At 48.7% G+C, this 142,106-nt stretch overlaps 2 protein-coding genes, 1 long non-coding RNA gene and 1 pseudogene across 3 annotated transcripts; 1 reads left to right on the forward strand and 3 right to left on the reverse strand.

The window, feature by feature from the left end:
- Nucleotides 1–8,415: 8,415 nt before the first annotated feature.
- CMTR1 (cap methyltransferase 1) lies at nucleotides 8,416–58,746 on the forward strand. Its single transcript, XM_030315412.1, is given in 25 exon segments — nucleotides 8,416–8,633; nucleotides 10,608–10,745; nucleotides 19,835–19,986; nucleotides 21,542–21,700; nucleotides 24,620–24,709; nucleotides 26,116–26,187; nucleotides 27,291–27,385; nucleotides 27,499–27,542; nucleotides 27,545–27,570; nucleotides 32,435–32,633; nucleotides 33,421–33,539; nucleotides 36,086–36,182; nucleotides 36,504–36,636; nucleotides 37,348–37,527; nucleotides 48,601–48,657; nucleotides 49,418–49,475; nucleotides 49,977–50,045; nucleotides 50,678–50,809; nucleotides 51,784–51,906; nucleotides 52,562–52,653; nucleotides 53,483–53,551; nucleotides 54,739–54,786; nucleotides 55,619–55,731; nucleotides 56,352–56,460; nucleotides 57,252–58,746. Coding segments are annotated over 24 exon segments (2,502 nt in total). The 5' UTR covers nucleotides 8,416–8,633; nucleotides 10,608–10,612; the 3' UTR covers nucleotides 57,385–58,746.
- On the reverse strand, nucleotides 16,625–17,075 carry LOC115514605 (annotated as a pseudogene).
- Nucleotides 51,592–55,688, reverse strand: LOC115513892. Its single transcript, XR_003968828.1, has 2 exons — nucleotides 55,605–55,688; nucleotides 51,592–52,667 (listed from the first exon to the last, which is right to left on the reverse strand). It is a non-coding gene; the product is annotated as an uncharacterized LOC115513892 (long non-coding RNA).
- Nucleotides 58,747–60,069: 1,323 nt separating the features above from the next.
- Nucleotides 60,070–76,343, reverse strand: CCDC167 (coiled-coil domain containing 167). Its single transcript, XM_030315413.2, has 4 exons — nucleotides 76,266–76,343; nucleotides 62,318–62,412; nucleotides 62,088–62,140; nucleotides 60,070–60,439 (listed from the first exon to the last, which is right to left on the reverse strand). The coding sequence occupies exons 1-4, from the start codon at nucleotides 76,305–76,307 to the stop codon at nucleotides 60,336–60,338; spliced, it is 294 nt and encodes a 97-aa protein (XP_030171273.1). The 5' UTR covers nucleotides 76,308–76,343; the 3' UTR covers nucleotides 60,070–60,335.
- Between the last annotated feature and the right edge of the window lie 65,763 nt (nucleotides 76,344–142,106).

Genomic DNA, 142,106 nt, shown 5'->3' on the forward strand with positions numbered 1-142,106 from the left:
GCCCGACGCGGGGCTGGAACTCACGGACCGCGAGATCGTGACCTGGCTGAAGTCGGATGCTTAACCGACTGCGCCACCCAGGCGCCCCTCATGTGAATTTTAAAGAACATAAAAGTAGAAAAAGAGTTTATGATATTTACTTAAATACTTACCATTTTTATCATTCTTCCTTCATTCCTGACATTTCCGATGTGAAATCCATAGTTGCTCTAATTGTTGTTTTTCTATATATGATATTCAGTTTTTCTCTGTTTTCTTTTTTTTTTTTAAGTTTATCATTCATTTTGAGAGAGAGAGAACATGCTCAGGAGGGGCAGAAAGAGAGGGAGAGAGAGAATTCCAAGTAGGCTCTGCATTGTCAGTGCAAGGAGCAGATGCGGGGCTTAAACACATGAACCTGTGAGAGCATGACCTGAGCTAAAATCAAGAGTCGGACACTTAATTGACTGAGCCACCCAGGTGCCCCTCTTGCTGCTTTCAAGATAGTTTCTTTGTCATTAGTTTTCAGCAGTTTGGTTATGATGCTTTTGGGAATAGATTTCTTTGAGTTTTTCGTGTTTGGAGAGTTGTGAGCTTCTGGAATCTATAAATTTATGGGTCCCCCCCCACCACCACCTTTTGGAAGTTTTCAGCCATTATTTCTTCAAATATTTTTTTCTGCACCCAATATTTTGTCTTTCTGTCTTCCTTCTGGGACTGGTGTCAGACCTTTTGATGTTTTCCCATAGGTCCCTGACATTCTGTTCATTTTTTTTCTTTGTTGTTCAGATTGGAGAGTTTCCATTGATTTATCTTCAAGTTCAATGACTCTTCCTCTGCCATTGCCATTCGGATATTGAATTCATCCAGTGAAATTTTTGTTTCTCTTACTGTATTTTTCAATTCTAAAATCCCTACTTCATTCTCTTTTATATTTTTTCTTTCTCTGTGGAAACTTACTATTTTTCTATTCATTTTAATAGTCTGCATTCCTTCTTAGGTTGTGGTTATAATAGACATTTTTTTCAATTGTGGGGAAAACACATAAAAATTTACCATTTGTAAATTGTAACCATTTATTTTCATCTTAACCATTTTAATTTTTTTTTATGATTTTTTTAAAGTAATCTCTACACCCAACATGGGGCCTGAACTAACAACCCCAAGATCAAGAGTCTCATGCTCTACCAACTGAGCCAGCCAGGCGCCCCTCATCTTAACCATCTTAAAATGTACAGTTCAGTAGTGTTAACTATATTCATATTGTTGTGCAACAGATCTTTAGACACTTAGGTTGCTTCTATTTCTTGACTACTGTGAATAATGCTTCAATGACCAGCGGTGTGCAAATCTCTCTTTCAGATCCTGCTTTTGATTCTTTTGGATATATACCTGGAAGTGGGAATGCTGAATCATATGGTAGCTCTATTTTTAATTTTTTGAGGAACCTCCATACTGTTTTCCATAGTGGCTGCACTTGACATTCCCACCAACAGAGCACTAGGGTTTCAATTTCTGCATACCCTCATCAATACTTGTTATTTTCTGTTATAGTATATATTTTAAAATTTTTTAACGTTTTTATTTATCTTTGAGAGAGAAGGGGAGAGAGAGAGAGAGAGAGCGCGCGCGCACATGAGTGGGGGAGGTAGAGAGAGAAAGAGAGGGAGATACAGAATCTAAAGCAGGCTCCAGGCTCTGAGCTGTCAGCACAGAGCCTGACATGGGGCTTGAACCCACAAACCATGAGATCATGACCCGAGCTGAAGTCAGACACTTAACAGACTGAGCCACCCAGGCACCCCTGTTTCATTTTTTGATAGTGACCATCCTAATGGGTATGAGGTGATGTCTCATTGCAGTTTGGATTTTCATTTTTCTAATGATTTCTGATATTAAGCATATTTTCATATTCTTGTTGGCCATTTGTATTTCCTCTTTGCAGAAATGTCTATTCAAGTCTTTTGCTCATTTTTAAATTGGGCTATTTGTTTTGGTCATTGTTATTTTATAACAGTTATTATAAAAGCTTTTGTCTTTTGAGGTGCCTGTGTGTCTCAGTTGGTTAAGCAAATGACTTCAGCTCAGGTCATGATCTTGCGGTTTGTTGGTTCGAGCCCCACATCAGGCTGTATGCTGACAGCTCAGAGCTGGGAGCCTGCTTTGAATTCCGCGTCTCCCTCTTTCTCTGCCCCTTCCTTGCTCAGGCTCTGTCTCTCTCTCTCTCTCTCTCTCTCTCTCTCAAAAATAAATATATATTAAAAAAACCTTTTGTCTCTTGCAGGATATAGGATTAATATACAGAAGTTAATCAGTTTCTTATATACCAGAATGAACAAACGGAACTTGAAATTAAAAACAAAATATTATTTACTTCAACACCCTCAAAAATGAAATACTTAGGTATAAATCTAACAAAATATGTACAAGATCTATAGGAGAAAAAGTATAAAATTCCAATTAATGAAATAAAAGATCTAAATAAATGGAGAGATATTCCATGTTTATGGATAGGAATACTTAATATTGTCAAGATATCAATTTCACCCAACTTTATCTATAGATTCAATGCAATCCCAATCAGAATCCCAGAAGGTTATTTTGTGGATAATGGCAAACTGATTATTATTTTTTTAATGTTTATTGACCTGTTTAGAGAGAGAGAAAGAAAGCATGATTGAGGGAGGGGCAGAGAGAAAGGGAGCAAGAGAATCTCAAGCAGGGCCCATGCCCCAATGCTGGGCCTGATCCCACAAAGCAGGAGACATGACCCAAGCCAAAATCAAGAGCTGGAGATGCTTAAACAACTGAGCCACCCAGGTGCCCCTTGACAAACTGATCCTAAAGTTTATATTGAAAGACAAAAGGTCCAGAATAGGCAACACATTATTGAAGGTGATGAAAAAAGTTGGAGGGCTGACATTACCCAACTTTAAGACTTACTGTAAAGCTATAGTAATCAAGATAATGTGGTATGGACCAAAGAATAGACAAATAGATCAGTGGAACAGAATAGAGAGCCCAGAAATAGACCCACACAAATATAGCCAACTGATGTTTGACAAATGAATAAGGTAATACAATGGGGAAAAAAATCTTTTCAACAAATGGTGCCTGAATAACTGGACATCCACATTCAAAACAATCTAGACAGAGACCTTACACATTTCACCAAAATGGACTCAAAATGGATAACAGACCTAAATGTAAAACACAAAGCTGTAAAGTTTCTAGAAGAGAACATATGAGAAATCCCAGATGAATTTGGGTATGAGGATGACTTTTAAGATACAACACCAAAGGCATGATTTATGAAAAAAAATAATTGATATGCTAGACTTCATTAAAATAAAAAACCTGTTCTATGAAAGACAATGTCAAGAGAATGAGAAGACAGACTGGGAGAAAATATTTGCAAAAGACACATCTGGTAAAGTACATTACCTAAGATTTATGGAGAACTCTTAGAACTTCATAAGACAGCAGACAACTTAATTATAAAATAGGCCAAAGACCTGACCAGACACCTCACCAAAGAAGATATACAAATGGCAAATAAGCATATGAAAAGATGCCCCACATCATATGCCATCAGAGAAATGCAAATTAAAATAAGATACCATCACACACACACACACTGGAATGGCCAAAATCCAGAATACTGATGCCACCAAGCATTGGTGTGGGTGTGGAACAAGAGGAACTCTCATGCATTGCTGGTGAGAATGTAAGATAGTACAGCCACATTGGAAGACAGTTTGATAGTTTCTTATAAAACTAAATATACTCCTAAGATACTATCCAGAAATTGTGCTCCTTGGTATTTACCCAAAGGAGTTGAAAACTTATGTCCACACCAAAACATCCACATGGATGTTTATAGCAGCTTTATTCATAACTTAGAAGTAACAGAATAACCAAGATCTCCTTCAGTAGGTGAATGGATAAATAACTGTGGTACATCCAGGCAATGGAATATTATTGAGCACTAAAAAGAAACGAGCTATTTAGCCATGAAAAGACCTGGAGGAAACTTAGTGCGTATTACTAACTAATGACACTCTGGAAAAGACAAAAACTATGGTGGCAGTAAAAAGATCAGTGGTTGTCAGGGTTTGGGGTGGGGAGGGAAAAATAGGTAGAATGCAGAGGACTTTTACAGTAGTGAAAATATTATGTATGAAACCGTATGATGAATACATGTCATTATACATTTGTCCAAACCCTCGGAATGTGCAACATCAAGAGTGAACCCTAATGTAAACTCCGGACGTTGGGTGATTATGACTTGTCAGTGTAAGTCCATCAATTGTAACAAATGTGCTATTCTTGTGGGAGATGTTGATAAAGGGGGAAGCTACCACACATGTGTGGGGGCAGGGGTATATGGAAAATCTCTGTACTTTCCCTTCAATTTTGCTGTGAACCTTAAACTCTAGAAAAGATAAAGTCTTTTTTTAAGTTTACTTGTTTATTTTGAGAGAGAGTGGGTGGAGGAGGGGCAGAGAAAGACAGAGGGAGGGAGGGAGAGAGAACCCCAAGCAGGCTCTGCACTGTCAGCGCAGAGCCTGGAGCGGGGTTCAATCTCACCAACCTTGAGATCATGACCTGAGCTGAAATCAAGAGTCGGTTGCTCAACTGACTGAGCCACCCAGGCACCTGAGTAGTTTTGGATTTTATCTTGGACGCTTTGAATATTACATATATGATGCTGGGTCTTGCTCAAATCCTATGGAGAATGTTGATTTTTTTTTTCTTTTTTGGTTTATTTGTTTTTGTTTGGTTGTTTTTTGTTCTGTTTTTGTTTTAACTGGGAACTGGGGGCACCTGGGTGGCTCAGTTGGTGAAGTGTCCAACTCTTGATCTCAGCTCAGGTCTTGATCTCAGGGTCATGAGTTCAAGCTCCACATTGGACCCCGTGCTGGGCGTGGAGCCTACTATAAACAAACAAACAAACAAACAAACAAACAAGCAAAATAATGGGGAACTGGCCCAAGTAGGTCCAAACCACAATTGCCTATCTACCTTCTGTGGGCTGTGATTCTAATGGGCTGTAGGCTTTGTCCGCATTGTCGCCTGGTGACTGCCGGGAGACTGGGATGGAAGTGAATTAAGGAAGCTGACAAAACAACCCCCCACTTTCTGTAATCTGTAGGAACCTCTTTCTTGCTTCTGGGATGAGAAATACATGGTTTCTCTTGGAGTTCTTTTCACCTGCACCTGTTGGATAGCTCCAGGTTTCAAGCTGCCTTTCATTCCTGGCCAGGAGATACCAATGAGGTTAGAATTGGGAAACTTATCTCCAATTTGGTGGTTCCTTGACTTCTGGTTTCCTTCTCCACTAATCCTGCTACCATTTCCTTTTCAGAATCCTTAGAGAGATGTTCCATGCATTCTTCCTAGGTTTTAGTTGCATTCAGCTGGAGAAATGGGATGGAATGTATTTTCTCCATTTTGACAAGAATTGTAACTTTCTTTCTTTTTATTACTGAATATTATGTGTTTTTTGGATGTAAGTCATTTGCCAGATATATGTGTTGTGAATGTTTTTCTCTCAGTCTGCGGCTTGCTTATTCAATTTCTTTTTCTTAAAGATTTTATTTTTAAGTAATCTCTACACCCAACTCGGGGATGGAACTCACAACCCTGAGATCAAGAATTGCATGCTCTACTGACTGAGCCAGCTAGGTGCCCTTTGCCTGTTGAATTTCTTAATGGTGTCTTTTTTATTTTTTAAATGTTTATTTATGTTTTTCAGAGAGAAAGAGAGAGAGAGAACAAGCTAGGGGCAGAGAGAGAGAGGGAGACAGAGAATCCCAAGCAGGCTCCATGCCATCAGTGCAGAGCCCGATGCAGGGCTCAAACCCACAAACCATGAGATCATGACCTGAGCTGAAATTAAGAGTCAGAGGCTTAACCTACTGAGCCACCCAGGTGCCCCTCTTAATGGTGTCTTTTGATGAGCAACAGCCTCTTATTTTTTCCCCAAAATTTTATTTAAATTCTAGTTATTTAACATACAGTGCAATATTGGTTTCAGGAGCAAAAAGCCTTTTATTTGATGAGGTCTATTTTATCAAGTTTTTCTTCTGATTAATGCTGTTCTGGTCTTTTGTGAAAAAAACCTTTGTCTACTCCATGTCTGCAAGGATATTCTCCTGTTTTCTTTTTTTAACTTCCTTGTCCCCCTGTTTATGGAGTTATAATAACATATAGTATCAGTTTAAGGTGTGTAACATAATGACAATATGTATATGTTGTGAAATGATTACCACAAATAAGTTACTATCCATCACCTCACACAGTGGTAATTGTTTTTCTTGTGATGAGAACTTTTAAGATCTACTCTGTTAGTAACTTTCAAATATACATTACTGTTCTCTATAGTTGCTAATGTTTTCTTTTACAAGCTTTACCATTTTTGCTCTTATGTTTAGGTCTGACCCATTTTGATTTAATTCTGCACATGGTGTAAGGTAGAAATCAAGATTCATCATTCCCCTAAATACTTATTTGGTTGTTCCAGCTCTATTCATTGGTTTTTTACTCATATATATTAAAAACTAATTTTATCTTTAATTTTCCTATTTTTAAAATCATTACTTAATACTTTACATTAAAATTACAAAAAAAATCACAAAGTTCATTAAATAATTGTATTTCAATATAATTGATTTCCTTTGTTATCCTAAACTTGTATTTTATGCCATTCAAATTATTATTTTTGAGAATGGGTCTGTCCATAAGCTTTCCAAGATTACCAAAGGTATCTAAGGCACACATATGTTAAGAATCTGTCATGAGTTGGTTTAAATGCTCATCTGCTGCTTCCTGGTTCTGTGACCTTGGGCACATCACTTAACCTTCATTCATCTTCCATACTTCAACAGATTCAATAAATGTCTATTGAGCACCTACTACCAGCCACTGTATTAAATCTTATGGATCTTAAGGATTTAATACAGACAGATGGAGATAACCTTTCTTAAAATTTCTTTTAATGTTTATTTATTTTTGAGACAGAGAGAGACAGAGCATGAGCTGGGGAGGGGAAGAGAGAGACGGAGACACAATCTGAAGCAGTGCCCAGGCTCTGAGCTGTCAGCACAGAGCCTGATGCGGAGCTCGAACTCATGAACTGTGAAATCATGACCTGAGCCGAAGTCACACGCTTAACAGACTGAGCCACCCAGGCACCCCGGAAAGAACCTTTCTTGTACAAAATTTACAACTGAGTGGGGGAGGCAAACCTGTCAAGGGGTCATTACACAACACTGTGATAAATGCTTTGATAGCAGAAGGACAAAGCTATGGGAACACAGGGTGGGACTCCCAACCCAGACTTGGGGAGTCGGGAAAGATTTCCAGATAAGGATGCTAAACACATCTCAGGGATACGTGGACATTAGCCAAGCAAAGGGGGAGAAGAGCTATCCAGACAGGAGGATGAACCCTTAGGAGACATGGCAATGGGAATTAAGGATCAGTAACACAAGGCATGACTGCAGAAGGGGTGAGACTGGAGAGTTTTGTAACCATCTCAGGGACATTAGCTTCAACCTAAGTGAAATAGGAAGTCCTTGCTGGGTTTTAACCATTGATAGGTAGTGACAGGATCAGAATAAATTTTTAAAAATCTACACCAGAGGCATCACCAACGGAGACAGGGATAATGGTTTGGAGATTATTGGACTAATCTTGGTTAGAGAAAGTGAGTGCATGGGTTGTGGCAATGGGGATGGAGAAGAATGGATATATATGAGACATAATTAGGAGGTAAAGTCAATGAAGTGTATATTGGGAGGACTTGGGGAATGAGGAAAATGGGCCATCTCAGATTTCTGGTTGGATCAACAGGATGAATGGTGGTGCCATTCACTGGGAAAAGGGCAGGTTTACAGAACATAAAGTCAGATTAGAATTTATGGGTGTGAAGTGACTGAGTGAGGATGTTCAACCCACTTCTGGCCATATTGGCTAGAAAACTGGAAGAGGGTTTGGGATGGGAAACCATCTGCGTCCATATGGTAAGATGCCATAGGCAGCATTCCTTCTTTCCTCCCGACCTTCGTTCAACATCTGGTTACGATATACTATATGCTGGATGTTGGGGATACAGCCAGCAGTGAACAAGAAGACTGGGTTTCTGCCCTCAACCAGTTCACCATTTACCTTTCTCAACTTGTTCTTAATCTGTAAACTGAAGACAATGAGAGTAAGTGAAATGAGGTGATGTGACGACACCTGCTCTTCCAATTTTTATATTTGTTTCTCGTCCCCAGAGCGGGAAGAGAAGGTACCTCGGTTACTTTTACTTTCGTATCCTTCCCCGCTAGGCTCTTCCGCGCAGGCGCCTTGGAAGGCCCTGGGTGGGGGTGGGGCGGGCCCTAACCTGGGTCTTCTTCCCCGGGGCCAGGACCCGGCCGCGAGAAGGAGCGGGCTGCCCGTGACGTCATCAAACTGCGCAGCCCGCAGGGCGGGACCCGAGCGCGACAGCGCGGCCGGAGGACCTGGCTGGCTTGTGGGGGAAACGAAACTGAGGGAGGAGGCGGCGGCTCTGGCAGCGGCAGGGCCAGGCCTGGTGGAGGAGGCGGCGGCAACGGCGGCCTGACCCCCCCTCTCCGCTCCCAGGCAGCTCACCCTCTCCCCTCAGCGTGAGTGCCGACGCGCGGCCCGGGGGGAGCGAGCGGGCGGGCGCGCGGGCTCAGCATCCCTCTCCCCTCCACCGCCGCCTCGGCCACGCACCGGCGGTGGTGACCCTCGCCGCCCCTTCTCTCTCCCCTCCTCCTTTCCACCCTCCCCCGCTCCCCACCCGCTCTTCCAGCTCCCGCAGCCCGAGCTGCCGCTGACAAACGTTTCTGCGCACACATTCACACACGTTGTTTTCAAATGAAAAGACTGGCTCGGAGAGATGGGAGCTCATCTCCTCCCTCAGTGGATAGGGGTGGCAGTGCGAAACCGACACCCCGGGAGAGAAGACTGGAGAGGGGATTTGAACCCGTCCCTTGGGGGAGCAGCAGGTAGAACCAGGCCTCCTGCCTTCCACGCAGAAGTTCCCTGCCTGGGCACATTCTTCTGGCCTGTGTCGGTCACTGGAGCAGGGCACTGGTTAAGGTGTGCGGCCTTCCCCTCTCAGGCCTCAGTTTTTTCCCGTGGAAAATGAGAGCGCTGGAGTAGATGATTTGGAAGGCCCAGATCTAAGATGGTTTGGGGAGGAGCATCAGTGTCTCCTGCCTTTCACACAACTATGTATTCTTTTTTTGCACCCACCGCGACGCAGTCCACGTTGAATTCCCGTTGCTTACCATCTCTCAGAGTCGCTAATAATCAGATGGCCCTTTTACTTTTGTTACGGGCCTTTGGGGGCATTTAAGACGCTGGTTTGAAGTGAAACGTGGTCTTGCTTTCTCTTTGTTCAGTGTCTCCCGTTTTTCTTCCCTGGGATAACCCCTGCCTGTGCCTAGTAAAAGGCTGCTTCCTTAAAGAGGATAAGATTATGCATTGGGTTGATGGGCTCATCCTTGAGCTGGAGAGAAGTGAAACATGTGATTCGGGGTTTTATGAGATTGAAGGGATCAGTGATATCTGTGCATTTCATTGCTTTCTTCCTGCTGTGATTCATGTTAAAAGACCATTTTTGTGCCTCTGCACCTCCCCTTCCTCAAGGAATTGCAGCCCAGCTGGTCACCCACCTGTTGGCTCCTATGTTTGGAGTTCTTTCTCTTTTCTGAGTCTTAACAGACAGTCAGTTGTGTGTAAACCACACTGTATTCACTACTACTCTTGCTTGCTCTTTGACTTGATCATTCCTTAAAGTTTCTAGATGTAATAATCACTTCATTCCATCGCATTTTTTCCCCCTCATGCTTTACCTCCTGTGCCTACACATGGGCATGGGTGAGGGTGATGTGGTGCCTGATTGTTTCCATCCTCTTTTCACGGAGGTGTGTTCGTGTTCTTAAAATTATTTTTGTACTTGAGTCCTATGACGTGGCTACTTCTGGTTTCAGTAATTTTCCTACTCTTCTGTTTCCTCAGTCCTGAGTCAACTACTGTTTCCATTCCTTACTCATTAAAAACTTTCCCAATTCTTCCATGCTTTCAAATATCCCGAAATAAACCAAAGCCAGTATTTTTATCATATTATGTAATCCGTTGATTGTCTTGCTAAAATAATAATGGTGATGGAGCAGTCATTCTGGGGTGGTCCCTTCACATTCTGGAGTGGTCGATACTCATCAGGTCCAGTTTACACTGTTGTCATGCATGGCTAGTGTTGTATGAAAAGTATAGAATGATAAGTTCCCAAGGCTTTTTTTTTTTTTTTTCTTGCTTGTGGCCTGTGGAGTTGATCCATGACTTTTTGGTATCTGACACCCTTTCCCTGAGGCCTCTGGGTCTGTAAGCACCACACATTATCCAGTAAAATTAACTGCTATTATTGAAGACGAGCTTGGCTAGCATCCTTCCTGGACTTCAATTTGAGGAAGAGGCTATTCAAGTGCTGGCACTGGAAGCTATTTGGAATTGCCGAATCCCATTCCATTGATGACTTTTACCTTGGAATCCCTGCTCTGATCCTAGTGGCTCTGACAAGGGCAGCTGACTATCTGGATTTATGGTTGCAGTAACAATGAGGAGGAGAAATGATCCAGAATGCACTGCCCCTATCAAGAAACAGAAGAAAAGAGTTGCAGAGCTTGCCCTGAACCTCAGCTCTACGTCTGATGACGAACCTCCCTCTTCTGTCAATCACGCAGCAAAAGGTATGCTTGCCCATGTGATGTGAGGCCACTGGCCATCTGGTTATTTGAATCCCTGGTGCCTGAATTGGGCAGAACACAGTCCACTGCCCCTTGAGGGAAATTAGGCAAGTTCTACAGAGAGTTGTTGGCTATAGCTTCTCTTGCTCCTGTCATTCTTCTACTAGGAATGGGCAACTTGTTTTAAATAAAAAAATTGGAATTTTGACAGTAGTGCCTTAGTTCTGCTGCTGGCCTTTCAGCAGGTGGCACTCTTTTGCTGCCTTAAACCTGTTGGAAGTAGTGGTGAGCATTGAGTGCCCTGTGCTCTTAATTGCTGTTAATGATCCTGGGGCTCTTTCACAGGGGATGGGCTCTTTGCTGCAGTGATCTGGCCTAATTCCCCTCAGGTTTTTGTATTCTGTTTTCTCAATTCCCTCAGCATGTGTGACCAGAAACACCTAAACGAATTGGAGCATCCTGTGCTCACTATTGACGTTAAACTCAAAAGATTTCACTGATCTGGTTGAAACTGACGTTTGCTTTGCCTGTTTTTTAGGGTTATGGACATTCACAGTTTCCATAGGTAACTTTCTGTGAGAAATTGTAAGGTGCCTACGAGCTTGCCTCAGATACCAAGCAATTAGAAGTAGTTCCACTTACATTTACCTTGACTTGCCAGCTGTATTTCCTAGGGCTACTGTAACAAATTACCACAAACTGGGTGGCTTAAAACAACCAATTTATTCTCCATAGTTCTGGAGGCTCCATGTCTGAAATCAAGGTGTCGGCAGGGCTGTGCTCCCTCCTAAGTCTCTTGGGAAGAATCCTTCCTTGCCTCTTCTAGCTTCTGGTAGTTGCTGGCAGTCCTTGGTGTTCTTGGCTTATAGCAGCATAACTCCAGTCTGCCTCTGACTTCCCTCTGTGTGTGTCTGTGTGCAAATTTTCCTTTATAACGACATCAGTCATTGGATCAGGGCCCACCCTAATCTAGTATGACCTCATTTTAATTTGATTACATCTTCAAAGACCATATTTCCAAATCTCACATTCCCAGGTGCTGAGTGGATATAGCTTTTTGGAGGGACGCTAGTCAGTCCAGTATACCAGTCATCTTGGATTTTGGATCCTTTGCTGGATCACTGGTAAATTAGAATGAAATTTGGTGACAGATTGGGGACTGAAAGGGTGTGAAGCATCCTTTGAGAGTGGTAGGAAATACAGTTTACAAGTGGTAGACTAATTGAAGGACAGTTACTCATCAGTTGTACTGAGAAGCTGGTTCCAAGAGGAGAAGCTTGACTGGCAGTAGAGCTGAAGCATTTGGTGCAGCTGTGGTCCCGGTTGACTAAGAGACTCATAACCTTGTGTGTGGAGATACGTTTGCCTTTAAAGTTGTCATAGTAGCTTCCATTCCAGGTAGCTGAGAAAGGCTGTATGTAATTGAGGTTACTAAGTGGGAAGGCAAAAACGTACTGGGTGCATTGGTTCTAGGGATTGTTGAAGAAAGGGAGTTTTGCTTTTCACCTGGGATTTGAGCAGCTTGGTGAAAGTAGAGTCTCCTTAGGTAGAACTCTGGGTTATTGGGAGAGATGGCCTACAAGAGAAGAAGGGAAAGCACATCTGTGCTTTCACAATTTCTCAAATGCTTTTCACATTTCTCAGATATGCTCAGGTGCTGGCAGTATTTAGGTCTAAGCGGTTCTCGGGGGACATCTCTTTGAGGTAAGGAGAGGGCAACGCCCAGGTAGAGGAAGGTACATGGTTAAGGATCTTATAAGGGAACCAGTCTGACTTAAATTTCAAGCTTTTAAAATGGACTGAATTGAGATTACCCAACTCCCCCCTGCATCCCCCTTAATTGCACCAAATAGCTTTAACCTTTTCTAGAAGTAGCGCCATATGATTCAGTTAGGATTGACTATTGCTGTTGTGTGTACAGAATGGAAGTCTAGATGTGGCCAGTACCTTGTATGTGTCTGGCGGTAGGCCATTTGGTCCTTTTCATTTTTCAGGAAATGAAGCGGGAGGCAGAGGCAAAGAAACATTGTGAGATTTCCCTGGTTTAGCTTATTTTAAGAAGGGGCAGCTCCACGTCACAAAAACTGAGGGCTGGAGTCTGGTGTCTTCATCAGCAAGATTGCTTTCTGTGCTGCCCCCACCCCACCTCCCGCATGGAATAAATGCTTAATAAATATTCACCGAATAGAATTGATACAAGTACCAGTAGCATCTTTTCCAGGAAGCTTAAAATGCTTCACCTCTTTCATTTTGCCTATCCTCCTCCATTCTGTAGAAGATCATTTCATTAAGTACTTAGCATTTATATCATTTCTGTTCTGTATTGGCTTTTCTTAGGTGTCCCCTGGACGGTGTGCCCTGGTAGTTTACTGTCTTTCCAGAAACTACATTTGCTGAGGTTTATATACAGCTTTCCTAGTGAGGTCATTGCATTAAAGCAAATGTGTTTCCTTTTGCTTCAACCACTTCTACCTGAACATACTGTTGAACAGATGACTGAAAAATGCTCTTTAGGGAGTACAAATAGAAAAACAAAATATAGTAGTTACTGTTTTTGTCTTTCTGTGCTTTCTTGTGCTTTCTGTCTTTATTTGTGCTTTGTCTGCTACTTCAGTGCAGTGACTCATTAATAGATCTATTTAGTTTAATCAGTGTGTTTATTTTACTTTATTGACAAGGTAACTGCATTGCCTGGTCAGAGATTGACATTTGACCAGAGTAAAGGAAAAAAGGGATGTTATTGTAATGGCCACTGTGGCATCATGTGTTCTTTTGAGTTTTGTTAAGTTTATTCATTTTTGAAAGAGGAAGAGAGACAGAGTGTGAGCAGGGGAGGAGCAGAGAGAGACTGAGACACAGAATCCAAAGCCGGCTCCAGGCTCTGAGCTGTCAGCACAGAGCCTGACATGGGGCTCGAACTCCCTAACCGCGAGATCATGACCTGAGCTGAAGATGGACGCTCAGCCAGCTGAGCCACCCAGGTGCCCCTCTTTTGAGTATTTTAAGAGGACTTTGAAGGATTTTTAAGCCTAAATAAACTTGGAAATTTGCTATTAAGTAACAACCTTTTGAAGTAAGAAGAGGCAGGTGGAGAGTTGTTTCTCTCAGGGAAAATGTGGTCTAGGCTCCAAGACAGTTTCCTTTTCTCTTTAGCTTTGTGTGTATCCAGTGCGGGCTCCTGGCCCTCCCACAGCGTGTTGCTTTGGATGTTGCCAGGCCCTTTTGCTGGCACCACACTAGTAGCGTCTTCCCCTCCACCAGGTTTAATTCTTCCCTAAATAGGCTATTTTCCCTGAAACACCATCGCTTTCCTGTCAGCCCAGATTCATGACCTTAATCAAAAACTTCCTTTATCGGTATCTGCTTAAATTGCTCTAACGAGTTACCATTTGTCTGGCATGAAGGAGAAATTGAGTCTTTAAACAGGAGTGAGTGTATTCCAAAGCAGTTGTTAGGCAGGATGCGATATTTATTAAAATCCATAATTTATTCTTCTGTATCTGTGTGCTGCTCACCTTGGCCGTTAGTGGTTGGAACTGCCTCTCTATATGTGTTGTCACTCTCACTTTTAATCTTGGCTTGTTTGCCCTACTGTTCTATTGCCATGTAAAAAATTCTGCCCTACTGTTGTATTGCTATGTGAAAAATTTTGAACTTTTCTTCTTTAAAATGACTTAAGAGTAATGATTTCTATCAGGTAGAGAAGAATTCTTAAATGAAAACACTAAATAATGTTTTGGGCTCTCTGCTAGGTTTTAGAAGGGGAGCTCCTGGGGAGGTAAATGGGAGTGCCACCCAGCTTTGGCAAGTTCTTAATGAAACTAATCATTTTAATAGACTGACCTTATTACTCCTGTTAATTTATATCTTCATTACAAAATTGTCTGCCCAGTGTTTGCTAAATTCTTATCAGTCTTGGGAGGCTAAATCTCCTCTTTAGTTACTGCTGCAGCAATGACAGTTGTCTCCTTTTCATCTGAAGAGAGTGGCCCCAAAGGCCCAGGGGTAAAATGGGTAGTGACTGTGGCAGTCTGTGGACATCAGGATTAATCCAGGCAACTTTGTCTTAAATCATGGCAGGCTAAGAATTGGCTTCAAATACCGCATGAAATAAAAGAAATAAGGCTTATCCAAGACACTTCTTGATCTCACAAATGCCTAGTAAGGTGATATTTTAGCTCCCGTTAACCTCACTCTCAGAACCACGTAGACAGCTGCATGCTAGGTAACGCCTAAGGAAGAGGAACGGAGTGGAAAGGTAATTTGTGCCAGAATCTGGTGCTGGTAGTTTGCACCAGAGTCACCACTGATTTGCCTGATAAGCCTTCCACTCAAATTTGGTTCTCCCTGTCATTTTGGTCCAAGAATGTTATGAAGACAAAAAAGACAAAAGATTTCTCTTTGAGATTTGAGGGTGGTGTGTGCCCTGCATGCCCAGGAATGATATTCAAACCATTGATGAGTGACCACAGATGGCTCCTCAAGCAAACCTGAGAGCCTGCAACTCTAACTGGAGCTAGACCAAGGGCACACTCTCCTTTGGTGAGGATACCAGGTTTTCCTAACTTGTCGTAGGTAGGCCTATGAATCCCCAGAGAGCTGGTGAACGGAGTAGTAACTGATTTAACATTGTAGCTTCTGGTTAGTCAGGACCCTGAATCCCTGGGCTACACAGAAAGAAACTTAAGGGCTGTGCTTAGGGACCTGGCCACATACCACCTCTTTCTGTATCATTTGGTACAGGTTGAAGGCATGGAAACAGTTGAGTAAAGAGAATTTCACCTTTGGAAGCACAATTCTTTAGTATGTGGGCACTGTGCTATAGAGTGTATCTGTTTCCTCTATGTGAGAGAATAGGTGAGAAACCCAGGGTTAGTCTTGAGCCACTCGAGAGGTCTTCCTCTTTAGATCTTGCTGCCCTCTGAAGATTGGTCTAAAAAGGAACTGGCTTTTTCTCAAGGTGTGGAATGGTACTTTATTTCTTTATAGCTTTATTTATTTATTTTTTTTAACTCAAATGTATTCTTTTTTTTTCTTTTTTTTTTTTTTTTGAGAAAGTGTGTGTGTGCCAGTGAGGGAGGGGCAGAGGCGGGGCTTGGTGGGGAGAGAGAGAGAAAATATCCCACGAGAGGAGGAGAGAGAGAGAGGCAGGACTTTTTTTTTTTTTTTTTTTTTACCCAAAGCGGGGCTTGTGTTCACCTCAAGCAGGGCTCATGCTCACCCGATGTGGGACTCGAACTCACGAACTGTGAGATCATGACCTGAGCCAAAGTCAGATGCTTAACAACTGAGCCACTCAGGCGCCCTCTAATGAATATATTCTTATTTCTCACACAGAAAATGTAGACAAGTGCAAACAGAAAATAAATATAACCTCACCTCACAGTTTCCATGGTTACTCATTGTTCTGGGTCTTTCCTTCTGAGTGGCATTCTCTGGCACTCTGTGACATGTGCTGCATTGGTCTGTGTAAGCAAATCAGTTCATTTTTGAGAGAATTGGAGAAACCTTAAGAGGAAAGGGTAGATTTGATAACCTCTCACATAGGACGTTCTCAACCAAAATTTCTCCTTGCTAACTGCTTAGGAACCAGAATGTTGGTTTTAAGTTTATTCTATTTTTTTCAAACATGTTCATAGGACTTTTCTTTATTTTGCAAAATGCTATATCCTTGAAAGAAAAGAAATGCATATTTAGTTACCTGATTTTTATTTATTATTATTAAATTTTTTTTTTCATAGACCAGTGTAAGTTATTTATTTAAGCCATCTCCTGCTATAAGCAAAGGGACTCAAGATCAGTGTACCAGTCATCATCTGATACAAGTAAGGAAGGTGGGCTTAAGGTCCTATATACTTTTCTGGTCCTTGTGCTGAGTCATGGTCTAAACCAGTGCTGTGGTCCCCACGGGGCAGTGGTCCACCTTCTCTTTATTCATCCTCATAGCTAGTGGGAAGTGAATTCATGTGAGAGTTATGGAATAGAGTATGATTACCATCTCCCCATGGAAAGGGCTTGGACCTGATGTGGAAATGGGGGTAGGTGATGAACTCCCCATCTCTCGTGCTCTCCATGATATGACTTCAGGAAGATGTTCAGCATGCTCACTTCCACATTGGGGAGCCCTACAGAGTGGGTGAGGGCCCTACACGTTCAGGCTGAGCCCTCCTTGCCATGTGTGCCATCTGACATGGACCACCCCAGTTGTGCCCTGGACCAACCCAGTGGCCTAGAAACCCGTACCCAGCTGCTGCCACCATTTTCAACCAGGACCTTAGCTATCTGATTTTTAAACTCTGAGGGTAGAGTTATTACTTTAGGGGAGTGCCCCATCATATATAGCATGGACCTTTTATAGAACAGGTTCTGAACCAGAGTGGTTGTCTGATCAATTAAACAATACCTTTGTTTTCTGACAGATCTGACACATGTCCTATTTCAGCCTACTGGTGGGAGTGGTGGGGGAATGGGCTTTGTTAAGTAATAGTCCAAAGAAGGCCCAATTCTCTGTTAAGGTATAGGCATTTCACACTCATGCTTAAACTTTTTGTTCTTACTTAACCTTTTTAAAAAAAAAGTTTAAAGACTTAATTTAAACAATTTTTATGGCATTAGGTCATAAAGCAGCTTTTTCAAAAACCATCTTTGTCAGAGTTTTAACAGTAAAACAAAGTTAAATGTACCTAAGTGAGACATGAAGCCATTCTTGGCAATACTGTACATTTTGTCCCGTGGGTATTACTATTTTCAAGTTTTCTCCTCTATATGAAACTATTGAAGGGAAAATTTATGTTGCAATTTCTAGATTACTTTGTACATGTCTCATTCTATAGACAAATGTATTCGTAGTTAATACATTAAGACCATAAATCAAGGCTTAAAATTTTTTTTAAATTCACTGCAGTGAGTACTTAATTTTTGTTAAATGGAAAGATTCAGTCCAGGTGTTGGAGATGGGATGTGGAGTGTGACACAGTTCTTGCTCTCTGGGAGTGACCCTGTCCTAGTATTTGTGTTGAGTGCTGGGCTGATAGTGCTGCTGCTGCTGCTGGGGCGCGGTGGGAGGGAGAATCAGGCCTGGGGTGCTGGAGGAAGGCTTGGCTCTTCTCAAATGTTCACCCTTAGTGAGTTTGTGTTCTCATGGGGAAGTGGGCGGATCAGTGCAGATAGGCTTTAGAATTATGACGTCATTGCAAGTTACGAATACCTGAATAGTGACCATCTTGGGTTTTTGAAGAATTGTTTTACCCGAGTGCCTTTCCTTAACAAGCAGCCAGGCTTTGACTCCGCATCTCTTCTCCGGGACTTCCTTTCTTCCTTAAGAGAATTGTGTCAGTCACTTTCTTTTTCACATTTATTTTAAATTTTAATAGGTAATATATTCACATGGTTCATAAATCAAAAATATAAAAAGATAGTAAGTATAAACTCCAGTGATATAAAATGTAAATCAAATGTCATGTCTTTCACTTGTTCCAAGTAATCATTTTGGCATTCTGTCTCCATGCCTCAACTCCGCATATGTGGATAATCACTTTTATTGGTCTTTTTGTACATCTTTCCTTCCAAAAGCTCTTTGTGCAATTACAAGAAATATAAATATATATTCTTATTTTCTCTTTAGTATAGACTTAGGATGCCATGTGTCATGCATATGGTCTAGCTCTTCTGTTACTCATTTGACAGTATGTCCTGGTGATCTGTTCATTTCAGTACATAGAGCAGAGACTCCCAAGTTTTTGTTTTTGTTTTTTTTTTTTGATTCTTGGCACCCTCAGTGTTCCCTTAACTTTTTTCACCATGCTCCTAGACCAAAAGAAATACCTAAAAGTTCGTATTATTAATATTTAGGTCTAAGTAACAAGCATTTCTAGTCTAACAACTAGTATATGTTTGAAAGCATAATACATGTAAACTGGAAAAAAATTTTTTTATTTTATTCTTAAATAAGTACAGTTACTTATTAATGAAATGTGTATACTGTTGAGCACTGTACAACATCTCACGCCTTGGGATGAGATTAGACACCACCACCCTCATTTTCTGTCTTGCATTCTTCCTGGCTTGCAATTTATACCATTTTCAATGGGAATATGCAGAAATTGATAAGTTTTTGAGATACGGTCCATTTCCAAATTTGGTTGGGTTTGTCTGAGAAACTACCTGAATAAAATTACATCAGGTTGAAATCGCTTTCAATTTAAGAAATTCATGTATCTATAAAAGAGAGGGTAAGAGCCAGACAGACATAGTGAATAGAGTGTGAGTCATCCCACTTTGAGCCAGGACACAGGTAACCAACCACTTCTGGCAGCTGCTAAGGTGGGTCTTATTTGGAGTCCTTTGGTAACGAGGTGGTTGACCATGAAGATAATGGTTTAGCTTATTTAGGCCACCAGCTTCCTCCTGAAGCATTTAGGTGTAGCTCCTCTGCTGTTTGCCTTAGTTGATGCTGCTGCATAAGCACCTTCCTCTTCCCTGTCCTTCCTTTCTGTTCCCCCTTCCTGCTCTTTTTCCTTCTTCCCACCCTTCTCTTTTCCCTTGCTCTTCTTCTACCTCTTCTCTGGGGCAGTGCTGTAGATCTGCTCTCTTACCTATATGTTTGAAGGACTGTGAAAACAAAGGAAACCAGGAGATTAAGCAATCAGAAACTGTTAGTCCCATGATAAAATTGTTGAAAATGGAGCTAGGTATCAGTGTTTGGAAGTTGATGTTCAAATAAAAAACAAATTTCAATAAATACATTTTATATTTGACAGTGTACTTCCAAACACTGGTTTCATTTAACTTTCATACAACCCCATGAGGTAGGTATTATCATCTCAGTTTTGTGGGGGAGAAATTGAAAGGATGGGAAAGGACACCTGTTATTTCTGAGCTCCCGTCGTGTGTCAAGTACTATTAGGAACTTTAAGTGACTTGCTCACGTTAACATAGTAAGAGGTAGAGAATACGTTTGACCCTGGGTCATTTAATGAACTTTATGTGTGCAATGCATAAACTGAACGCTAGTTGAATAAATGAAACCTGGACTTCTAGAGGATACTTTGTGCCATAAGCTCACCTAAACAGTTTCTTTTCTTCTTTTCCAGCATCTACCACGAGCCTAAGTGGGTCTGACAGTGAGACTGAGGGGAAGCAACACAGCTCTGACTCTTTTGACGATGCATTCAAAGCAGACTCCCTTGTGGAGGGAACTTCTTCTCGCTATTCCATGTATAATAGTGTCTCCCAGAAGCTTATGGTATGTCAGTGCTCGGGTTGGGTTTCTAAAGCTCCACCAGCAGAGTAAGAGAAGGGAAATTGTATTGGTATGAAAAGAAGAAAAGCTAGGCATGAGTTTTTCCTCTGCTTTTCAGCCACTGAAATTTAGTAGAGAGAGTGTGGCCCCCTTCTTAATAGAACTATCTGTCACATTTGAATCATCCATTGTAAGTGGCTGCACAAGCCTGCTTCTTCTGTCCAGAGCTGGATCACTCTTTGGTCTCCCTAGTAATGAAGCTTATTGTAAGTACATGTGAACATACTTCCCTACACATAGATGTGTGTGGATGGGTAAAGAGGCTTCATGCTGTGAATTTTTGCTCTAGTGAGTAATCTCAAGAGAAATGACTAAAATCCTGCTCACTCTCGGATGCCTAAAATAAATGGGAGCAGAACAGTCTTTTATATTATTTCGAAAAGAAGGTCCGGTTCTCCTTCCCAATTTCTATACTCCATGATATATCAGAAGAAGGAAAGCGACCAGGAAGACCTGCTTGCTTTCCTTATCAAACGTTAGTGCACAAAGGTTAGGGAAATTCAAGTTTGCTTTCTGACTAGAAATATTAATATTATAGTTAACCCCTCCATTTTCTTTGGATTCATTTAAGAGTAAGAACTGCAACTTCTGAAGTCATAGTCCGGATTCTAGTCTGGGGGGCCACAAACTTTGGGGAAGTGGGACAGTGGGGAGGTTTGTAGCTCAGTCAGCCTTTTGACCTGGGGAGAGATTTGTGGCTACTGTAGGAATTCTGTCCAGTTCTTGAGTTGGTAATGCTCCTCCCAAAGGGAATATAAACCCTCAAGGAGGAACTATGTTTTCTTTAGGACTGGAGTTCTTTTATTAGATAAGGGTGCTTGGGTTGGGATTGGGTTTCTGATTTTGGGGCATATAACTGGGCCCAGTGACTCAGGGGTTTAGTGTGAGCTTATGGACAATGGTGACATTTAAAAAACATTCCTGTCCAGTATCTTATGGTACCTTCCATACCTCAGTTTTACATGAAGTGATTTTTCAGTTAATATCTTGATTAAGTGGGCTCCTGCAAGCCCTCATTGTCTTTACCTGGTAAGGCTGTTTGAGTGGCTGAGAGTAAGGTAGAGTTGCTGCTTGAAGCATTTCCATTTTAAATTACATTCTCTTTATCAACTCTACTCTAGAGCTACGTTTCAGTTAATCAGACAAATTAGCTGGAAGGGTAGTTGTGCAAATGTCCAATGAGATTTGTTAAGCGCTCTTGGTGCTTTTAATTACAGCTATGAGGTTCCTTCTCATTTATCCAACTTCTGGTTGCCCTAGACTTTCACCTCCAGAATAGACAGCCACTGGACCCACAGTTAAACTGTAGTACTTTTTATGCTTATTTCTTCATTAGGCCTTTCCTAAAGGAAAACTTCAGGCCTTACTCATTGATGTTTTTTTCAGAGCTTAGCACAATGTCTGACACGTGATAGGGGCTAAGTAAATGTCTGTTTATATAAGTGCTCCCTTATTATCTGTTTATTTATATAAATGCTCTATCTTATTTCTTTTTTAGGCCAAGATGGGCTTCAGGGAAGGTGAAGGATTGGGTAAATACAGCCAGGGTCGGAAGGACATCGTTGAGGCCTCTAATCAAAAAGGTCGAAGGGGCCTGGGTCTGACCCTGCAAGGTTTTGATCAAGAGCTGAATGTGGACTGGCGAGATGAGCCAGAGGTAACTGGTGAGGGGAGGAGGAGACAGGAAAGCCAATTTGTATACGTGGCTTGAAGTAGCCATATTAACAAATTAGAAGTCTCCAGAGGCAGTGGGGATTGGAACTGTTTTTTTTTTTACGTGGACTTGTACTGGGGGATGTCCATAATGGAAACGGAAGAGATATACTGAGGGAGATATGATAGGATGTGGGTTTGTTTCTACCGGTGGGTAGAAGAAGCTGGAAGACAGAGTTTGACTTCACAAAGAGCTTAAAAAATTTTTTTTAACGTTTATTTTTTGAGAGAGAGAGAGAGAGAGAGGGAGGGAGGGAGGGAGGGAGACACGGGACGGAGACAGAGGACAATGAGTGGGGGGAGGGGCAGAGAGAGAGGGAGACACAGAATCCAAAGCACGTTCCAGGCTTTGAGCTGTCAGCACAGAGCCCTACTCGGGGCTTGAACTCACAAGCTGTGAGATCATGACCTGAGCCGAAGTCAGATGCTTAACGACTTGAGCCACCCACGCGCTCCCACAAAGAACTTTAATAAATAGGTATACCTTTCCACTAGTGGTTAAGGTACCTCATGAGATAGTGAGTTCCCTCTCTCTGCTGAAAAGGATCAGAGGCACTGAATGAGGACCCGTTTACCCATTGTGTGAGTGACTGGATTAGATGCCCTCTAAGGTCTTGCACCTCTATGGGTTTATGACACCCCATCTCTACCTAGTAGGTGTTTGTTTATACTCCATAAGTTACTGTTTGGTCTGCTTATCTGGTGGGTACCAGTTGTTCTAACCCCAACTACCAAAAGAGACTCCTGTCCTTTTTCATGGCACAGATGATGTGAGAATTTATTTTTATTCATTTATTTATGTCCTATCTTATTTTCACAGAGGATTTGAAGTAGATGTGATAATAAGCAACTAAAATAATGATGAATATTACCATTACGGAGTTGAAACTAGAGAAATAGAACACAATGTCTAGTCTTCTACATAGTTGCTGTAGTTGAGCTTCACATGTGGCTCTGAACAGCTGGAGAATTGATATTTTGTCTCCCTGATATTCCAGTTCAGGAAAGAACTCTCATGAATTGCACATGATAAAAGCCTAATAAGGCTTCAGAATAAGATGCTGACAAGTCAGGAGCTAATGGTTTCTGGAGGTGGTCCTGCTGTGTTGCCTTGTAGTTGTGAGGAGACGAGACCAGCAGAATACCAGATGAGACAGTGCAGAATAGGGTAAATATTTGTAATTGGGTGCTAGATAGAGGTTTTTACCTCAGAAATACTTGGTGCCTTCCATGTCTTCATTTGTATGAAAACCAGTAAAGAGTCTTGATTTGATTCTCTTAGTGGGGCAGAATTAGAACTAACTAACTCAGGATCTCAAATTTGCCTGTAAGATCTCTGTTTTTAATGGACACAGGCTATTGAAATTCCTTTCTGAGGCAAGGCTGTCCTAATTATCACTTACTGTGATCAGTTTTCTCTTAAAAGAGATGCCCTATTGTTTAAGAGTTGGGCCTATTGGTGTCCACTTCTTTAAGGTAGATGAATCTGGGTTACCTTGGGGGTGACTGTCCAATCCTGGAGTCGCTGCAGAGAAAGTGCTTGGTGCCTGCTGCAGCCCAGAATGTGGAATGCAAGGTTTGACCCTTCGGACAAAGTCCTCTTTGTGGTCCATTTTTGCCCTTCATGTTCCACTTCTGTGGGAGATTGAGTCTGCTTATTTTCTCAAAAGGACATGCCAAGTGTAAGTGAGTTTCTTCCCCCTAGAGTTTATAATGTATAACCATTTACAATGGATTTGACCGGGGTGGGGGGAGGGGGGGGGAAGCCATGATTCACTGCCGATTCATTGACAAAGGCTTCAGTAACTTTTCTTTGAACTTTCTCTCTCTAGTTGATGGTTGGCTTGCTCTCATGACCTTGCATTGCGTTACCATTTTATGCTTTTCAGAGCATGGAATATTGCCTTTAATCACATTGCTTTCAGTTTGCAGTGGTGAGTCTCTTCTCACACTTGCTTGGGAGGCAATGTGTAGTGTTTGCCACGCAGGTAGCCACCTGTTTAGGTTTTATAATCCAGTGAATGTAGTCCTGGTTTGGACATTAGAATCATTTGGGGACAGCTAAAAAATGTACTTAGAACCAGATTCTGTCTCAGACTGATAGAATTATATACTCTGAGGGTGGGGCCTAGCTATCAGTAGTTTTTAAAAGGACCGCAGAGGGGTGCCTGGCTGGCTCAGTCAGCAGAGCACAGGACTCTTGATCTTGGGTTGTGAGTTCAAGCCCGATGTGGGGGTGTAGAGATTACTTAAAATAAATAAAATCTTAAAAAAAAAAAAAAACACAGGATCCCTGAAGATATTTCTAATGTATAATGTAATGAAAAATTACAGAGAATACACCATTGAGGTGCCAGTTTCGGCTTTGGAATGAATAGGTGAAGAATCTTTTTTGTTCATAACACTTTGGAAGGCATCAGGAGGTGAGACACATTGCCATTGGGTCTTCCTGGTATAATTACCTTTTCATAGACTTATATCCTATTGTGTACTTCCCTGTGTCCCTACTGCTCTGATTGTAGGCCCCTTGGGTCAAGGACCAGGTCTTTTAACTGCATTCTGAGTACTTAGCCCATAGTATGTATTTTTGAAAATAACATTGGAACAAATAAAGAAACTTTGAAGTTTCGGGAAGTTTCTAGAGATTCAAACTAGAATTTGTGCTGGCCGTTCAGAAGTTAAACTTTAGCATCATGGCTCTCAGTTCTCATGTCTGACCACTGCATTTGGTCTCAGCTTTCTGGGAGGACCCTTCCTGGACTGTCTGAGTCCCTTTTGATTGTTTTGGGGAAACCCTAATGAGTTGGGGCAAAGCCCTAAGGGGTTGTTTTACTTGACTTACTTGCCTCTTTTTTGTTTGTAGCCCAGTGCCTGTGAGCAGGTGTCATGGTTTCCAGAATGTACCACTGAAATTCCTGACACTCAGGAAATGAGTGATTGGATGGTGGGAAAGGTAGGATTTCAGGAAAATACACCCTGAATTATTGGCACTTATCTCCTGACTTTTCTCCTTGAGTCTAGTATGTATACTCATAGTTTAAGAAAAATGTAAATCTGCCATGCTGGCAAGAGTAAAGCTGTGTCAAGATGGTGTGTCAAGGGCTTTACAGATATTCCCCTAGGAGATGTGACAAGGTTTTTTTCCCCTAGTCATTTAACTTGCAAGGCAGCACAAAATGCATAACTTCTGTCTTCCTCATGGATGCTTTTTCGAGTAGCTGATTATACATTTGTGTATATTCTGGTCACTGCTGGGCACTGTTCCAGGTAGATGAAAAGACACCGTCCCTGTCCTCAGAAAATAATGAGGGAGTTGTTACAGAGGGAATTTGTTTAATCTCCTTCTGGAAAATTGTAAGAATAAAGTAGATAGCCACCAAATCAGTATGGTCTGGAGAACAGTTCTCAAAGTGTAGGGCCCCCTGGGGATCTCCAAGACCCTTTCAGGGGCTCTGCAGGGTCACGGTTATTTTCATAATGGTACTGGAAGGTTACTTGTCTTTTCACTCATTCTCTCATAAGTGTCCAGGGGAGTCTTCCAGAGGCTGCACCACAACCAACTGAATGTAAATGTAGAGAGGAGAATCTAGCCAGATATTAAGAGATTTGTAAAAATGGAAAATAGTGCCACTCATTAAAAGTTTTTTGGGGAAATATAGTTACTTTTCATAAATATGTTATGTTAACACAATGTATTGCTTTTTTACACTGAATGATATTTTAACATTTTCTCGGTTTTAATTTCTAATAATGTTGATACGTATATATCCCCCACATAAACAAAAGCTCTTTGGGGTCCTCAGTGATTTTGAAGGTGTAAAACCTGAGAACACCCAAGTCTGAGCATCGTTGGTTTAGAGGTATAGCCTCACTCAGACCTGAGGTTGGATTTGACACCCACGTGAAGGTCTCTTGAACCCTTGTCTTCTCTGATGCTACCAGCTCCTACCTGGTGCCTGCGTCCTACCTTGTACCCATCGTCGATCAGGAGGCTTCCTGTTGAAGGAAGAACAGCTTCTGTCATTTAGGGCGGTCCCCATCCGTCTGCCTCCATGCTCTGGGGCAGACAGCTTGAACGTTTCTTCTGTTTGCGTTTTCTCAGCCTCAGCGTTCATGAGTCTTATATCCATATGTGTGCTCTAGTCAGAGCACCCAGGGGGCTGCTTCATCTCACAGCCATCTGGAGTGTAGCCAGAGGGATTTAAGGTTTTCTCTTTCCCTCCCCCCCAGGGAATTGATGTTCCTTGGCAGGCACTCAAGCCCCTTCTTGCTCTACTCACTTGGAACCCTCGTTTCTCCATTCATTCCCCTAAATGCAGTCACACGTGGTCGTTATTGATTGTTTTCTTCTTTCTGTAGAGAAAGATGATTATTGAAGATGAGACAGAGTTTTGTGGGGAAGAGCTGCTTCACAGTGTGTTGCAGTGTAAGGTAAGGCCTGTGGCTAGAGCTGGGGTTGAAAACCTTTTGTGAGGGGATGTTCTGGGCTCTTCCAGTTCTTTTGAATTTGGTTGTGGGGCTGAAGTTTAGCTGAGGTTTTTCCTGGAGATCAGATGTGTGTCTTGCTACATTTCTCTGAGATAGTATCCTTTTTCCTGGTTCCCTGCAGTAGTGGGCTGTCCCTGTGGTCAGTAGCCAGGAAAGGATTCACTTAACAACTCAGTGGGTCCGTTCTTTACCATCAGACCTGAATTCAGATCCTTGCTTTTCAGGGTTTTTTTTGTTGTGTGACCTTGGGCCCGTTGCTTTAGCTGCTCTGAGTTTGAGTTTCCTCATCTATAAATTGGGGAGAGAATACTTTCCAGGATTGTTATGAGAATTAAATGAAATAATCCACGTGAAGCTCATGACACGCCTGGCGTGAATGTTAGTCTCTCCTTGATACTTTGGGAGTGATTTTGTGTCAGGAAGTACATTGCCTGGGGCAGAATGAGCCAGGGAACCTCTGAGGAAGAAATGGGTTGGAGAAGAAGTGATACCTCAGACCAGCCTCACTGAACTTATGTGTTTTGCCGGCAGAGGGTTGGGAATATCCTTAAGGTGACTGGAACTCAGGTGCAATGAGGCTTTTTGTTCCCCAGGGAAAAAAATTGGGAGAAGGAAGAAGGGGTCTCCGTTGTGCATTAGGTGCCATCAGAAAACCACTGGTCTTGGTTTGTTTGCCCTCTCTGAGTGAGCTCAACATCAGAATTCTGGTCCCTGGAAAGTTGCTGTTGGAGTGGAGAAACAGATTTGCTCTAAGGATTTGTGATGCCAACAGGTGGCTTTCTGCATAGCCACAGGTGCCATTTATTAACCACTTACCGTGCAGGGACACGCTTACATTTTCTCTTTTCCACTTAATAGGTGAGATAGTTGAGGGTCAGAGTGATTGAGCAACTTGTCTGGGGTCACACAACCGGCCGTTTTAGAGCTGAGATGCAGCAGTATTCTACCTCCTCAGAGGGGCTGAGTTGGGCTCCTCTAGCACTTGAGTCCCCAGTCCCATCCTGGAGGGTGATGCTCACCTCGAGGTTCTGATTGTCTCCGGGCAGAGTGTGTTTGATGTCCTGGATGGGAGGGAGATGCGGCGAGCTCGGACCCGGGCTAATCCCTACGAAATGATCCGTGGAGTCTTCTTCCTAAACAGGTTTGCGGACGTTCCCCTCCCCTTCCCTGATATGTACTGTTGCACATTTCACCTGAGCCTCAGCTTTCCATACATCTGCTGTACTGAGTTGCACTTTTCTGTCTTTGTTGCAGGGCGGCAATGAAGATGGCTAACATGGACTTTGTGTTTTATCGCATGTTACAAATCCGCGGGACTCTTGTGGGGTGAGAACAAGATTCTGTGTGTGAATTTATAGCTTAAGCTTCAGCGGCCCAGAAATTGCCATTCGTGCAATGCTAGGAGAGTATTCCTGCTATGTGGTAGAGATAGATTTTGCTTGGAGCTCCTCAAATTAGGTCCCTCAGTGCTTCCTCTGGTCCCAGGGATGCTCCACAAGGCAGTTGTGTCTAGGGCTTGAGGCCCAGAGTTCCAGCCCCCAACTCTGCAGATCCTCCTGCCCACCCCAAGTGGAGGAGGGCAGGGCTTGTAGCAGTGGCAAAGGACATTCTGGGCCAAGTCTGCAGTTGTGCTACCTACAGGCCTAGGGAGCAGGGATGTGAGGCTATGAGATAGGGCGTGGGCCCCTCCTCCTGCATCCGGTAAACACGTATTTATCCTACTATGTGCCAGGTACCAGGAATATAATTTTAAATGAGATAGGTGTGATCCCTTTCCCCACGGCGCTTAGGTTCCGGATGTTCTGGTGGATTTGAGAACTGGTAAGGGTGCAGGGTTGAGATGCTTGTAAAGCCTTTCTGGCTCATTGGTGTGTGGAGGGCAGCTGCTGGCCAGGGAGCTTTAGACTGCTGCCTTCCTACCATGGATGAGGTGGAGTGGTAAGGGTGAGTATGTAGTCCTTACAGTGAGCTTATTTTCCAAATTCAAATTTGTGATATCGTCTGACTTGAGTGCTGTTGCTGGTATGAGAAGGAGTGCTCTGGCAAATGTGATGTGAGTGTTGAATGAAATGTGGGCATCTGGGTCCTTTCACTGGTCTATTAAAATCAGTATCACGTCTGAAAATCTAGGCTGTGTTTCTCAGTGAGGGGTCGCGGGGGGCAGGAAGTACAGAACGTCCATCGCAAGTAGTGTCACTTAAGTTCATCCCTTCTTTGGGGCTCGGCTGCCTCATCTCTGGAACTAGTCCTACTAACCTGCCAGAGGGTTGGACCAAAGGCCCTTAAGATTGTTCCAGATCTAAGATCTGTGATTTCAGATGTGGCCACTTTCCCTTTCTGCCTTTCTGAACCAGCTTTGCGTGGGATCATATAATTATTAGATTTTGGCCCTTCTCAAGGAGTGGTAGAGCAGAATGATTTTCTACTCTGCTACATCTCATTTATCTGAACCCAGACACACAATAATTATAGAGAAAGAAAAAAGGAAATTTCATTCTGGCATTCCCTTTAGGGTTTCAAAGCATTTTTGCCCGGTCCTAGAAAGTTAGTTCTCTTTGACAGTGAAGGGTCAGCAGCCAGCTGTTCCCAGACCTGTTTCTGCTTCACACTCTGCCCTTCCAATAGGCCCCATGATTATCCACCTGCTAAAGGAACTTATCTTCCAAGTTTTTTAGTGTTTCAGCTCCACCTCCCTTACTGCTTCCCTCAGTGCTGGCAAAACTGGCATGTAGACCCCTCCAGCCTGTAGTCATTTCTCTCTCCCAGGTCTCCCTCCCTGTTTGCCAGGACCAGCAGGCAGCACAAAAGGGCTCTTGGAATTAGCATCTTGAGAAAATTAGGTTGATATAATGTTGGTTTAATTTTCTGAGTTCCAAATGATTCCTTTAAACCCCTGCCTGGCAGAGGAGCTCTGTCAAGCTGATGGGAAGTCACAGCATCATTTTGGGCTTTGAATGTAAACGCCTCCAGCAGCTGGTATCTGGTTATTGTCTTTTGCTGTCAGGAAATGAAGTAGGCGCCAGGGTTGTACCATTCAGGTCAAGGGTGGAGATGTTAGTTACATAGGAAAAGGCAACTGTGTTTGTAACGCTTCAGGCAGCTTCTTGACCTGAATTGATTGTTAGTGGCCACGGAGAATTGCCCTTTCTGAGATGTTTCTCTCCACTCTGCTATAAAAAGGGATTTCTCTCCAGCCCTTAGTGTTTTCTTCTCTCTTTTCATCTCTGTTTTCCCTGAGGACCAGAGTGATAGCCAAGCCAGTAGTCTTGGTGTGTTTTTCAGGCGAGCAGAGACACTCCAGAGCAATCCCCAGCAGAGATGGGAGTGGCTGAAGGTCCAGACACACACTGGGTTTGCTAGAATCTCAGTGGCTCTGGATCACACAAACTTTAGAATAAGAGCATGGAGAACTTGAAGCTTAGATGTGGTGTGAGGAGGTTGAAGGTGGGAAGCAGAGGGGACTGTGACTTTTTTTACTGGGTTTCTGGTTCTGTGGGTTGTGGTAAAAGGAGGAAAAGAGACTAGGTAGGGAAACAAATTGTAAATATGAATTGGAAGAGATAAGGGAAAGAAGAGAGTTTAAGATTCTTTGGGTATATGCTAGCACATTATGTGCAGGCTCTGTGTGCCTGGGGGTATTGCTGAGGTAGTAAACGTTGTTGTAGCCTCAGGAGACAAAAATTGAATGTAGATCTTTAAGTTTCAGTGCTATCTTAGAGGAAATTAGATAGCACTTATAAAGTGCCTACTGAGTGTGGAGTACTGCACCTAGGCATTAGAAAAGGAAAAAGATGGGAAAAGACAAGAGTTTTGACTCCAAGGAAGTTGATCAGTTGAATGTTGTGTCATCTTACATTTAGTATTTACAGTTTATAAGATCTTTGACATATGATACTTTAATCCTACAACAGCCTTGAGAAATTAGTTACATTAATCCAGTTTACAGTTGAGGGAATGTGAGCTTAGAGGCATAAATCTTATGCTTGCCCTTAACTGCGCAGCCAGTAAGTGGCAGAGGTGAGAACTCCAGCTGTCCTTTCTATGAAAAGACCTTCTGGCCATGACCTGTGAGGTCTTGAAATCACAGATGGAGATCATACTTAAGTGCTCTTTTTGGAGGTGAGATTCTTTGACTGATTCATTTTCCTTCCTCTGCCTGGTCTTCCTTTGGGCCAGTGGCTCACCTGGAGAGCCTAGAGCCTGGGGTTAGGGCATAGCCAGTGATGAGAAACATTGTTTTTCCTCTTCCCAGTGTGTGCAGGCCTTAAACTTGTGACCCCTGCCTCATTACCACTGGGCTGCCTAGAAAATGCTACATAATGTTCTCAGCAAATGCCATTAGGCCTTTTTTGTATGTGTGCAAGTGAATATAATCCAAAAATATGAATAATTGATGGCTCAGAAAGGAAGAATACTGAGGCAGATTGGTGGGAAAGAAGAGAAGAACTGATACATCTCAGCATGCCTGGGTGGGCTTGTCTTAGGATGATGAAGTTTATTTTTAGCTAAAGTCCAGAGACTTCTTCAACTGTTTTGGTTAAGCAGGATAGCTATCATCAGAGGCTAGGCCCTTTTCACCCAGAAAGTGACTAGATTGTGAACATTAGTATTTTCCATTTCTTTCTTACAGCTCTTTCCCTGAAAGCTTTCTGATCTTTATCTAGCAGTTACGGAACTCTGGATAAGTACTCAGCCAAGACAAACCTATGGAGAGGGAAGGCTGAGCTGCCTAAGCTCCTTCTAGCTGGATGTTCCTCAGGGTCCTCTAGTTACCTGCTCTAGAGCTCAACCTCTTGTTGTCACCAGTGTGCAGGTGGTATATCCCTCTGCCTTGGAGCCAGGTCGGAACAAGTAGAATTCACCCTCTAGGGCCAGGTGTGTAAAAGATAAACACAATATGGGCCAGTGCTGGTTCAGCATAAATTTCAGATTAAGGGTTAAAAGCTACTGGAGGGTTAAAAAACTATAATCCAGTAAAAATTCAAATACTTGTTGTAATTTAGTTATTCCTAAGGTGTGGGCGGGTACCCTGGGGGCTGCCTGGAAGCTCCACGCCAGTGTCTCCTTCCCCCTCTGCCTTGTCAGCCTCCAGCTCTGCACTGCCCCGTACTTCTGGCTAGCAGAGGGGCAAAGGCAGGAGAAGGGAGTGCGTAAAAGGAGGAGACTCAGAGCACTGTGATATATTGGACTGGATCTTGGAACAAAACAAGGACTCTAGTGAAATATGAATCAAGTTGAATTTAGTTAATAGCAGTGTACCAGTGTTGGTTTCTTAATTTTGACAGATTTTGTAAGATGCTAACAAAATTGGAATCTGGATGAAGAGTATATGAGAACTCTGTCTTTGCAACTTTTTTGTAAATCTAAAATTATTCCAAGATAAAAAGTTAATTGGAAAAAAATAGGGAGAACCAAGAAGGAAGGGGAGAAGGGAAGCAAAGGCTATGGTTTGGAAAGGTAGGCCCTGTGACCAGGAGGGAGACATGTTAGAGCCTCTCAGACTTTGTTTTTGTTTGTTCTCTTAATGTTTTTTATTTATTGTTGAGAGAGAGAGAGAGAGAGGCAAAGAGAGAGGGAGACACAATCTGAAGCAGGCTTCAGGCTCTGAGCTGTCAGCACAGAACCCGACATGGGGCTCGAACTCACAAACTGTGAGATCATGACCTGAGCTGAAGTCGGACACTCAACTGACTAAGCCACCCAGGAACCCTGAGCCTCTCAGACTTTGGATAGGAAGACCGGAGTCCAGCAGTCAGGCCAACTGGATTCTGATTGAGCTTTGTTGCACACAGGCTATGAACAGGTTGCTTTGTGTCTTGGTGTCTTTTTTCCCTGTCTGTAAGTGGGGGATACAGCATCTATTCTGCTCAATGGGACTCTTAGAGTCAGGATATGGTAAGGAAAGGACTCAGAAATAAAAACGAATACTCAGATTCCCATTAAGATGTTTTTATTAGGAGTCTGAGCCAGGCCATGTAGTTGAAAGGCATTAGGGGTATTTTGAAGCACGGATGGGCAACTCCAGGGGGTGATGATCACAGAGGATACATATCCTGGGTGTCGTGGCCCTGGCGGGAGTTCTGCACTCCGCTTGCTGAAAGGCTCGTTTTACCTCCCTGCATTCTCCTTCCTGTTGCCCGTTGAGCCAGACTTTTTCCCTTCCTCCCCTGTCCTCCACTTACCTTTGCAGAAACCACTGGTAAAGGACCGGGAAGCTGAGCTTCTGTACTTTGCTGACGTCTGCGCAGGCCCAGGCGGTTTCTCTGAGTATGTGCTGTGGAGGAAGAAGTGGCATGCGAAGGGCTTTGGAATGACTCTGAAGGGCCCAAATGACTTCAAGCTGGAGGACTTCTACTCGGCCTCCAGTGAGCTCTTCGAACCCTACTATGGTAGGAACATGGAGGAGGGTGACGGGCTTTGAGAGAGTCCTCTGTGGGGACTTTAGGTCAGATGCAGTTATTATCTACTTGGCATGCTTTCTTTCCTAGGTCTCTCAGCCTGGGGTTTCCAGTCCTTGTCCTGAAGATCTCCGTTCCCTCTAGACCTTCCCTTTTTACCCCAGGCCTGTAGGATATAGGTTAAACACTCCACTAGGCAAACTCTCATCAAAACCATATTAATTCTCCTTTTGTTCTCTTGTGGTGACAGGAGATAATGAAACTGCCTGATCTCCAACTGAGAAATGACAGGGTTATTAACAAATACAAACTCCATGCCCATCTCCAGCCTGTGCACGGGGTGTGGAATTCACTGGATAACGGACAGCTCAGCAGCCCCACAGCAGTCCCCTCCACTCTTTCTTGATTGTTGTGATTTGGCAGAAAGTCCCAAGTTCTTTCTTAACAGTTCTTATTTAAAAGTGGATGTTGGTTCCTAAATATAGGTGCTTTAAACACAACTTGAGTCTTGAAGAGGAAGGCCCTCTACTTCAATTGATGACTCTTGGCTGGACAACTCTTTTTGAATTCTGCTTTATCACAACAGGCCCTGTTTTTGCCTCTTGGTCCATCACTGTAAGGCAGCCTTGCAGGATGGATTCTGCATTGAGTTGCTCCTCACAGGGCCTTTTCTCCGGGTCTTTGAGGAGAACCTGTGTTCACGTCCCAGAGAGCTTGTATCCCGGCTCCTGGGATCCACAGGGCAGATGAGCTAAATGTGAATCTTGTGTCCTGCCAGGTGAGGGTGGCATCGATGGAGATGGGGATATTACCCGCCCAGAGAACATCACTGCTTTTCGGAATTTTGTCCTGGATAACACAGATCGCAAGGGTGTCCACTTTCTGATGGCTGATGGGGTAGGTGATCTGTTCTCCATAGAGCGATGCTTTAGGGATTTATCATGTTAGAAGCTTGAGAGTTGCTTTTGTTTTGTTTTATTTTATTTGGTCCTTTTGGCTGCCCTAGAAAATGGTAGTTCACTATTCAGATAGTAGGGATATATGATGCATTTTTTTATTCTTTCTGCACATATTTTCAATGATAACTTTGTCAATGCTGTGATTTTGTGGACACCTTTGCTTAGAGCAAGTGGACCTTCTGAGCTCACTTCTTCGAAGGGCCTCGGTTGGCTGTGAGAAATGGTAGGGGAGAACCATGACTAAGATGGATTACGCAAAACTGACTGGAAAGAACATTTCCATCGTTGGTCACCTGGGTGTGGCTCCTGGTAGAGGCTGTCCTTACATGACCATACCTAAGCCTCTGGATGGGCTGAAGATGACCACATAACCAAAGGCAGTGGCTGAGGGGAATCCACCGGAAGCCCTGTCAGTGATTGGGCTGAAGTGAATATTCAAGGAACCTTGTTCTTCGGGCAGCTGCTTGAGGCACAGAGGGGAGCCCACTGTAGCTTTCTCACCTGGAAATCTGATGCTGCAGGTAGTCTTTTTTGGAGGAAGCCACCACTCACTAAGAGGAAAGACAGAATGTGGCAGTTGCTCCAGGGTCACATGGCTAGAATTGAGAAGAGCCTCTAGAGCTCCTTGGGTGGCCTCTCAAGCAGTAACGATGTGGAAAGGTGAAGGAGTGTGTAGGATGTCAGCATAGGCTCTCAATATGCCTTGGCTTTCCACAGCACCGTGCATGGCAGGGAACAGCAGATAGGCTTGGGGGAGAAGAGGGAGGGGCTGCTCCAGCTGAGCAGATGTGGGGGCCTGATAGTGCTTGGGGGGCTGTTGTTGCATTGTGGCAGCTAGAGCACAAACTCAAGGATTGTCTTTCTGTTTAGGCATTGGAGCCTGATGACTTGGGATATTTATTTATTTATTTAATTGACCCTGTGAACAAGCATGCATTTTGAGAAACATCTACAAATCTGGAGGACATTGTTAAACAATTTCTGATTCTGAGTCATTTAGCTATTACCTTTGTAGGACTGAGGCAGGGAGACCTGGCCTGGCTGGTGCCAGCTTAACAGTCATCAGCGTCCTTTACATTTTAAGAAAGTTATTGTTAAAACAACAACAACACCACACATACAATTTACCATCTCAGCCATTAAAAAATTTTTTTAAGTTGTTTTTAATTTTAATTTTTTTTTTTTTTCAACGTTTATTTATTTTTGGGACAGAGAGAGACAGAGCATGAACGGGGGAGGGGCAGAGAGAGAGGGAGACACAGAATCGGAAGCAGGCTCCAGGCTCTGAGTCATCAGCCCAGAGCCCGACGCGGGGCTCGAACTCACGGACCGCGAGATCGTGACCTGGCTGAAGTCGGACGCTTAACCGACTGCGCCACCCAGGCGCCCCTAATTTTAATTTTTTTATTTGAGAGAGAGTGCAAACAGGGCAGAGGGCCGGGGGGGGGGGGGGGAGAGAGAGAGAGAGAGAGAGAGAGAGAGAGAGAGAGAGAGAATGAGAATGAATGAATATGAATATATCCCAAGCAGGCTCCATGTTCAGCGTGGAACACAATGCAGGGCCTGATCCCACGACCCTGGGATCATGATCTGAGCCAAAATCAAGAGTTGGACTCTCAACTGACTGAGCCACCCAGGCAACCCCCCCCCCCCCCATTGCAACCATTTTTAAATTCAGTAGTGTTGAGTATGTTCAAATTTTTGTGAAACAGATTTCCATGCTTTTTTCCTTTTTGTGAAATTGAAACTCTGTAGTCATTAAACAACTCTCCTCTCCCCCCTCCTCCAACTCCTAGCCTCCTTTACTTCTGTGTGAGCTTGGCTCTCTGCTCCCTGCTGGTATCTCACAGAGAGGGAGACCACTCCAGGGGTGGCAAGGCACATTCTTTGAACAAACACCCTGGCCAGAGACCCTGCCAGCTAGAGGGAGAGGCTCCAAGGTCTTGAGACAGGAAGAGGGTTTTGGTTAGCAGAGAACGAGATTACTGTGACTGTCAGTTGTGTTAACTTTTCACCTATCACCATCCTGGGGCCTGAACAGTGGCTAAGCCCAGGCAGAGTATTCACACCACTCTCAGGGTCTTGGACTGACCAGGGCATTCTGTTTCCTATCTTGTAGTTGGCCTGTGACCAGCCAGTATTTTGCCTCTGCCCTGCCTTACTCTTCCCCTGGGTTCCCAAATGGGTTTTAAAATTTTCTGGACCATCTCCTTGGAAAAGTAGTCTTGGTTGTATCTCCTGGGAGTGATGGAGCAGAAGAGTGGCCCTGTGCTAGGAGTCAGGCCTGGGTCCTGGTACTGGCTCCGTCTGCGAGGAGCCATATGACTGTGCAAAATAATTTAAACGCTGAGCTGTATTTTTTATCAGTCTGATGGTGGAAATCAATGGAAACGCTTCAGGAAATCTTAATGAAGATGTAGTAGGGATGAGCGAGGTCCTCATCACTACTCTTTCCTACTCCCGATTCTTATACTCTCATTTCAGGGTTTCTCAGTGGAGGGACAGGAGAACCTGCAAGAGATCCTCAGCAAGCAGCTGCTGCTCTGTCAGTTCCTCATGGCGCTGTCTGTTGTCCGAACAGGTAACGCTTCCTCAGGTGTCTCCCCGGCCTGGGGTCCGCTAGAGGCCCTGTTTGGACACGAGCATGTATGGGGTTTCGGAGTAAGAAAAAAAAAAAAAAACCTGCTTAAATCAGGTGTCAGTTGGCTAAATGAGGAATTTAGGGAAGTTAGTGCAATAGAATCCCCCAGAGTCCCCTCTAAAACTGAGACTACCCCTTAAATTGCCTCTTTTAATGGACCCGAGCGCTGGGTCCCTGGCTTTGTCACATTTACTCCTTCAGACTACCTTACCACTGGGTAAGAGCCCACTGACGGCTGTTGGTGTCTTCACTCTAATCTAGGAGGCCACTTCATCTGTAAAACCTTTGACCTGTTCACACCGTTCAGCGTGGGGCTCATCTACCTGCTGTACTGCTGCTTTGAACGAGTGTGTCTCTTTAAGCCGATTACCAGCCGTCCTGCCAACTCCGAGAGGTAAAGCCTTCCTCTCCATTCTAATCAGACTAGTTGACTAAATGTTAGAACAGAAAAGTGCAGCTCTCTGGCGTAACTACTCAAGCTTGTACTCAAGCTACATTAAAACCCTGATTTTAAGGAAGTGATTAGAGCCAAGAGGAGTCAAGATTTGGATCTTACTGGTTCTGTGGTGTGTCAGTGCAACTTCTGCCTCCTTCTCCACAAGCCTTATTCCTCACACTTAGGTTGGGGATCCTTGGCTTGGTCCGGGAAAGAGAAAGTGAAAAGGGCACCTATGGGCTGGGCCAGGGCAGGAGGGCCACCAACCAGAGGCACTATTGGCATCCTAGTTGGGACACAGTGCTCATGCATGACGTGAGAGAAGATGTGGCCAGTCTGAATTGCTAGGTGGCTTGTTAAAAACACAGATTTCTGGGCCCTGTTCCTGGGGAGTCTGATTGACAAGGTCTGTAATTTAACAGACTCCCTAGTGACAGTGATACAGCCAGCCTGACACCAGGCAGTTGGGAACCACTGCCACAGAGAGTAGAAATATAGCCCAACATAAAAAGGAAGGAATCAAATTGAACTTTTGCAGCACAGAATTGGTACTGTTCTTTGTGCACAGACTTAAGATTCTTTAGCTTTATGACTCAGCAAGGAGTTTGGGGAGGAGGAATGTGGGGGAGAAGCCCTTGCTCAGTGGAGTGACAGGGTATCTTCTGCCAGGTATGTGGTGTGCAAGGGCCTGAAGGTGGGCATAGATGACGTGCGCGATTACCTCTTCTCAGTCAATATTAAACTCAACCAGCTGCGGAACACTGATTCTGATGTCAACCTTGTGGTCCCCTTGGAGGTAATCAAGGGAGACCATGAATTTACTGACTACATGATACGGTCCAATGAGAGGTAAGCAAACCCAGTGTTTTTTGCTGATACCACTGTAGTTATCAAGGAAGACCAGAGATTGAAGGACTGAATGGCTCTTAGTATCACTTGTCGATTCCCAAACATTGGTAACTAGGATTGGTGTGCTTGTTCCAGGGCTCTCTGGGACGCGGGGGACCTTGGGGACCCTTGTCCTACTCCCATGCCCTGTCCCTAGGGTGGCCAGTGGGAACCTGGTTGGTGTTGCCCTGCCCATGGGAGCCTGAATATGATAGTGGAACCTGATAGGGCGCAACCGTGCCCGGTCCCTGGAGGCAGGAGTAACTCTATTTGCTTCTGTTTGTGAAAAGCCATCATGGTTGTTGCCTTGTGAAACTCCCTGTTTGGAAACAGGAGATGGCTAGAAAGCAAATATGCAACATGCTTTGGAAATTTCTGGTAATAAAACTTTTTTGCCAGTTCATGAATTCTTTAGATGCATGATCTGAATGCTGGTTTTTTTTGTTGTTGTTGTTGTTTGTTTGTTTTAAGCCTTTTTTTGATTTCTGCCCCCTTCTTGTTATTGGTAATAATTTAAAGTTGACAGTTGACTCAGTTTTCTAAGGGAAAACTTGGAGAAAAATTTTTTGAGGTAAGTTGGAGAGTTGTATAGTAACAGTGAATCAGTAGAAGTGCTTTCTCACAGGGCCAAACAGGTGTTGGTGTCATTTCTAAGGGTATAATCCTGTCTCCCATGGAAGTTTGAAGGTATAGGTGGCCCTGGAGAATCACAGAAGGATAGAAAGTCTTTACCCATTTGCCCACCATCCTGCAGTGTTTTAACTTTGCACAGTACTGCCACATCAGCGCTTTCATCTTGATGGTAATGCTAGGCACCACGGTGGAGAAGATACTAAGCTTCGGCATGTTATACATGAGGAAACAGGTCCGGGAACTGGTCTAGAGTCAGCAACGCCAGGGCTTTGTAACATTTCTATTTGCTGAACCGTGCTCCCATCTGCTATGAATGTGTGTGGACGCATGGCGGAACTGGACTCTGCAGTGCTCCCAATAGTGCAGTGTTTAAGCAGTCCTACAATGAATCAGTTTGCTTTTTTTTTTTTTTAAAGATTGATGGATAATTCCATAATTGAAATGCAGATCTTATGTGTATTTTTGACAAATGCATATCTTCATATAGCCTACATTCCTATTAAGATTAAAAAAAAAAAATTAACCTCAGGAAATTTCTTTGTGCCCCTACCTAGTCAACCTGGAAGTAACCATTCTTCTGATTTTTATCTTAGGCTGATTTTGCCCGTTCTAGAACTTAGTGTAAGTGGAATCATATATACATACACACTTATGTGTCTGTTTTTTGTTTTATTTGTCTTTTTTCCTTACCATAACATTTTTGAGATTCTCTCATGTGGTGTTAGTTTGTTCCTCTTTATTGCTGAATAGTATTCCATTGTATGGGCATACCAAATTCATTCTTCTGTTAATGGACACTTTATTTCCAGTTTGGGGCTATTCTGAATAAAGCTGCTAAAACATTCTTGTACAGCGATTTTGGTGGACAAATGTTTTCACCTTTCTTAGATAAATACCCAAGAGTGGAAATTGTAGGTCATAGGTTAGATGAGTACTTTTTAATAATGCCATACAGTTTTCTCAAGTGCTTATATGAGTTTATACTCCCCGTAGCAGAGTGTGAGAATTCTGATTGTTCTACATCTTTGCCAACATTTGGTATTGTTAGTCTTTTTCATTTTAGCTATTCTGGTGGGGGGTTCTATTTTTGTTTATGTGTGTGTGTGTGTGTGTGTGTGTGTATAGTTAATTAAGTACCTGTGTTAGTTTCAGGTGTACAACATAGTGATTCAGCATTTATATACATATATGAAATGGTAACTACAATAAGTCTAGTTACCATCTGTTACCATATAAAGTTGTTACGATATTGTTAACTGTATTCCCTGTGCTATATGTTACATTCCCGTCTCTCATTTATTTAACTGGAGGATTGTACCACTTGCACCACTTAATCTCCTTCACCTATTTTGTCCATTCCCCCTCCACTCTTTCCCTCCTGGCAACCATCAGTTGGTTCTCTGTAAGTCTGTTTCTGTTTTGTTTTATTTGTTAATTTGTTTTGTGTTTTAGATTCTACATATAAGTGTTTTTGTCTTTTTCTTTCTTATTTTGACTTATTTCACATAGCATAATATCCTCTAGATCCATCCGTATTGTTGGAAATAATAAGATTTCATTCTTTTTTGTGGCCAAGTAATAATCCATTGTATATATACATTTTATTTGTCCATTCATCTGTTGAACATTCAGATTGCTTCCACATTTTGGCTATTATAAATAATGGTGTGATGAATCTAGGGGGACATATGTCTTTGCAAATTAGTGTTTTTGTTTTCTTTTGATAAATACCTGGAAGAATTGCTGGACCGTGGTAGTTTGATATCTTTAATTTTCTGAGAAAATGCTATACTGTGTTCCATAGTGGCTGTACCAATTAACATTCCTACCATCACTGCACAAGGGTTCTCTACTCCACATCCTCTCTAGCACTTGTTATTTCTTGTCTTTTTTGGGGGAGGGGGGTTGGTTTTCAGTTTCTTTTTTTTTTTTTTTAACGTTTTATTTTTTATTCTTGATAATAATTCTGTGAAGTGATATCTCATTGTGGTTTGGATTTGTATTTCTGTGGTGACTAATGACGTTGAACCTCTTTTCATGTGTTTATTCGCTGTTGAACATGTGACTCATGATCTCATGGTTTGTGGGATCAAGACACACTCTCAGTGTGGAGCCTGCTTGGGATTCTCTCTCCCCCTCTTTCTTATCCCTTTCCTCACTTTCTCAAAGTAAATAAATAAACTTTTTTAAAAAAGTTGGGTTTTTTTTTTTTTTTTTTTTTTTTTTGTGAGAGCACAAGCTGGGGAAAGAGAGAGAATCCCAAGCAGGCTCCATGCTCAGCATGGAGGCTGACATGGGACTCAATCCCATAACCCTAGGATCATGACCTGAGCAAAATCAAGAGTCAGACGCTCAACTGACTGAGTCACCCAGGTGCCCCTCTTTTTATTAAATTGTAATATATTTTCTATTTTCTATATTTTGAATACAAGTCTGATTTCAAATATGTGTGTTGTGAATATTTTGTCCTAATGTGTGACATGCCTATTCATTTTCTTAATGGTATATTTTGATAAACAGAAGTTAAAAAAAGGTTTTTTTAAGTTTATGTATTTTGAGAGAGAATATAAGTAGGGGAGTGCCAGAGAGAGAGAGAGAGGGAGAGAGAATCCCAAGCAGGCTCTGTACAGAGCCTGCTGACAGCACAAAGCCCGTTGCAGGGCTCAAACTCACCCAGGTGCCCCCTACTTTGACCCTTTTTATTTGTTTATTTTTGAGAGAGAGTGCAAACAGGGGAGGGCAGAGAGAGAGAGAGAGAGAGACACACACACACACCCACACCCCCCCCCCCCCCCCCCGAAGCAGGCTCTAGGCCCCGAGCTGTCAGCACAGAGCCGACCGTGGGGTGGGGCTTGAACCCACAAACCATGAGATTGTGACGTGAGCTGAAGTTGGAGGTTTAACTAACTGAGCCACCCAGGTGCCTCTATTTTTAAAATGTGTAATTCTGGGGCACCTGGGTGGCTCAGTCGGTTAAGTGTCTGACTTCAGCTCAGGTCATGATCTCACAGTTTGTGGGTTTGAGCCCCACGTCGGGCTCTGTGCTGACAGCTCGGAGCCTGGAGCCTGTTTCAGATTTTGTCTCCCTCTCTCTGCCCCTCCCATGCTCACTCCCTGTCTCTGTGTCTCTCAAAAATGAATAAATGTTAAAAAAAAAAAATGTATAATTCACTGGCATTAAATACATTCACATTGTTGTGCAACCATCATCACTGTATATTTCCAGAATGTTTTAATCATCCAAAACAGAAATTCTGTACCCATTAAACAATAACTCCCCATTTCTCCCACCTTGAAGCTCGATGAATTTGCCTGTTCTAGGTACCTCATATAAGTGAAATCATAACGATATTTGTTCTTTTGTGTCTGGCTTATTTCACTTTGCATAATGTTTTTAAGGTTTATATCATGTTGTAGCATGTGTCAGAATTCCATTCCTTGTAGGGCTAAATAATATTCCATATATATATATATATACATACATATATACATATATATATATACACATATATATACACACACACACACACCACATTTTGTTTACCCATTCATCTGTTGTTGGATATTTGGATTGTCCCCACATTTTAGCTCCTGTGAATAATACTGCTTTGAATATTGGTGTGCAAGTAACTGAGCCCCTGCTTTCAGTTCTTTCGTGTATACACTTAGAAGTGGAGTTGTTGGATCCTATGGTAATTGTGCTTAAAATGGTGCAGCTACAACTGCCATACTATTTTTTACAACACTTGACCTACTTCACGTTACCAACAGTCATGCTCAAGGGTTCCAGTTTCTCCACATTCTCACCAACACCCATTGTTGTCTCTCTGTTTTTGTTTTTGTGTTTTTTGGATAATAGCCCTCCTAATGGGTGTGAGGTGGTGTCTCATTGTAGTTTTGACTTTTGATATTGAGTATATTTTCGTATCGGGCTGTTTGTGTATCTTTGGAGAAATGCCTATTCTAGTCCTTTGCCTATTTTTAAATTGGTGTTTTTCATTGTCAAATGGTAGGATTCTTTATTAATATTCTGGATATTAATCCCTCATCAGATATATGATTTGAAAATATTTTCTCTCATTATGTGTTTTTTTTCCTGCATTGATTGTGTCCTTCAATGCACAGATTTTAATTTGATGTGGTTCAATTTCTTTTTTTTCTTTGATTGTTTATGCTTTTGGTGTAATATTCAGGAAATCATTGCTGAATCCAGCATCATGAAACTTTTCACTGTGCTTTTTTTGAAGTGTTTTATACTTTTAGCTCTTATCTTTAGGTCTTTGATCCATTTTGAGTTAATTTTTGTAGATGTTATAAAGTAAGGGTCCAACTTCATACATTTGCATGTAGACAACCAGTTTTCCCAGCACCATTTGTTGAAAAGACTATTCTTTCCTCATGAAATGGTTTTGGTACCCTTGTTGAAAATCATTTGATCATATATGCAGAGGTTTACTTCTGGGCTGTCTATTCTGTACCTTTGGTTCTGTATGCCTATCTTTATGCCAGAACCACAGTTGTGATTATTCTAGCTTTGTAGTAAGTTTTGAAACTAGGAAATATGAGACCTTCAGTTTGTTTTTCTCTTTCAAGATTGTTCTGGCTATGGGGCCCCTTGAGATTCCATATGAATTTTAGGATGGGTTTTTCCATTTTCGCAAAAATTGCCTTTGGGATTTTGAAAGGGATTACATTGAATCTGTAGATTGCTTTAGATAATATTGTCTTGTTAACAATATTGAGTCTTCCAATCCATGATCACAGGATGTCTTTCCATTTATGTCTTTTTCCATTTTTGTCAGCAGTGATTTGTAGCTTTTAGTGTACAAGTCTTACACTTCTTTAGTTTACTTCTGAGTATTTTATTCTTTCTGATGCTATTGTAAATGGAGTTATTTTCTTCATCCTTTCAGATTATTCATTATTGTGTAGAAATGACTGGTTTTTGTGTGTTGATTTTGTATCCTGCAAATTGGCCAGATTTGATTATTAGTTGTAATAGTTTTTGGTGGAATCTGTAGGGTTTTTTTGCATGAAAGATTATGCTGTCTGTGAACTGAGATAATTTTACTTTTTTTTTTTTTCCAGTTTGGATGCCTAGAACTAACTTACTTACTTACTTTCTTTCTTTCTTTTCTTTCTGTCTTTCTTTCTGTCTTTCTTGTCTAAATACTCTGTTGTATGTAAAGGGGTGCCTGGCTGACTCGGTGGGTAGAGCGTGTGGCTCTTGATCTTGGGGTTGTGAGTTCAAGTCCTACATGTGGTGTGCAGTTTACTTAAAAAAATTTAAAAAGATATTCCATTGTATATATATTACCACATTTTCTTTATCTGTTCATCTGTCAGTGGACATTTAGGTTGTTTCTACATCTTGGTTACTGTGAATAGTGCTTCAGTGAACATGGGGGTGCTAATATTTTTGCAAGATCCTGATTTCAGTTCTTTTGGATAAATACCCAGAAGTGTAATTGCTGGATCATATGGTAGTTCTGGTTTTTTTCTTGCCTTATTGAAATGACTAATTCCTTCAATTTGATGTTGAATTGAAGTGATAAAAGCAGACAGCCTTGCCTTACTCTTAATTTTAAGCATAAAGTGTTTAATCTTTCATTAAATGTGGTGTTGGCAATAGGTTTTTGTAGACGTCCTTTATCAGATTGAGTTTTCTTCTATTTTGAGATTGTTGAGCGTTTTTATTTTGAATGGATGTTTAGTTCTGTCAGATCCTTTTTGTATCTATAGAAATTATTATGGTATTATTCTTTATTCCATTAATACAGTGAATTACATTGAATGATTTTCAGATGGCAAACCAGTCTTGCATTTTTTAATATGCTTTGGTTATGAATATCATTCTTATATATTCTGTATTTGATTTACTAATATTTTATTGAGTTGAGTCTGTGTTCATAAGGGTTATTAGTCTCTAAATCTGTATTCTGTTATTCTTAATGAATTGACCTTTGTCATTATGAAATATCCTTCTTTATCTCTAGTAATACTCTTTGTCTTGAAGTCTACCTCATCTGGTATTAATATAGTCACATCAACTTTCTTTTGCTTAGTATTGATTTGTCTTTTTTTCTTCAATTCATTTATTTATTTTTGAGAGAGTGTGAGTGAGCGAGGGGCAGAGAGAGAGGGAGAAAGAGAAGAGAAAGAGAATCCTATATTAGCACAGAGGCCGAAGTGGGGCTCGAGCTCATCCAAAGTGTGGCTGGAGCTCACCCGAAGCAGGTCTCTAGCTCACCCCATGTGGGACTCGAACTCAGAAACCATGAGATCATGACCTGAGCTAAAGTCAGATGCTTAACTGACTGAGCCACAGATACCCCTGCTTGGTTTATCTTTTTAAGTCCTTTTATTTTCAACCTGTGTTTGTCTTTATAAATAACATATGCTTGGGTCTTACTTTCTTATGCAGTGTGACAGTCTCTGCCTTATAATTAGAGTGTTTAGTATAGTTACATGGAATGTAATTATTGATATGTTTGGGTTTAAATCCTCTATCTTGGAGCACCTGGCTGGCTCAGTTGATTTAGTGTCCGACTTCGGCTCAGGTCATGATCTCACAGTTCGTGGGTTTGAGCCCCGTGTCAGGCTCTGTGCTGACAGCTCAGAGCCTGGAGCCTGCTTTGGATTCTGTGTCTCCCTCTCTCTCTCTGCCCTTCCCCTGCTCGTACTCTGTCTCTCTCAAAAATAAACATTAAAAAAATTTTTTTTTTAAATCCTCTTATCTTGGTTGTTTAGTATCTCTTTATCCTGTTTTCTTTTTGTTTCTCAGTTCCTTCCTTTTTTGGGGGGGCTGGTTGGTATTTTTTAATATTCGTTTATATCTCCTTGGATTTTTTCTTTTTTATGTCTTTTTGTTTTATATTTTAGCTCATTTATTTATTATTTATTTATTTAATATATGAAATTTATTGTCAAATTGGTTTCCATACAACACCCAGTGCTCATCCCAAAAGATGCCCTCTTCAGTGCCCATCACCCCCCCTCCCCTCCCTCCGATACCCCATCAACCCTCAGTTTGTTCTCAGTGTTTAAGAGTCTCTTATGCTTTGGCTCTCTCCCACTCTAACCTCTTTTTTTTTTTTTTCTTCCCCTCCCCCATGGGTTTCTGTTAAGCTTCTCAGGATCCACATAAGAGTGAAAACATATGGTATCTGTCTTTCTCTGTATGGCTTATTTCACTTAGCATCACACTCTCCAGTTCCATCCACGTTGTTACAAAGGGCCATATTTCATTCTTTCTCATTGCCACGTAGTACTCCATTGTGTATATAAACCACAATTTCTTTATCCATTCGTCAGTTGATGGACATTTAGGCTTTTTCCAGAATTTGGCTATTGTTGAGAGTTATTTTAGCTCTTTTAAAGATAACAGTATTCATCTTTAATTTATCATGGTTTACTTTCAAAGAGTATCCTGCTTTATGAACAATGTAAGAACCTTATTACCACAGTATATATGCATTTACAGTTCTGCCTTTGTGTTCTTGTTTTATATAAACCCTACTTTAGCTTGCTATTATTTTTATTTTAAACCATAAAGTCTATATCATCTTTTAAAGAGATTTAAATTTTTTTTTTTTTCAACGTTTATTTATTTTTGGGACAGAGAGAGACAGAGCATGAACGGGGGAGGGGCAGAGAGAGAGGGAGACACAGAATCGGAAACAGGCTCCAGGCTCTGAGCCATCAGCCCAGAGCCCGACGCGGGGCTCGAACTCACGGACCGCGAGATCGTGACCTGGCTGAAGTCGGACGCTTAACCGACTGCGCCACCCAGGCGCCCCTTAAAGAGATTTAAAGTATATCTGCCTGTACAGGCATACCTCAGAGATACTGCAGGTTTGGTTCTAGATCACTGCAGTAAGGTGAATATTGCAATATGGCAAGTCAAATTAATTTTTGTTTCTTAGTGCATATAAAGTTGTGTTTATACTATAGTTTACTAAGTGTGCAGTAACACTGTGTACAAAAAACAATGTACAAATCTTAATTTAAAAAATGCTTTATTGCTAAAAAAAATGTTAACCATTGTCGGGGCTTTTAGTGAGTCATAATCTTTTTGCTGGTGCAGGGTTTTGCCTCAGTGCTGATGGCTGCTGACTGATCATGGTGGTGATTATTGAAAGTTGGGATGGTTGTGGCAGTTTCTTAAAATAAGACAATGACATTTGCCACATTGACTCTTCCTTTTATGAATGGGTTCTCTGTAGCATGTGATGTTTGATAACATCTTACTGACAGAACTTCTTTCAAAATTGGAGTCCATCCTCTCAAACCCTGACACTGCTTTATCAGCTAAGTTTATGTAATACTCTCAATCCTTTGTTGTCATTTCAACAGTCTGCACAGCATCTTCGCCACGAGTAGATTCCATCTCAAGAAACTACTTTCTTTGCTCATTCATAAGAAGCACCTCCTCATCTGATAAAGTTTTATAGCAATTCAGCCACATCTTCAGGCTCCAAAGTTCACTGATCACAGATTACCATAACAAATATAACAATAATGTAAAAGTTTGAAATATTATGAGAATTACCAAAATATGACACAGAGACATGCAGTGAGCAAATGCTGTTGGGAAAATGGCACCAGTAGACTTGCTCAACACAGGGTTGCCACCTGCAATTTGTAAAAAATGCATTATCTGTCAGGTGCAGTAATGTGAAGTGCAATAAAACGAGGTATGCCTGCATATGTACATTTACATTTTTTAAAAAGGTCCTTTGTATCTACTGACCTGTTTACACATTTTGGTGTTCTTCATTTCTAGTTCTTGCAGAACTGGGTTTCTGTTTGGAATCCTTTCCCTTTGGCCTAAAGAATTTCTTTTAGCCTATTTTTATTGTGCAAGTATGCTGGAGTAATTTGTCTTTTGAAAATGTATTTATTTCCCTCTCCTCTTTGAAGGATACTTTTATTGGATATAGAATTTGAGGTTGGTCGTGTTTCTCTTTCAGCACTTTAAAGATAATGTTCCATTGTTTTCTGCCTTCCTTGTTTCTGATGAGAGAAGTCAGTCATTACTATTACTGTTTTCATGCATATCATGTGTCCTTTTTCCTCTGAGTGCTTTTAAGATTTTCCCTTTATCTTTGTTTTCAACATGTTGACCACAGTGTGTTTATATATGGTTTTCTTTGTACTGATTCTGCCTGGGGTTCTCTGACCTTGGATCTGTGGATTGATTTCATTTACCAGTTTGGGAAAATTCTTGGCTATTATCTTGTTAGTATTTTTGTCTTATTCTTTTTTCTGCTTCTGAGACTCTACTTATTTATGTTTAACTGTTTGCTATTGTCCTGTAGAATTCTAATACTGGTATTTTTTTTTTTTTTCACTTTTTTCTCTCTTTATGTTTTGGTTTGAGTTTCTGTTGACCTCATTATCCCCAAGTTCACTGATTCTTTCCTCTGCTGTTTTCAGTCTGGTGATAAGCCCATCAAAATCATTCTTCATCTCTAATATCATAGTTTTCAATCCTAGAATCTTGGTTTTTTAGAAATATGGTTTCTGTACCTCTGCTGAAATTCTCTATCTTTCCATGAATGTTGTACATCTTTTCTACTAGATCCTTTAATATGTTTTTCAGTTATTTTAAGGGCCATGTCTGATAATATGAACATCTGGACCATTTCTGGACCTTCTGCTATTGGATTGTTTCCCCTCTTGTTAGCTGGTCACATTTTCTTGCTTTATCACATGTCACACACTCTTTAATTTAACGCCAGACATTGTATAAAAGGATAGTGGGGATTAAAGTAGCAAGGGCAGCTGCTAGTGTAGGTGGGTTGAGTCAGTTCAGTCTGCAGCTGAACTGGGTCTGGGCTTTGTCGTTGATTTAGAATTAATTCACACAAAAAAAAGAAGGGGCGCCTGGGTGGCGCAGTCGGTTAAGCGTCCGACTTCAGCCAGGTCACGATCTCGCGGTCCGTGAGTTCGAGCCCCGCGTCAGGCTCTGGGCTGATGGCTCAGAGCCTGGAGCCTGTTTCCGATTCTGTGTCTCCCTCTCTCTCTGCCCCTCCCCCGTTCATGCTCTGTCTCTCTCTGTCCCAAAAATAAATAAACGTTGAAAAAAAAAAAAAAAAAGAATTAATTCACTACTGCTTTCAAGTTTTTAAGGATGGGATCAGAACTTTCCTTTTAGCAGGACTTGGGAGCTGGGTGTCTAGCGGGTTTGACTCAGTTCTGCTTTATTGTAAGCCTTTAGCAGGCCCCATGTAACTGTATCTTGGGGTGTAGTCAAGGGGGTTCTCTTTCAGTTCTCCAGCCCCTCTCCCCCAGATGTAGATGGCCACTGCTCTGGCTGAGCTTCTCTTTTTTGATATCTTTTGCCTTTTTTGGTAATCCTTCTGAAATTAAATCTTTTTTTTCCCCCCCTCTCTCTAGCCACTGTAGTCTGCAGATCAAAGCTCTGGCCAAAATCCATGCCTTTGTTCAAGACACGTGAGTGTTGCCCACTCCCCAGAATTCTTTTATTTCAAGGAAAGATCTTTTCATTTTGCTCCTTCCTCTGAGCTCTTTATTTCATTTCAACAAACATTTAAAAACGTCTATTTTTTTTTTAATCTTTTACTCTGCTGTGGTCTGTGAAGCATACCAGAGAAGTAGATGGCATGAACCTTGCCCTCAGACTTTGTGTTTAGGCAGATAAGAGTACCCCAGGAAAAGGATACAGGAGGAATGTAGAGGGTGCATCAGAGGGTGTAGAGTGGCATAGTATGAGTAGAATGCATAATGTTGAGGGGACACAGAATAAAGAGTGATCAAGAGAGGGGAGATAGGACTGGTCTAAGAAAACCATTCTTCTGGTAGGGGGTCAGCATAAGCTGATAAAGCTTTCTGGAGCATAGTGGCATCCATTGGGATGGACTTAATGTGTATCAGCAGAGGAAAAGCCAGAACATGCTCAGAGAGGAGAGTGTGTGGGGAACTCTGGCATTCAGGGTGATCGGGAGGGTAGTCTTCCTTCCCTTTGTGGTGAGAAGGGGAGGTCATCCATTTTGTCTACATCTGATCCCCCTTCTTTAAGGGGCAGAGGCATGTGAATGTTGTAAGCATCCTGGGCTAATGGCAGCATGGCCTCTCTGTGCACACACGTTTATTCATCTGGGCTTCCTCTCTTGGGAGTTCTGAGGGGTGCATGGGATGCACACTCCTTGTACCTCTTGGAGGTTTTAATCACTTGTTGGTTTTATTTTCCCAGAACCCTGAGTGAGCCTCGGCAGGCAGAGATCCGGAAAGAGTGCCTTCGACTTTGGGGGGTGAGCATCTCCCTAGCCCATTATTACTCCAGAGCAGGGAAGCTGTAGAGAAGAATGGATTGACCAGCCCTGTCTACTTAGGGTTTCTCCTTACATGTAAACGTCTCCCTACCCTCACAGGGTTCCAGAGTTAGACGTCTTAGCATTGTCAGGAGTTACCTTTTTGGCCCTTTCACTGACATTGTGGTCCTGCAGTTGGGTCAAAAAGGACAAGGGTGGTGGGTGACCAGGCCTCATTTTGTTGCCAGGGCCCTATACAGCAACTCTCTGCCCACAGTGAGTCCCAGACAGAGGGAAGGGGCCTTTGTGGTGTGCAACCGCAGGGCTTGAAGTGAGGCAGTGACTGGATTACCCACTCCCATCTTCTGCTTTCTAGCCCCCTTTGTTGGGGGCCATTGCCTCTTCCCCTGTCTGGACCTATCCCCTCGCCTGCATGTGCATACACACAGCTTTCGTTGAAAGTACATTTGCAAATCAAAGCTCTTTGCCGGCTCCTTTCAGATCCCAGACCAGGCTCGAGTTGCTCCTTCTTCCTCAGACCCCAAATCTAAGTTCTTTGAGCTAATCCAGGTGAGTTTGGTATCTGTTGAAAATAAAAAGTCAGAGAGGCCTAACTTTAGATGTGGAAGGTATCAGACCCGTGCCATCCTCCCTCCAGATGCCTGGCCTCCAGAGGGCTTGTGTAGGCACCTCCTGGATTCTGAGGGGCTGGGCTTCATTTAAATCTAGCCCAGATTATGGGGCCGTTGTGCTGGTTTTGTGGGGTCACGGACTGGAGAATGAGGTTCCAGATGACCTCAGAAGAGTAGCATGTGTACATATTTCTGAATGGGGTGGAGCGGTCACTTAACTGCTCTCAGACCAACTACTGATGAGTCCTCGCCTTCAGTTTTATTGAAGGGGTGGCTTTTATATTCTGGCGGCATTTCCTTATAGCTCTGGTAAATTGATCTGTACTCAGGGAGTTGGTGTTCTTTCCCTTCCCAGCCTCTTCTAATAGGTCCTAAAGGAACACTCCAAGCAGATGGAATTAGATCCCAGTTAGTGCATGGTTAGGGAGAGCAGGGGGGCATGTTTCAGAGAGCAAGTGCTTCCTGTCCTTCGCCTCTCCCAGCCTGCCCCCATCCCTCATACAGGCACCCATACTGAGCGCCTGTCCCTTCCCCCAACCCAGCCATGTTTTCTCTGACCCGGGGCTGCAGGGCACTGAGATTGACATCTTCAGCTATAAGCCCACACTGCTCACCTCCAAAACCCTGGAGAAGATCCGCCCAGTGCTTGACTACCGCTGCATGGTGTCTGGCAGCGAGCAGAAGTTCCTCATCGGTCTGGGGGTAAGTCTGCTGCTGGCTTCCTCTCTACTGTTGGGGTGGTGGAACCTTGCTCTGTGTCTGTGGGAGTCTGGACAGCTGCCTGCCCCCCTCGGTGTGTGTTCTCTTGGCACTAGGGAGCTGGGGCTTTGACCCCAGGGAAGGTATTTCTTAAAGCTTCACTTCCTTTCTGTGAGTTAGCCAAGTGTCATTCATCCATTCAGTTTTTCATTCATTCACATTTGCGTATTCATCTCTGTGCATTGTAAAGGGAACACTGCTTCTTTTCTTGTGATATTAAGCTTCCTAGGCCAACAGGATTGTCAGCAGGCTCCTGTGGCTTGAATCCATGCAGCCATTTCTTTGTAACACCACCCCCATCGGGCTCTGTGCTGACAGCGTGGAACCTGCTTGGGATTCGCTCTCTCTGCCTCTCTCTTTCCCAAAACAAACAAATAAACGTAAAAAAAAAAAAAAAAAAAAAAAAGTGCTCAGCCAACTGAGCCACCCAGGCCCAGGTGCTCCATAAGCTTGATCTTTTTTGAGGGTCACTAATCATGGACTTGGGCCTTTTTTTTTTTTTTTTTTTTTTTTAATGTTTATTTTTGAGGGAGAGACAGAGCATGAGCAGGGGAGGGGCAGAGAGAGAAGGAGACACAGAATCTGAAGCAGGCTCTGAGCTGTCAGCACAGAGCCCGACACAGGGCTCGAACCCTTGAACCAAGAGACCATGACTGAGCCAAAGTTGGACATTTAACCAGCTGAGCCACCCAGATACCCCTGGACTTAGGCCTTTTGAATGGTGCCCTGGGCCTGTTCCCTACCACCAGGACTGAGCCAGATCCCTGTCGTTGAAGTATAACACTAATCTCTCCTAGACATTTTCTTCTGACATTTCCCAGCCCCATCAGCTTATAACCGCCAACTGAAAGCTCTTTTGAGTGCTCACCCCTCAATCTCCATGCCTGCCTCATGAGGCCCTTTCTCTCTGCCTGTAGAAGTCCCAGATCTACACGTGGGACGGCCGCCAGTCAGACCGCTGGGTCAAGCTAGACCTGAAGACAGAGCTACCCCGGGATACTCTGCTGTCTGTGGAGATCGTCCATGAACTGAAAGGGGAGGTCAGAGGTGGTTCTGCTCATGTGTTCTGGCCCTGCCAGCTAGGGAACTGGGGCACGGCTGAGCCTGGCCCTTTTCCCCCCAAGTTAACTGGGTCACATTGTGGTGCTTGACAGGGCCCAGAGCTGGGGGAAGGCTGTGAAATGATTCCTCCTCCTTGGGTAGTTGCTCGAAACAATGATACGTTTAGGTAGGAAGGATCACAGTCCCCATGTGTGCAAGAGGAAACCTCAGTCATCTCTGGGCATCCTGGGCCCTAGTGGGCTGCTGGGTATTTTTTAGCTGCTGATTTTGTTTTTACCAGGGATCCCTTGAGCTTTGGCCATGACAGCCATACAGATGACTTTCAGAACAGTCAATGGGAACAGTGGACAAGATTGGGAAGCTAGGCCCTGAATGGAGCACCATGGCGGCAGCCTCACTGAGTTTGAGGTTCAGGGGTGCTCATCACCTAAAGCCTCAGATCTCTGGCTGCTCGGAAGTCTGGGCTGGTGTGGTGCTGAGAATGATCTGGGCGGGAGGCACAAGAAAGTTCTGTGTTTGGAGTCCTTCTCTTCCCCCGGTGATATATAGGTAGAACGGAGGCCAGCATGCCATGGTGGGCAGTGGGCCCCAGGCCGATGCTTGGCAGGGTGGGCAGCGCACTTCTTCTTCTAGGGGAAGGCCCAGCGGAAGATTAGTGCCATCCACATCCTCGATGTCCTCGTGCTGAATGGCAGTGACGTGCGGGAGCAGCACTTTAACCAGCGGTTTGACCTGGGTCCTGGGGAGGGAGGGCAGGGTAGGCCAGGTCAGCTGTGCGGCAGCAGCCTCTGAGGCTTGGTCCCTCACCCAGGCCTTCTTGCCTAAGGCTTTCGTTAGTTTTCCTTCCCCACCCATGGGCTGGTGCCAGGGCCTGGGTGAGGAATTAGTATCTGCACTGCAGAGTTTGCTGAGGCTTGGGCCTCCATTGCCACAGATACCAGCACACTCCATTTGGCCACAGCTGTTCAGATCAGAAGTGGTTTTGATTCAGGTTGAGCAAGAGGATAGGCTTATGGAGAGAGGGAGGGTCTCAAGAACACGTCTTGAGCATGGGTGGTCCCGTTTAAGTCTGTTCATCTGGATCCCACAGCGGCCCTTTTGTTTGTGGATGAATGACTGATCAGTTGTTAGAAGGGGGGTGGGGGACACAAAGGAGGGACCTCTCACACTGCCCTGATACTGATATGCCGAAGTTGGTTCTTCTGAGTGGGTGTGCTGTGGCATCAGTGGTTTGGGGTGAGTCGACATACACGATACAGATGACATTTTAAGTTCTAGTGGAGGGGACTGAGCACAACTCAAGGCACACTTCAGAAAAGCCTACCAACATGTAGCAAAACTGGATGTCCAAATCTACAGAGGGAGGGCGTCCACAAAGATGTTAGTGGAGAAGGGCAGGGTGGGCTTCCTCAGGCATAGGAGTGCTGCCTCTTGGAGCGGCTTTGCTCCACATTCAGAAGTGTTCCGTCTCTGGTGCCACGCAGATGCCCTGGGGGCAGGGGTGCTAGTGGAGGCGCCTTGGCTCACCTCTGAGAGGCTCTGTTTGTGCTCTAGAATTCAGCTTGCTGAGAAATTTGTGAAAGCTGTTTCCAAGCCCAGTCGGCCTGACATGAATCCCATCAGGTGAGCATATGGTCTCCCTCCCAAACCCCCATTCGCCATTGCTTCTTTCTGGCCAGTGCCTGCTTCCCCATCCTGTGGAGGATGGGAGGGCTCAGTAGAGAGGACCGGGCAAAGTTGTGGTTAGAGATAAGACTACCCTTGGTGAATGTGAATTGGGGTGGGGTGCTGGGTAGGTGTGTCCTTCGCCCCAGAGTGTCTCCCCATCCCGCCTGTCATGGTGGGCCAGCCTCCACAGGAGATGCATTCCTAGGGTGTCATTGAAGGTGTCATTGAAGATGCACATGCTTCTCGGGGCACCGACACGCCTTGCACATTCACACTCATTAGCATACCACCTGGCCTTTTCTTTTTTTTCAGGTGAGAAAAGGGTGCTAAGGGAATGGGAGTTTTTGAACAGGAAGAAGAGAGTGTTTGTTGCCACGTTAGATGGTGTGAAAGTTCTAGGCCCTGAGGTAGGAGAGGAGGATGAGGACAGTCAGGGAGCCCACATAGGGAGACCAGACTTTCCAGGCTGTGCCCAGGTCAGAGGTTATTACCTTTGGGGCTTGGAGACCCAGACTATATGATTGGAGACCGAGGTGTCTCTCTACACTTTTTATAAAATGTCCTGTCTGCCAGGTCCTGAGGGACACCTTCCAGGGACCCTCCCTGTGTTGCTTGTTGTCTACTTGCTGGGTCCCTGGAGACCTTACCCAGCAGTTCCAAAGATGTGTTCAGAGGCCCCCAGAGGTGAAGGAACCCTGCACCCTGGGTAGAGGTCCCCCTGCCCCTTATGGTAAAAGGCCCGTTAGGACTGTTTGGAAATAACTCTGCTACAGGAAGCCCTAAAATCCATGGTGACCTACACAAGAGCCTGGACCTTGGTATTCGGGCCCCTGGTGACAGTGAAGATGACTTGGGTGTCTGCCAGATCTTCCTCTCTCCCCCTTCTTCAGTAACCATAGTTGTGCTCCCCAGTTGCCGTGGGGCAGGCCCAAGGGGGTGTTTGGTAGCTCTGAGCTAGGGCATCTGTGTTGGACAGCAGCACACGGGGCTGGGGGTCCTCATTCTGGTGGGTTGGGGTACTGGGGCCAGAAGCAGAAGACAAGGACAGGCACAGCCTCCTGCCTCCAGCTGCTGCTGGGTAAGAATATCTGCCCCCCACACCCCAGAAAACCTTTGTCCTCTCTCTGTCCCTCTACACACAGGGTGAAGGAGGTGTACAGGCTGGAGGAGATGGAGAAGATTTTTGTCAGGTGAGTGACTCAGTGCAGGATCTGAGAGGAGAGTTGGGGTGGGGGTGCAGCAGCGTTCTCTTTTTGCAGAGGTGTGTCGTGGGGGAGTGGTGAGTTGGCCCTGGCAGCCTGCCTTTAACCCCCCTGCCGCAGCCAAGAGCCCCCCGGCTGAGAGCTGATTCAGCACCGTCAGGAGGGGAGCAGGGTGGTGTGTGTCAGGCAGAAATACGGGCTCATTGATGCTGTAATAGTTACGATTGTCCCTGCGAGGGGCAGAGCAGCAAGCTGCTTGAAACACTATAAATCCCAGCTCCTGGTGCTGACAGATTGAGCCTGGAGGAGCAGGGGGGCGTAACTGCTTCCTTGCATTAGTGGTGTGCAGGGTGCTCTCATCTGGGGGTCTCATCCTGGGTTTGTGCCCGCTGCGGCCATGGGAGCTGGGCCAGGTCTCTGTGGTCTCGTGTTAACTCTTTAGTGGCCACAGTGATGCCTTTGGTGGGGGATCGAAGACCCAGTGGCACCTCTGGTCTCAGATCTTAACCTTACTTGTGTCACCCTTGAAACACCCTCCCTACCCATCCCCCAAATGGCAGCAACAGAGCAGGGACATCTGTCACTTTCCTGACTCCATTGCTTAGAGTTTAGAGCCTGAGTCCTCCATCCAGCTCTGCACAGACTCCCTCGATGGGTAGCCTGGAGCAACTCACATCTCTGCCTCAGTTTCCATTTCTTATGTTGAACTGAGATAAAATGCTGTGGGTGGTGGGATTTTAATATTAGCCGGAGAATAATGTGAGGGCTCGCTCTCATGCACAAAACCACACTTGCTGTTTACTCACCTCGGGGAAATTAGGTTAGAAATGAAGATCATCAAGGGCTCCAGTGGCACCCCGAAGCTCAGCTACACAGGGAGGGATGACCGGCACTTTGTGCCCACTGGCCTCTACATCGTCAGGACGGTGAATGGTAGGTGATGGGTGATTGTTGCCTGTCCTCTTTCCTGCAGCCAGGGTGACTAGCCCGGACCCTGTCTGAGCCGGAGCTGAAAGCTGCCTACTAAGGTGCATGGCAGCCAGGCTGGTGTTTCTTTGAGGTGTGGGGTTGGGGACTGTTTCCTGAGCCTCTTCTGTTCCTTGGTGGGTCCTGGGGGTCGGGTTGGGGCTGAGAGAGAGGAGCCCAGTTGGTTTGTGCACACACAGTGTCCTCATGCAGGTAAAGGGCCTTCTCTGGGGGCGGCAGCAAGTCAGGCTTGGCCATTTGTATCCTCTGTACAGTCCCTTTTCTTCAGTGCCTTCTGGCTAAAGAGCCTTCCCTCCACCAGGGTCCCAGAGTTGTTGCCTGGTGGCAGGTTGGCAGGACTGGGGCGGGGTTGTTGAGAAGTAATTATCTTAGTTGTCCTCCTTGAGCCCCTTTGGGCTGGTGATAAAGGCTGCATCCTCCTCACATGTTGTTCTCTGCCTGCTTTTTGGGAGAGAGGGCAATGGAAGAACACAAGTGCAGAAAGGCACACGCCTATGTTGGTCTGTTCCTGTCCCGCACGAATATTTTGTGTCCTTTTCTGAGCTTTCCCCTCTTCCTTCTGTCAGAGCCATGGACTATGGGATTCAGCAAAAGCTTCAAGAGGAAGTTCTTCTACAATAAGAAAACCAAAATCTCTACCTTTGACCTCCCTGCAGACTCCATCGCCCCATTTCAGTAAGTGGCCCTCCTCTGTGCCTGTCCCCTCCACAACCCCAGGTGCTCCTGCCAGGATGCCGGCCAGCCCTCTTGGGGCATACCCCAGGTCCTGAGAAAGATGGCTGCCCAAGCAGGGGCTCCCCTAGCATAGACTGGGCTCCTCCCAGGGGTGGGGCTATGCCCCCTCTAGGGCGTGGCCCCCAGTTCTGGATAGAAGCTCAGTGAGAAGCAAGTGACACCAAGACCTGCTGTGATGGCTGGGGGTCCTGGGTGGGAAGAGCCTCATGCAGGCAGGGTATCTATCTGCCCCATGGAGCAGCCACTGCTTATGTGACTTTCTGACACTGGCCTGGTGGTGCAAACCTACCAAGGGCCTGCAGCCCTGCCCCTTGGGATTCAAGGGTCTTAGGTGTCTCTCATGAGCACCCAGAGTCCGTTTGCCAGACTGTTACAGTCATAGGTTTTGACAGCAGCCAGTAGCTCTAATGCACCTATAATTAGCCACTGACACCAGTGTCTGTTGCTACACTGTTTTATTAGAACGGCACAGACAGATAAACCAGGAATATCAGTAACTCTAGGAATCTAGTTGGACACAATTAGCATCAGCATCTGTTTGTTGGAAAGGAGCTGGGGCCTACTGCGTACCTGTTGGCTGCTAGAGGGAAGACCCTCAACTGGAGTTAAATGACCCACCCCTTTAAGGATCAGTCCTCTAAGTCATGGTTGCCAGGGTTGGGGTGGTGATCTCTTGGTCCTGCTCCACCCGGGTACAGCCCTCTGACCTCCTTTCTCTTCCTTCTCCCCAGCATCTGCTACTATGGCAGGCTCTTCTGGGAGTGGGGGGATGGCATCCGTGTTCATGACTCCCAGAAGCCCCAGGACCCAGACAAGCTGTCCAAGGAAGATGTCCTCTCATTCATCCAGATGCACAGCGCCTGAGGGTGTGGGGATGCCCACCCCTGCTGAATGATCTGTCATTCTCTGAGTCAGGGCACTCTGCCTGGGGCTTACAGTACTGGTTTTTTACCCCTTCTCGGAAAGGGACTGGGGAGCACAGTCACTGCAGCCTGACCATAAGGGGTGGGTGGTCTCCTCTCCATTCTCCCTGAAGAACTCAGTCGGGGGCCTTCTGAGGACTCTGACGTTCCTTCTGGGACACCTTTTGGACTTCCCTCCCCAGAGACCTGCCTGGGAATTGTCTTCCCTGCCAGGAATCAGCCTGAAGGATGCTGCTCCTACAGGCGGGTTTGAGGTCAGGGCCGAGGGCATGTGTGGCCAGTGGAGGACGTGTCAGAGAACAGCAGGGCTTTGTTTCTGCCATTCTCTCTTGTATCCTGTAGACTCACTTTTCTGAGTTCCGTGCACTGCCCTGAGGGCGGCCATGCCCGTGCTCTGCCCAGCTTTTTATTGGGCCGACCCTGAGTGGGTGTAGGCCAGGGGCAGCTGCTGTACAAATCAAGGTTTTGTTTCTTTGAACTTGCTCTGTTTTGATGCCAAGTTGGAGATGATTTTATCTCCTCCCTGACCTCTGTCCTGGTCTTACCTGGAGTTCGTCCCAGCCGGACCTCTGACAGTCCCGCAGGCCGGGAAGGGAGGTACGTGGGCCATACTTCCCTGCCACTGCATCGGGACACAGGCAGTGCTGTCTCGATAGCGGGCATGACTGCCTCCTGGGGTTGTAGAGCCTTCCTGGGCCCCATTCCCTTTTGTTCTGAACCTTGGGCAGCTCTAGAAGAGGAAGCAGCCTTTAAAGACCTTTTTCTATGCCCCAGCAGCAGTGGCCCCCTGGCAACAGAGGTACCTCGGGTTGGGTCACACCCAGCCTTCTGGCAATCATGGCACCCCCCCCCCATTTGCCACAGCCACCTTGCTACTCACCCCCTTTTTCTTCCCCAGTAGGAAGTACAGTCACTTTTGTTTGTCCTTTTGTGGTCACTCCATTTCCTCTGTCTTGGCAGAGGGGGAAGAAGGGAAGCTGGGCAGTAGCTTTGGGTGGGGGAGGGCACTTGTGGTTGTTTTTAATGGGAAATACCTCTCAGAGATGCTCTTATGGGCTCCCTAGAGCCCCATCCCAGTGCTAGGCTGGTTTCCATGGCGATAGGCCACAGAGACTCCCTGTGAGGTTGGAAATGACTCTACCTGGGGGTGGGGGGGGGGGCGGTGTCGCCTAGCCAGCATCTAGCCCCTCCCTCCCCCCAGGTTGGTGGCAGCACGGCTGAGAAAGGTGTGTTTCCACCCCGTTCTGGGTATATCAGTGTGTCTTGCAGAATCTTGGATCATTAAAGATAAACATATTTTTAATGCCTGTGTGGCTCTGTGCTGGGGATAGTGCTGTTTGTCCTTGGTGCTGTGTGGTCTGGGATTGGCTTGAATGAAACAGTTTGGGCTGGAGAAGGGGAGGAAGCTCTACTTAAGAAGAGGGGAGAAAAGCAGGTTTGTTTAATCAGAGCCTCTACAAGCTCCTGGGCCTCGTGGGCCCTGCTGCTAGAGAGGGGCCCCACCTAGGAAGAGTCCGGAAATTATGCAGCTCCTGTTGGAAGCAGGGACTGGAGAATGAAAGAACCTACTGCCCAGCAGGGCAGGGAGGCACCTTCCCCCTTACATAAATCACACGGCTCACTCCATGGTAGCACTGTGACAATCCAGGATCAGTCTGTGTGACTAAAATAACAGAGGTGTCAGACCAATTAGTGTCACTAGACCGGAGGGAGAGAGGGAGGGAGAGACGGTTGCACTGACCCCTGGCCAGCCTCCCCTCCATTCTGTGCCTGCACCGGTGGGGGTGGGGGGGCTGTGCTTGGGGTGAGGTGTGCAGGTGCCGATGGTGCCTCCCTCTCGGCCCAGGGCTAGAGCTGCTCCACCAGCTCCACAGCTCTGGTGCTGGCCTCCTCCAGCCTGCTGTACTTTGGCTCCTTCCTTCACCCTGGCCCCGAGGGTCCTTGATGTCTCACATCCTGAGCTCCTAGGGCAACTCCACTTTCCTAACTGGTGTGGTCTCCAGGCCAAGCCCCTGATCCTTCTGGTTGCCCTACTATGCTCGGCTTTGCTCAGCCTCCCACTCCTGCCCCTCCTGGCCCTGGTGCTGGGAGCAGAGTTGGGGGGTGGCCGTGTTTGTTGCTCCTGCCCCCACTCCAGCCAACCCTGCCTGATTTGCTGCCCACTGTCACTGTAAGTCTGGTCATTACCATGGCTCTTGCTGCCTACTCACTCTGCCAGGCCTCACCAGCCCTGCTTGCCTCTTGAAGATGGGTTAACTCTGTGGTCCTGTGGTACCTCCACATGACCACTTCCCTGGTCACCCTTTGCTGCATGGCGTGTGTTTTTTTTTTCATGTCATAATTACAGGCAGTGACCCTGACTGGAGGGCAAGAAAGTGTGTTTGGTGGGCACGGTGGACTGGTAGTGCAAGGCCTAAGCCCTGGAAATGGCTCCCAGAATAGTTTTGGCTTTTACATGCTTCCTCCTGTCTCCTTATTCCCCACTTAAGCTGGGGACTCACCTTCGCAGCCCTGCCTTCCCCCTCCCTTCTGAGTTCTAAGCTGAACACTTCCCCTTGAACATCTTTTCTTCCTTGATTCCCAAGTGCCACCCCCACTGCCCTCCAGCTGCAGTCAGACCATGACATTTACTCAGCAGACAGAAGCAGCCTGGCTGTTCTTTATTGCCTCTCCCTTGGGCTGAGAGGGGAATCAGCACAAAGTCCTTCTGGAGACCCAGGCCCCACAGCAGGACCAGGAGTGAAGAGGGGCTGGGCTGGCAGCCCTGATCGAGTGTCGGGGTCGGGGAGAAATGCGCCTGTACCTTGGGTGTCTTGAGGCTTGAAGGGCCTGCTTGGTTGTGACCAGGGGGCCAAGGAGGAACCCCGTGCTGACCGTGGAGAAGTCTCAGGCTCACATGGTCCAGTAGGTGTAGATGAGGGTCAGGAGAATAAAGATGGCCACAGAGAGCAGCATGTTCTTCCGATTCTCCTGCCGAAGCAACTTTAACTCCTTCTCTGGGAGGAAACAGGAGTGAACAGGTAGTTTGGGCTCATATGCTACTCTCCTCTGTCTGCTTTTCTCACAAATGGGCACATACATTACTCTGAGGGGCAGACGTGTTCCTTCCCAGCTTCTCCACTTCCTTATCTATAAAAATGACTGTCCTTGATCTGCCCAGATTCTCACAACCTTTTGGCTACAGATCCTGGCCCAAAGGAATCCCACCACGCAATGCTGCTCAGCCGTTTCTCTTCAAACGCAGTGAAAGTTGAGGATGGAGTATATGAGGGGGTTATCAAAAAGGCCACACCTGAAAGCCAAGCTAGGTGTTGGCATGGCATCACCAGGTGAGTCCTTTGGGCTGGGGGTGGGGGCTACGTGGTGCTCATCCTTTCAGGTGTTCTCATCTGGTCAACTAGAGACTCGGGGGAGCTGGGACTTTTGGGGCCTGACGCTGGAGCGGGTACAGGGTGGGGCCACACCATCAGGGCTTCCAGTCCTGCCCCCTGCTGGACACCCAGCTAAGCAGGAACCAGGGACACTAAGAGAAAGCAGTTTGTACCCACAAGGTGGTTGGGCTCGCCTCTAGAGGCGGCCAGTCCTATGGCCACACTGAATCCATTCATCCCTTCGTGTGACATGCAGGTGGGTGGTACTGAGGTACCGTACCTCTCAGGGAAATGGGGTTGATGCTGCGGCTGTAAAAATTGCTAGGCTTAAGGGGCACCTGGGTAGTTCAGTTAAGTGTCTGACTTCGGCTCAGGTCATGATTTCACAGTTTGTGAGTTCAAGCTCTGCATCTTGCGCTGTTAGCGCAGAGCCGGCTTCAGATCCTCTGTCTTCCTTTCTCTGCCCTCCCCCGGCTCACTCTCTGTCTCTCAAAAATAAACATTAAAAAAAAAATTGCTGGGCTTGAGGCAAAATGGATATCCCACTCCTACTTGTATAAAAGAGTGGGTATGTACCTGTAAATCAGCGCTGGGCAGGCCAGACTGAGATTGGGGCCCATGCAGGAGTGTGTATGTGCTTACAGTGTTGATTCAAACTGGTCCCTCTGGGAGGTTCCCTGTCACCTGGACTGTTCTGGGGCTGATTCTTGGCCAGGTCTGGTCTCTCGGGGAGGACAGAACAGAGAAGTCTGATGAGCCTCTGTAGACCATGTTCCTCTGAGGTTGGCTGGGGCAGGGTGGGGGTAGGGGTGGTACCAGCCACCCTCCCGCTCTGCACCCTACCTGGTTCTACCTGGCTCTGCCCCCAGTGCCCAGAAGGTGGCAGCATTGCTCCACCCACAGTAGCCCTTCCTGCTGCCCAAGTGGGAGGTTCATCCTGGGATGGAATGGAGGGGGAGGGGGGGGGAGGGGGTGGTCGGAGAACAGATGTCCCAAGTCTGGGTGGATATGAGAGTCTCTTCTGGACCTGACTACAGCCATTCCCCTTCATCCCACAGAGGAAGAAGAGGCCCGTAGGCCTCTCCATCTCCCCTGGAACAAAGAAACAAACCTGCTCTCCTTCCAGGCTGCTGGGCCTACAGTGGGTTCCTACAGCCTCGGTGGAGGGGCAGGGGGGGATGGCTCCCTCCCAAAGAACCCTCTCGATCCCCATCACCCGGTGGGCTCCCTGGGCCTGGAGGATGGGGCTGGTACAGGAAGGGAACTTTCTTACCATAGTTAGAGGCTTTGTTCATCAGGCTGTTTTTCTCCTTCTCCAGAGACTTCCTGTAAGGGGAGGAGTATTATGGCTCAAGCCTTTTTCCTTCCCATCTGAGGGGCAGCTGGCACACCGGGGCATGATGGACAAGGAGCCCAAATCTCCAGCGGCAAGGAGTAGGGCAAATGGAAGCTCAGGGCCAGGTCCCCAGGATGAGAATGAGGGGCCAAGGGCAGATGCCTTACCTGGCCTCTGGGCTCAGGTCCGTCCCACAGAGCCTGGAGTTTACAGCTTCCAGGTCTTTCCGACACTGTGACAGCTTCTCCTCCAGCCCATCGATCTGAAACACACAGCACATGGGCAGATAGAGATGGGTGACAGAGCCTTTTAACTTTCAAAACAGTTGGGGTCCTCGGATAGGGAGGAAGGGGCCTCTAGGAGTCTTCCTGGACAGTACCCCGTCCCCCCCAGCATCTTTGTTTTGCCGTCCTCTACCTCCACACAGTACAGCCTGAGCCCCACTGCAGACAGCTATGGGTGTGGTGCGGTTCCCACAGTTGCCCTGCTTCTCTGGACCAGGCATGGGTTGGGGGCCGTCAGAAGCAATCTCCCTGTCTTCCCAGGACGCATGCCGGCCAGGCTGACAGCAGGAGTGACCTGAGACAGTCCTGGTCTAGGAGGGAACAAGGCACTGCTATGGGAGGCCCTGCCTTTCCCCAGCACTCCACACACACGAGGGATGGGGATTAGATATACAGGGGCCAAGAAGCAGAGGTATTTCTTGCGTTGACACACTTAAGGTAGTTTTAAGTTGTAAGAATATATATATATTTTCCCATGAGAATCAATAAAAATCACGGATTGTAAAAAAACACAGCTCAAAAACTTGTTTCTGACTTGGTTCTTGTGCAAAAACATTGCCTATCATCAAGGTAGCTATAGCTTGTGGGGCAAAGTAGCTAAGCTCCTCAAAGGCTGGCTGACAAAGGTATCAGTTCCCCCCCCCCCCTTTTTTTTTAATTTATTATAGTTTCAGAGTCATGTTCTTGGGGAGATAATGTGAGTTGTAGGAAAATGTTTTCTAAAATACTGGACTGGATCGTTCAAGCCTGATTCCTGGTATCATGTATGTGGCTTTGAAAGTTCATCTCTGTCCATCTGTCTCCAGGTGTCTAATCTGCCACCTCTCTGGGCCCAGGTCTGTTCCTGTACGTCTGCCCTGCTGGAGGCAGCCTAGATTTCGGTGGGTGGGAAGATTCAGAGGGCCCAGTGTCCCTCAGTGGCAGGTGACTGAATAGTGCCTGGGGCCCCATGATGCTCAATTTTCCATCACATCCCTGGAGAGGGATAGCAAATATGACCTCTATATGGGAGGCTGGGATCCCCAAAGGGAAGGACTTTTTCGAGGAGTCAGACTGGAGCACCCCTCTCCTTAACTGGTCTCAGCCAGTTCTCTATCCAGTTCCTCCTGGAGAGGCCCCTGCAGAGACAGTGATCAATGATTACAAGAGTCCCAGGCAGGTGTTCTGAGGCCTGTGTTAGGAGAGATGCACTTGAAGCCTTCTGCCCCTCTCCCTGGCCAGCACCCATCCCAGCCACCTCTGGGTCAGCCACTTTGCCTTGTCCCAACACCTAGCTCTAGACATACCATCTATTCCCTTCCCTACAGCCTCAGCCACCTGCCAACTGCAGCTCCAGAGGCAAGGCCCTGTGGGAGGGAGCAACTGAAGAGCCCTGAGTTGATTGCCTGGTTAATTGTGTCATTTCTCTGCTAATGGGCACCAAAGGAAGGACTGTCCTGGGGAACAGCCCCAGCCACGAGCTGGGGCCTGTGCCTTGGGAGGCCGAAGGCTGTCCTGGAACCTGCACTACAGGGAAATAAGCACTGGGCAGTCAGGCTCGGAACAGCAAGAGCGTGACGTGATGGTCAGTGGAGCTGAACGAGAACAGCAGGTGGTGTAGGCCACCATGCAGCCCCCTCTTCCAGCAGCACCCTCAACACACACAGCCCAGCTCCTGGGGCCCTGAGACTTGCTGTTTCCATCCCATGGTGTGCAAACCACAATCAGGGCACCAAATTCCACGCTAGGTCCCAAAGCTTAGTTCTTGAAGTGCTACCTCCTCCACAGGCCTTCTCTGCTACCCTTGACTGGAGAGGTATCACTTCCTTCCCTTGGCTCTCCTAAGGCTGACTGCACACGATGTCATCCCAGCTACGGGTGTCTAAACCTTACCTTCCTATACTCTGGGAACCCCTAGGGCAGATGTTGTAAACTTGTAGCCCAGGGATCAAGTCTAGCCCAGACTGGCCCATTCCACTTGCAAATGTGACTGCCCGGCTCCTAAGGATGCCTGACTTTGTAGCTCCTATCCTAGAATGGGGGCCGTCTGCCTCCCCTTTGTGATCACCACAAAGCCTGTCCTGCTGCAGTCTTTGTGTTTGTAGCCACGGAGGAAGGACTGCAGTTGAACGTGGATGGGGCCGAGGGGCTACAGATAGATCTAGGCCTCATGTAGAAACTAGAGCCTGAAACCCTCCCTTAGAGCTCACTCTTGCGTCAGATGTCTTCCTGCCACTCCTTGGGCCAAGTCCTGGTTCAAATGTCCCCAAGCAGGCTCGGTATTTCCACGCCTAAACATCTCTGGAAGGCTACCGGGTGCCCAAACAAGTGGTAATTGGCCCAGAACAAGACCGGGAACTCACGCTAAGCAAAATCTTTAAATTGAGGTTGGCAAACCACAAGTGGCCAAGCCAATCTGCTGTCGTGCTCTGGGCAGGGCGTGTGGAGCTGGCAGTAGGAGGCCTTTATCTGAACAAGCCCAATTTATCTGCAGTTCCACTGAATATCCCCACTTTCATTTACCACTTTTTAATGAGGCTTAAATGGACGAACACAAATCAAGGTTTTAGGGACTCAAGTTCTAACCTCCCTCTATGAATATTTATGTCCTGCTGACAGCTCTCTCTGATTCCCTTCTAAATAGCAAGTTCCCCCCCTTTTTTTTTTATAACCCAGCTGCTTGATGTGGGCCGAGTGAGGGGAGGCTGAGACTGTCAGGAAGCTCTTCAGTAGGCCACAAACCTGTCCTCAGAAGGTGACTCTGCTGGCAACCACCCTGCAGCATTTGCTGAAGCAGGAGGCAGCTTTCAAGCAGCTTGATAATGGGTGCAAAGATCCAGGGTGGCCTGGCTGCAGAGAAGGCAGGGAGGGAAGGTCAGGACGCAGCTTTTAGTTATGACTGGGGTCAGGAGTGGTGGCTACAGAGTGGGACTGACTCAAGATGGGCCCAGAAGTCGGGGAGAGGACCTAGAAAGTGGGCCTTAAAGGAAGCCTCTCATTGGGTTTTCAGTCAACTCACAATGACACTCTCAAGGTGGATTATTCACCTTGCAGATTCCCCAGTGCAAATCTATAATCCTTGGTTAGCTTTCTCTCTGCTGCCAGGCTAAAGGCAATAGAGGACAATACAGCCAGGACAAGAGAGAGGACAACAGGGTTAGGACCAGAGTAAAGAGATGAATGTCAAGCAGATTCTAGAAACATAGGGTCAGAGCTGGACAAGCAGTTGGGAGCCCAAGTGCCCAGAAACCTGAAATTGTGGTTCCTGAAAAGTGTCGTGGTAAGGAGTGTGGGCTGTGATCAGGTGCCTCAGCTGACTGCTCACTTGCCCTCTAAAGGACTTCCTTAATTCTGCACCTATTATTCATGTGCAAAACAAAGTTAATGTTTCGTATTTCAAAAAAAGCTGTTGTCAGAATAAGAGGCAATACATGTAAGGTGCTTAGAATAGTGCCTAAAAGTTAAAGAAGTGTGTGCTATCACTATTAGCAGAGAATGGCTTTCACTGGATCTTCGGAGAACAAAAAGGAAAGTGAGTTAATGTGAGGTGAGAGTAAGAGGAGGAGACAGAAGCGGGTGGGGTGTGTGATGGAGAGGAATCTCCACTCCTCACTGGCTGGCAGCACTGGGAAGGGGAGACCCTCTAGCTGGGATATGGCCATCCTCTGGGTCTGTGGCGGGGTTCGGTGGGGGAGGGGGGGCCTGCAGCACAGACCATCAAAACAGCACTGCCTCTAAAGGCTGGCCCACCACGCTGGCTTAGGACACAGCATGCTGGGAACCTCCTGTTCCTGTCTGAGGATGAAGCTGGAAGCGTGGGGCTCTGGAGCCAGCACCAGCCTGCTGAGGCTGGGCCCAAGGGTGAGGCCAGAGCAGTGCCTAAGGGCAGAAGAGATTCAGGTGTGGTGTGGGCACGGATGGGCCTCTGAGGAGACATGAAATGGCAGGCGGACCCTGGCAGTTGGAGACCGTGTTTGGCCACACCATGGGCCTGGCATCCAGTTAAGCCGAGAGCAGGAATGTGAAGCCCCGGGACTAAGAAAGGGACTGTCAAAGAGACTGGACTGACTCAAATAGGAAGAGAAGGTTACACTCTGGAGGCCATAGTGTCTCCTAGGACTCCTGCCCAATGGACGATATAGGGTCAACTGGCAAGAAGAGCACGGCTGGCCCGAGGCAAGCTCAGGTACTGAGGCTTTTCTGGAGCTAAAGGGGACAACACTGCTGGCTGTGACTGTCACAGGCAAAGTGGTAACAGCCAGGGGGGACTCAGACAAGGCACTCATTTAGACACAGTGTGGGAGCACAGAGTGGATACTGATGTAAAATTACATTAAAAAATACCAAGGGGCGCCTGGGTGGCTGAGGTGGTTAAGTGTCTGCCTCCTGATTTCAGCTCAGATCACGTATGATCTCACAGTTTGTGAGACTGAACCCCGTGTGGGGCTCCGTGCTGGGCGAGGCGCCTGCCTGGAATTTTCTCTCTCTGCCCTTCTCCTCGCATGTGTGTTCCCTCTCAAAATAAACATTTAAAAAAATGCATTACGTTTGTATTCAGAAGACCAAGTGTCCATTTTCATACAGGGAAAAAGAATATTGTAAGTCTTTGAGATGACGGTCAGCCAGTGAAGCACAGATATAAAGGGACACCAGAAGTCAGAAAGGCGGCGGTGTGAGCTATCGTTAGCTGTAACCTCTGGCACTTCACGCAGAGTTGAGGACCTGGAAGGTGTGAAAACCTGTGTGCAGCAGTTCAGTGGACAGAGAAGTAGGTGGGGAGTGTGCAGGGTGTCCTGGTAGGAAAGTCTGTTCTTATCCCCGAGACCAGACCATGGGGACTATGGGTCTGAGCCCAGGCAGGAGGATGCAGAGGAGGGAAAAAGAAGTATGTAAGGTAGGGAGGCAGAAGGATACAGGAAGGAGTTGAAGGTCCCAGAGGCGATCCTGGAACCAGGGTCCAGGAAGGGTGTACTTGAACAAGAAAGCCCACAAGTGATTCCATGGCCATCAGGATGAGAACCGCTGTCTTTCTGATGCCCCAATCATGGATTGGGGCATCAGAGCCCAGAGTCTGGGGGGCGGCTTCGAGAGCGGGCAGAGGAGCAGGCTCAGTGAGAAGTTTAGGACCAAGGATTCTCCACAGAGCGGGGGATGTTTCCTGCACAACAAGGTGAAGATCTGAAGTCAGCCCAGCAGTCAAGGTCAGCAGAGACCAAGTGGGGCCACTGATCCTGTTGGCAGGTGCCAAGGGAAGAAAGGGCTTCTTCATTTCCAGTCCTTGGGGGCAGAGTTCCTGCAGCCTCTTCCTCAAGTGCCCTTCAGATGCGACTGAGTGCCGTGTGCTCTGTGTGCTGCCCCGGCAGTTCAGGAGCCCTGAGCCAGCTAAGAAAAGCCCCTCTGCCACCTGACTTGGGGAATAACACCTTATTCTCAGAGCTTTCGGGAAGTCTCCCTGGGGTCCTATAACGCCATAAAACCACTGTGTTAAGAGAAACTGTAAAATTCGTCTGAAATCCCGTGAGGCACTTTTTCAGGCTCCAGCGTGGAGCCTCCTGGAATCGAAACCCTGAATAAAGCCTCTTTGGGGACGGTGAACCCGGGTGCCAGCTCACGCATGGGTAACTGCCCAGCACGCTGGTTGGGTCAGGCCCCACAGGGGTGGGGGAGCAGCCCCAGGTCTGGCTGCTGCTGGGCCCTGTGCACAGCTCATATTCTGCTGACAAGCTTGAGCCACAGGCCGCCGCTTCCCTGCTGGTGTTCCTACTGAAGGTGGCTGAATGGTGCTCCCATGAGCATCCTGATGGCCTGGGAGGTGACTCCCTGCCTACCCCAAACCACCGTCTAGGGCCAGGCTTTCTTCTGGGAAAGGGCAGAAAGCACCCTCAGGGCTTAGCTCTGGGTTACAATGCAGATCACTCTACTTTCTGGTTTGGGAAGTTATTTCTGGTTTTCCCAGTCTTGCTCTCAAGAGCTTCTGGCCAGTGACTGACAGAAATTGCTAGAATAGGTTAACCTCCGAAGTCAGACAGTGGTCACGGGGCATATCCCACACCTGCCTGGCCAGGTACTTGCTAATAGAGAGCATGGTGTCAAGGTATTAGATGGCACAGCATGAGTCAAAGCAGCTTCTGGAAGCCAAAAGTCCATGCAAAACTAAATCACACTACCAGTAGCAGCCAACACTTCTACAGCATGAGCTATATTCCAGGTTGTTCTGAGCACTTCACTCACGGAATGCTTACGATAACCCTATGAGGTGGTCCCCCCTGCTCAGTGGTCCCCCCTGTCTGCTGGGAACATGCTCCAAGGCCCCCAGTGGATGCCTGAAACCACAGATACTACTGAACCCTATATATATACATATATGGTGTTTTTTCCTATCCGCACATACCTATGATAAAGTTTAATTTATAAACTAGGCACAGTAAGAGATTAACAATAATAGTAAAACTATAACAAAAGTTATGTGAATGGAGTCTCTTTCTCAAAATATCTTACCGTATGTACTGTATTCACCTTTCCTGTGATATGAGATGACAAAATGCCTACGTGATGAGAATGATATGAAGAAGTGAATGACGCAGGCTTTGTAAGGGAGCATTGACCTGCCTGCCACCTTTTGACAATATGTCAGGAGGAGGATCATCTGCTTCCAGACCGAGTTGGCCGCAGGTAACTGACATCACGGGTAAGGGGGATCTCCTGTATTCACCTTTTGCAGATGAGGAAACTAAGGTCATGGAAATGAAGCCATTTGTCCAGGGCTACCCATAGGGGAACTGGGCAGTCGGAGTCTGTGCTGTTAGCTGCCCCCCCCCCAACCCCCAACGAAGAAAGCAGAGAGCTACCAGCCCGAAGCCACTCAGCTCCTGGGCGTAACCTCCGCTCCTTGTACCCCAGGCTAGGCAGTCTGAGATGGCTTCGTATATGCTACCGATGTCGGCATCAGCTCTGCAAGGAAGGGACTGTCCCTGTTGTAGAGGGGAGCAAACTCCCGGTGGGGAGATTTTAAGCAAGGTCATGTAATTGGGAAGTGGCAGAATTGGGGATCTGTATCTGAGTTTTTCTGCTTCAGAGCTTATGCTCCTTCCAATACTGCAAGCTCTTTCTCCAAAATCCCTCATGAAAACATTCATGACGAAGAAGGGTTCTGGGGAACAAAGTCATCCCACATCCCAGTCGAAGCCAATCTAAGCTTGTTGATCTGGCTTCAACAGATTCTCTACTCCGAATAATCTTGTACGAGGGCTTTGCTTGGTCTCTGTCCACGGAACAGATACTCTCGGTGAGGGAAGAACCCGACTGCAATCTGCTTGGAGACAGTAAGACAGGAGCAGAGCGCCTGTCCTCATGTTAAAGGCAATTACCCCCGCCCCCACCTTCCGGCTTCTTGAACATCCCTGGCATCCTCCCCCAGATTGCCTAAACTGCCACAGCACCCTCCAAAATTCACACAAAAAGACCCAGTTTCAAGAAGGAAAAGGTGGGCTAGTTAGCCCTGACAAGTCCTTCTTTCCCCAGTGGGGGGCAAGGCCTTTCTTTTCACTTGCCAATTTACAGCCCTGAAGAGGGTGTCAGTGGCTTCGCCTCCAGCCCCAGTGGCCCGGGAACTGGATTTCTGGAATCATTTTCACACATCAGGGAGGCCCTGGGACATTTATTATAATGGGTAAAGAGGCCAGAACACCTGCACAGATGGTCTCTGGCAAGAGCACGGGGGCTTTCCATCTGAGGCCGTCAGACCACACAGCCAAGTCACATGGGGGTCACGGGCCTCGATTTTCTGGGTGACCAGCCTCAAACCCCAAAGGGCCGGTTACCCTGACACCGCTTAAGGGGTGTTTTTCTGTGGAGGTGGCTCAGAAAACAAAAACCTCACCCATGGCTCCCCAAATCATCAGAAGTTTCTCTCCCAGGCTGAGCAGATGAAGACAGTAAACCCTCCCAGTTTTTAATCAACAAACAACTTCCAGGAAGAGCAGACAGCCAAAGGGCTTGTCATTTCTCTGGAGAATCGCCCCCCACCCTGGGTCAGGATCACGAGGGGCCCTGCGGAAGCACACGGCAGCTCTGAGATCCTGCGAGACCTTCTGGCGTGCTGAGCAGCTCTGCGAGGAGAGCCACGTCAGTCCCGGCCTGAGGCCTTCAGCTGTCCCCAGGCCAGAACGCTGTTTGGGGTTTGTTTTCGCTTCTTTCCCCCAATATATGTTTTTTGATAAATTAGCAAAAGCTTCTTCATCGCTGAAAGGCTCAAAGCACTGTTCAAGAACTGGCATCCACCCCATGCCTTATGAATTCATTAATTAAGATGCTGGCAAACAGCCACTCCACACATGCTGACATCCAGCCGTGTAAGGTAATGAGGTTTTAGTCTCCTGACCCCCGTCAAGTGGAACGGAGCCAGACACGGGCTGCCGAGAGAAATCACCTGCCCAACGGCAACCTGTCGCTTGAGCCTGGCAGCAGGTGAGGCTCATTTAATGGTCAGTGGCCCTTGAACAGTCTCCGCATGCCATGAGCCTCTCTCCAGGCCCCTGGATGGGAGGCGTCCAGCTGCCTGCCCCACCGTGGCCTCCTAACCTCTGACCAGTGAACCACTCAACGGGGCCCAGACGTCAGAGGCGCGGGTTCAAGTGCTTCCTCCAGCCACTCAAGCCAATTCAGTAAATATATATTGACGATCCACTAAGCTGCTTCTTCCCCTTGTCTCAGAAAACCGGTAGGTTCCCCTTAGCCTTGTACACAGCCTATCCCAGTACTGTGTCTTCACCTTTGTGCCGCAGGAGGTAATGAAGGGAGCGTGACCGCAGGCAGGTTGACCTGCGCGCAGGACTAGGGCAATTGGAGGCTCCTCACCCCTCCCCTGACCTTGGAATGTACGTTCTGCCCACTGTTCCCAGGACACAGCCTTGAGAGACCAATGTGTTGTGGAGACCATCTGGACAGCATACGTGACTGAACCCAGTTAAGGCCTCTATACAAACTTAAGATTTGGCAGGCGGGTGTGGAGGTCTACTCACCACCCAGGACAAGCCGCATAGGTGAATTCCCTTGCTTATTAATTTTTTTAATGTTTTTATTTATTTTTGAGAGACAGAAAGAGAGAGAGAGCGTGAGCAGGGGTGGGGCAGAGAGGGAGACACAGAATCCGAAGCAGGCTCCAGGCTCTGAGCTGTCAGCACAGGGCTCAAACTCACAGACTGCGAGATCACCCAAATAGGGTGCTCAACCCACTAAGCCACCCAGGCGCCCCTGTTCCCTTGCTTATTAAACCTGCCACCTACCAGTCTGGAGTGGCCTGCCCCTTTCTTGGGTCTCTCTCTGCCCTCCAGGTCAGGGGGCTGTTTGCAAACCAACAACTTGGTGCTTCTGCCCCTCTATGCCCGCTGGGAGTTTACAGCAGTGGCTTACATCGAACAAGTAATTACAATGTCAAGGTTCTTTCCTCCTGGTGCTCATCCTGTGTAGGCCATTTTCTCCCCTCAATTTACCAACTCTCCTTACTCCTCAGTGATCCTGACCTCTTTTTCTGGTAAGGATTCCAGTGAATTCTAATGACTCCCATTAACTTTCCTTCCCTATAGCAGATATTATTAGTTGGCCAACCCAACACTGATTCCCAAACCCCTCTTCCTCTGCCCACCTCCATTACAGAGGTTAGAAAAGCTAAACAGGTGCTTTCCCAGACTCACTGCAGCTAGGGGTGGTCATGATCCAGTTCTGGCCAATGAGATGTTCCAGAAGTCGGCTGGAAGACTCCTGGGACAGCTTATGCGTTGCTGATAAAAGGGACAGTGTTGTAGTTCCTTTATCCTTCTTCCTGACTTAAAAGTTGGATATGATGACTGGAGCTGTGGCAGCTACCTTGTGACTATGAGGAAATAGCTAAGAGAATGCAGAAATACCAGCCTTGACTGAGCTTTTGAACCAATAAATGCCAGGGGACATTTACCTCCAAATTTGTTAGAGAGAAAAAAGTATATTCCTATTTACTTAGGCCATATAGGTCAGTTTCCTGTACCTTGTAGCAGAAAGTTTCCAAACTGACAGATTTTTGTACTGGGGACCAGATCTAAGCCAGTTATCTCCCTTAAGATGTCAGCTAGGACACCACACATCTGTTAAGACCCACTGGCTGTTGAAACATCTAAAGACACCAACCTGAATGGACGGTGTAGCTACAAAAGAAAAGTACAGTGACCAACAGCTCATTACTGTCTGACATTAAAAAAAAACAGAAACAGGTTTTGTCTCAGCCAAAATCCTATCAGTTTAGACTGAAACGCCACCTTTCCCTCCTTCCACACATTAAAATCAATCTCATCTGAATGCTCTCTCATTATGCAGAATTAACTCTCAGAAGCTAAAACTCATAGCCAGTCTTTTCCAACTCTGAGATCTTAGAAAGTAGCAAACGGGTTGGACAAAAAGACCTTAAGAGGAGACACAAGCAGAGGCGGCTAGGAGGTGTCTTGGTTGTCCTGGGAGGTGACTGGGTACAGCCCAGTACAGCTGGCCCAAGCCAGTCTTCGGGTGAGAACCACCAAGCAGGCAGTGGTAATTGCTTCATTACAACAAGTGGAGACTGTTTGCAGGTGCTGAGATCACTCACTTGTGGGGTTTTATTGCACTCGTCAGATTAACAAACATTTTGATTAAATCACCACTTCACTGGCTCTGAGCACATGACTTTTAATAAGAGGACAATATCCCCTGCTACTGAATATCAGTGCACATTCAAAACTCAGATCTGCTGGGGGCAACAGAGGAACAGGTGGGGAGACAGCCAGATGCCAAGCTTTTCCTAAGGTGCACAGTTATAGATCTGGAATCTTAGAATATCCAAGCAAAAAGTAACCTTAGAGAACAAGATCACATATGTAAATAAATCAGTATCGACAAGATTTAAAAAAAAAAAAAAAAAAAAAAGGCGAACGTGAGCAGTAAAGACACCAGGAGAGCATATGCCCACCAAATTTGAAACATTTTAGAAACCTGTGTCAGCCAAACAAAAACATCTGTGATCCGTATTGGGATCACGGTCAATGAATTTCTAATCTCCGGTTAAGTTTAAGGCCTTCATGCCACAGAAAAGGAAACTAAAGTCCAAATGTGGGGCCTAAGCCATGATGGAAGGTTGCAAAAGAACTACAAAGGCTACTCGTAAGAGCGCTGTTTGTTGATTACCCACCCTGAGCCAGGCATGAGCTAGGCATTTCACACATTATGGTCTCATGTGAGCCTCGAAACCACACTTGAGGTAAACTGCAATCTGCAACAGAGACTGTAGGCTGTTCACTAAACACACTAGGCCCTTCCTCCACAGTGATGGGGCTGTAGCTGGGCATGCGGCCTCCTGGCCAATGAATGCATTTCCCAGCGCCCCCTTACAGTTAGGTGAGCTCTGGAGTCTTAGCTCGCATCTTTGCCAACCGAAAGTGGGCGCTCTGGGCCCACGACTCTTAAGACAGTGATGTTTATGCTTCCTCTGCTCTCTTTCCCTGCCAGTGGACACATCAACGGGATGTGACTTTGTTTCATTCATGAGGTGAAATTAAGGCACTGAAGAAGGGCAGCGTCACAAGATGAGAGGAATATGGCAGAACCACTACTGCCCTGGTACTCTAGACCAGGGATTGGTAAACTGTTGGCCTGGGGGCCAAATACAGTCCCTGCCTTTTTTCATAAATAAAGTTTTATTGGAACACAGCCACACCCATTAATTCACATATTGTCTATGGCTGCTTTTGTGCTAAGACAGCCTGTCTAAGCATGGTTGATGCTTATTCATGGTAGTTATGTTCTATTACGGTTACTGACAACAATGAATTAGCAAATACTGAACCAGGTTAGATTCCTGTGAGCCTCTGGTCACAACAGTTTTATCAACTGATCAATACAAAACCTTGTTTTTTGTGTTTCTGTTTAGAGACCTTATTTAATATATATTATTGATTCATTAACATCGAACTCAGAGCCAACAGCACTATAACTCATCTCTGAACAAAGCTTATCTAACATATATTTTCTCTGGAAGGCAAATACAGCTTTCTTGTGCTTTAGGAAAAGTAGATAGCACTTCGGTGCTACACGTGAGGGCCATTTTAAACAACAAAATCACCAACAAAAAGCACAGAGACACAAAGAACATGGCACTACACAGACCACAAAAAAGACCCATGTTTACAGCATGAGATGAAATATGAAGGCAGAGCACTGCTTTGTTCGACCTTAGCTGGGCCTCAGGTGACTCCAATTTTTCACCGGTTTGTGTAGGAATTACTGCAAAAGCATCGCAAGTACTGATCTGGGGGTCACGAATACATTTTAGCAAGAAGGCAAATTCACAAAGACAGAATCCATGAATAATTAGGATCAACTATAGTTGCAGCAGAGACATACGGCCCACAAAGCCTAGAAATGTACTATCTGGCCATTTATAGACAACATCTGCCAATCCCTGCTCTGTCCTATTAGAAAAAAATAAACTTTCTGAAGCCACTGAATTTTTGAATTTCTGTTACAGCAGCCTACTATGTCCTAATGCAGGTTATAAAGTCTATGCTCTTCCCACCACACAGTGCTACCTCATTTTTCCAATCATATTCTCTTCTAGAGGGAGGTTCACATTTCCATCAACCTTTTTTTCATGCCACGGAGGCTAGTATTTCTCAAGAGGTGGTATAAAAAACCTTCTGCATCGGCATGGGTGTGTGTAGCTGGTTAAAAATGGAGCTTCCTGGGGGTGCCTGGCTGGTTCAGCTGGTAAAGCATTTGGCTTTCAATCTCTGGTTCATGAGTTCAAGCCCCCATTGGGCATGGAGCCTACTTAAAAAAAAAAAAAAAAAAAAAAAGCAGATTCTTTGTTGAAAATACACACCCAAGTCCTACTGAATTACTCGGGATAGAAGACGATTCAACTCTCCATTTTTAACAGGCTCGACAAATTATTCTTAATACATTCTAAAGTCTGAGAACTACTTACTGGTAGTAAATTCAGGAAGACTATTACCCTGTATCTATCTCTCTTGCACTGGGACAGTAATCTAGGGAACTGTAACCCAGAAGAAACAAGATGCATTAGAGGGCAAATCACCTGTGCTGATTCTCAGCTCCTCCACTGCTTCGACCTGGCCTCAATCTGCAACCTCAGTTTCCCCACCTGTAAAAATCTCACAGGCCCATAGCGAGGACTGAGAACGCAAATGAAGTACCATGTAGCAGTTAGGTGCACAATATGCCTCAATCTTCTTTCCCTTCCATATGCAGTCAATTATTTTTAAGCTCTTTGGGAACTTCATCATTCCACAATTCTCTACAAAATCCCACAGATCGCCAAAGTAATTTTCAAGCTACAAGCTTCAGCACCCCAGAGGGAAAACTTCCTATCTCAGGAGATATTTAAGCCATTTAGTAATATAGTAAACGGTATGGGCCCCCTCACTTCTGCCGGGGTTCCCTCATCCACAGGCATGCTTTTGGGGTCCCCCTCACCTCCCAGTGCCCGCCCCTTTTACGTCCTCTTCAGTTACACGTTTTCACTACGGCCTCCTTATTTCCGTGTCCCGCCCTCTTTGGGGCTTTCCCTTCACCCCCACGTCTCTTCCCCCCTGGAGGTCCCCTCACTTCTGGTGCCCCCTCGGACTTTCCAACTTGCCTTTCCCTCAGCCCGCCCCTCATCTCCGGGCACCCCCTCGGACTCTCTACGGCCCCTCACGTCCCTCGCCCGAACCCGCGTCACCCTCACTTTCTCCCCTCACCCCTCCTCCAACCTGGAGCCGGGCCGACCCACTTCCCCGCCGCGGGGAGAAGGCAACGAACGACCCGGCCCACCCCCCATTTCTCCCCTCACCTCTAGAGCGACGCCCAGATTCTCCCGCTTCTTTTTGGTCATGTTACTCGCAGGGATCCCCCAGTCATTATTGGACGCGCCCACTGGCGGCACCACGCATGAGCAAAAATCGTGCTTCTCCCTCATTGGCCGTGGCGGCGGCGGGGGGCGTGGGGCTGCTGGAGGTCACCATCTTATTGAGGGGCGTGGCCCGCTTGGGGCGGCCATGTTTATGAGGGGCAACCTCTAATTTGAGGTCTCAGGCTAGGGGCGTGGAGAGGATGGCTAGATTGGCCCGTGAGGAGCAATGGCCCACCCTCTAGGGAAGGAGTTGCTCCTTTTCTTTCTAGTTCAAAACCATTTCGCATCTTTTTTCACCGCATTCCATTCTATTTCATTTTATTCTGTTTTTGTTTGTTGTTGTTTTTTTTTTTTTTTTTTTTTTTTGAGAGAGAGAGAGAAAAAGAGAGAGAATCCCAAGCAGCCTCCACACTCAGGCAGAACCCAACTCGGGGCTTGATCCCACGACCCTGGGATCATGACCTGAGCTGAAAAAGAGTTGGATGCTCAACTCACTGAGTACCCAGACACCCGTATTTCATTTTTAAAAAGAGCTGGTGGGAGGTGACTGGGTGGCTTGGTTGGTTAAGCTTCTGACTCTTGATCTCAGCTCAGGTCTTGATCTCAGAGTCGTGAGTTCAAGCCCCACATTGGGCTCCATGCTGGGCATGAAGTCTACTTAAAAATAAATAAGTAAATAAACAAACAAAATAAAAAATAAAGTTGGTGGTAGGAGACCTTCTAGGTTTCTTTCATGGCCCATTAATGGATATTGAACTGCAATTTCAAAAATAGTCATAAACATTTTCCCATGTCTTTCAAATCATCATTTGTGATAGCTGTATATATTGCCAGGTAAGTATATACCATTCTTGTATCGGACATTCTTCTATCAGACATTACTTCCAAATAATGCCAAAGCAAACATCTTTGTGTACATAGCTTTTTATGATAAATTCACACAAGTGGAATTTTGGGTCAAAGAGGATGATACCAGAATCAAAGCTCCTTACTTTCTGACTAGTTATCTCTCCACTGGAACCTGTGTTTGTGTGTGTGAATGATAACCCCAACTCAATGTCTGGGGGGAAAAGGAAAAATGTTTTCAGATCTCTGTTCTCTTCTTGATAGAGTCATTGAGTGATGGAGCTGCAAGGGACCTGAGATATCATCTCGCCTGGCTGCCTGACTGAGGCCCACAGAGGGAAAGTATAGTAAATCCTGTCTGAACAGGAGGCAGGCTGTTGAGCAGTTGTTTAGAGCAGTTCTCAACACCCAGCACAGGAAAAACTTACTCAAGAACATTGTCCATCAACTGTCAATCAACAGCATTTATTGTCAGAACACTCTTCACAGTATTGGTTCCAATCCCAGAAAAACCAGACTCTGTCTTCCCAATTATCACAGGCACAGGCACAGGGGAGGTGAGAAGAGGGGGAAAAACACTGTGTTCTTTTAGAAGTGGTTCCTTCTGCATTTGTTTGCACCAAGAAAAAGCCACAGAGATCTAAGTGGGCTTCGGTCCCTTGTCTCTGTCCCCAGTTCCCCTGTGAAATGCTGGGCAAGCTATCATCCTTCTCCTGGAAGAGCCTCAGATTTTCCACACCAGACCTTGCCCCATGGTTCTGATGATGGGACAAATACTTGAAATGGGGCTGGATTCAGAGTGTGTGTGGGTTGGGCTGTAAGGGAAGTGAGGGAGACTGCCCCGGACTCCAATCCCAGCTCTGCCACTTAGCAGTGGTGTGATTTGGGATGAGACACTTAAGTTCCCTGAGCCATGTTTTCTACGTCTGCAAAATGAGCTCGTGGAGCCGGGCTTGTAGGGTTGTTGTGAGAATTCTGAAGTGGTTGGTGCTGTGCTTTGTGAATGACCAGGAGAGATGCCTCTGGGGCCAGCTTTCCAGTCTAGGTTTCACTTAGTAACTTCTGCCATTGGTATTTTTTGGCATTGTTTTGGTATTGGTTGCAATCAGCTTTGACACTGTTGTAAAGTATCTGTTGTAAGGAGTTTGGGGCAAATACTTGGGTTGTTTCCTGCTGTCAAGGATGAGTGGTTCACTGCAAAAGGCAGCCCCCAACATGCACAAGGGTCTCTCTGTGATGCTCTCTCCACCTCTCTACTTGTCTTTCCTGCTGAGACCATCCGTCATGGGTTTCACGTGTCCAGACATATAGTCAGTGTGATCCCCGTGGTGCTGGGGAGGCTGAAAAGCCCCAGGTAAGCCCCCGACGTCCTTTCGTCCCCCTGGTCCATATAAAGACCAGCTTTGATTCCCATGGGAGCTGTCTGCCAAGCCTATTGGAGCTTGGCCTGGCTTTGTGCTGGAAATTCTGCCCACACACAGATGGATTACTGTGGGCCAGTTGTCTGTCCATCTTTGTTCTCCAGAGGGCTGTGGTTCTGAACTATTTATGAGTTTTAGAGCGAAGTGTTTAAGGGAAATAGAGCACTGCATTGGCAGACAGGAGAACTGGTTCATTCCTGGCAAGGCCAGGTTCTCACTGCATGGCCTTGGGCAGGTAAAGCCTCTTCTTTGGTTTTCAATTTGCTCATCTGTGAAATGGGCATGGGGGGAGGTGGGGGGACTAGACAGCTTAGACGCCTTAAGATTCTGTTTTAATGACCTTGTGGTATGTAAAGTGCCTAGACATAAGGTGCCCTCCTTGACCGTAAAGGAGACATATAAAATAAGAACCAATCATTAACCTCAAGATATCTTCGATCTAGTTAGAGAGACAGACTGACAACATGAAATAGTGAATGCCAGACATCATACAATTAAATGCCAGCTGTCTGGCATTAATGCATTAGAGCTCAGAAAAAAAAAAAGAATGCTGTGGGCTTTGTCTAGGCTGTGGGTCCCAGGATCGACAAGGTTAAGTTAGGTGAAGATGGAAGAGAGGACAGTGCAGGTGGGACCCCAAGGGCCTTCCCATGCCTACAGGGTCACCCTTTCAACTTTGCACAAAAGCGCTGTGTAGGCTAGCCACAGCCTTGGCTTACTTGTCACGGAGACCCTTGGGTCGATTCTTCTATCCCTTGTTCCATCCTGGGCTTGCCTGACCCTGGGGCCCGGACCTGGACCCCAACCCTCCTCTCCGCGCCCTCACTGCCTCGAGGGCACCTTCTCAGAGCAGGAGTGGGGGAGAGTGGAATCCTTCACTGTCAGAAGCATTTCAGGCAGGAAATGAAGAATTTCGTAGGTGGTTAAAAATACAGTGGAGGCTGATTTATGTTTGAATTTTGTTCCAGGACAGCAGATTACAGCCCAAGTTCTGAGGCAAAGGCAGCGGTGTCTTTATGGCCTGCTTGGATCAGTTTTATGTCTTGGTGATTTTTATTCGTTTCGGCTAAGCCAAGGTGCTCGAACTTTTCTGTCCTGTACTTCACTGGGGAACCCATGTAGCACTCCTTGCGCCCCATCTCATTTTACCATAAACAGACAGCAAAAGAGACGAAAGGGATGTTTTTGCTCGCTATTTAACTGGCATCTGCTTTTTAGCTAAATTGAATCAAATCATAAATGATGAATCTCCATGAGACCCTGAAGTAGATGTCACGTGACATCGCAAAAACAAAAGGACAGGGATCTAAATATTATCGAATATGCATATCCTTAATGTCTTGATATCCACAATATCCTCTTGATCAGATGCTAGTGCCAAGATAAGCTGTGTGACCTTTCCCGGCATGTTGTTAGGTTTTTGCCTCGATGGCTACTGTCTCTTTTGTAACTGATCACGCTTCCCACATTTTGGTTCATGAGGAAGCTCAGATGTGAACTTGTTCAGGGATTTTGAGCACGGGTTTCCATGTACTAGTGTTTTCCCTGGCTTTATTTTATTTTTCTACCCTTGTTTTCCCTTTGCTCTCTCACTCTATTTTTATCTCACTCTATTGTGTGCATCTTGGTAAACTACCTCAAATCCTGTTTTGGAACACAAAGAACATAAATATATCAATAAATACATCCTGTGTTTGTAAATATGGCACTTTGTTCTTTCTAAAGCAATTTTCGCATCCATTAGCTCTGTGGATCCTCACATCCTCATCCATGAATGCAGTAACTTGCAGAAAAGGACAGACTCACCCTCTATATATCTAGACCACTGAACACCTTTAAAGAAAAAGACAGGAATATGAAACTAACAGCTCATTAAGTAACTTTCTATTAGAAGATGTAGATTGAGAAGGAGAAGGACTCCAACCAAGGTTGGAGTCACCAGTTGGAGAGGACACAAACTGGGGTGACCGCTGGCTTCGGAAATCTCCTCCCTCCTCAGAGTCCATCTCTGTGTGGCCATCTCTATTGGCCCCTCCTTTCTGACAATAGACCCACTCCCACTGCTCATATGGGTGGCATGTGACTCAAGTTGGGCAGCCAATCATAGAACTACATGCCCCTGACCGTAGTGATTGGTTCAGACCAATCACATGACCTGAGCTGGGCCAATGGAGTTCTTCCCTGAGATTTTTAATCTCTAGCTGGGAAATGAAATTCCACCTCAGCTCTGCTTGTAGAGCTGTTGGGATGTGATCCTGGAATGGCTGGGAGCTATACTCTCTTGAGGAGAAGCAGCTCATGTGAAATATGAGAGAAGGCCGGCAGCATGCACAAAGCAGCAGCTATGACAGACAGAGAGTGCCCAGCAGCTGTTTGGAGCTCATGTTCCTCACCCTTGCCCCTCCCAGGATGGAGGCCAAGAAATCTCCTTTTTTGAGTAAGCTAGTTTGAGCTAAGTTTCTTTCACTTACAGCCTAGAGATTTCTTAATTCATATAATATTTAGACTTTTTTTTTTTCTTTTCTAAGGGAGTATACTCTGAAGTTCTGTTTCTCTGGGGTCCAAATTTTGGTTTCCTGGATCCCATGTCAGGAACCTCAATGTTTAGCTTCACCAAGGGGGCTTAGGCTCTGGGCAGCAATAATAGTAATTACCACCACCTTGTCATGCACCTGTCTATAGCTGGGCCATCGACAAAGGCCGTAGAGCTTAGTGGTTCAGAGTGGCTCCGAACATGGCTCTGTTGCTCATCAACTGTGTGAACTTGGGCAAGTCATTTAACGTCTGAGCCTCAGTTTCCTCATCTATAAAAAAGTGAGGATAATAATAGTAGATACCTCATAAAATTCATGTGAGGATTATATGAAATCATCCCTTTTAGCATACAATGATGCGCCTAGCACCTAATTAGCACGCCATAAATGTAGTTCAATTATTTTGGGTAATTTACATGCAATATTCCTCAAGCGCTCCTATGAATGAGGCAGAACAAATATTCTCATATCTGTGTGGCTGATGAAGACTTTGATGTTCAGAGCGGTTAAGTGACCCACCTGGGTCATATAATAACTGGAAGAGTCTGGATTCTAGACACTGGAGTCAAATCCAGGGGAAAAACAAAACAAAACAAAACAAAAAACGAAACCAGGGTCATCTCCTTGAGACCAAATGACACTGTGCTGTCTATTGTCAGGAAGCCAATTTCAGTTACAAAGGGCACTATCCCTCCAGGGGCAGAGTCCATTAGAGAAGCCAAATTCTGTCCAGGAGGCTGTGCTTGGTGAGGATAGAGGATTGACACTGGAAAGATGCCCAGAGAAAGGGCTGCTTAAATTGGCTTCCCTGGACACCTCCAGCTGGTGTCTGTCTACCCTCCTCTCCCTCTTCTTCCTCACTGTCAGCTCTCACAACCCCCACAGTTTGAAAATAAGCATTCCAGAAGACAGACTATCAGAATCAGAAGGTAATACAGAGATGGCTGGATCCCATTCATTCATTCAACAAACATTTGTTAAACATCTACCATATGCCAAGCATAGCAAATAAAATGGTAAACAGACACAGATCCAAGCTCTTGTTTTACAAATGAGAAAACTGAGTCCCGGGAAGGAAGATGGATTCCCTAAGGTCTACGGTGAATTTGCAACTTTATTAGACACCTTCTAGAGATAATCTGCCTAGCTCACAACGATCCCCCTTTCCTGAGGTTTATGGGATCTTGCCTTCCTCATCACAGCTGTTTGGACCTGAGGAGAGCACCTGACTGAAGCTGGACCAATCAAATTTCATCACCTAAGAATCTGACCCTGGAACGAGATGATGGTCTTAAGCCTAGCAAGAAAGGCACAGAAAGAATGCATGGTCCTATCAATGTACCAGTTCTTGGTTCAACACTTGGGTATGCCACGAACACCACCCATCCCTTATTGTATTTCTTCTTCATTTTGGGAATTTGGAAGTTGTTGTTGTTGTTTCCTTCTCGCAACAAAAATAACCTAAACTAAGACTGTGGCCAAGAGTGGATTAAACCCAAGTCTCCTGGCTCCCAGATCTGTGTTCTTTCCGTCATGCTGACTGGCAGCAGGATGCATTTTCAAGGATCCCTCAGAACTCTGGCTTTTGAATATGACCTTAGATATATCAAACAAAACCATGCCATCCAAAGGGGTCCTCAGCACTTCAGGGAAGGGATCTCTGGGGGGTGCCAAATTCCATGATCTCTAAAGCAATTGCCTTGGAGGTGCATGTGATGGTTTCCAACAGCAACAGAGAATGGAGATTAAAAGTTCAGGCTCCGAAGCCCGACTGCCTGAGTTCAAACCCATCAAGGTCCTCCACACCAGCTGTGTACCTCGGGCAAGTTGCTTTTCTCAGATTCCTCCTCTGATATTTACTCCCACAGGGTTGCTGTAAGCCTCCATATATGTAGAAAGTGCTTAGAACAGTGTGCAACAATAGTAAATGCTAGCTGTTTACTATTAACTGCTTTTTTTAGATCGCATTTCCCCACAAAACATTCCCAGGCCCTTAGGGTTTAGCTTTCACTCACTTCTGTAGCTGCTGCTAGTCTCCTGAGATCCACCTTGGTCTGATCACATTTTCGGCGTAAAACCCAGCAGCATTCAAAGCCCAAATCAGAGACCCACATGAAAAGCAATCAGTCTCTGACATTTTACACACCTTGATGTGTATTGTACCTGTGATGAGTCAGTTGTCTCAACTCGTACACTCAGGAACTGACCGGCTTGCTTAAAGTTTCTCATCAGACATTCATTCAATAATTATTTACTAAGTGCCTACTAAGTGCTGATCTCTATACTGGGGCTGGCAGACAGGTTGAAAGAGAAATACGATGCCATGTTACCAGCACTGTAAGGGAGGCAAGCGTAAGGAGCTAGGGATGTGTTGAGAATGTGGACCTAGTTCAGACTGGGGACTTAGGGGGGCACCTGCGTGGCTCAACCGGTTGAGCGTCCAACTTCAGCCCAGGTCATGGTCTCACGGTTTGGGAGTTCGCACCCCACATCGGGCTCACTGCTGTCAGCCTGTCAGCGCAGATCCCACTTCAGATCCTCTGTAACCCCTCTCTCTGCCCTTCCCCTGCTTGCGCTCTCCCAAAAAAGAAATAAATGTTTTTAAAAAAAACAGACCGGGGAGCTAGGGAAGAAGGCTCAGAGGAAGGCAAAGGTGAGTAAGAGTTAGACAGGCAATGCAATTTCACACCCATCAGATCAGCAGACATCTGACAAAACCAAGGGTTGACAAGAATGTGGAACCACGGAAGCTCTGAAACACTGCTGGTGGAATGTAAATTAGTACAATATTTTGGAAAACAAGTCAGCATTAACCAGAAAAGTTGAAGATGGACTCGTGCACCAGCTGACATGTTACAAGCATGTGTCTTGTTGCAATAGCAAAGAACTGGAAACAACTTAAATGTCCCTTATATTAGTCAGCTACTACCGCGATTTGGCAAAAAATGCCAAGTAACAAATAATCCTAAAAAAAATCTCCCTGACTTATAACAACAAACATTTACTTCTTGCTCACAGGATTTCAGGTTAGCTGGGGTGATCCTGCTCAGGTTCGCATCTGCTCCGTGTATGTCTCATTTGGGGACTCAGGCAGAGGAGACAACAGTTTGCCGGGGATTTCCTCTCCTCGCAGCAAATGGCAAGACTGCAAGAGGCCAAGTGAAACCATGTGGGTACTGTCACAACCTCTTTTTGTGTATCACGTTCTCTATTAATGTAATACGTCACATGATGCTAATGTAATATGTCACCGGTACACAGGTTGACATATTATAAGCAGGTAATTCTGTCTTGGGCCAGTGGATGGTCTTGCCATTTGCTGGGACAGGAAAGTCGGGCAGAGTGGCTGATTGAGGAAGAACAGTGATGAGTTCAATGGAGTGGTGACCCTGAGGGCTGGGCTCCAGGGTACAGCTGGAGGGGTCATAGATGGGATGGGAGGGCAGGTGGGTGGTTGAGGAAGCCTGAAGGTCTCTGTGTTCTTTGTGCTCCAGAAGGGGAGCAGTGGGGACTGGGATGGGCATGGCAGACACTACCTATCACCTACTCTACAGGATTCCTTCTCCCTCACTAAGAGAGCCCCAATCCTCTCCACCAGTCAGTGTGCCCAGGCCCAAGATGAATCATGATAGGTACAAATCAGTTATGACCATCTAGTCCCCTCTGCCAGTGATCGGCTTAGGAGTAGACATGTGACCCCATTCTGGTCAACGAAACCAAAGGTCTGCTGGGTTTTCTAAGAAACTGTTTCCTCCATGATAAGAGACATATGTGAGAAGAAAATCTTCCTGTCTTCTCACGGTACACATACAGTTTTTCTCTGCCTGACCCTTTCATTTCTACGTGGGCAGCCGTTGGGAGGGCGTGCAAGGCTCGGAACTGCAGCAGCCATCTTGTCACCACGAGGAGACACATTAAGGGTGGCAGAATGAAAAAAACAGGAAGAGTCTGGGGCCTTGATGACATCTGTAGAACTGCTAAACTAGTGTTAGGACCTGCTCCCTGCAGACACTTGTCCAGTACACAACATATACCCTCACGATTTGAGCCACTGACTGTTGGTTTTTCAAATGCATCCTAATTGCCGAATGCACCCTAATTGACACAGGGGATTTGACATTTTGAAATAACCGAAGTGTGGCTTGAAAGAAGGAAACCAAATGCAGTGTTAAGGTCTTGAGGCTCTTCCAATAGCCTCCACAACCCTCCACAGCTGGATTTCCCGCCCACTAACTCTGATGTCACCTCCTATTACTCTCACTTGCTCACTCTACCTCAGCCACATTGGCCTTTGCTGTTGCTCAGACATGCCAGGCCCACTCCCACCTCCACACTCCCCAGTGTCTTTGTACCTGCTGTTCACGCTGCTTGGAATACTCTCCCTCCAGATGCCTCCATGGCTTCCTCTCTCGCTCTCTTCAGGTCTTTACTCAGAAGCCACCTTCTGGATGAGATACTCTCTGGCTACTTTCTTTAAGTTGATGCCCCCTCCCAAGTCCCCTTATTCTCCTTCCTGTTCTTCCATAGCACCTCCTCTATATTTTGCTCATTTGTTTTGTTCATTGTCTCTCTCCCTGAGGACCTGGCTCCATTTCATTCACTGATGTATCCCCCAGGGCCTAGAATAGTGAACATAAGTAGCAGATGCTCAATAAATATTGGTTGAATGAATAAATGTGGGAATGAATGAATGAATGAGTTTGCAGGGGCTCCAGGACGAATAAGAAGGAAGCATTTCCTCTTGCAGACCTCAGCAATCTGGAGAATAAAGGCAGATGGCTGGACTAATTCGGGGATGGGCTTTGCTCAGAGGGAGTAGCAGAAAGACAGCAAGAGGGACAAAGGTTTGGAGGGGCTTCTCTGGGGTAGGGTCTCTACATCTGAGGTTATGAAGACACACGGTGTGGTGTTTGACAGCATGGACTGTCCCAGGACCTGTATGTGGCCCTTCCTACCAGCTCGCCCCAGCACAGAGCCCCCTGCCCTGCCTCCCTCCTGGGTGATGTTCCTGTTCCAGTCTCCTGCTTCTACTTCGGTGGCTCCCCTCACCTGGAATTCTTTTTTATTTTTATTTGAGAGAGAGAGAGAGAGAGAGGAGAGCAAGCGAGAGCACAGGGAAGGGGTAGAGGGAAAGGGAGAGAGAATCTTTTTTTTTTTTTTTAATTTTGTTTTTGATCTTTATTTTTGAGAGAGAGACAGAGTGTGAGTGGAGGAGGGGCAGAGAAAGAGGGAGACACCGAATCCGAAGCAGGCTCCAGGCCCCGAGCTGTCAGCACAGAGCCTGATGCGGGGCTCGAACTCACGAGCCGTGAGATCAGGACCTGAGCCGAAGTCGGACGCTCAACCGACTGAGCCACCCAGGTGCCCCGAGAGGGAGAGAGAATCTTAAACAGGCTTTGCGCTGACTGGAGCTCCATCCCACGGCCCTGGGGTCACAACCTGAGCTGAAATCAAGAGTCTGTCGCTCAACTGACTGAGCCACCCAGGTGCCCCTCCCCTGGAATTCTGACTCTAGCTATGCTTAGCCACACTGCCTGCCTCCTCTGGGGCAACTTCCCCTTGCCAGAATTGTCAAATGCGCCCAAAATTGTGTCCCCTACCCCCAAAGTTCCCACATTTTATGTCTGTGTTTGACCTCCAGCCCAGCTGCCAGCCCCCATCCTCTCCCCTGCTCCAAGGCAGCCTGCAGGGCAGGGGGGCCCATGAAGACACTCAGCAAACCCTTAGGGGGCGGGGGAAAGGTCCTGTTATTTCAACAAGACACATTTAGAGACGAGTATTCCTTTTGGGTCTTCCATAAAATGGCACTTGCCCACCATCCCCCGTTTCTTCTGGTGAGGAACATATGCTTCCACACGTGTTGTCGCATTTACTCCTCCAAGAACCCCGGGAAGAGGGTGCTATGATTGCCACTTTCCAGATGAGGACACTGCGGCCCAGAGAAATGCAGGAACCTGCCCGGAGCTACACAGTCAGAAAGATGCAAGCCGGGTCTGAGGGGGTCCGAGTTTTCCCCGGGGTGAGGGCGAGAGAACTCGTTTCCACCTTCTCTGCCAGCCACCTCTCCCCTTCTCCCTCCCCTCCCCTCTCCTTCTCGGCCAGAAACACCAGAACCCTTTCTCCAGGGAAAGGGAGAATCAGTTCCGTGTGCTTGCGGTGAACAAAGGCTCAGGAGGAGCTGTTCCTAAATGGCTTGCTGGAGGCACCGGCGTTATTATCTGTGGCCTCCCCTCTCCCTCACCTCCTCTCTTTGAGGCTCTGAGGACTCAGAGAGAGTCTGTCCTTGCTGGGTGCCGGCTCAGGCCAGGAGTTAGCCAGATTACAGTTTAGCTGCCTCCACCCGCCTGCCTGGAAGGCTCAGATCTCTTCCTCCAACCTTCGGCGTGCCTGGATCCTCCCACTCACTCCTCCAGCCTCTGCTTGGGGTGAGAGTCCCTCCCGCTGGTACCTGGAGGGCTGTGTGGAGCTGGGCTGTGGTCACGCTGAGCGTCTGGGGGGGCCGGAGGCCCTGGGGGGAGCGGCAAGGCCTTTCGGGAACAGAGGTCGTTTCTGGTGCCGGACAGGAAACCTTCTCCTTGTCCCTCCAGATCCACATCCCACCTTCCCACATCCTGCTGCCTCCTGGCCGCCTCCGAGGGCTCCCCTGACCTCCGGCTCCCTGCTGCGTTTGGAGGAAGGGAAGGGAGTGAGGACGGGAACTTTATTATCCAGTTCCCCCCTGGTGAGGTCATCACGGGCTGGCTGTGCCCTCTACCCACCCTTACGCACTGTCAGGCGGCCCCCTCCACACTGCTACTCTCTCAGGGGCTTTCTTCAGCCCTAGGGTGCTGGGCTACCCCTTGCGGGCTTCCCTAAACCCTGTCTGGACCTCTGCAAGCAAACCATTAAACTCCCCTCACGGACAGGAAATGGGGACTGAGAGGCAGTGGGGTGAGCAGGAGGCATGGCCACCCCAGCCCCCACTGCCCCGTCTCCTGGTTGGGGAGCCGCTGGCGAGCCACGGGTGGGAGTTCAGTCAGGTCCATCTCTAAAGCAGACCAAACACCTGCTGCTTCCAAGTTTGGAGGGGAAACAAACGCTGGAGACTGCTGTCTTCCCCTGTCCCCTTTGGAAGAGCCAGGCCGCCCCGATGGGTCCAGATTTCTGGGTAACAGAGCACGGAGTTAACAGCGATCTCCAAATGTTTGGATCACATGCTCCTGTGGGTGAAACATTTTTGAGGATGTGCCTGTGTATCAGCCAGGGTCCCGGCGGGGAAACAGATGTCCCATTTAAATGAGGGTAATCCAAGAGAGTTTATATACAAAGGACTCTTTGTAAAGATGTACGTGTATGGGCGCCCGGGGGACTCAGTCGGTTGAGCGTCTGACTTCGGCTCAGGTCACGATTTCATGGTTCATGAGTTCAAGCCCTGTGTCGGGGTCTGCACCCACAGTGGGGAGCCTGCTTGGGATTCTCTCTCTCTCTCTCTCTCTCTCTCCCTCTCTCTCTGTCCCTCCCCCGCTCTCTCTCGCGCGCGCGCTCTCTCTCTCTCAAAATAAATAAACTTAAAAAAAAGAGATGTGGGTATACAGGAACCACAAGGGACTGTGCAGTAAGCAGAGAAAAGACCACCCCTCTGTCCACAGGGAAGAGAAGGGAATGATTATAGAAATTTGGAGGAAGAGAGTCAACCTGTGAGGAGCTTTCTAGTAAGGGACACAGCGGTCTGAGGTGGCCCGGGGGGGGGGGGGGAGGCACGAGAATAAATTCCCTCCCTGGACTGTCCTCCAACAAACCCTCCTATTAACCAAATCTTACCTGAAACGCCAGGGCAGGGAGCCTCGGGGCAGGGTGGAGGAGGGCCAAGGGGGGAGATATTCAGCTCATATCCCCAGCAAATATATGTTTATCTATTAATAATTCTAAACACACACAACTGTGTTAATGTATTATATGTATTATAAAGTACACACAAAAAGCCAAATTGAAAAGGATAAGGTAAAATAGAAGTGGCACCCCAATAGATTATTTCATGCCTCCTTGGGATGTGGGCTCCCTGCTTTGATGCAGCCTGCTTTGTAAAGGCCAATGTCCCTATAGGAACATTCTGGGGTGACGGAAATATCATCTTGACCTGCATCGTGATTACACGAGTGTACACGTGTGTAAAAACTGACCGAGCTGTGAACTTAAGGGTAGTGCATTCGACTGTACCTAAATCACGCACACACGCACGCACGCACACACACACACACACACACACACACACATCAGAGCTCAGTGGTTTCCTACCTGGCTTCCATGGCTCATCCGAAAGGGTAGAGCAGCCTGTCGTCCAGGGCTACTTCAACCCCCTTTCTTCTCTTTTCTCCCTTTGTCCACACTGACAGTGCCTGGGCCCGGTGCACCCTCCTCGGGAGGAGGCCCAGCTGCCTGTTCCTGAGCGTAATGAGTCAAACTTACAGGGCTCTTACTATGTGCTGGAAGCTCTTCTAGGCACTTCACACACAGGAGCTCATCTAATCCCGTGACAACTTACGGACATTGGTACTATTTTTACGTTCATCTAACAAATGAGGAAACCAACACACAGAGAAGGGAAGTGACTCACCCAAGGCCACACAGCTGTTAAGAGGCAGAGCTAGGATTCGGCCCCCAGGTCTGTGCTCTATAGTTGTATAGCTTTCCTGGGGCAGGCAAGGAAGCCGCCTTGTGCCCTGATCTCTTTTCCTCTCTCAGCTCCTCCAAACCCCTCCCCCGCCACTCTCTTCCTGTCATGTGGTGATTGGTATGGGATCCGTCCTGGCCTGGGCTAGCTGGGCACCTCAGGGCCAGTGGCCTGGGAGGTAGGAGTCAGGCCCTGGAGCTGGGCCCTCTGTCCCTCCACCTGGCCTGGAAGAGGGAGAGGTTTATGTTTGCCCCATACCCTTTCCCTCTGGGCAGGCTGGCCTCCTCTTCTCCCTGACTGGCCGATCCTGGCCTCTGCCCTTTGCCAGCCTCCTCCCCACCGTCTGCAATGTGTTCTGCTCCCAGCCCATCCCAGCCGGCCTCTAGGCCCTGTTGAAATCCTGCCCTCCCTCTGGAGAGTGTCCTGCCCACCCCAGCCCACCTTTTGAATCTGCAAGCTGGGCTTCCTTCTTACCACAAGCTCAGGCAGGGTAGGAACCATGTCTGTCTTGCTCACTGTCACCAGCTGGACACCTTCCTCCAAAGGTGCTTGGGACGGAGCAGGTACCCTCTGACTGAATCAGCAGGGGAACATATTCATGAGTCTTGATGTTGTTCTGTGAGCCCGTGGAGGATCACGGGGGGTTTGTCAGCACCTGCATTGCACGATCAGAATCCTCCCAGTGTCCTGGGGTGTTTGGGGCTGGCCTCTGTCCTCCTTTCTGAAGATTGTTTGCTTGCCAAGACCCCTCGCCAACGACTGTAAGAGAAACGGTAGGCCCAGGCTCATTAGCAGCACCAGCCGTAAGGCAACCAGGCAGGGCAGCGCTTACAAGGTCCGCTTTGCTGACCGTGGGCACCATTAAGTGCCCGCCCAGTGGGGGAGAGCCTGCCCACCCGGGCCTCCTCGCGACAGCCTCGCGTCACAAGGCCTCCGGCAGGCTGAACTCTGTCACTTCACAAGACAGGTCATTTCCCTCCCCAGCTTCCAAGCCTTTACCGGAGCTGTGTTCTTGTCCCTTCTCTCTGTTGGTATTGAAGTCTGGGCGGCCTGACAGCCCTGGCAGACAGCCCAGAGGCCAGCGCCCCAGGCAGACACTCTTTCTGCCTTATTATTCAGCTTCAGTGGCCTCGCTGCGATTGGGTGGCATTTGTGAGCACAAAAGAGAAGACGCGAGCATTCTGGAGTCCCTTTCAGAAAAGGGCGCCACCGGCCTCCTGGCTGGAGATTCTCTGGAGGTCTGGTTGAGTCTATTTTCGGCTGTTGGGCATTTCTGTTTGTGTCCTGACCCTGGCCCTGGGCAGTGCAGGGTGGGGGTGGGGCGGGGTGGGGGGTCTGCTGCCCGGGGAGGGGGCTGGCACAGGGATTTCTACCAGGGTCTCCTAGCCTGGAGGATCTGGTGCGGGCTGCCCAGAGCTGGAGTAACAGTCTTCCCCAGGCCCAGGCACCCTATGTGCACACTTCCTCAAAAACTGGGGTGATGGGGGTGGCGCCCACCGGGGTCTGTCCTCTGCCACAGGCACCTGTTTCCACCTGGCTGCTGGGCCTTCCTCCTCCTGCCTGTGCAGGCCCCTCTGGGAAGTGAACAGAAGCCGCTGTGCGTGTAGATGAGAGTCGGCAATCAAGGGCCAACTCCCTTAATTGGTGCCTGGTGTGACTCAGGGCTCCTTTGTCACCCACATCATCATCCGTGGTACCCAGATCAAAGCTCCTGCCAGCTGTGCACCAAGCCCCGCTCTCCGCAGGGAACAGCGGACCCGCGCAAGTGAGAACGAAAGATGAACTCGGGACCGAAAGACGCTTTCCTCCGTAACAGACTCTGTCCCCCTCAGCTCCCTGCTGGCTCCGGCCCCCAACCTTTTCTCTAGTCCTGGGAGCAAGGGGGGGCTTTGAAAATTCCACCCAGAAATGATGCCCTGGTTCCCGGCATGCCCTGTGGCCGTCTGTTGTTGATTTGAAATCTGTTCTCCGGGAGTCCCAGTTCGGCTCAGCAGACAGCAGTATTTGCTTATTAATTTGTTTATTGATTTACTGGGCTGTACTTGGGGCTTCTCCCGGGAAGAACTCCAGACGTGTGGGCCGCCCAGCATCCAGCCATCAGTCAGCCTCAAGTTGGGGCTTAAAATACCACAAGGTCTGGAGCAGGCCACCCATAGGCTGGTGCAAAGCCCTGGAAGGGCTGACAGCTGGGCAGTGGGGCGCTGAGGGGCTGAGGCCAGTTGGGGAGGCGGTGGGCCCACGGCAGCAGCTCCAGGGACCAAGGCACGCTGAGCTCTGAGCGAGCAGCACCGACTCCCCCACCCCCGGGCCCCTGGATTTGCACCCCTGCTTTGGGCCTCTCCCTGTGGAGAGGTTATCACAAATCCATGGCCCGAGCTGGGGAAACATAAATCTCCATCTCCAGAGGGGCGCTTCCCCAGCTCAGCCGGTATTTGAGAGGCCTCCTTCCCTGAGGCAGGGGGTGGAGGAGGACCAGTCCAAGGTCTTTGGTGCCCGAAGGCAGTCAGATCCTTGTCTTAGGACGGGTTTTCCAAACGTGCCAGGACTGCGTAAGGCAAGGGGTGTTTCTAGCGACGATTCTCTCAGCTCTTGCATAATAATACTACTTTTTTTTTTTTTAAAACCTCTGAGGACGTCTGTGGCTTTGTCGCCTTTTCGAGGCATATGTTGACTACAGATTGTGGTAGCAGGATGGGAGGGGGATGGGAGGGTGGTGAGGGAAGAGGCAGCAGCATCTGAACAGAATTCTGTCACGGATATAAAGATCTCTGACAGAGATCTTGTAAGAGTGAGGCCACCTAGGGTGGGCTTGGGGGGGTCACACAGACGGGCCCTAACATTTATGAGCTGGGCAACCCCAGGCAAGTTACTTACCATCTCTGTGCCTCGTCTTGTCTGTAAAATGAGGGTGAGAGTGTCAGCTGCATAGTGTTGATGTGTGGGTTGAAATGAGAACTCGTAAGAAAAGCACTAACATGTAGATGGTCGTTAACTCCCTATCGTGTACACGAGAATAGATACGTGATGTTTCCTTTTGGAAATCTCACCCCTAACACAAAAGGCCCCCCTTTTTCGATGTGCCTTTCTCTTTGGCCGCTCTGTACTTTCTGGGCCTCCCTGGAGTCCCTTCTCTCCCTTTCCCTTCAGGATCAAGACCAAAATCTCCTGGCATTGCCATAAGGGGGCCCGGCACTCATATGAGCCCGCAGAGGATGCCAGGTGTGGACGGGGCAGGGGTGTGCCTGGGCAGGTGGAGGGAAAGAAAGAACTTAGAGTGAAGTCCACAGTTCTGAGAAAGTGCATTGGGTCTCGGGGGGAGCACGCAGGCTGAGGGGTCCCACTGCCGAGATGCCAGTCTGAACCCCGTCTCTCATGCCGTGCAGTCGGGAGCAAGGGGTTTCATCTCCCTGTGCCTGGTTTCTGCATCTGCTAAGGAGATTAGGAGAGTGCTTGCCTCATCGGATTGTGGTGAAGTTGAGGGATTTATACTCCTTAAACCACTTAAAACACTAGGTACCTGTTCACAGCTTTCAAGTCTTGCTCCAGACATGGTTTAAAACACTCGTGACTCCTCTTCCATGATTCCTACCCTTTCCCTGTGCACACTGTGCTCAAACCACACCAGACTGTCTCTGTCCCTCAGCCCCGGCCTCTTAGCCTCTGTACTTGCCATTCCTCATCCAGGAATGCCCTTCCTCCCAGCCTTGGCCTGACAAGGTCCTTCTTTTTAAAAAAAAAAAAAAAATATATATTTTTTTTAATGTTTGTTTATTTCTGAGAGACAGAGCATGAGCAGGGGAGGGGCAGAAGAGGAGGAGACACAGAATCTGAAGCAGGCTCCAGGCTCTGTGCTGTCGGCACAGAGCCCGACACAAGGCTCCAACTCACAAACCGTGAGACCATGACTTGAGCCAAAGTCAGATGCTCAACTGACTGAGCCACCCAGGCGCCCCCTGACAAAGTCCTTCTTATCAGAGTCTGGCTCCGCTCACTCTGGAAAACCTTCTTTGGTCTTTTGGGACAAAATTCTGTTCCCCCCCTCCCAGAGTTCTCCCTTCTCCCCCCTGCCATCTTGAAAACTCCTCCCCATCCTTTGAAATCCCCTTCCCCCACATCCTCCTCCCAGTTGGGTTGTGGTCTCTCCCCTCCTCGCCCCCCCCCACCCCTAGCCTCTGTGCTTCTTCCCACGGTAAGTGCCCTTGCCCTGTGCGGACCACTCAGCACAGTTGGTCCGTTTACCTGGTTGACTATGGTTTCCGGCAATGGAGCAGTAGGCATCAGTTAGGATGGAGATGGGCTGCAGGTAACAGTAAGCCCTCAAATATTGGTTTGTACAATGTAGAGGTTTTATTTCTTTCTCTCTTGAAAGTCTGGCGTCCAGGTGGCTCTGTCCTCCAAGATCTAAGCTCCTACCGTCTTGTTGCTCTGTGACAGATGGCTTTCATGACCAATGACCCCTCACAGACGAACATGACTGCTCCAATGCCAGTCATGACATCACTTTCCAGTCAACCGGGGGAAGAGTGAGTGCTACCTGTCTATTAAGGAGACTTCCAGAAGCTATCGCTTGACGCTTCCCTTTAAACATTAGTTGTCAGAATTTAGTCCCGTGAGTATATCTAGCTGCAAGGGAGGCCAGGAAATGTAGTCTGTATTCTATTTGGCCATATGATCTGCCAAATTTCCAGGACTAGGGAAGAAGGGGAGAAAGGAATGGAGATAACCAGCAGTCTCTGGCTTCCCTCCACCCCGTGTTGTACCCCTGCCACCCCATAGCGCATTGCTGGGCAGAGAGTGAATGCTCAGTGTTTGTGGAAAGACAGACTCATATCGATGGTCACGGAGTGTGTGTTTGCTTCCCCCAGAGTGGAGGGTGTGGCAGCCTCTGACTGATCTGTGTGTCTCCCCTCTCCACCACCATTCATTCATTTATACAGATTTGTTGATGCCTCCTACGTGCTAGGTGGTATTCTAGGTGCAGGGATAAAGCGGTCCATCAAAGACACAAAAGTCTGCACGCTTTTGAGCTTGCTTCCCAGTGGCTTCTACGGTGCTGCGAAGCACTGTGCTAAGTGCTTTCTGAGGATTAACTCGCCCAAGAGGGGTGCCCATATTAGTCCTCTCTATTTTATAGATGAGGAGACTGAAGCACAGAAAGGTCAAGTACCCTGTCAAGGTCACGCAGCGTGGAAGAGACAGCTGAGATTTAAGCCCGAGTGGTCTGGCTCTAGAGCCTGTTCCCTCAGCATCTGCTGGATCTCGCCTCTCAACATTTCTTGCCCTGTGGTACTCCGACTGTACAAACTGTGCTGTGTCCTGCTTTCTGCACTTAACTGGGCCACAGATATTTTTCCATAACTCGTATAATCACTATTTGTGGCGGCCCCCCCCTTCCTCTGGGGGAAGGCGGGGCAGAACAGCTGTGATCTACGCGTATGGGGAAGGGGGTGGGTGTGGTCCTTGTGCAGGGGTGGGGGTGTAAAGAAGGATCTGTGTGTATCTGATTGGCAGGGTCCTGTGACTGGTGGGACCAGGGCCCTGCGGGCTTGGGGGACCTTTGCTCTCTATCCTTCTTTGAACCTCCAACTGGGGTCTGTCTTCTCAGCCCTTCTCCACTTGACCCTGCTCCTCAGGGAAGCTGCTGGGCCTTCAGCCTTCCCCACCCCCCCCTTGACTTGTCCTATGACTGACTTGTAGGCCTCAGATTTGCCTTCCTCCTCTAGCCGGTGGAGGCCTAAAGGCTCCCCCGACTCCTGCCTTGTGGACTCTGTAAAGCACATCCGTCTTCCCAAACCCTTCCCTAGCCCAAGGAGAGGTGGGCGGAATTAGAGAGCTCTGGAATAAGGCGAGTGGTACCAAGGGTAAGATGCTGGGCCCCACAACTTTCCTGCCTCCCCCTTCCTCACCTACTCCCCAGTCACCCTCCACTGTGCGTCAGGGAATAGGACCAAAGAGAAGGGAGCAAACCCTTTCTGAAGACCCATTCTCCTTTGAGAATGTTATAGGGGTGGACCCCGGGACTCAAAGAGGCCTGGTCCCTGGCCCTGGGTTTCTGGCTTGTTGGTAGCAGGAGAGAAATTGAAACTCTGCCCCTCGCCTGGAGGGCAGGGAAGGAAGGGGCACAAAAGTGGCTGACTATTTTGCAGATGGGCACAACAAGGCCCGGAAATTTAGGCTGTGCCCAGGCCACAGGGTGCACAGTGAAGGCAGGCCCATCTGACTCCATCTTTGGCCTCACAGGTTTGGTTTCTAAGACCCCAGAGATCTCAGAGCACTTGTCTAAACCTGTAGAAGGCCTGGTAATCCGCAAGTGCTTGTGGCCAGGCTGGGTGTTGGCAAGAATCGTGTGACGTGCTGTGGGGGGTGCAAAAAGAAATTAAGATGTGATTCTTATTGGGAGGTGATGGCGGGGTGAGGGTTTTGCAATCACGTTGGGGAGATGAGCACTTAGAATAGGAAACATGCCTCACATACAGATATTTCAATGTGTGGTAGTGCCCTTGGGTGCTTTGAGAGCCGGACTGCAGCAGTTAAGAAAATTTAACGGGAGAGGGGGATTTAAACTGGACCATGAGAAGGATTAGGAATCAAACTCGTAGATAAAGGACGGAGAGATGGCAGGAGGGTGAGGATACCAGCCGGAGTAAAGGCACGGAAGCTGGGCGGAGGTGGCCCACGCCAGGTACAGCGTGATGGGGTGGCCTTGGCGAGTAGCGGGTGATGATATTGGAGAGGGGCCAGACAGTGGAGGGATTTGAAAGAACAGCAGAGGTATTTGGTCTCAATTCTAGAACCCAGGGAAGACAGCTTTTCAGCAAAGGTGCTTCTAATATCTCACCTTCATCCATGGCAGGCCCTGCCGATCAGTCACTACACTCTCCCTGCTGAGCCACGCTGGGCCTTGGAATTCTGTTCGACCCAAAGCTCCAGGCAGACGCTGCCTGTGGTTTGTGACTGAGAAGAAGCTTATTGTGGTGGGAGCCTCTGGGAGGTTCTTGAGCAAGAACGGAAGCCTCTGCAGGCTCTTGAGCAAGAGAAGGAATGTCAAAACGGGTTTTGCATTCTCGGAGACTGTGTGGACTGCTTGTCATGATCCAGGTCAGCCTCGAGGCACAACTGTGGTGGGGTCAAGGTCTCTGAAGATGACAGGAGAGTGGGGACGTTGCCTTCACCCCTATAAACCCACCTGGTCCAGGCTTGCCCCCTGGGGAGAGGGTCCAGCTTTTCTCATTACGGAAACTGTGCAGAGAGAGAGAGAAGCAGTCACCCCACCAGGCGAGATTGAATTCTGAACGAAGCCCTGGTCGGCTGCCCCCCTGCTGAGGGAGAGAGGAGGCCAGGCCAGGGCTGGGTGGGTGCCTCCACTGACCCAGATTTAGTTTAAGTGCACCTTTAAAATGCATAGAGGTCTGAACAAAACTCATCTGTCACGGTTTTCAGGGTGAGAGGGATCCATCCATTCACCATAGCTGTGAGTGTGTGTGTGTGTGTGTGTGTGTGTATTTTTTTTCCCCAAAAGTAAGTATTGATTCTCAGTGACTGTAAACAGGCCTTAAGAGGCTCTCATGCATCTCACCCTTAGATTTCAACCATGCAGATGTGACTCTGAGATGACATTCCTCCTATGGTTCTGGTTTGTTTGTCGTTGCTGGGTTTGTGTGTGTAAGGGTTGATAAGAAGCACAAGAAGGACAACGGTGGGGATAAAAAGGGAGCCATTCTGCTACCTGGAGCTGCTGTGGACACCGAGTACAGGTGTTTGCCTGTCGTGGGTCTCGGAGGCTGGTGGATGGGAAGGGACCTCCAATATACTTGGAGTGGGGAGCTGAAGGTCGCTTGCTTTGCGGGCCCCTGGACCCCCCCCACTGCACCTCTAGGCTGCAACTTCATCCCTGGCTGGGGAGGCCTGTTGATAACCCAGCTCCCTGGTGAGCGCCAGGTCCGTGAGCAGCTGAGAGATATGTTTATTTCCTTTTAATGTTGTTCAGGGTTCAATTTACCCAGTGGCACGCTAGTAAATAAATAAGAAAACCAAACCTTTGACAGGGGGAAATATGGAGTTTTCCTCCTACATTCCTGAGTAATATCTCAAAACTTTTGTGACTCACGAGGGCCTGCGGTATTTGGCTAACGGAGAAAAAAAAAAAGAAGGAAAAGAAAACCATCTTGTTTCTTATATATTTGTCAACAGCTTTACGGCAAGTGGAGAATATTCTATATAATGTGGCCCCATGCACCATACGTGCTGACACCGGTTTCCCTGAGGTCCGTGGCTGTGTCTGAAGCCAGGGAAGTGTAACCTGCATAATTGTATCTCTGCAAAGGGGGCCGTTTGCTACTGCCCAGAACCCATTACCCACCAAATCTCCTGACACTAATCTCCCAGGCCTCTAAGATCTGGGCGTTGGGGGTGGGGAGTTATTGCACAAAAATCGTTCAAATGCTCCGGCTCGGAACACAGCGGCAGTTAAGAAAAAAAAAAAAAAGGCAAATGAGAGCGTAGCTGTTACAGGCGAATGAGGCAGTAGGAGGCGAGACCAGTGAGGTAAGAACGACAGCTCTGCATTCTGTTATGTGTTTACCTGGAAGGCTTTGAGACCCTATGTGCCAGGCATCGGGCAAGGCACAAGCAAAGGAGAGAACAATAACAATAACAATAACAATAGCAAGGCAATCATACTGGTGATAATAAAGCGGCCATTTACTGAGTGCGTACTAGGTGCTAGGCAGTGTGCTGAGCATATTATCTCAGAATTGAGTAGCAGAGCTCCTTGTTCTCAGAGAGTTTATAGTCTGGTGGAGGAGAGGGGAGTGGAATTAACTGCCCCCTGAAAATCCAAGGATATTTCTAGTCTTGAAGGATAGTTGGGAAAACCCCAAATTGGAGAATTAATAAATTTTGAAATTCAGGCTCTTGATTGATGTTGGAAACCTCAGCCCTGTCCTTTTGAGGGACTTAGGGCCAAGGAAACCAGGAACCCTGGTAATTTAGGTTTTCATGGGAGAGCTGGCCAAATTTAGCACAAAAGGCATGAGCAAAGGGGTGAGGAGGGGAGGGGACTGGGGGAAAATGACAGGGAGAGAAGGGGAGATTCAAGGCACAGAGAAAGGCAGGGGGCAGGAAGAGAGGAAGGGGGTGGGGAGATGTCTGACCACTAGGGTGTGAAATGAATAAAGTCTATGACATGCAGATGAAGGCTGCGGGACTTGGAATCCCCCAGCCCAAGGCACAGTTTTGAGAAGGAGGGAGATGAAGGCTGTCGGCTGGCTGAATGGGAACTGTGTTAGTGGTGACTGAGGTCTTCTGCATCCTGAAAGGAATCAATGAAAGCGACTGAGAGTGAAATTGCTCCTTCAGTTGCAGGACAGAGTTTGAAGATGTGCCTCCCAGGGAGGGAGAGGGGAAAGGAGGAATTGAGTGGAATTCAAGGGGAAGCCGATGGAGGGAGATCGTGGGGAAATCGCCAATCTCACCTGCTCAGCAGGCTCCCCTGTCTCAGGCCTTGTGGGGGCGGGAAGAAACATATGAAAGGGAGATGCCAGGAACTGTCCAGGATCTCAAGTCCTGAAACAGATTCCAGGAACTAGGCCTTTTTTGGTCCATAGAAGCGGAAAGCCTCTGATCCAGTGGTTCTCAAAGTGCACTCCCTGGACCAGCAGCATCAGCGTCATCTGGAAACTGGCTAGAAATGCAAATTCCCAGACCCCGCTCCAGACTCAATGAATCAGAATCCGTGGGGAGAGACTGTGTGCAACAGCAATCAATTTTTAGCAATCCCTCCAGGGTATTCTGAAGCCACTCAGTTTGGAGAACAACTGCTCTTACAATGGCTTTTTCTGTTCCCAGTCCCAGGCCCCCGGCACCCTGTTCTACCATGGCACTTGCCACCCCGCCTTTAAGGCATCTCTATGTCCGTTTCTTCATCAATGCTGAGCTTTATAAGGGGAGGGTAATGTCCTACTCAACTCTGAACTGCCAGTTCCTGGCACAGACTGGCACACAGTAGGTGCACAGCAAATCTTGTTGATGAATGGATGGAATGATGAATGAATGAATTCTAAAAAGGTAGCTAAGGTGACCTTTAAAAACAAATGAGATTGGGTCACTTTCTCGCTTAAAACCTTCCAAGGGCTCCCAGTGCATTTAGAATGAAACCTAGCTCTTTACCATGGCCTATGAGATCCTTTAGTCTGGGCCTGGTGGCCTTGTGACTCTGATTTATCCTTCTGTCCTCCTCAGCCACTGCTGTCGGTCTTCCAAACACCCCAAGTTCATTCCTATCTCAGGGCCTTTGCATGACTGTGCCCTCTGTCTGAGGTGCTCATGGCCCAGATGGTGAAAATTCCTTATTTTTATTCATTTATTTTTTAAAGTGCTCACACACATGCATGGGGGGGGGGGGAGGGAGGGAGACAGGGAGGGGGAGGGGGAGAGAGAGAGAATCGCAAGCATGCTCTGCACTGATAGTGATCATGACCTGAGCCAAAGTCGGATTCTTAACTGACTGAGCCACTCAGGTGCCCCATGAACTGATGATAACCCATATGGGTAACACAAGGGGCTTCCTCTCATTTCTCAGGGGTTGGCTGACATGACACCTTCTCAGAGAGGCCTTCCCTGAGTACCCATCAAAAGCATCACTTCCCTTTCCATTCCATTTTCTTCTGGGTTGTTGGTTGGTTGGTTTTTCTTCTTCGTGGCACTAGTACAGATTCCAAGGGTATATTTGGGCGAGATTCTCCTCCACTATTTCCGTATTTCCCTTCCAGTGTCCCTCCATAGAAAGGAAAACCGTTATTTATATAGACAACTGATATTGCCTCAATTAAAAAAGAAACTTTCCTATATTTATTTAGTTGTAAGTAAAATCTTTGTGTATACTTAGCAAACTCAGCCTCAAGATGAGTTTCCTTCTCATCAGCTTGCTGCCTCTAGGTCCCTTTGGATGGGACTATCTGGAATAGCCACAGACGGAGCCCCTTTAATCTCAGCATCATGGAGTTAGAGACTCAGGGCAAGACAGGTCCTGTAAATCTGGGCTGTTCCATTGAGCAGGCAAAAAAAAAAAAAAAAAAAAAAAAAAAAAAAAAAAAAGGCCACCCAAGGAGGACATAGAGATTAATGGCTGAAGACTTCAATACATTCAGAGAATGAAGGGACGGATGCTTTGGGACTGGGGTGCAAGTTTCATTATGGTTAATAAGAAAAGACTTCCTGCCTAACTGGGCACTTGTGTTGCACTGCAAAGATTTTAAGGGGATGAAGAACGGCTGAGATAACCATAATAATAGTAATTTTGTCCAGTGCTTGATTCCATGCCAAGCACTGTTCTAAAAACTCGTATTCATTTAATCCTTACAAGAATCCTTATAAAGAGGGTGCTCTTTTCATCCCCGTCTTGCCGGTGTGGAAACTGAGGTACAGAGAGGTGAAGTAACCTCTCCAAAGGTATCCAGATAGGAAGAGGGTACGGCAGTCTTAACCATCATGCTCTACTGCCTCTCCAGTAATGATGCCAGCAGCGCTTTGTTTCTGTACAGTTTCCCAAGCCTGTCCCCCCACTTCTAGATGGTTCTGAGTGCCCATGAGGGAGCCAGGGCAGGTGTTTCACCTCCATTTTCGGTGAGGGTGCCGAAGTTGGAGAGGTTAAGCAAACTGCTCAAGGAACCACAAAAAAGAAGACGCAGAAGTGCCGCCAAGCCTGCCTACAGGAAAGCCTCTGGGGTGTTGGTCTTCCCGCCACCAACCATAAAAGCCCCGGCCCCGAGCAAGCAGAGGGCATCTGGGAGACGACTTTGAAAGCCAGCAAGCAGGCAGCGCTCCTGCGCCTTTCCCCAGCCCACCCTCTCCCAGCCGTAAGATATATATAGCGCCAACAGAGAAATGAATCGTGTGTTTGTCTGCAGCCCCTTCTGCAGATCCATCACAGAGCAGTGCTCGGTGCAGATTTTGCAAACAGCTTGAGATTACTGAATTAATTAGAATAAAATTAATCAAAACACCCACCACAAAGGAACCTGAGCGTGTGGAGTGTGACTTGGGTGAAGGAGGAGGCGCAGCTGAGAGATGGCAGGCACTACAGCCTGCACTGGCTGCCCGCCCAGAGCCCACTGGGGCAGGCCAGAAGCCACTGGGGTGGGGCTCTGATTCCTGCCCGCACTTCCACATGCTCCCCCGTTTCTGCACCCAGGGCTAGAAAAGGAGGGGACTCTGCCCCTTCTGTCCAGGCTGTACATTTTACAGGGGCCGCAGCTTGGGTCCTGTAAGAGTGTTCGAGGTGATAACTGAGAGGGAGGTGGGAAGGCAGGGCTAATGCAACAGAGCAGAGATCAGAAGACCTAGGGGCTCTGGGCATCGTGATGCCAGTTTCCCGGGACAGAGAGTTTTGACTTTACTCATTTGGGTTCAAAGCTTAGTTCCACCACTTACTAGCTGTGTGACCTCAGGCACTGACTGACTGGGTAATGTCTCCAAGCCTTAGTGTCCTCATCTGTCAAGTGGGGATAATAATAGTACCTCCTTTATGGGGTCTGGTATACAGTAGGTGCTATATGCATGTTAGCTGCTATTATTATACCTAACCAGTCAAGAGGCCCTCTCTGTCTTTCTTCAACTTGACTTCCTATTTCCTTTCTCTTCCTGCTGCCACTATCTCTGTCAGGCCTTCGTTCATTCATTCATTCATTCATTCTATAACTATTTATGGAGCTCCCACTCCGTACCTGACACCGGACCAAGAGCCTGGGGAAGCAAAGATAAGACCCAGCCACTGCTTTTGGGGGTTCTCTGTCTATCATAGGGGTGTGGATGCACCTAGTCAAACTCCCAGGGGTCAGGGAATGCTTCACAGAGAACTTTCAGCTATAATTCTCCATGTGTATCAGGTGTAAAAAGGAGAAAAGGCATTCTGAGCAGGGGAATAGCATGTGCAAATCACTGCCACCAGAGTTAGTATGCTAAAACACGACTTTGATGAAGTCACGTCCTGGTTCGAGAACCTATAATCAGCCCTGTTAGTTCACTGTTGTCCATGTTGTAGGTGGCATGCCTCCGGCTTGGGTTTTAGGCTTCTTCCCAAATCTGCCTTCACTTACTTACTCCTGTGCTCCTGAATTCTTAGTGCTCCCCTTCAGCTGGGAATGTAAAATGATACAGTTATTGTGGAACTTAAATGATTATGTGTATGCAGCAGGTGCTTAATAAATAAGACTCCCTCCACACAGATACTAGGCTGCTTAGTCGGGTTCTCTTTGTTCAAGTGTGTGCACACAGGCAGCTGTGTGATGCTGGGAAAGCCTAACATCTCTGAGCTCCCACACTTGGTTCATCTGTAAAATGAATGATGATGGTAAGAGTAACTGCCTCATAGTGTCATTGGGAGTGTTAAACACGATAATGAGCGTAAAACACTTAGCACAGAGCTTGGCATGCAATTAAAGGCTCAATAAAAAGGTTTATTGGGTCATCTTAGGCAAAGTTGAATCGCTCTCAATTTTCTCATCAAAGAAGGATAATAATGCCACCCTCTCACTTTGTGAGATCAAAGTCAGCACGCACATGTAGGCCAGGCACAGCTGGCCCTCTGCAGGGCACATGGCTGGTGGGCACGCAAATGACTCGCCATCTTTGGAGGTCAGTGTGGCAGCATATTTCAAAATTACAAATGCACGTATCTCTTGTCCCAGAAATTCCATGTTTAGCTATTTTTCCTACATGCTCCCAAGCATGCAAAATAACATATGTACAAGGTGTGTATTAGCAAAGGACTGGAAATGGGTGGTCATATCCATCCATTGGGGATTGGTTAAATCAATTATGGGACATAAATACACTGGGATACTAACAGCCGTAAAAGGGAACGAGGAAGTTCTTTATGTACTCAAAGAGAAAGATCTCCAAGATATATTGTTCTGGAGAAAAAAGAACGACGTGCTATAATGCCTACATTTGTGTGCTTGTCTATCCGTAGAATATCTCTGAGAGGATTCACAGTAAATCAGCAACAGCAGCTGTTGTCTTCAGGGAGGGAAAGTGGAGTGCAAAGAAGGGAGGGAGTCTTTTGTGAATTTGGAACCATGTGCGTATAAAAGCTATTGATAAGTATAAAATCTGACTTAAAACATCAGGGACTGTAATGAGCCCGAGTCTGAAGTGAGGTCTTCTGCTGGGGGATGGCTGTGAGGCTTGGTTCCTCCAGTTTCAGGCATATGGTCCATTGCTCTTGCCTCCTGCACATACTTCTGAGGCCAAGAGGGAGGCTCCGCGGGGGGGCCAGGAAACATGGGGCCCCCTCGGGGCAGCCAGCCGCTTCGTCCATTCCTGGCGCCCTGGGAGGCCGCTTTCCCCCAAGGGACCCCGCATGTTTGCCCTAAAACTGGGGCTGTGGTACCAAGCGCCTGATTGCTCTGCCCAGGACTGCGCCACCCAAGGGCTCTGTGGCTGTCTGTGTGATTGGAAAAAGAGTCCTTGGGTGGCCTCTCAGTGGCTGCCAGGGAGGAAATTTCACAGATGGCCCTGGCCCCGTGCCCCTTTTCCTTGCCTGGAGCAAAGGAGCTCCTGCTGTAGCTCCGAAGGAATGAGGTGTCTGTCCCTGGAGCAAGATTCAGAGGCAGGCGGATGGAAATACAGAGCCTACAGAGTCAGACACACTTGGGTTCAAATCCCAGCCGGGCCACTTACTTACTTGTATGATCTTGGGCAGGGCATTTAGCTTTTGTGGGCCTCAGTTTCCATACCTGTAACCCAGAGCAATCACACACACACACACTTCACAGAGTTGTTGCAGCGAGTGAAAGTAATGCCTAAAATGCCTTGGCACAGAGTAATAACTGAGGGGAGGGTTTGTGGGCAAGGAGTTTATTTGGAGGGTGATCTTGGGAAGCACGGGGAGGCAGGCGGAGAAAGGAGGAAAGCCAATAAAGGGTGTGTTGAAGAGCACTTACCGTCCTGGATCCTGGGTTCCGTTCTGCTGGGCCTCTGGGAAACTGCGTGGAACAAGCCTCAGAGTTGTCTCAACGAGGGACAAGGTTGCTGGGCATTTATATGGCAACTCCCTACCGTGAGCAGGTACTTAAACTGCTTGCATTTCCGGCCGGCCTGGAGCTCAGGGGTGGGGTAGGTGGGGGGGGGGGTGGATCGAAGAAAGCTGTCAGACACAGAAATGCAGATCCTTGAAACCGACAAATCCAAGTGCTACACATGGACTCGTGAGAGCAGAGGGCATGTGGTAGGGGCACCGATATCTCTGTCACAAGTGCTTTAGGATGTGTTTGGCACTGCTCTAAGGATTTTACAAATATTAACATATTTAAACCTTACCGAAACCCAATGAGCTACATGAAGATACCGAGGCACAGAAAGGTTAAGTAACTGGCCCAAGTTCACCCGCCTAGAAGGGGAAGCCAGGATTTAAGCTGAGGCCTATAGGGACTTTAGAGACCACCTAGGTCAACCCCTTTATTTTATGAATGAGGAAACCGAAGATCAGAGAGGGGAAGCAATTTGTCCAACGTCACACAGCTAGCTAGTGACAGAACCAGCACTTGATCTGGGATCTCCCGTTTGTTCTGTGAAGATTCCCTTGCTTAACCTTAGCCTTTGCTCCTCTGGGCTATCAGTCTCAAGCAGGGCCAGAGGCAGGTGGAGGGTATGTGTGTGGAAGGTGGCATTCTGCAGAACTCTGGGTGCTGTAATACAGAAGCCAGGGTGCCATTAATCGGCGGGGAAGGCGAGCATGGCAAAACCAGATTATGATCTTTAAGATGCGTGCCTTGAATCTCAAAATCAGAAAAAGAATCAGAACCCAGAGGAGGTTTGTGTTGCCTGTCCCTGCTTTTTAACCCCAGGCTGGCATCAAAAAGGAAAAGACGAGCTGGGCTCACTAGGGTGTGAAATTTCCTTTTTGTCTCCTGAGGTGGGGAGGGAGAGATGAGAAATTGCGATGCACCCCGTGTGTAATTAAAGGCTCTAGAATTTCTTGAGGATTATGTTGCTCAGAGACACATGGGGGCTCTGGGCGGTATTGCTGGGCCCCGGCTGACGTGCCTCTGGACAGACTAAGGGAGGTAAGGAGGTGTTTTGTGTGCGTGTGTGCATGCGCACATGCGTGCGTGTACTTGAACTGAGGGGAAATCACAACTGACAAGACGTCAATTAACTCTTACCGCTTCATACTTCTGAGAAAAGCCAGGGCAGGTGCTGGCTGTCCTCGCCTGGAGATAACCTAGAATCTTCATCTTTGAGTTGTCAAGGGGTGCCCTTGCCAAACTCTCAGGGGGTTGCTGTAGACATGGCTAGCACGAGGGTGTCCATGTCCCGGGTTGCCTAGGAGAGTTTCAATTTGAGCACTGAAAAGCCTACATTCTGAGAAGCCTCTCGGTTCTGGACAAGTCAAGATGGTTAGACACTCTAGGCATGACCTTTCAGTACTCATCCTTGCTAAGGCTGGACCAAGAGAAGCCAGCTACATGAGAAGATTGGGTCTGTGGGGGCTGGATGAAAGCAGGGCCACCGGCAAGTAAAGGCCACACTGGCTACGCGTCCAAGTCTGGCTCCAACTCTTGTCTTTGGTTCCCCCTCTTTTATCTGGCTGCTCCCTTGAATCAGGTCATGCTCCTGTCAGAGACCTTTCCTGCTCTGGGAAAGGGGTCCATGATCCCCCTGCAGTCCCATTGAGCCTGCCTGGCAGGGCTGTGTGCCTGGGAAGGGGCTTGGTGTGGGAACAGTGTAGGACAGGGACTGGGTTACCATGTGGGCACTGTGCACCTGGGAGACTCCTTTCTCTCTCTGGGCCCAGTTTAAAATGAAGGGGTTATACTGGAAGATTTTTCTCTTTCTTTCTTTCTTTCTTCTTTCTTTTTTTTTTCAAAAAGATTATGTTTAAATTATGAAGCAATGCAATTGTTTGTTGAAAAAATTGAACAGTACAAAAATTTAAGAGTAAGAGGTAAAGTCCCTTTCTCTTCATCCTGTGGGACAACCGCTGTTAACAGTCTTTTTTATCTTCCTCAGACATTTTCTATGCATATGCAAGCATGTGAGTATATATAGCCTTTATTTAAAATGTAACACAAATGAGATCGCTCTCTACATGCTATTCTGCAACTTGCTTTTTCTGTTTAACAATATAGTCTGGACATCTTTACACACACACACACACACACGCACACACAGAAATCTCTTTCTTGTTGTTTTTAATTTTTAATTGAAGTGTAATAAATAAACAGCGTTAGATTGGTTCAGCCGGAACTGCTGGTTTGTGAGGGCCCTACTAGCTCACTGCCAGGCAACGGAGAGAAACCGTGGGGTGGAACCGGGGTGGGACATCAGCTGACTGTCAGTCCAGGAAAGCTTGATGTATGTCACTCTCTTTCCTGAGAGATGAAAACGATTTGGAGAGGGGTGAGGAGGGAAGAGAACTCCTGAGTCCAGACAGTTAGGCCTGGGGTGGGGGGAGGGGCTTTTACAGATCCAGGAAACAGCCCCTCTGACACCTAAGTGAAAGTAGGGCCAAATACACAGGCTCTCTGCTAATGCAATGTGACAGGGCTGCGGGCTGATAGTTTTCCATTTCTTTGTCTTTCCTGAGAGAAGCTCCTGATTATCACCTTCTAGGTCACCAGAGGCGGAGCGCAGAGGGACAGCGCGGCTCGTGCGCTTCCAGCTGGCTCCCATCAAGAAGTTAGAAGGGAGCCTGCAAATACATCTCCTATTATCATCTTTCCACCCCACAGCGACGTTCCCTGGCGGGGTTGGGGGAGGGGACGCGGGCAGCTTGCCCCTCAGGGGGACCTGGGCAGGAATATTAATGCACTACGACTTCCCAGCTCCGGGGGGGGGGGGCGGGTGGAGGAGCAGCGGCGGCGGCCGAACGGGGTCCTCGGAGGGTCTGGAAGCTGGTTGCTGAGCAGCCCGCGGGAGGAACGGATCCGCCGGCTGGCTGCAGGGGCCGCCCAAGTCCTAATGAAAACATCGGCTCGCTTCTGGCCGGGCGCCCTGGACACACCGTCCGGGCCTTTCTCGGCCACCTGGGAGAGGATGAATGCAGCGCGCCAACGACCAACGTGTCTGGCTGTGCGCGCACAGCCACAGCGCTTTACTCCCGGCCCCGCATCCGTCTCTCTGGGTCTAGATAGATAATACAATCTCTCTGCCCACACCCCATTTGCTAGGAGACAGCCTGGGCTTCTGAATTTTTTATGGCCTCACTTAGCTTGGAGGAAATCCAGAGGTCAAAGCCAGCGCAGACGCTCCAGTCACCTTGCCCGTCCGGGCGCGCAGCCTTTCCGAAACGGCTCACCCATGGGGCCCTAAATTACGGGCGATTACACTGCAATTCGCGGCGCGATATTACTTTGATACACTACCTGCTGCAGCCGCGACTGGGAGGCGTGCATTATTTACCAGGGAGGCTGCCCGCGCTGCGCACCAGAGCCGCCAGCGCTCCGCGGGGTCCCGCCTGTCCCTGCAGCCCCGGCCCGCCCGCAGGGGTGCGGGGTCTTGGCGGGGAGGGGACTGGAGCAGCCGTCCTCTCTCGGAGGGACCCTTTCCTGACTCCAGTATAGGTCAGGAGAGGAACGGGTGACGGAAGTGGCAGCTTGCGATGAGGTTGGGGTCTGTGGGTGGGGAGAAGTACTGAGCCCCCGGCTCCTCCTGCTCTTAAGGGCACGTCGGGTCCCCTTTAGCCAGCCTACCGGAGCCCCTGCCACGCGCGCTTCGGGAACCACCCGGAGGGCGCGCCCAGGGCGCACAGCTGCTCCCGGACCCTGGCCAACTGCTAGCAGCCCATTAACCCCTCGGCCAGGCTCGGTGGCTCGGCCGGCGGCGGGTAGCAGAGATGGAGGGAGACCAGGCTCTACCCCTCTCCTCTAAATCCGTGGAAGCCGAGTCGGCCGGCCGCAGCCGCAGCCAAAGCTTGCTTTCATTCTCGCTGGGGGCTGGGGACCCGAGTCGGGCAGCTGGCCTCTCTCCGGCTCCCCCATTATGACTTGGCATCAGCATCTAGATTGCGGGTTACTTCTGCTTTTATCCAAAGCGGTCCTTAAGGGAGATGGATTTCTGATTGAAATCCAGTCAATTGGCGCTGAGGCTCGAAGGGCGCAGCATGAGCACACTTCTGGGGAAATTGCCCTGGGTCGGGGAGGAGGGGTGGGGGAGGGATCAGGAGCCACAGGCCCTGCTCAGGCCCTGCTCTGGAGCCTGTGAACACGCTCCTAGGAGTCCCCGGACATAGAATTTGCTCCTTTCTTCCAGTGCCCCGGGATTGATGGGGCTAGAAATCTCCCGCCCGCAGGGGACCCCCGGAGGTCAGTGCATCCAGTCCCTGGCATGCAGACAGCATGTGATAAACTAGCTCCAAGAGAGAGCCCACCCAAGTCACCCCACAGCAACGTTTTGGTGATGTCTGTTTTGGTGGGTGAAGGGGATGGTCTGCCGTGGGTTCGTGGTGGTTGGTTGGTTCAGATGGTGGCTGGGGACAGCCTTGCCATTGCTTCCCTGGTGGAGAGGGCTGCCCCCAGCCTTCCGGGTGTGCCCAGGCTCCTTTTTATCTCCCTCCGCTCCTGGATAGTGCCCCCACCTCCACCCGAGCCTTCCTTCCTCATCAGGGAGCAGCCAAGGAGCCCCGGGAAGGCATCTCTTCCCTGTCATCCTGAAAGCCCTTGATGTCCAGGTTCTGGCTCTATATTAAGCCTTCCCCTCTTAGCAGAGCCTTACTTAGTAAGTAAATTCTTCCGGAAGGAGCAATACTTTGAACGGCTACTATCTTCCAGTGGAGGAGTTTATCAGCCCATCAGGCAGCTGGAGGAACTAGGTGTGGAGGGGCTCCTGGAAGGAATCAAAAGGCACAGGAAGGTGAAGGATGACAAAGGTCCGTGCTTCCCAATTGCTCAGGAGACAACATGGCTTGGGGAGGAAATATGGGAGACGGAGTGTAACACATTCCTTGATATTCCAGAAATGTCAGGAGCTCATTGTGCCTGCTCTTCCTGGTCAGCAAATAATGCACATATCATCTCTCTGTCCACTTTGGGACTGCCTGCGATGAACATATTTTTAAGAGGAATCCCAGCTGCTGCAGGAGCAGATGGCACTGTGGGGGCAGCCAAGACTGAGAGAAAGCACTGGCTTGCAAGGAAGGAGCTCCAGGTCTTTGCCCTGGCCCTGCCCCTTGCTAGCCACTAGCCACAGTGTGACTGTGGGCAAGTCACTCCCTGGTTCTGGCCCAGGTTCCCTTATGAAGAACGAGCGGGTCCCCCGTAGTGTGCTAGGTGGGCAGAGGCCTTGCTCTCCTGCAGTAGTAAGGATGAAACACGATCCGGGTCAACAAGGAAGATTTATTTTCCTATTTATTTGTTCTGTTCAGCTACAGAGAGTGGGGCCATCTTCCAGGCCTGCAGCAGTCACAATGTGTTCATGCATCTCTGTTGTAGCTGTTTGCCTGACTATTCAATGGCCTCCTTGGCTGGGGCTGTGTCCCTGTGTCCTCCTGCCCATTTGCCTCTGGCCCATTCCTGGGGTTATCAGGAGGAACAGTCCTAGGTGTGAGGGTGGATGAGACTAGAACACCCACCATCACTGATCGACCCTTGGGTTTGGAAAGGATCTTAAAGGCACTTGGTCCAGCTATCACCTGGTGCTTCAGACCCCTCCTCAGAAGCTCCCCCTTTAATAATGGAGGCTCACTACCTCTTGCCCATCATTCTCTTAGAAAGTTCATCCTTTTCTGTAACCAAAGTCCAGTTCCCTGTATCATCTCTCCTTAATTCTAGCCTTCTTCTTGGGGGTAGCACATAGAAGGAGTGAATTCTACAGGCTTCACAGGACGGCCCTTCCGGGATTCCAAGGCAGCCATCTTGTCCAACCCCGCCCTGTCTTCTCCAGGCTCAACCCACCCAGTGGTGCCCAGCGTCCTCTCACTGCTGCTTCCAAGTCCCCTGGAGATCTTAGCTCTGACAAGAATTGATTGAGCCTCTAGTCTGATGGCGGAGCCCCTGGTCTTCAGGGAGCTCCCAGTCTGGGAGATAGTCTTCCTAGGACCAAAAAATGAATAACAAAATTACACAGGCATTTGGGACTGTTGAATTTCCAACTGGCGTGGTTGCTGGTCTGGAAACCTCCTCAGAGGTGAGTGGGTTTAGTTGTCTTCCAGGGAGAAGAATTTTCCAGTTCTGTCTGAAAAAGCTGTCTCGCCTTTTCTCTGGGATCAGCAGGTGCTCTGAGGGGGGCTGGGGCCTGCTAGGGTGCCCCAACCCTCCACGGACAGGGAGAAAGATAGCTATGGGAGAGAATGTGCTTCAATTCTTCCATCCCCCACCCGGCCATCCTGGGGGGTGGGGGACCCACCGGGTTAGGTACCACAAAGATCTGGGGTCTAGGGGCCTTGTAACCTTGGGGAAGCCACCTCAGCATCTCAGACCCCAGAGCTCCCATTATTTCCCCCGACGCCTAGAAGATGTTCCTGGAGGGGCCGGTCTACACTGGCAGGGAGTGAGTGGGCCTTCCACATCTAGTCCCCTTCTACCCGCCCCCAGCTCTTAATTTATTATTAACCCTGGAACTGACTTTGAAATTATGGAAGACCATGTCGCTTCTTTCCTCAGCATCTCTTATGGTCCCCGAGGGGAGGCGAGCTGAGAGTGCCAGATACACAAATATGCTGTGAAAACCCTGTGGATTTGCAGTTCTAGCAAGGGGAAGGAAATTAGCTGTAATAAGCTGCTGTCGCTTCATGAGAAAGCCTCCAACGCAGACCCTGGGAGGGGCTCCGGGGCCCCTTCCTCTGCTCTGACCGCTGCCCAGCCACCTGGCTGGAGACCTCTGTCTTCACGTCCCCTGCATGACAGCGGCCCCCCTCCCCACCTAGTCCTGTGACATCACTGATGGGGATTATCAGTCTCCCCAGGCAGGCCGGTGAGGAGAAAGGGGAGACCCCTGGCACACAGAGAAGCTTGTCCCTGCCTTTCCCTGAGCGATTAGCTTGAATGGTGGTAGGAGAAGCAGGTGGGAGTCAATTTTCATTCTCCTAGAATTACTGGAAGGGAGAGGGTTATTTGGAAGTTTCTGAGAGGTGAGAGGGATTCATTGGCTCCCAAATAAAAGGAGCAGTAGGCGTCTGGCCTTTTCCTTTTTCCTCTCCTGAGGAGAACCAAGGTCTAAAACCTTTAAGTGACTACCCCACAGTGGCCACTGCACTAACAGCAGAAAATAGCCCCGGGCTACGGCTGGGGCAAGGGAAGGAGCTGTTTTAGTCCTCGGCTGGCTAACAAGTTGGCTTACAACGATCTGGCCTCCGGCTTCCTATTTCGCTTCTGGTGCAAAGAACATAACTCAGTCACGTGGCAGATGTTATATAAACAGTCATTGAATTGAGTGGGTTAGCTTCTCCAGCTAACTTGCTGTGTGACCTCTGGCAAATCACCCAACCTCTCTGGGCTTTGGGGTTTGTGCACATAAAAGAAGAACAGAGGTGAGAAGACACAGCAGCATAATCACGGTCGTTAGCAGTGTTTTATAACCGTGACCCAAACTCACTTTCTGCCACCTCCACCAGTCAATGGGATATACCGTCTGCTGCAGCCTCACTCACTGGTAGTACTATTATAAGGAAAGTTTGACACCCAATATGATAGTCAGGACTTTCCACTGCTAACCATTATCTTTGTGACTTAAAACCTTGGCAATAAAATGATTTTTTTTAACCAGTATTGCTGTGTCTTTTTACTTCTTTAAAATTTACTGAGATTTTTTTTTTCCCTTGGAGAGATCGGGTTCGATGGTAGAGAGCATGAGTTCAGGAACCTGACTATTTGGATGTGAATCCTGGTTCTACGACTTACCAGCTGTGTGGCCTTGAGCACGCTTCTTAACGTCTCTGTACCTCGTCTATAAAATAGGGGAAAATGATGTATCTTAAGGGTTGTGACCTGAAGGGCTGAGAAGAGTGCTTGGAGCATCGTAAGTGCATACTTGGTTGGGTATTTTTTTTTTCAACGTTTATTTATTTTTGGGACAGAAAGAGACAGAGAATGAACGGGGGAGGGGCAGAGAGAGAGGGAGACACAGAATCGGAAACAGGCTCCAGGCTCTGAGCCGTCAGCACAGAGCCCAACGCGGGGCTCGAACTCACGGACCGCGAGATCGTGACCTGGCTGAAGTCGGACGCTTAACCGACTGCGCCACCCAGGCGCCCCTTGGTTGGGTATTTTTACCCATTCCGTTGGGTAATAACGGAATGCCTTTAAATGCTTCTCAGGAAAGGTGGACTCTTTGTTTTTATTGTACTGGGTCCTGAGTCTTTGCTAGAGTGATCAATTAGAAATATATAATTTCTGGGCCACCTGGGTGGTTCAGCGGGTTAAGTGTCTGACTCTTGATTTCAGCTCAGGTCATGATCTCACGGTTTGTGAGTTCAAGCCCCTCATCTGGCTCCGTGCTGGCAGTGTGGATTCTGCGTGGGATTCCTTCTCTCTCTCTCTCTCTCTCTCTCTCTCTCTCTCTCTCCTCTCTCTCCCTCCCCCCTCAAAATAAATAAACTTTAAAAAACTTTAAAAAAAGATATATAGAAATAGATATAATGTCTGAAATCCTGAGAACACCGGACAGGATGATCTCCAAGGTATGCTTCCAGGTAGCGTGCTGACGGTTGGGGGAGGGTGTGTTCCTGGTGAACAGAATACTCTGGTTAACTGAGAGTAGCCCATTCCTTTCAGTTTCATTCCCTTTATGGTTGGAAATTTATTTGAAATGCACAAACTCCTTTCTTTGCTTTAATCAGCAGGGTACTTAATATTCTTTTCTGCGGGTGGCCTCCTGGCATTATTGGAAAGAGCCCAGGCCAGGCTGCCTAAGGCTGGCAAGTCTGTCCTGCCTCCACGCCTGGCTTCTGCATTTATAAAATGGGGTGGTGGGGGGTGGGGTCATGATCCCTGAGCGAGTGCAGGCTTTCCCTTCTCACATGGAGGTATCAGGTGGGATGAGGGCTCCAAGAGAACTTTCTAAACTGTAAAGCCCTGGGCACCCAAAGGGGTACATCATCTGGGAGCCTCTGCTGGGGGCCCCTTTCCAGGACAAGAAGTTATATTATCCTCGCCCCTGGAGCGAAGGCCCAGGTAATGGCGCAAGGCTGCTGGGTTTCGGACTCCGCCCCAAGGAACAGAAGGTGCTTCTGTGCCTTCTTTGCTGATCTTGCTTTATCCTAAAAGTCAAAACGCAAATCCAGTTAAAGGACAGTCCCGTGAGCCAAGACTTCAGAGGTTGGATATGTGTGTATGAAACACACAGTACGTGCGTGTGGGGTCCATGTGGGGCCCGATCTTGACCAGTGGTTTTCAGAGTTTATCCTCCAGTCTGGTCCCCATGCCCTGCATGTTCATTCACTGGACAAGAATCTGTGGAGAACCAGTCGGATGCCGTTCTAGGCGCTGGGAAGGCAGCCAGGAATAAGACTGACAAGGTTCGTGCCCTCCCGCAGCCCTAACTGAAGTGGAGAGAGGACGCCATAAAGAGAGATAAATAAGAAGTTGTGATGAGCATTGCAAAGAAAATAAACCCATGGGGCTGGGCCACTTCCTTGGGCGTGGTCAGGATGGGACTGGCTCCGCTGAGTGGGCAACTCTATGAAACAGAGATTGTCCTAAATCCTTTCTCTCTGATACAAATACTACTATGCATCTAACCCCCACAACAGCCGTATGAGGAGGGTATCGTTATCAACCCCGCTTCACGGATGAGCAAACCGAGCCACAGAGAGGTTAAGTAACTTTCCCAACATCGCATAGCTAATAACGAGTGAAACTGGGATTCGAGGGTCCCGGTGGGTTTATGAATGTTGTTGCTTTGGGGGACTACAGCGTAAGTATTTGTAACTGTCGCTCGAATAGTTATGCTCCATTAAGTATTCTTCATTCAATTTGACCCATTTTCAAAATGCATTTGGTAATGTGTAGTTTTATTTTATTTTCGTGAAGAGGGCTTCTCTTGGGAGTCAGGAAGCTGGTGGTTCAGGGAGGTTGGTAGCTTCTAGGGTGATAGAGGCTTTACAAAGCCCTGGGATAGGAAAGCCGCAAAGGCTGTGGGGACCATCTGGCCCAGGGCTCTTATCGTGTAGATGGCGAAGGTGAGTCCAGAGAAGGGCAGGAGTCACCCAAAGATACACACGCTGCAAACCACACACTTAGCGTCCCCCTCCCCTCAGCCTCCCACACATTTTGAGGAGCATGTCAGATTCTATTAAGAGTAACCACGCGCAGTGTTCAAACACGGTTTCAGCCTATTTATCCAGGGACACCACAGCTTTGGAGGCAGCAAACATGCCCATTTGTTACTATTTGCGAAGATGGTGAACACCAAACATGGGCTTTCTGTAAACAAATTAAAAAGTAATAAAGTGGACCCATCTGCATACTAGAGCACCATGCTTCCATTTTAATGAAGCTTGCTATCGCAAAGCCATTTTGATGGCTTGTCAAACATGCTGAAGCCCATGGCTGAACACGGAAATGTGCTGTCATTCCTTCCTGCGGTCCTTTCTCTCTCCAGTGTGTATGGGGCACCTGCTGTGTGCAGATGGGGTAGCTGAGGAGCTGGGCCTGGCCCCTAAACCGTCTGCTACGCTAGCGAGAGCTGACATGTGCAGATGATACCGTTAAATGTCAAAGTCAGATGTCACAAAATGGTCCGCGCGAGCCACCTGAACAGTAATAATAGTCATACTATTTCATCAGTGTTTACCATATGGCAAGTGCTGCATATCTTCTGTCTGTTCCTCCAAACCCACTCTCTGCCCTCTTCCTCCCTGCACTGTGGCTCCAGGAGCCTGACCTCATGGACAACGCCATGACCTCCCCTGCTTGGCAATGTCCGGGAGGAGGCTGCGCTGAGAAACGGAGGAAGGAGGGGGGTAAGGTTGAGGTAGGTGTTTCGGGATGCGGTGGCTACTTGCTCAGTGCTCACGATGCCCCGTCTCGGTCCCTCTCCTGCAGCACAGCTTTGTCTCCGGCTCCCCACGACCGCTTTCTCCTCATCTTCCTCCAGGCCTAGGGGTGCTAATAGCTCCCCAGTGTTGCCAGCCCCGGGGTTCTTCCCATCCCTTGCTCCTTCCTCAATCCTGCCCATACCTTTGCAACTAACCCCTCCGATAGACTCTCCTCGGTGGTTTGAATGAACCATCTGTTTCCTGCCAGGACCCAGATTAACACAAACAGCCTGAGCTAAGCCTTGGCAGATATGCTCTCCATCCTCCCTGAGAACAACTCTGCGAGGTAAGGGGCGGTTATTCGCCCCATTTACAGATGAGGGAACTGAGGTTCAACGTGCCCAAGACTGAGGACGGGGGCAGAAACTTGACTCTAGTCCTGTCAGTCCGCAGAGATACGCCTTTAATCACTACGTCACCTCCAGGAGGGGGATCGGCCCACCTGTCATGCAATCGTTTATTAGCAAACACTTATTGAGCATGGACCATGTGCTAGGCGCTGGGATTTAGTGGTGACAAAAGCTTCCCCTTCCTCTAGAGGAGACCTCAGCCCGATCTCTCAATTGCATGGTTCTCAACCTTGCGGCTGTTGGCATTACCCGGGGGGAATGAAACAGAAGCAATGCCCTGCAGCCCCACACCCAGGCAATCAAATCAGAATCCGCGATGGGGAGGCCGGGCATTAGTGTTTTAGGGAACTCCCCAGGTCGAGTCCAGTGAGTGCCACGGTTGAAGACTGGAGTCGAGGGCCGGGCCCGTGCTTGAATGCAGCAGGGGGTCAAAGAAGGTTGAGAGAGTCTGTGCCTGGGCCGTTTGGAATTCGGGCTGGCCTGGGAGGATTTGGAAAGATGGAGGGTGGTAAAGGTGAGCCATCTAGGCTGGGGAATCACTGGCGGGCATGTTTGCGCTTATTCACTCAACAAACACTAGCTGGGCAGCAACTCAAACCTAAGCAGTCTGTGTGGTTTATGCGTAGAGAGGGTCCTTCCGGATCTCACAGCACAGGCGCTTCCTTCTGGGGCTCTGGAGAGGGCTGGGCACTGGGGAGCCCTTCACACTCGTCCCTGCCCCTGAAGCCAGAGACAGGTCTGTGAAAGCTGCTGGCTGGGGCAGGAGCAGGGAAGAGAGGGTGTTCCGGACATGCCCTCCATCAACCCCCATGCCTAAACACGGGCTCTACGCCTCTCACGGGGCTTTCCACTACCTGCCGGCACTTTAATTCTCTTTCTCACTGCCCACCTACCCGGATAGGATGAAAGGAATTTTTAGGTGAATGGAACATCCATCTTCCCTCCCTAGAGCAACTGTGAGTCTTGTTCCAGGAGATAAGTGAGGTGGTACCTGGAAGGAGATACACCCCTGCCCTCAGGGAGTCCTAGTCTGAGGGGGGAGACACAGCCCTGCCCTCAGAGACCCCAGTCTGAGGGGAGACACAGCCCTGCCCTCAGGGAGCCCCAGTCTGAGGGGAGAGACACATCCCTGTCCTCAGGGAGCCCCAGTCTGAGGGGGAGACACAGCCCTACCCCCAGGGAGCCATAGTCTGAGGGGGAAGACTCAACCCTGCCCTCAGGGAGCCCCAGTCTGAGGGGGAGACACAGCCCTGCCCTCAGGGAGCCCCAGTCTGAGAGGGGAAACACAGCCCTGCCCTCAGGGAGCCCCAGTCTGAGGGGGAGACACAGCCCTGCCTCAGCAAACCCCAGTCAGAGGGAGGAGACACAGCCCTGCCCTCAGGGAGACCCAGTCTGAGGGGGAGACACAGCCCTGCCACAGTGAACCCCAGTCTGAAGGGGGAGACACAGCCCTGCCTTCAGGGAGCCCCAGTCTGAGGGGGGAGACACAGCCTACCCTCAGGGAGTCCAGTCTGAGGGGAGACACAGCCCTGCCCTCAGGGAGCCCCAGTCTGAGGGGGGAGACACAGCCCTGCCTCAGCAAACCCCAGTCTGAGGGAGGAGACACAGCCCTGCCCTCAGGGAGTCCTAGTCTGAGGGGGGACACAGCCCTGCCTCAGGAAGCCATAGTCTGAAGGAGGAGAACCGCCCTGCCCCAGGGAGTCCCAGTCTGAGGGGGGAGACACAGCCCTACCCTCAGGAGTCAGTCTGAGGGGAGACACAGCCCTGCCCTCAGGGAGCCCCAGTCTGAGGGGGGAGACACAGCCCTGCCTCAGCAAACCCCAGTCTGATGAGGAGGAGACACAGCCCTGCCCTCAGGGAGTCCTAGTCTGAGGGGGGAGACACAGCCCTGCCTCAGCAAATCCCAGTCTGAGGGGAGGAGACACAGCCCTGTCCTCAGGGAGTCCTAGTCTGAGGTGGGGAGACACAGCAGAAGCCTGCCCTCAGGGAGTCCCAGTCTGAGGGGGGGCGACACAGCCCTACCCTCAGGGATTCCGTCTGAGGGGAGACACAGCCTGCCCTCAGGGAGCCCCAGTCTGAGGGGAGGAGACACGCCCTGCCTCAGCAAAACCCCAGTCTGAGGGAGGAGACACAGCCCTGCCCTCAGGGAGTCCTAGTCTGAGGGGGGAGACACAGCCCTGCCACAGCGAACCCCAGTCTGAAGGGGGAGACACAGCCCTGCCTTCAGGGAGCCCCAGTCTGAGGGGGGAGACACAGCCCTACCCTCAGGGAGTCCAGTCTGAGGGGAGACACAGCCCTGCCCTCAGGGAGCCCCAGTCTGAGGGGGAGACACAGCCCTGCCTCAGCAAACCCCAGTCTGAGGGAGGAGACACAGCCCTGCCCTCAGGGAGTCCTAGTCTGAGGGGGAGACACAGCCCTGCCTCAGCAAATCCCAGTCTGAGGGAGGAGACACAGCCCTGTCCTCAGGGAGTCCTAGTCTGAGGGGGAGACACAGCCCTGCCACAGTGAACCCCAGTCTTGAAGGGGGAGACACAGCCCTGTCTTCAGGGAGACCCAATCTGAGGAGAGACACAGTGTTGCCCTCAGTGAACCCCAGTCTGAGGGGGGAGATACAGCCTTGCCCTCAGGGAGCCATAGTCTGAGAGAGGAGACACAGCCCTGCCCTCAGGGAGTCCCAGTCTGAGGGGGAGACACAGCCCTGCCCTCAGGGAGCCCCAGTCTGAAGGGAGACACAGCCTTGGCCTCAGGGAGCCATAGTCTGAGGGAGGAGACACAGCCCTGCCCTCAGGGAGCCCACAGTCTGAGGGGGGAGGAGACACAGCCCTGCCACAGTGAACCCCAGTCTGAAGGGGGAGACACAACCCTGCCCTCAGGGAGCCCCAGCCTGAAGAGAGACACAGCCCTGCCCTCAGGGAGACCCAGTCTGAGGGAGGAGACACAGCCCTGCCCTCAGGGAGTCCTAGTCTGAAGGGGGAGACACAGCCCTGCCACAGTGAACCCCAGTCTGAAGGGGGAGACACAGCCCTGCCCTCAGGGAGCCCAGTCTGAAGGAGGAGACACAGCCCTGCCCTCAGGGAGTCCTAGTCTGAGGGGGGAGACACAGCCCTGCCACAGTGAACCCCAGTCTGAAGGGGAGACACAGCCCTGTCTTCAGGGAGACCCAATCTGAGGAAAGACACAGTGTTGCCCTCAGTGAACCCCAGTCTGAGTGGGGAGACACAGCCCTTGCCCTCAGGGAGCCATAGTCCTGAGAGGAGACACAGCCCTGCCCTCAGGGAGACCCAGTCTGAGGGGGGAGACCCAGCCCTGCCCTCAGGGAGCCCAGTCTGAGGGGGAGACAGCCCTACACTCAGGGAGCCCCAATCTGAGGAGAGACACGGTCTTGCCCTCAGTGAACCCCAGTCTGAGGGGAAGACACAGCCCTGCCTCAGGGAGACCAGTTCTGACAGGGGAGACACAGCCCTGCCTCAGCAAATCCCAGCCTGAGGGAGGAGACACAGCCCTGCCCTCAGGGAGCCCCAGTCTGAGGGGCAGACACAGCCCTGTCCTCAGGGAGCCCCAGTCTGAGGGGGGAGACAGCCCTGCCCTCAGGGAGTACCAGTCTGAGGGGGGACACAGCCTTGAACTCAGCAAACCCAATCTGAGGGGGAGACACAGTCCTGCCTCAGCAAACCCCAGTCTGAGGGAGGAGACACAGCCCTGCCCTCAGGGAGTCCCAGTCTGAGGGGGGAAAACATAGCCCTGTCCTCAGGGAGCCCCAGTCTGGGGCGGGGGGGAGACACAGTCCTGCCCTCAGTGAACCCCAGTCTGAGGGAGGAGACAACCCTGTCCTCAGGGAGCCCATAAACAAGGGGACAGAACAGTGACTGCGTCTTCAGAGAGCTGAATATCTAAGTCGGGGAGATACCACATGGGAGGGAGCCTCACCCCCATGCACAGTTAGGACAGATGCCTCCTGGTCGGGGCCCGGCTGGGTTACTCCTTAAAAAACAACAGAGCCTCCTGGTTCCTGGTCAACACTGTGCTTTCCCCTTCCGCGGTGACCACACTGGCCTGATGGAGTCCTAGGCCAGCCAGGGGGCAGAGATCCTAAAGGAATGCCTGGAGTTCTCTGTCGGTGTCTCCCTCAGGAGTCGTACAGAAAGTGAACGAAGAATGAAGGAGGGAAAAACATAAGCCAGGCCGCGTGGCTTCAGCCCAGACTTCCAGTCCCTTCCGTAAAGACCCCTGGACTTCTGCCACTGCTCCTTGGGACACCCTCTGCTACCCTCCCCATCTACTACCCGCCCCACCGTGTGGCCTTCTCCAATCGCCCAACCTGTTACACATCAGATGCCTCCCCCATCCCCCAGGGAGACCTTGAGGCACGTCTGCCTCCTTTTTCATATCTGGGCCCCCCCCCCGCCCAATGCCCACGATGACGCCAGATGGTCCAGCAGCTGATCATGACAGTTGAGCATTTACCATGTGCCCGCGATTGTTCGAAATCTTTATCTGTATTATTACTTAATCCTTACAACAGCGCTGGGAGGTGGCTTCTGTTACGGCCTCCGGCTTATAGACGAGGAAACAGAGGCCCAGAGAGCGTCAACAACTTGTCCAAGGCTGCAGAGCTGGTGGGCACTGGAGGTTGGGTCCGTCGGGCTGCAGATACCCCGCTCTGGCGGGCTCTCTCACCCTTCTGCCTCTCAGTAAAGTGTGCAGATTAATGAGGTGTGGATGTGAGACCAAGGCTTTGATAGATGGAATTAAAGGAGAGAGGCCTCACCTCCGTGCCCCTTTGTCTACCCGTCCCTGGGAAGAAAGGATTCGAGGCTGGAACTTCTTCCCGATTTCGCTCTCCTCTCTTTCTCCTGCCGAGAGGCTGGGGGTTTGGGGCTCGTGGCCCTTCTGGTTGGGCATAGATGGGGAGCAGGGCCGGTTATAAATGAACCGCCCTCTGAGACTGTCAGGTCCGTCCGGCCCTGCACAGCTGGCAGCCCAGGGCGGGGGCAGGAGACTCTATTAGCAGCTCCGGCTGACTGCATCCGGAGCCAGGGTCGGCCTCCTTTCTGCTCCCCTCCTGGAGAGCGAGGTGAGTCGGGCTGGCTTCAAGGTGGCCCGGGGTGGGCCGGGAGGAGTGGACCAGCCCTCAGGCAGCTTTGGGGTGGTATACCCACCTCGGGCTGGGGGGAGGGGGGTCACCCGTGGTTGGGTCTGTACGAGGCTAGACCCCCCCCCCCCCCCACTCCGGGGACCCCTGGCACATTAGCTCACTTAGTCCTCACAACAGCCCTGTGCGGTAGGGATGGCTATTACCCAGTTGTATTTTTTTTTTTTTAATTTTTTTTTTTTTTAACGTTTATTTATTTTTGAGACAGAGAGACAGAGCATGAACAGGGGAGGGGCAGAGAGAGAGGGAGACACAGAATCCGAAACGGGCTCCAGGCTCTGAGCTGTCAGCACAGAGCCCGATGCGGGGCTCGAACTCACGAACCGTGAGATCATGACCTGAGCCGAAGTCGGACGCTTAACCAACTGAGCCACCCAGGCGCCCCCCCAGTTGTATTTTTTTTATAGGTTCAAATCACTTGCCCAAGGTCACATAGTCCCTGCTAACTGCACAGCCAGTGTCCTTGACCACTAGGCACTTGTCTTGAAGCGATGCCGAGCCAGTCCACACAGCTGTGCCCATGCCTCAGTTTCTTCTCTGAGGCTCCAGCCCCCAGTAGAAACAGAACCCTGTCTGGAATGCCTGCCTCTGAGTATGGGGTCCCGGCCCTTTTTCCTACCTTTGCCCCCTGCTCCTGGTCTCACTCCCCAAGGGATCGGTTGTGGCTTCCTCAGACGCCTACCCCTGAGATAGAGCCTGGCACTGGCCTCTCAGGACTTGGGCCCCAGAGTTCCATTCCAGCTCTGCTGTGTGGTCCTGAGCAAGTTACCTAGCCTCTCTGAGCCTTAGTTTCCACACCTGCCAAATGGGGGGCATGATTGCGGGTGGGGTGACCCAGGGATCTGAATTTTTAAATTAGCTTCCCAGGTGGATCGGATGTCCACTAAAATGTGAAGCCTCTGGGACGCCTGGGGGGGCTCAGTCGGTTAAGTGTCTGACTTTGGCTCAGGTCACGATCTCACGGTTTGTGAGTTTGAGCTCCGCATTGGGCTCTCTGCTGTCAGCACAGAGCCTGATTCAGATCCTCTGTCCCCCCTCTCTCTGCCCTTCCTCTGCTCGTACTCACTTTCTCTCTGTCTCCAAAACATATAAACTTAAAAAAAAAAAAAAGATGCAAAGCCTCTTTGAGAGGAAAGGAAGGGTCAGGTCATAGACTTGTTTGGATGGATGTCAGCCAAGGGAGATCAGATCTGCTAACCCTAAGGTCCTCTGACCTCTCACCCCTTCACACTGAACTCCTGCTGAGCAAAACTCTGGGAAGCCTCCTGCCCTCCCTATAGCGCTGCCTTCCAGAGTTGCACTTTCCACGTTCATCCAAATTCCTCTCCTATGACAAGGACCCCCCAGGCGTCCTTGGCCAAACACTGAGCCTCCCTCCCGAGGAAGCAGGCACAGTGGTTCCCTCTGGCACAGCTTTGCAGGGGGTGAGTGGGTGTGTGTGAGAGTGTGTGTGCACACCCGTGTGCATACACGCGTGCGTGTTTGTGTGTGTGTGTGTGTATACATCCGTGTGTATGCATCTCTGCATATCTGGCCCCGTGTGTGCACGCTGGTTAACAGCAGCAGCACCTTCCCGGTGATGAAGGCGTTCCAGCTGGTGTTTCCTTGTCTGAGTGACGGCAGCTGCCCTCCGCAGCTCAGATTCCTCTGAGCCTCCTGGCACCGCATCCCAGAGGCCGGCAGACCTGGCTTCCGGCTTCTGGCTTCTGGGCCCTCCCTGGAATTGTACTTTTCCTTAACTGTTTCCTGCCTGAAGTATGGAGTAGCATCTTTAACTATTTACTGCCCAAAAGCTCAGCACTGAAGCAGCAGAACTGGGACCCCCTGGATGTCACCCAGGCTGAGACCCTGGTTGCAAAATATAAGGGTCACAGAGTCTAATTTTCAGATCTGTTCCCCGTCTGGTACCAGCTGTGTGACTCTGGGGCAGCCGGTTGGTTAATCGCTCTGAGTTTCAATGTCATTATATTTAAAATGGAGACGATAGAAACTGCATCAGGAGGGGCACTGGGTGGCTCAGTCGGTTAAGCATCTAACTCTTGATTTCGGCTCAGGTCATGATCTCATGGTTCGTGGACTTGAGCCGTGTGTTGGGCCCCACGCTGGCAGCAGATTCTCTCTCTCCCTCTCTCTGCTCCTCCCCTACTGTCTCTTTCTTCCTCTCTCTCTCAAAGTAAATAAAGAAACATTAAGAAGACAAAAGAAACTACATCATGAGGTTGTTAGGAGGACAGGAGAAGTCCGGAGCCCGTGGTCTAGTCGAGGAGACAGACTCATTGTCAAATTATAATACAATAGGGTAAGGGTCAAACTGGTATTAATAATAATTTAAAGATGCATTTATTGAGTGTTTACACAGTGTCAAACACTGGGCTTTACGTGCCTCATTTAATCGCCGTACGAATCCCATGAAGTGTTTTCTGTTATTATGCCCATTTCACGGATGATGGCACTGAAGCCCAGAGAGGCCCAAGTCACCCAGCCAGTAAGTGGCAGGGCTGGTATTTGAACCCAGGCAGCCCTGGCTCCAGGAAAGGCAGAAGAAGGTGCGAACAAGTCAGTTCTGCCTGGACAGGCAAGGAGGGAGGACAGCAGAAGTCAGGAAGCCTGTGCTGGCTTCTGCCATTGGGGTAGAGTGTAGACATCGCTCCAGAAAAACAAGGAGGAAGGGCAAAGGCTATGCTGAGTCTGATTCATCCCCCCACCTGTGAGCAGAGGTTGATGGGGGGTTGCAGCCCCAAGGCCCGGTGAGGTGGGTTCTGCCTTCCGTCGTCAGGACGGGAGTCACAGCGCTGAGTGGCTCTCTTTGCCGAAGTAATAAACCTGCCTCCTTACCCCCTTGCAAAGAGGTCCTTTTGTTACTTCTCGGTTCTGCTATCACCACAGCGCCAATAAACTGTGTCTTTATGACCAACAGCAGACACATTGAGCCGGTTAGGGATGTTCCCTCGCCTGGTGTTTGCCCAGCATCTAAGAGGAGACCTGGGCCCCATTCCCACTCCTCTGTTGCAGAGCTGAGTGGCTTCTTTCTTTTTTTAATAGTTTCACTCCAGGAGCTGAGTCCCCTGATCTCTTTTCCAATCTTTGGTTACAACACTTTATTAATTCTATAGCCATATGGTGTGTAATAGGTCTCCTGGTTCCTGGGAGTCTTGGCTGTGATGACAGATTCCTAGAAGGCACTGGCTAGATTGGGGCTGGGGGTGGGGCACTGATGTTCACACTGGCGTATACAGTGGACATTGACTCCTTCCCACTAATAACCCCAAGAGAGGCGCATGACCTTGGACAAGCTACTTGACCTCTGTGGGCCTCAGTTGTCTCATCTACAAATTGGGGATAATAATAGGACTCACCTCCCAGTGTTGTCGTCAGGAACAAACGAGTCCATCCAGGTAAAGCAACTTAGGATAAATAGGGGCTCCACACAGCACGCCCTATAGAGAGTGAGCCGTGTTGGTGGTGGTGGTGTGGATGACGATGGATGAGGCTTGGGGACTGACGTTGCTTGCCCAGGTCACCCAGCAAGGATTCGGATCCAGGCCTCCCTTGCTCCTGAACCCACATTCGGCATGCAGTCCAAGCCTTTCCTTTCACAGGGAAGGAAACAGTGAGCCTGGAGTGGTACAGGAGCTTCCCCAAGAGCACACAGCAGCAAGCCAGGAGGATGTATGGGAAAGGGCCCTGCATGGGTGACAGACACCCTAGGTTGGAGTCCACCCCCTCCTCCACATGTACAACTCACAAGGCACATTCCGTCTCTAGGCCTCCATTTCCTCACCTGTAAAATGGGTGAGGGAGTTGGTCAGATTTGATGAGCTCCAAGGCACTTTCTAGTTCTGAGTGCTAGAGGCTGGATCTAAATCATAGATTTATTTATTCATTGTTAATTGGCGGTGGGGGGGGGGTTGGGAGGGGCAGAGGGAGAGAGAGAATCCCAGGCAGGCTCCACCATCAGTGTGGAGCTTGACATGGGGCTCTATCCCACACCCCTGGGATCATGATCTGAGCTGAAGTCAAGAGTTGGACGCTCAACCAACTGAGCCACCCAGGCGCCCCTAAATCATAGGTTTTTAATGGTAGAAGGGACCCTTCTGAAGCTCAACCAAGTTATAACAGGTGGACCCAGAGCTGTGGGCAGCCCGCAGACCCATTTCGTTTGCCTTGCAGAGTATTTTTTTCAATTTATGTTTGACTTTGCCCACACAGGTTGTAGTTTAGTCATAGTCTGCTCCATTCCCTATGGCTTCACACCCCATCTCCTCACACGCTTATCTCCTTGGTCCCCGAGCTGTTCTAAACTCCTCATGGTTCAGAAAATGATAACTGTTATTCTGGCTAAATGCATCGAGCTCTTCTGTGTGTCAGACCCTGTTCTGAGCCCATTTATATGAACTGACTTATTCAGCCCTCACGGCATCCTTGTACGGGGCTCATTACGAGCCCCCTTGTCCGGACGAGGATCATGAAGCCCGACACCCCCCAGCAAGACTGAGGCCCAGATATGGAGCATCATTTGCCCAAACTGGCGAAACAGAATTCTCCTGATTCATTTTTCTGCCCACAAATCTGCGCCTCAGCCAGGGCAGAAGTTGTTTTAGGCGGCTCCCTCTTGCGCTGCCCTTTAGGAGGGTGGTGGAAGGAGGGAGAAGGGGCGAGCCCCGACCTCCACATCCAGACACCCACTTCCCCGCGGCTGCACCCACCCCCCCCCCCGCCAGTCTCTCCAAGGGTTCTACAATCTGGTGGCTGGAAAGGATCAAAACAGCAAGTTAAAAGCAAAAACGCACAGCATTTTCTTCACAATTCCCTCTGCTCTTGAGGAAGGAGGCACGCGTGTTCGCGGAGCTTTCAAGTTGTCGGGAACAGAAACGGGACCCTTTCATGGCTCTTCCTCTATGTTTGAGGCACTCAGTGCAAAGTGTTATTATTAGCAGTGCCTTCGCTATCTGCCAAACAGGCTTCCCCCCGAAGAAGTAATTAAATGCGTTATTTGGTGCAAAATAAAAGCACATACCCCCATTTGCAGCCTCAGACACCACCACATAGTCATTTTTGCAATTTTCATAGTTACATCTTGTGGCCACATCACATCTAAATAAAGCAATTAGCTCTGGCGGAGGACGGGGTAGAGGGCAGAGGGCAGAGGGCAGAGGGCAGAAGGCCCTGGCGAGGTTTTAGCAGTCAGACGAGGTGGTTTATGAGTCTTAAGGCTGGAAACGGGGGTCCTCTGGAGAGCTGGAAGGACTGGGGTGCCTGGGTTTGAGCCGGGCAGGGCAGGGCCAACCCCTGTGGCTGCACGGAAAACAGGAATCAAAGGGTATGGTCACTGGCCCCCAGGTGATCTGAAACCCAGGGGACTTGGCCTTGGCCTCTGGAGGCTCCGAGCTGAGTGATTCCCAGCAAGAAGCCTCTTCTCTACATCTTATCTCCTGGAGCCAGAAACTGGGCTCCTTTCAGCCTCCATAGCAAGTCTGCTTCCTAGCTCTGCTGGTTTGATTTACAAAAGAGTCTAAAACCCATCTGTGTCTTTTGCCAGCGCCAGGGCCTTAGCGTGGGTCCCGGTGGAGCAGAGGCGAGCTGGGGGTTGAATCCGACTCCACCATTACTTGTTGGGGGACTTTGGGCTAGGGCTGGCAGATTTAGGAAATCAAAAATATAGGATGCCCATTTGAATCTGATATGCAACATTTGGGACATATTTATACTTAAAAAAAATTCCTTGTTTATCTGAAATTCAAATTTAACTGCTCATTCTGTATTTTATCTGGCAACTCGAGCTTGGACAAGCTCCTTAACTCCTCAGCTCCCTCCTTTATAAAGTGGGGATAATAATAGTCCCCGCCGCAGAGGTGGTTCTGAGGGTTAAATGAGTTTAAAATGTACAATGCTTGGAACAGGATGATAATAGCTGTCCACACGCGATTAGTGTTATTAGGAAGCGCTTTATACATTCAAAATGCAGTTGATGAGTGACTGTTGTTGATCAGAGCCAGCAAGGCAGCAACGTCAAGGCACGGGGGTCAGGTGAGGAAGGTGAGGTTAGACCTAAGGGAACTTCCGGGCAGGACGGGCTGGGAGACCTGCAACAGGTGACAGGAAGCAGTCCACACAGCTCCTTCCTGGGCCCAGGAGCAAGCACGTATCGTGTGTAGAGCAGTTAATGTCACCGAGAGGCGAGGCAGGAGGGAGGTTATGAGTCTGGAATCTCAGAAGGCTGGAGTCTCAGAAAGCTCTCAGCCAAGAGCTGGTGTGGTTGGCAGCGGGGGGGAAGGGAACAAGGGCTGGCCACCTAGAAGCCTGGTTGGAGGGATCCTGGGAAGGCGATCATTCATTAACTCAGCAAACATCTACCAGGCAACACTTAGGCTCCAAATGCTATTTCAAGTTCTCTCCCCAGCTACTCCCCATGCCTGGGATGCCACCATTAGAACCTCTCTCTGTGGGTGCCAGAGTCTCCCTAGGCTCCCTGTGAGCACACAGCACTCCCAGGAGGGTGGGAGAGCTTGGGTTCAGGGCCCAGAGCCCGGGGCTCACTTTGACCCAGCACTCCTACCGTGCCATCTAGACAAATCTGTCTGCAGAGGCTGCAGAGGGCTCTGCCTGGCTGCTGCGAGGCTCAAGCTGTGTCCCCACCGTATGGGTGGCCTGAAGCGCTAAGGTGTTGCAGCTGGTGACAGCGGGACTGGGCAGATGGGCACGAAGACAACACTTCTCTACAACAATGAGAACGAATGAACTGTGACTACACCGACCACACTGCTGAGTCGCACAAACACCACCAGGTTGGTTGAATAAAGCTAGACACGAAAGAATATGTAACATACGATTCTATTTATGTAAAGTTCAGAAACAGGCAAAACAGCACCGTATTACTGAGGGAGCACACAGACTAGAAAGAGAAGCAGGAAGTGATTGCCTGGGACCTCCTGGGGAAGAGGGAGGCGGATGGGCAAGGGGTCCATGGGTTGCTAGAGCTGGTCCTTGGCTGGGGTGGTGGCTACCCTAGTGTTTGTTTAAAATAATGTATTATTTTTTAAATGCTTATTTATTTATTTATTTTGAGAGAGACAGAGACGGTGTGAGTGGGAGAGGAGTAGAGAGAGAGGGCGCGAGAGAGAATCCCCAAGCAGGGGGATTCGACAGAGTCCAACACGGGGTTCGAACTCACGAAACCGTGAGATCATGACCTGAGCCGAAACCGAGAGTCAGACGCTAACTGACTGAGCCAACCGGGTGCCCATAAAATAATTTATTAAATGGCACATTTGTTTCGTGTCCTTTCCTGGATGCGAGACTTATTTTGCAATGAAAAAAAAAAGGTTATGGGACAGAGAAGGCATGAAGGGTCACTGCTGGGATGACTTGAGACTTGTGGTGTCACTTCTTCCAGGAAAGAGCCTCCAAGGAAAAGGTGGAAGCTGACCTCTCCTTGGCCCCAAAGCTAGAAAGTGAAGCTGGTGTGGCAGCCCCCAACCATGGCCCTCTGGCCCGGAGACTCATTAAGATTCCTCCTCAGTTCTGCGCTCAGAGTCCACTGGGGCCGAGAGAAGCCCATGAACCATGCAGATCTCTGGGGCGAGAAAGACAAGAAAGAAGGGGTGGGGGAGAGGGAGGGGGAAGGAAAGAGAGAGGGGGAGAGAGAGAGAGAGGGAGCGGGAGAGAGACAGAGGCACAGAGAGAGAGAGGAGGCAGGAGGGGATGAGGACCCCAGGCCCATGGTGCCAGCCAGCTCTCTATTCTTAGCCCATCTAGGCTAATGACAGCTTTTCAAGCGTCTCCCCCACCCCGCCTCCGCCACAGGAGCAGGGATAATTATTGGAGATAATGATCACCCAGGGGGACAGGGGCACTTTTCATTAACCCCAGACCTAGTGTCCCACTGCCCTTCCTGGGGAGGCTGACTCCCCACCCCGTCAGCCCCCACCTCGGGCCCAATGCCTGTGTTCGCCTTAATTCCCCAGTAAGTGACATTTAAGGGTGAGCTCTTCATCGGGCCATAACGATTTACAAGCTGTGCAGCGGCAGGGTTGCTCTGGGGCCTGCAAGGCGGGGAGCAGTGACCCTCCATCATCCGCTAAGGTGAGGGGTCAAGTGATGCACGGCTCCTCACTGCAGTCCTTGCACCCACGGTGATGACGCAGCCAGGGAAATAAAACATTTTAGCAACTCATTTTCTTTTCATTTCCCGAGTCACCCTGTCAGGAAAGCCGCTCCTGACTTAGGGCAGCTGGGAAACACAGCTGCCTTCAGATGCCTTATCTCCGTCCTCCCCTCCCTCCCGCGCCATCCAGGGCAGGAAGGCAGCAAGGCTTCGAGCTGCCTCCCCAGCCCTTGGGCTGCTCCCCATCTTGCCACTCTTTCCAGCGGACGCCCCTCAGAACGGCCCCCCCCCCCACCCCGGGACCATTTCTTGTTGGCGTTTATAAAGTGCTTGCATCATCACTGAGCCCTCAACCGTTCAACACCTGGTGCTCGTACTTGCAGAGGTGGGACTCCAATTCAGGCCTGTGGCGGACAGCTAAAGCCAGATCCTTCCTCAAAGGGGTGAGGCCAAGCAGAGAAGCTCACAAAGGAGGCGGCCTTGAGCAGCCCCGAAGCGGCAGAGGAGTGAAGAGGGGAGAGGCCGGGCCCACACTGTCTATGAGAATAGCTCATTTTCACTGGAGGAGGTGCGAGGGTGTGACGAGTGACTCGGTGTCTGGACCAAGAGCTTCCTGGAATCTCCTTCCAGCTCTTTCTCCCCTCAAGCTTCACTACTTGCTTCCTTCCATGGGAATCTCCAGTTTTCTTCTTATTTGTAGTTCCCTCTTTCCTGTCCTCTCTCCCTCGTCCTTTTCCCTTACTCCTCATCACTGCCTCCTGCTTCCCTCCTGTTTGCCTATCTCCAGCTCTCAGCCATTTGCTAGAGAAACAGCCTGGTGATCTGGGAAAATGAAATGCCATGGGCCCTGACCTGAAAGTCCCAGGGTTCAAATCCCTGCTTCCCCACCAAGGGCTAAGCCTCTTAACCCCTCTGAGCTTTGGTTTCTCCTTGTATAAAGGGATTAACAGTCTTTGGTTTTCAGGGCTTGTTGGGAAGACTAGAATAAACTGCATTTTGTAAGAGGTGTGGCCCAGGAGAAATGTCCAATTAATGCTGGCAACGGAAACAGAGCTGACCAGCAGTCCGCCACAATTTCACGAACCCCATTCCACCGTGTCGAGTTTTGGGCTGAGTTTTGGCCATGCCTGAGGCCCCTTTCCATCTAGGTGGGGCCACATTCCTAGTTCTCCCCAGTGGAATGGGGGCGTGTCACTTCCAGGCAGAAGCATCAAGGGTTGGGGGCACCCTTCCGGTGTCTCTCCCGCTCTGCTGGCTGAACAAGGAGGAGTCAGAGATCTTAAGGGAGGCAGAGGCACAAAAGAAAGGAGCCTGGGCCCTAACGGGCCACATGGCAGGCCACCCCAACACTCGCATTGGATTGTGGCTGAGAGAGAAGTGAACTTTCATAGGCCAGGCCCTTGAGATGCGGGGACCTGCCTGTTACAGCAACTGGTGTTGCTTCTTGGTTTTTTCTCCATTCCCCACAACCTCCAGTCCCTGTCTCTATCCCTGTATGTCTTTCTGTTTGAGCTCACGGTCTGGAGTGGGCCTGTGTCCTCCTCCCTGCTGCTGCCACATCTCTCCAGGTCAGGCTGTTCCATCTCCCACGTCACGGGGCCTTTCCCCCACCCCAGGCCCACTGCCCTGCTGTGCAGCAGGGGCCGAACGCAGCTGTCTCCGTTGTCAGGCTCTGGGCAAAGTGCGGCCTTCTTCTTCTAGATGCCAAGGGCAGTCCCAGCCTCAGTAGGTGCTGACAGGATGGTCTGGCCATCCAGGGATCTCACTCAGTTGTATGGGCCTCTGGGGACTGGTTTATGGGAATCCAAACCACGCTGGACTTCAGAAATGCCCCTTTCCCGCCAGGAAGAGAAGAGCCAGCAGCCATGGGAACAGTTCGCCTTGGCCTCCACTCTTCTCTCCCTAGCTTTCCATCTTTCGGAGGCAAGCCCTCTACGGGCCCTCCTCCTGCTGCCTCCCTGATGGTGGGCTGGGGGCCTGGTGAATTTGTACCATTTTCTGTGATAGTTCCTTCTCCCCAGGCTCCCTCGCCCCTGCCTTGCTTCTCCTGACCTCTGTCCCCCTCTCCCTGACTTTTTAGCTTTGTCCCCTGCCGCCCACTCCCAGGTCCTCCCAAGGGGATGCCGCGGCACAGACATCTATGTCCTCCTTGAAATAGAAGCATGGCAAGAATCTTGGAGAGGTCATCTCCCGGGGGACAGGCTTTCCCTATGCCTCTGTCCTGGCAGCACATGAAGTCTCTGGAGGAGACAGTGGCAAATTGGATAACAATCTCCATGTGGCAGCAGCACTTGCCCGGGGTTAGGCAGAGGTTCAGGCTGGCGCTCCTGGACGGTGCCCCGAGTCATGTGCACCTGACAGCAGAGATGGAGAGCATCTCCCCTCCCTGACCTCCTCTCCGGGTCCCTGCCTCAATTACCCAGAGTCCTCAGCACGGCCCCGCTGCCCGGTCCACCCCTTCTCCCAGCTCCGAGCCCCTTAGCCCCGCTGCTAAACCATGACCCTGCCTTGTCTCCTGAACCCTGCCCCCCATTCATTGCCTCGAAACATTTCTTTTTTAAAGTTTTAAAAATTTTACATACAAAGAGCTAGCACTACTTCGGTTGTTGGGAAGATGTCTCGAATGATCCATTCCAGGAAGGTCACTGATACAGCTTAATGAAGCCTGTGTCCTCTGCGTACTAAGGGAGACACTAGCAGCACTTATTGAGGCCATATTTCCAGCTGGGACCGCAGGTTTGCGCAGATGCTACAAGAGCGGGAACTCTGGTCACATTTTCCCAGAGGGCTCCGGTACAGATGCCGGTGCCCCGTCTTGCTTTCACGGATGCACTGAGGCAAAAGGCTTGAGACATTTCTTAGACACATCTCCTAGATTCTGGCCCTCTGTCTCTTCTCCCTACAAACAAGCGTTCAGCTCCGATTCTCCTGAGGTGGCGTTGGGGTGTGGACATTGGAAAACCCCTTGGGACAAAGAGCCCTGCCTCTAAACAGCTGGGCAATTCATCCGGGGATCCTGAGCTGCTGGCCTGCAGAGCGGTGGTCTCCAGGACTCCATCCAGGAGACAGACACACAGACAGACAAGGGCGGGGAAATGTTCCCGAGCCCCTGATGCTGTGAAGCCCAAAGTGGGGGTGGTCCGTTTCACTGGGGAGGGGACCAGACTCATGAAAACCTTCGCCAAGAGGAAAGAGATTGGAGCTAGTCTTGGAGGACGGCTAGGAGTCGGCAGAGGGAGGGAAAGAGCAGCAGGGAGGGTGTTCCAGGCAGAGGGCACAGCATGTGCAAAGGCCTGGTGGGGAGCGTTGAGTCTGAGGCAGAGGAATGACAGGGGAGGAAGGTGGAGACAGGATGGCAGGGCGTTGCCAGTCCTGCTAAAGGGTCTGGACTTTGTTCGGTGGGAGCCACTGAGGGGGATTAAGCAAAGCAGCAACATGACCGTGTGCATTAGTCTCCTTGCTCCACAGTCCTCTGACTCCTACCCCAACACCTTAGCTGGCTTCCAGCGCCTGACAAATAGTAGGTGTCAGCACACGAATGGATGGATACCACTCATGTCTCTCCTGTTGTCCTTAGAATACACTCCACAGTGCAGGGCTTGCCCTGGACACGCCTGCCCACTTGGCTGGTCCTACTCCCGGCGCCGCCCTGGCTCACGGCTCCCGCCGTACTGGCCTTCCTTGGGTCTTGGTATGGCGCCCAAGCTTGGTGTTGCTTTACAGGCCTTTGCTGAGGCTGTTCTCTCCAGCTGGGCCCTGTCTCCCCACTCCCCACCCCATGCCGCACGCACTCTTCCTCTTGCTTGGCCCCCTCTCATCAGGAAGGTCTTGGTCACAATATTGCCTCTTGGAGAGACCTTCCTGAGCACCCAGTCTGAAGAATCTCCCTCGCACGTGACGCTGTCTTCCTTTGTAGCATTTAACCTGACTTGTCATTGTACAATTGCAGTTTGTTTGGAGTCTGTCAGCTGTACTAGACTATACAGGGAGCCTGTGGCTTTTGTCTTCCACAGGGTCTCTGGGGCCAGGCACAGAGTCTGGCACAGGTCCCACGATTGTTTGGTGAAGGAATGAATGAAGCCCAAGTCTCTACTCAGACCCAGGGCCCCCTGAAGGCAGGAATCTGCCTCTCTTCCCAGCCTGGGACACCTCCACTCCTTGCACAGAACAGGGACCACATGTCTCCCTCTGTGTTTCTTCCAGGGTCGTCTTGCTGGGCCACAGCTGGAGCAGGTGGCAGAGGTGGGGCAGAGATAGCTGGGAATATATTCACAGCTCAGACCCTGCAGTTTTCTCCAACCCACAGAACGACCATGATTGAGCCGAACAGTAGACATCTCCAAGGAAACCCCCGCCAGTCCCCTGAGCTTACTGCCTGGCCCCAAACCCGGCCACTTGCTTGAAAAGGGACACATCTTCTCCCCATCTCTAAAAATACCTCAGAGCCCACTTTCATTAGCCCATTTCTTTTTTTTTTTTAAGTTTATTTATTTATTTTGAGAGGGAGAGAGTGAGTACAAGTAGGGGTGGAACAGAGAAAGAGGGAGAGAGAGAATCCCAAGCGGACTCTGTGCTGTCAGTGTAGAGCCTGACTCAGGGCTCGGTCTCAGGAACCATGAGATCACGACCTGAGCCGAAATCAAGGGTCGGACGCTTAACCGACTGAGCCACTCAGGGGCCTCTCACTGGTCCATTTTAACGAATGATAAAATGGCTTCAAAACCAGGGCTGTATGGTAATACACACACACACACACACACACACACACACTCACTCACTCTTGACACATCCCTATTTCCACCCTGGAGCTCAACAATCTTTTCTGTCCCGCTCCTTTCTGTAAGCATCTCCCTTGCCCAGTCTCCGTGTCTCTGTTTCCACCTATTTCTGTCATCTCTCTGTCTCTGTTTTCGTCTCTGTCAATCTGTGTCTCTTTCCATCTGCCTCTGTTGCTCTGCTGTGTTTTTGGGTCTCTCTGCCACGTTTTTCGTCTCCTTTCTGCCTCTCTCCATTTGTGTCCGTCTCCCTGCATCGCAGGCCCTCTCAGGGTCTTTGCTGGTGTCTGCCTGACCTCCCTTCACCCCCAGGCCCTCTGGGCCTCGCCTCCTTGTCTCTCTAGCCCCCTAGAAGCCTGCCTCTCTTGTGCCACCAGCTCGCACTCCCAAGGCAATCGCAGAAGGAAGAAAGGGAGGGAGGGAGGGAGTGGGGAGCTTGCAGCTGTCCCTTTTATCTGTCCTCAGCAGGAGGGAGGAAGCAGGGGCAAGGGAGGTAAGGAGGAGTAGTCACCCAGGGGAGGGGAGATGCGTGGCTGTGCCCTGCTGGGAGAGGGAGGGCTGCTAGCAGCCGACTGGGCCTGAAGTAAAAGAGGGTGGGGGTTTCCATGACCTCTGGTTTCCAGGAAGGGACTTTTAACCCTGATTGCTGGGAACAGGGAGTTGTGAGGGTCTGAGAAACACAAGGATATGAGAAATGAAAAAGCCATGAGAAGGGCAGTGAGTGCGTGCGTGTGCGTGTGTGTGTGTGAACACACGCCTGTGTTATGTTGTGGTCATCATTAGTGCTATTTGCTGAGAAGTTCTGGGTCTCCGGTTTCCTTGGGTGGGGGCCATAGGACCAGTTCTGGCCAGGGAACAGAAGAGAAAGTGTCACTTCTGGGCGTAAAGATTTAATCACCCAAGACCTTCCAAAGGTCTTTCTTTCCCTCCGGCACGGTGCCCAGCAAGGTTTGGGGTGACCACAACGAACAAGGGCTGCGATGGACATCACGTGTAAGCAAGAATGAAGCCTTTGTGGTCTTAAGCCACGGAGAGTGTTTGGAGCTGTTTGTTAGGGCAGCACAACCTTGCCTATCCTGACTGATGCCGTATAAACATCGGTGACTATGTATATGTTTGTGCAGGAGTGTAAAGTGAGCAAGCATGTTTGTATAGGCATGCGTATGTGCCTATATATACATATATTTATAGTGATATATATGCAAGCATGTGTGTTTGTGGGTGTGTGGGAGTACAGATCTCTGTATTTTTGGTGTCCGCCCAGCAGGAGGCAAGGAAGGAAAGCTTCCCTCTGCTGCCTTCTCACCTCCTGTCTCATTTAGAAACACCAAGGGCTGTATCTTGGTCCCAGCCTGCCTCCTCACCACTTTCCCAGCTTTAATCTACAAGTATCCGCTTTTCAGCAGCTGCCGCCCTCTCCCCGGGCTGAGTGCTCCTGGGGCAGCCCCTGCTGTGGGCAAGTCTCCTCTTCCCCACCCCAAGCGGAATGAGTGCTTCTGGGATGGGCGTGTGACCTGGGCCAGACCACTCAGACGCCTTTCCTGGGATTTTGCCGTTGGAGCCAGCAGGGAAGAGCAACTTTTCCTTTGGGGTGACAGACACAGGAAGGGGCTAGATGTGGGCTACCCCTGTCATGGAGGAATGAGTGATCAGGCAGAAAGAAACAGAGAGGAGAGAAAGGAACGAGACGGGCCTGGAGCCAGTGCCACCCCGTTCTTGCTAGTTCCGTGGGTCAGTGCATTTATCTGTTTGCTCACCAGGGTTGTGGGGCCTGGTGGTCAGTGCCTGGGCTCCAGGCTGCATGGCCCAGGATCCCTGCCTTGTGGCTTCAGGTGGGCCCCGCTGATGGGGAGCCCCACAGGAGGTGGAGAGAAGGGGGAGAGTGAGGCCGAGGTATTTAATCTCCTGACTTGTTCCCTGTCAGCTGCAGGAGGCTGGCTATGTTCCTCTCCCCTTGCCTATGGCTCCTGGCCAGTGACTCCTCCTCATGGCTCCCCCACCCAGGTCTCCTTTGGCCTGGCCCCTCACCGCACCCTCCTGATTTCCGTACGTCTTCTCCACACCTTTGCACCTTGCCAGCACCTTCATGAAACTCCCTTCGGATTACTCAGTTTGAACATATCCTGAGTTTCCTGCTAGACCCTGATTATAAATAAGATCCCGAGTGTCAGGGGTACTCGGGTGGCTCAGTTGGTTGAGTGTCCGGCTCTTGGTTTCGGCTCAGGTCCTGATCTCACGGTTTGTGAGTTCGAGCCCCGTGCCGGTCTCTGAGCTGACAGGTGTGGAGCCTGCTTGGGATTCTGTCTCCCTGTCTCCCCGCCCCTGCCCTCCTCACTTTCTCTCTCTCTCTCTCTCTCTCTCAAAAATAAATAAATAAACATGAAAGCAAATTTTAAATCCCTGGTGCCAAGTCCTTGGGGCACCCTTGGTGTTTTTCTCACCGGCACGCACCTTCTGCAGCATCTGACCTGGCACCCCTCTCTCCCTCCCTCCTTCATCAGCCCCTCTCTCCTCCCCTCCCTCCCCAACACAGTGTTCTACTAGCTTCCTTCTCTCTCTCTCTCTCTCTGATAGTTTTGTCTTGGCCCCTTCTTTTTTATTTTTATTTTAATAAATTTATTACTGAAGTATAGTTGACATAGAATGTTATATTAGTTTCAAGTCAAGTGGGCAACACAGTGATTTGACAATTCCATATATTGCTCAATGCTCGCCACAGGTGGAGTCACCATCTGTCACCATACAACATTATTACAATACTATTGACTATGTTCCCTATGCTGTACTTTTCATCTCTGTGACTTATTTAATTTATAACTGGAAGTTTGTGCCCCACTCCCCTCCCCTCTGGCAACCACCAGTTTGTTCTCTGTATTTAAGAGTCCATTTGGTTTTTGTTGTTGTTCATCTGTTTTGTTTCTTAGATTCCACATACAAGTGAAATCATATAGTGCTTGTCTTTCTCCGTCTGACTTATTTCACTTAGCGTAATACCCTCTAGGTCCATCCGTGTTGTTGCAAATGGCAAGGTATCATTCTTTTTTATGGCTGAGTAATATTGCATTGTATGTATACACCACATCTTCCTTATCCATTCATCTATTGATGGACAGTTGGCTTGCCTCCATACCTTGGCTATTATAAATAATTCTGCAGTAAACATAGAGGTGCATATATCTTTTTGAAGTAGTGTTTTAATTTCTGTGGGTAAATACCCAGGAGTGGAATTACTGGATCCTAGGGTAGTTCTATTTTTAGGTTTTGGAGCATCCTCCATACTGTTTTCCACAGCGGCTGCACCAGTTTGCATTCCCACCAAGAGCGCACGAGGGTTCCCTTTTCTCCACATCCTCACCAACACTTGTTATTTCTTGTCTTTTTGATACTAGCCATTCTGACAGGAGTGAGGCGATATCTCACTGTGGTTTTGACTTGCATTTCCCTGGTGATAAGTGATGTTGAGCATCCTTTCATGTGTCTGTTGCTGGGCCCCTGCTCTCTCCGCCGCAGGCAGTCACCTCTACTCCCCTTTGGGAATTCAGCCACCACAAACAATGGGGCTCAGGCCAGAATATTCAACTACCCCCAGTTGGTCTGCACATCCTCAAACTCAACACGCTCCACCTGGACGAGTCCCCCAAGTCTGTTCTTCTTCCCCTAGGACCACTCAGAGGGTGGCTCTACCTTTACCACAACCAAGCCAGACATCCAGGGGTCAGCCTTGACCTCAGTTTTCTTCACTCTGTCTCTATTCTTTTAGGTCCTGATGCTTTGACCTCCAAAATATTTCTCGACTCTCCCTTTTCCCCCAACCCAATTCTTACTGCCCTGATGTGGTTCCCCATCATTCCCTGCAGTCAGCCCCCACAGACTGTTGCAGTAGCCTACTAACTGGCCTCCCTGTCTCTAATACCCATGGCCTCCAATCCACCCCCTATGTCACAAATCTCAATTTACTACTCTTTTGTGCAAAACCCTTCAGTTCCCTACTGTGAACTTCTCAGATGGACAGCAAGACCTCCGGAACTAGGCTCTGCCTCTTTCTTCTGAAATATCTTTCTGCTCCTGCTGAACCTTCACCCCAGGAATACAGAGCTGTCTCTACTCCTCTCACACTCCGTGTCTCTCTGCCTTTGCTATGCTTCCCCTTCTGCCTGGATTTCCTTCTCTGTCCCTTGTAACCTCCAGTTAATCCTGGAGGACCCCCACTGCTTCTCCGTGTTTTTTTTTTTTAAGTTTATTTATTTATTTATTTAAGTAATCTCTACATCCAACATAGGACTCAGGCTCGAATCCCTGACCCCGAGATTAAGAGTCGCACGCTCTTCCAACTTGAGCGAGCCAGGCACCCCCACCCCCACTGTTTCTTAAAGACTGCTTTGGTATCACTTCCTCCAGGCAGAGGCCAAGTAGTCAGCTTGGCTTTTTTTTTTTTTTTTTTTTTAATCTTCAGGGTATAGAACTGGAGGGGGGTATGTGAAGCAGGGATGGGGACTTGGCCATTGTTTGAAGGGGAAACCAGTTCCTGAAAACTGTGCCCCGCTTTGACTACTTCTCTGTGTGTCTCACATTCCTTCCTTGCTGCTTTCCCTAATTCTCCAGGACTGAGAATTTCTGGATTTGGTGGTGGCTACAACCCTGCAGCTTCCAGGCTGTGGTGCACTAAGCCAGTCACTTAACCTCTCTGTGCCTCCCTGGCTGGCCTCTCTGTAGAAGGTTCTCCAGGGTTCTCTGTTGCAAGGTGCCTGGGGCGGGGCGGGGCGGGGGGTGGGGTGGGGTGGGTAGTAATAAGTGGTTATTACTTAGTAATAAGTAATAAGTAACAAGAGCTGTGAAGGCATGCCTTGGAGTCAGCAGGGTCTGTCTCTTCTGGGGGGTTGAGTCTGTGGTTCCAGCTTCCAGGGGACACAAGGAAACCAAGGGTTCAGGCAAGGGGTCTTTTGTTCCAGAGTGACTGCCTCACCCCCAGGACCCTAACCCTCCCTGAGACCACCGCTACTGGGGCTAACGCCCCTCCTGTCTCCTCCTATGCAGTGCTGTACCACCTAAGCTGGGCCTGAGGGAGGGCCCTGCCTTTCCCTCCATCCGGATGCTTCTATTCCCGGGGTGTGGGGGGCGTGGGGGGGGTGGTGGAGAGACGTGGGGGTGAGGAGTGGGGTGCTGGGATGAACTGCTGAGCCAGACTCAGGCTGTGACAAGCCCCTCGCCCCAGCTCGGCTTCATGACAGCTTCAGCTGATAGGGGGTCTCATCTGCTCCAGCCCCCACCCCCCCACCCCCACCCCAATTCTCCCAGGAGTTTGCCTTGCCCTTTCCAGAACAATAGCTTCCCTCACTGTCTTCTCCACCCCGTTCCTGCTGGCTCCGGAGAGGAGCTGGGGTCGGTAAGACCCTGAAGACTGGGGGAGCAGGGAGGCGGGGTAGTGAGAGAGAAAGGATTTAAAACAGGGCAAGAGGGACAAACAGAGGGAGTGACAGGGAAAAGGACCAAACGGACTCGGGCGGCTCTGGAAGGCGGACGGGCTTCAAAGACTCGCTCCGATTCTGAGGGAAGCAGCCCAGCAAGAAGCCTTTCTCCTGCCCTTCCTTGGGGAGCAGTTTTCAACGAGGGACATTATTTATGAAGGGAAGGAGACGGGGCGGGGGGGAAGTGGGGAGGGGGTCACGTGGGCCCGGCCGTCATGGAAACAAACTCCGGTGCGGGGCCCCGCGGCAGCCCGCAGCCCCCACCCTCGGCGCCCCTCCTCTCGCCTACCCCCGCCGTGGGCGCCCCCGCGCGGCCACCAGAGGCTCAGCACCCCACCGCCGGGGCTTCACCCAGTGGCGCGCGGGAGCTCAGCCCAGGGCCCAGGGAGGCCACGGGGAGAAACGAGCCCCGCCCCCCCATTAGAGGGTCTGCCCATTTATTCGTCATCTTTTGGCACATCCAGCACCTGTCCATGTGTTCCGGCTCCTTCAGGTCACCCCCTGTATCCTGCGACCTACCATGCATGCCTGGGCAGCAGCAGTGGGTGTCCGTTTGTTGCCTGCTGTCTTTTCTCCAGTCCCCTGTGTCCAGAAAGTCCCTCTCTGTGTATATCTCTCTGTCTTGTCTCCTAGCTACCGGCCCTGCCTCTGATCTCCCTGCCTATCTAGGATCAATGCGTCTACCACTGATCCGGGATCAGTCCTTCCAGCTGCCCCTGTGTCTCTGAAACTGTCTCCCTCCATTAATCTATATGTACCTACACATCTATTACTCCGGCAGCTGCCTATACATCATGCAGGCCCCATTATCCATCATTTATCTGCATATGTATCATTCATGCTTTCAGACATCTATTATCCATCACCTCTCTTGCCGCCTCTTTGATGTCCTGCACTCTGCCATCAGGGGTTAACACTGTCAGGCATGCTTTCGCCAGCCCCAGAGAACAAAGACACCAAAGGGACATGGAGGGAACAGAGAGGCCACTGGGGGGTCATTAGGAGAGCTGGGGGCTCAGAGGTTGGTGGGAGTGGAAAGAACTGGAGATGTGTCCGGGGAAGGCTGTTCCGCTGGGAATTGGATCTGTTGTCTCACCATCCCTCTCTCCCACCCCCCCAAAGGATCAAGAGGACATGGGTTTGATTTGCAGCAGGAGAGCCCGAGGCTAGACACAGGTTGGCACTTTTTGACTGAAAGGGTGGAGCTCTCTGGAGGAAATGGGGCCTGTGAACACAGCATTGGTATGGAGATGGTCCAGGCTTGGAGAGTCACGGGGTTGGGTAGAGATAGAGCTGGAGCCGTGACTGAGGCCAAGAGGACCCCCACCAACACACACACACACACACACACACACACTCAGGAATCATAGGCTTTCACAGTCAGAGATGCTTTCCTTTGGCTCAAGAATTCTTACTTAACCACGGCAGCACAAATCCCTGTGGGGCCAGCATCTCACATTGGTTTATAAGCATCACTCTTCATGTTGTTGATAATATTGCATCTTTTCCCCTGAGCATGGCTGCCTGGTAGACTGGTAGACTGTGGCTCCTTTGTGCCTCTCGTTTGCAGACATCCTGCTTCCTCCGTGTAAACCTCTCTCCACGGCCCCCTTGACTCCCTGAGCCTCCCCACGCACGCGCAGAAGCTGCAGAAAGGAAGCAGGAGGGCCCTGTGGACAACCCGGGCAGGGCTCTGTCATATCCATTTCTGTGTCCCCAGTTCTTCACGTATGGTAGGAAAGTGGCCTCATACAAGATCAATTATAGGCATAACCTCCCCCAACCCCCTGCCCAGTTCTGCCTCGTCCAAAAGAGAACAGACAGGGGGTCTGATGGTTCCTACAGTGCCCTCAGGGCACTTTACTAGGCTCTGGACTCCCTGAGGGGGTCAGGAACACCCTGTGAATGCAGGCAGGTGACAGTGTCACCTTTGCAATCCTTTGGGGGTTCTTGACACAGAGATACCTGAGGCTGGGTTTCTAGGGGAGGTGGGTATGAGGGCCAGGTATTCAGTGGACGACTTCTCAGCCCTCCAAACTTCAGACAAGGAGAACACACCTGTTCTTACTGAGCAGGAAACTGAACAACTCAAGTTCATAGGTTCCTTTAGTTCTGTGGTTATTGGCATCTGAGTTTGCCAGGAGTGGAGGGCCTGGGGGCGGGAGAGGCAGGGAGCCAAAGGCCTCCCTCCTCACAGCTCCAAGGATAAAAAAGCACTTAGCAGCAGCACATAATAAAAGCAAAAGTAAGAGAAAGAATATCCTAAGGATTTAATAAACTGCAAACAAAATTATCACGATTCTCTTCCTAGCCAGTTGAGTTTTCAGTGATTAAGAAAATACAATTTCCTATAATTAAATCTTAACAAGAAATGTTATTAAAAACACTCTGTCCCAGCCCCTGTAATAATTGCATGCTCCCCTAGAACAGTAAACAGAATTAGACTTTGCAGCGTACATGCTAATCCATGTGTCATTTTGATCAAATTTGTACTAATAATCTGTCTCCTTAT

The sequence above is a fragment of the Lynx canadensis genome, chromosome B2 (genome assembly GCF_007474595.2).
Source record: "Lynx canadensis isolate LIC74 chromosome B2, mLynCan4.pri.v2, whole genome shotgun sequence".
NCBI classification, from domain to species: Eukaryota; Metazoa; Chordata; class Mammalia; order Carnivora; family Felidae; genus Lynx; species Lynx canadensis.

Excerpts from the sequence above, each read along its gene's own strand:
- CCDC167 (XM_030315413.2), bottom strand. The coding sequence starts at position 76,307 with ATGACCAAAAAGAAGCGGGAGAATCTGGGCGTCGCTCTAGAG. Across the intron at positions 62,141-62,317 it reads GACCTGAGCCCAGAGGCCAG|GAAGTCTCTGGAGAAGGAGA; the intron begins GTAAGGCATCTG and ends CTCCCCTTACAG. Across the intron at positions 60,440-62,087 it reads GAACAAAGCCTCTAACTATG|AGAAGGAGTTAAAGTTGCTT; the intron begins GTAAGAAAGTTC and ends GTTTCCTCCCAG.